The following is a 144,179-nucleotide window of genomic DNA, read 5'->3' on the forward strand; positions in this document are numbered from 1 at the left end:
TGACAGAGTCCGCCCTTTTAATACTGACTTTCACAAAGACCTCACCTTTAACAGTGACTTCCCCTTTAAGAGTGACTTGAACAGCTGCTTCCCCTTTAAGAGTGAGCTGGAACAGTGGCCGCACCTATAACAGTGACTAGAACAGTGGCCGCACCTATAACAGTGACATTGAACAGTGGCTGCACCTATAACAGTCACTAGACTAGTGACCGCCCCTTTAAAAGTGACTTGGAACAGTGGCCACACCTATAACAGTGACTAGACCAGTGACCGCCCCTTTAAAAGTGACTTGGAACAGTGGCCGCACCTATAACAGTGACTAGAACAGTGACCGCCCCTTTAAAAGTGACTTGGAACAGTGGCCGCACCTATAACAGTCAATAGACTAGTGACCGCCCCTTTAAAAGTGAATTGGAACAGTGGCCGCACCTATAACAGTGACTAGACCAGTAACCGCCCCTTTAAAAGTGACTTGGAACAGTGGCCGCACCTATAACAGTGACTAGACCAGTGACCGCCCCTTTAAAAGTGACTTGGAACAGTGGCCGCACCTATAACAGTGACTAGAACAGTGACCGCCCCTTTAAAAGTGACTTGGAACAGTGGCCGCACCTATAACAGTCAATAGACTAGTGACCGCCCCTTTAACAGTGACTTGGAACAGTGGCCGCCCCTTTAAAAGTGACTTGGAACAGTGGCCGCACCTATAACAGTCAATAGACTAGTGAGCGCCCCTTTAACAGTGACTTGGAACAGTGGCCGCACCTATAACAGTCAATAGACTAGTGACCGCCCCTTTAAAAGTGACTTGGAACAGTGGCCGCACCTATAACAGTCACTAGACTAGTGACCGCCCCTTTAAAAGTGACTTGGAACAGTGGCCGCACCTATAACAGTCACTAGACTAGTGACCGCCCCTTTAAAAGTGACTTGGAACAGTGGCCGCACCTATAACAGTGACTAGACCAGTGACCGCCCCTTTAAAAGTGACTTGGAACAGTGGCCGCACCTATAACAGTCAATAGACTAGTGACCGCCCCTTTAAAAGTGACTTGGAACAGTGGCCGCACCTATAACAGTGACTAGAACAGTGACCGCCCCTTTAAAAGTGACTTGGAACAGTGGCCACACCTATAACAGTGACTAGACCAGTGACCGCCCCTTTAACAGTGACTTGGAACAGTGGCCGCCCCTTTAAAAGTGACTTGGAACAGTGGCCGCACCTATAACAGTCAATAGACTAGTGACCGCCCCTTTAAAAGTGACTTGGAACAGTGGCCGCACCTATAACAGTCACTAGACTAGTGACCGCCCCTTTAAAAGTGACTTGGAACAGTGGCCGCACCTATAACAGTGACTAGACCAGTGACCGCCCCTTTAAAAGTGACTTGGAACAGTGGCCGCACCTATAACAGTGACTAGACCAGTGACCGCCCCTTTAAAAGTGACTTGGAACAGTGGCCGCACCTATAACAGTCAATAGACTAGTGACCGCCCCTTTAAAAGTGACTTGGAACAGTGGCCGCACCTATAACAGTGACTAGACCAGTGACCGCCCCTTTAAAAGTGACTTGGAACAGTGGCCGCACCTATAACAGTGACTAGACCAGTGACCGCCCCTTTAACAGTGACTTGGAACAGTGGCCGCCCCTTTAAAAGTGACTTGGAACAGTGGCCGCACCTATAACAGTCAATAGACTAGTGAGCGCCCCTTTAACAGTGACTTGGAACAGTGGCCGCACCTATAACAGTCAATAGACTAGTGACCGCCCCTTTAAAAGTGACTTGGAACAGTGGCCGCACCTATAACAGTCACTAGACTAGTGACCGCCCCTTTCAAAGTGACTTGGAACAGTGGCCGCACCTATAACAGTCACTAGACTAGTGACCGCCCCTTTAAAAGTGACTTGGAACAGTGGCCGCACCTATAACAGTGACTAGACCAGTGACCGCCCCTTTAAAAGTGACTTGGAACAGTGGCCGCACCTATAACAGTCAATAGACTAGTGACCGCCCCTTTAAAAGTGACTTGGAACAGTGGCCGCACCTATAACAGTGACTAGAACAGTGACCGCCCCTTTAAAAGTGACTTGGAACAGTGGCCACACCTATAACAGTGACTAGACCAGTGACCGCCCCTTTAACAGTGACTTGGAACAGTGGCCGCCCCTTTAAAAGTGACTTGGAACAGTGGCCGCACCTATAACAGTCAATAGACTAGTGACCGCCCCTTTAAAAGTGACTTGGAACAGTGGCCGCACCTATAACAGTCACTAGACTAGTGACCGCCCCTTTAAAAGTGACTTGGAACAGTGGCCGCACCTATAACAGTGACTTGGAACAGTGGCCGCCCCTTTAAAAGTGACTTGGAACAGTGGCCGCACCTATAACAGTCAATAGACTAGTGACCGCCCCTTTAAAAGTGACTTGGAACAGTGGCCGCACCTATAACAGTCACTAGACTAGTGACCGCCCCTTTAAAAGTGACTTGGAACAGTGGCCGCATCTATAACAGTGACTAGACCAGTGACCGCCCCTTTAAAAGTGACTTGGAACAGTGGCCGCACCTATAACAGTGACTAGACCAGTGACCGCCCCTTTAAAAGTGACTTGGAACAGTGGCCGCACCTTGGACTTGGACAACAGCACAGTGACATACTTTTTCCAGTCGAATTACTTACAGTGATGAAATACCCAAGCTCTTCATCATCAAAATTGCTTCGTGACATCTTTTTTCCGTCTCTCTCCACTCACTATTCGATCCTAGACACGCCCCTACAGACGCAGGCAGTGGCACGCACAGACGCACGATTTTTTCGAGATAACGAACCAAACATAGTAGACTGTATAGGCAGGCAAATATCATATTGGTACCTTGCTCTAAGTTGTATTCGAGTGCGAATGTAACTAATTTAGATTGAGCCATACACTATTAAATTAGACTAATAGCGCTAATGTTCCATTCGAACTCGATCCAAACTTATAGTGGGGGACTAATTCGAAAATTGACTAATGTGAACAATTGACTATTAGATTTAACAAATAAGAAAAAAGAGCAGGATTCACTTTATTGGTTGGTTAGGTTCAATCTGGACAGTAGTAAGTTAAAATAGCAATGCTAATAATTTAAGTTAAAATAATAGCATTCACCTATTGGGTGAATCGAAAGTATGTACTAGCATTATTGGCATTGATAATCCAACTGCTATAATGCACTATTCATACATATAGTCATATATCAGTTCTATTTGTTAACCCCTTAGGGACTGGTCTATTTATCACCATAAGGCTATTTTTGGCATATCGGAACAGTGTCACTTTAAGTGGAGATAACTTTAAAACGCTTTGATTTATCCAGGCCATTCTGAGAATTCCCCCCCCCCCCCCCCTCACATATTGTACTTTATGATACTGTTAAAATGAAGTATAAATAATTAATTTTTATATATAAAATAATACCAAATTTAACCTATTTATTTTTTAAATTAACAAATTTTAAAGTTTCAATTTTTTTACTTCTATAATACATATTAATGCCTCAATAAAATAGTTATTACTTTACATCCCCAATATGTCCACTTAATTTTTTAAGTGGATTTTGTGAATGATATATAATTTTTTAGCGTTGTTACAAGGCTTAGAAGTTTAGAAGCCAATCTTGAATTTTTCCTAAAGTTTCACAAAACAAATTTTTAGGTACCAATTCAGTTCTGAAGTCACTTTGTGATTAGAGTTGAGCGAACACCTGGCTGTTCGGGTTTGAGAAGTTCTGCCGAACTTCCCAGAAATGTTCTGGTTCGGGATCCGAATCCGACCCTAACTTCGTCCCGAACCCGAACCCCATTGAAGTCAATGGGGACCCAAACTTTTCGGCAGTAAAAAGGGTGTAAAAAAGCCCAGGAAAGGGCTAGAGTGCTGCAAAAGGCAGCAACATGTAGGTAAATCACCTGCAAAGAAATGTTGATAGGGAAATAAATGAAAAATAAAATAAAATAAATAAAAATTAACCAATATCAATTGGAGAGAGGACCCATAGCAGAGAATCTTGCTTCACGTCAAGCACCACTGGAACAGTCCATTGTCAGATATTTAGGCCCAGCACCCAGGCAGAGGAGAGAGGTCCCATAACAGAGAATCTGGCTTCATGTCAGCAGAGAATCAGTCTGCATGTCATAGCAGAGAATCAGGCTTCACGTCAGCCACCACTGCAAAAGTCAATTGTCTTATATTTAGGTAGTTAATTTCTATTCTGGACAAGGGATGGACAGGTCCTATGGGATTTATGCCTTGTTCATTTTTATGAACGTCAGCTTGTCCACATTGGCTGTAGACAGACGGCTGCGTTTGTCTGTATTGACGCCCCCTGCCGTGCTGAATACACGCTCAGACAAAACGCTGGCCGCAGGGCAGGCCAGCACCTCCAAGGCATAAAAGGCTAGCTCTGGCCACGTGGACAATTTAGAGACCCAGAAGTTGAATGGGGCCGAACCATCAGTCAGTACGTGGAGGGGTGTGCACACGTACTGTTCCACCATGTTAGTGAAATGTTGCCTCCTGCTAACACGTTGCGTATCAGGTGGTGGTGCAGTTAGCTGTGGCGTGTTGACAAAACTTTTCCACATCTCTGCCATGCTAACCCTGCCCTCAGAGGAGCTGGCCGTGACACAGCTGCCTTGGCGACCTATTGCTCCTCCTCTGCCTTGGGCTTCCACTTGTTCCACTGTGACATTTGGTAATGCTCTCAGTAGCGCGTCTACCAACGTGCGCTTGTACTCGCGCAACTTCCTATCACGCTCCAGTGCAGGAAGTAAGGTGGGCACATTGTCTTTGTACCGTGGATCCAGCAGGGTGGCAACCCAGTAGTCCGCACACGTTAAAATGTGGGCAACTCTGCTGTCGTTGCGCAGGCACTGCAGTAAGTAGTCGCTCATGTGTGCCAGGCTGCCCAGGGGTAAGGACAAGCTGTCCTCTGTGGGAGGCGTATCGTCATCGTCCTGCCTTTCCCCCCAGCCACGCACCAGTGATGGGTCCCCGAGCTTCGTTGGGTACCACCCCGCTGTGACCATGCTTCATCCTCATCCTCGTCCACCTCCTCCTCATCCTCCTCGTCCTCCAGTAGTGGGCCCTGGCTGGCCACATTTGTACCTGGCCTCTGCTGTTGCAAAAAACCTCCCTCTGAGTCACTTCGAAGAGACTGGCCTGAAAGTGCTAAAAACGACCCCTCTTCCTCCTCCTCCTCCTCCTGGGCCACCTCCTCTTCCATCATCGCCCTAAGTGTTTTCTCAAGGAGACATAGAAGTGGTATTGTAACGCTGATAACGGCGTCATCGCCACTGGCCATGTTGGTGCAGTACTCAAAACAGCGCAACAGGGCACACAGGTCTCGCATGGAGGCCCAGTCATTGGTGGTGAAGTGGTGCTGTTCCGTAGTGCGACTGACTCGTGCGTGCTGCATCTGAAACTCCACTATGGCCTGCTGCTGCTCGCACAGTCTGTCCAGCATGTGCAAGGTGGAGTTCCACCTGGTGGGCACGTCGCATATGAGGCGGTGAGCGGGAAGGCCGAAGTTACGATGTAGCGCAGACAGGCGAGCAGCGACAGGATGTGAACGCCGGAAGCGCGCACAGACGGCCCGCACTGACATGTCGGGGTAGTTGTGAATGAACTTCTGCACCACCAAATTCAGCACATGCGCCAAGCAAGGGATGTGCGTGAAACCGGCTAGTCCCAGAGCTGCAACGAGATTTCGCCCATTATTATTAGAACGGCTGTCAATTCTGGCGGCTACTGGGACCTGAGGTAGTTGGTTCACTAGGACGTGTGGCTGTGGCAGAACGGCCCCGTCCTCTCCCAGCACCAGAGGGTCCACTAACACCACCACGACCATGTCCGCGTCCGCGTCCTTTACTAGATGTTTTCCTCATTGTTATCGTTCACCACAACAACAAAAAAATTATTTGGCCCAATGTATTGAATTCAAATTCAGGCCTTTTTTTACAGACAACTAACACTATCTGGCTATCTATTTAGGTACCGTATTACACTAATACAGGCACAGCAGTAATGACAGATTTAGCTGAATATAAATTTGAGGCCTAGTATTTAGGCGCTGGGTGACAGGTATACGTTTACAGACAGAATTAGACTGGGATATGCACAGTAGCGTGTGTGTGAAGTTATTGAGAATGACCCTATGTGCACCTTGAATCTGATATACCCTTTTAGGGATAGATTTAAAGTAGGTCTGATACAGCAGAAACCACTAAATTCTGAAATTGCTAAGTTGGGAATTGTATTTCAACCTTGAACAAAAATATATCCTTTGCCAGACAGCAGACAGTATTACAATTGGCTGGCCACAGCTGAAACACCAGATTTAGGGATCTGCTATTTTGGCAATTGTATTTCACCCCTCAATAAAATAGCAAGCACAGCCAAGCCCCTGATGTAGGATATAGCCAACAAATAACCACCCTATTGATGGTTAAATGCACTTGGTGGCAGCTTGTGCTGGCGCACCACAAGAGACAAAATGGCCGCCGATTACCAGATAAAAAAGTGACTGAAAAACGCTCTGGGCAGCCTAAAAACAGTGAGCAATTCAATATCATCAGCTCAATCATCCACAGCTGCAGATCGATCACTGAATTAAGTCTTTTGGATGAGTTAAGCACTGCCTAATCTCGCCCTAACGCCGCAGCTGCAACCTCTCCCTACACTGATCAGAGCAGAGTGACGGGCGGCGCTAAGTGACTCCAGCTTAAATAGAGGCTGGGTCACATGATACACTGGCCAATCACAGTCATGCCAATAGTAGGCATGGCTGTGACGGCCTCTTGGGGCAAGTAGTATGACGCTTGTTGATTGTCTGCTTTGTACCCTTTCAAAAAGTGCCAAGAAAGCGACGAACACCGAACCCGGACTTTTACGAAAATGTTAGGGTTCTGGTCCGTGTCACGGACAACCCAAAATTCGGTGCGAACCAAAACTATACAGTTCGGGTTCGCTCATCCCTATTTGTGAGGCTTACCTAATAGAAACCATGCAAAAATGAGACCATTATAAAAAACTACACCCCTCAAGGTATTTGAAACTGATTTTGAAAATATTGTTAACCCGTCCGGTGTCCCACAAGAATTAATTGAAAATAGAGATACAATATTTAAATTTCACTTTTTTGTAAGATTTACCATTTTATTTATTTATTTCCAGTTCCAAAGCAATGGTTAACAGTCAAACCAAACTCAATATTTATGGCCCTGATTCTGTAGTTTAAAGAAACACCCCATATGTGGTCATAAAATGCTGTGTGATTTCTATAATAATTAGGTGATAATTTTCATTACATATATTCTTTAACAAAATTAATAATGTGTATAGCTACATCAAAATGTGCCAATAATTCTACATTCACAAAACCGGATTACCACACGGCTGCGTATGACGCCAGTCACACAAAACCATGTAGAGAGATGCCAACACGGAAGTCAGACATCCCTCCCAGGATGACTGACGACACCATGTTTGAACCTCGATCCTTTTATAAAATAAATATAAATAATAAAATAATAAACTATTTTTGTGTTTATCAATCAGTCCTGTACAGTTTTAACTGCACAACAACTGCTGACAATGGAAGTCCAGGTGCAGTCCCCACCTTTTACAGTGACAACCACAACTAGGCTCACCCAAACACATTTTTTTTAAAATAACAAACTAAAATAAAAAATTAAATCAAATTAAAAAAAATTGTGAATGTTGATTATTAACAATTAAAATAAATATTTTTTTTTTTAATATTATCTTAATCATTGATTATACATAATGAGCATATCACATGTCAGAATAGCAAACATGAACACCAATTTCTGAGAAATGCAATACTATATACTAGAGTAACTACAATTGAAAATAAGTGGTCCATGCTGGTTGTCTCCAAACAATCTTGACAGACTGCTTAAACAAGTAATTTTTTTGTAATGTAATACAAGGATCAATCATAATTTAGCAGAATAATTGCAGACAGTAGAATTTAAATACTAAAACTACAGAACAAGGGCTACCCTTCGATCTGCGTAACCCAGCACTGTCATGACAGGCATCAGCTTATAAATGATAACTCTTCACTAAAACTACGCAGGCAGGATACATAAACACAAAATCTTATAAATGTCAACGCTATAGTGTAAGTTCTACACATACATAGGACTAAATATTCAGATTAAATACAGGCAATGGCACTATAAGATTAACTTTATTGGTCAAAGTTCTACAACTAAGTTAACAGCACCAAGACACACTGCAGCATCAGTAGGTAGAAGTAGGATTGCAGTATAAGGCCTATAAATATCTCGGCCTATCTGCGCCGGACGGGCATCAGCAGCAAACTTTGTTTCAAAAGTCATACAGACAATTCAACGTGAGGTGGATCAGCAGCAGCATTAACAGCAGGTAGAAGTAGGATTGCAGTATAAGGCCTATAAATATTTCGGCCTAACTGCGCAGGACGGCTTTAGCAGCCAGCGTTGTTTTAAAAGTCATACAGACAATTCAACGTGAGGTGGATCAGCAGCAGCATTAACAGCAGGTAGAAGTAGGATTGCAGTATAAGGCCTATAAATATCTCGGCCTAAGGCCCCATGCACACTGCCGTGTTTCACAGCCGTGTGCGGGCCGTGGAACCGCGGCCTGGATCCCTCCTGAGAGCAGGAGCGCACGGCGTCACTGGTTGCTATGACGCCGTGCGCTCCCTGCTGCCGCCGCAATACAGTAATACACTGGTATGATCTATACCAGTGTATTACTGTACTGTGCCGGCAGCAGGGAGCGCACGGCGTCATAGCAACCAGTGACGCTGTGCGCTCCTGCTCTCAGGAGGGATCCAGGCCGCGGTTCCACGGCCCGCACACGGCTGTGAAACACGGCAGTGTGCATGGGGCCTAACTCAGCAGGACAGGCATCAGCAGCAAACTTTGTTTTAAAAGTCATACAGACAATTCAACGTGAGGTCGATCAGCAGCAGCATTAACAGCAGGTAGAAGTAGGATTGCAGTATAAGGCCTTGAATATCTCGGCCTAACTGCGCAGGACGGGCATCAGCAGCAAACTTTGTTTTAAAAGTCATACAGACAATTCAATGTGAGGTGGATCAGCAGCAGCATTAACAGCAGGTAGAAGTAGGATTGCAGTATAAGGCCTATAAATATCTCGGCCTAACGGCCCAGGACGGCTTTAGCAGCCAGCGTTGTTTTAAAAGTCATACAGACAATTAAACGTGAGGTGGATCAGCAGCAGCATTAACAGCAGTTAGAAGTAGGATTGCAGTATAAGGCCTATAAATATCTCGGCCTAACTGCGCAGGACGGCTTTAGCAGCCAGCGTTGTTTTAAAAGTCATACAGACAATTCAACGTGAGGTGGATCAGCAGCAGCATTAACAGCAGGTAGAAGTAGGATTGCAGTATAAGGCCTATAAATATCTCGGCCTAACTCAGCAGGACAGGCATAAGCAGGCAATGTGTGGGCAGCAGCGGTGTGATCCCGGGAATGGGCCCCCACCAGACTTGGGCAACAACATACATCCACTGAGACATATTGAGATTAATTATATACATTATAGATATGTATAAAATGTATGTAAATATATAAAGGAATTAACATGTACATATAGAACAAGATATCTCATTTTACATATCATGCACATGGAAAGTGCAGCGGAATTTTTTTTTATCCGTTACAACGACATCATGTGTTTTCTTGAAGCCAGGGGGCTGTGAAAGTGTCGGTGTTTAGCAGCGGCTTTTTCGTTCCTCCTCATGTCTGTGAGGAGGAATGTGTCCCGACGCTCCACCCACCCATACACGATCAGTATCGCACACACGCTAGTCTACATCCAACTGCTACACCCATCCCTCATGTGCCTGTGTGAGCACCGAAGGCAGTGATGAGTCAAGTTTCATCGGCCGGAGTCTGGAAGCGTTCCATCATGATCCGACGGGGGCAACACAAACTCCATTTGGCGATGATGCAGCGTTGTTCCAAAGCTGATGGAAGTGTCCACATTGGGGCTTCCACCAGTGAGCAACCTGCATGATCTCTTGCTGGTCATAGGGCATAATGATCCATTTTAAGGGGCTATTTTGAACAAACGTGGTATTGATGTCAGGCGCAAAGGGTGCATACTTCAGCATGGCACAGCGGATCGCCAACACTGTCATCCAGCACAGTGCATTTTTCAAGCGGTTTAGAGGGAAACATGTGTTCTTCAATTACATAAACTGTTTGTGCTTTATTAATCACGGTTATGGTTTAATTACGGTAAGTATTTTATATAATTAAAAATTATTTTTAGTTTACGTTCTATATCTATGTGCAGTAATAAGGACCAATAGAATGCTGATATCAGCACTATTAGAACATTTGATTGCTTCTGTGCTGAAATGGGTGAGATAGATATATTAATATTGCATTATAGACAACATCTATATATTTAGCTACCACATCTGATCTATTTAAGTGGTGATTTTTTTACTCCTCCGTACAACCGCATTTTAGAGGACTGTATTAATGTACATTTATATAAATCCTGAAAGAATACTATTTTATAAAATTAGATAAAAAATCAATTTCTTTCTCACGGGCGATTTAAACACGCGGTAGGAATGCGTTATGTGAACGCATAGCACACGCACTGAATCATGAGCCATTATTTTTTATGGGTCTGTGTACATGAGCTTTTATTTTTCACGCATCAGTTGTGCATTGCTTAAAAAATGCAGCTTGTTTTTTATCCAGCATTTTTAAAGCAAGACACGGCCCATAGAAGTTAATGGGGTTGGGTGAAAAATGCATCGCATCCTCAAGCAGGTGTGGGCACGTTTTTCAATGATGGTTGTTAAGATATGTTCTAAATAAATCTGAATATTTTTAACTGAGGCGTGAAAAGCGCATCACAACGCATTGAACCACCGTGTAAAAAAAATGAATGACTTAGCACAATCGCAGATCAAAGTCATTAACTTTGCTTGGAAGATCACATGATTTTACATGAAAGCTCACGCGACGCATTCGGTCCATGTCTGCGACGCCCATGTAAAAGTAGCCAAGCTGCTAATCGTTATGCACAAACAGTTTAGTGTCAGTTCTATGTAACTGAAGAACATTTGTTGCCCTCTTAACAGAATGAAAAATGCACTGTGCTGGATGACAGTGTTGGCGATCCGCTGTGCCATGCTAAAGTATGCACCCTTTGCGCCTGACATCAATACTACGTTTGTTCAAAATAGCCCCTTAAAATGGATCATTATGCACTATGACCGGCAAGAGATCATGCAGGTTGCTCACTGGTGGAAGCCCCAATGTGGACACTTCCATCAGCTTTGGAACAACGCTGCTTCATGGCCTAAGGGAGTTTGCGTTGCCCCCGTCGGATCATGATGGAACGCTTCCAGACTCCGGCCGATGAAACTTGACTCATCACTGCCTTCGGTGCTCACACAGGCACATGAGGGATGGGTGTAGCAGTTGGATGTAGACTAGCGTGTGTGCGATACTGATCGTGTATGGGTGGGTGGAGCGTCGGGACACATTCCTCCTCATAGACATGAGGAGGAACGAAAGAGCCGCTGCTAAACACCGACACTTCCACAGCCCCCTGGCTTCAAGAAAACACATGATGTCGTTGTAAGTGAAAACACAGTGTTCTGCTGCATCTTCCATGTGCCTTGATCAGGAAACCTGGCGTAGACTAGTGAGGTCAGATTGTGTGCTGTGTGGGCATGCACAGTAATTACTTAAAAAAATAAATTAAGAGAATAAATAATGTCAGATTTTTTTAAAAATATATGCAAAATCATATATAAATATATATATAATAAATATAAAATAAAATAAAAAGAATCAATAAATTAATAACTAAATTGATCAAAAAGAAATTCAGTTTAATTCATAAATAATTCAATTCATATTTAAATATAAATAAATAATTTAATAAATAATTAAAAATATCAATAAATAAGTTAAAAAGATTAAAAAACAACGGATTTTGGGAGGGAGAGAAAAGGAGAGTGATGGACAAGGGACCTCTCAACGGCCTGAACCGACAGCGGGGGCCAAGAAGTCACTGCCGATCCAGGACTCGTTCATCTTGATGAAGGTGAGTCTGTCCACGGAGTCAGTGGACAGACGGGTCCTCTTGTCCGTGACCACCCCACCTGCAGCGCTGAAGGTCCGCTCAGACAGTACGCTGGAGGGGGGGCAACACAGTAGCTCCAGCGCATACTGAGCGAGCTCACGGCAGGTGTCCAGCCTGGCGACCCAGTACTCCATGGGGTCGTCGGTGCTCATGCTGTCGGAAGCACCGACTGACCCCATGTAGTCAGCCACCATGCGGGCCAGCCGCTGGTGGTGACTGCTGCTGCTGCTGCTACTGGGTCGCGCAGACTGGTAGAACTGCCTCATCTCACCCATAAGGTCACCAACTCGGCTGGTGCTGCTGGGACCAGCCGTTGGCTGGGTGAGATGGGCGGGGAGAGCTGGAGCCTGAGGCCGCAGGTTAGCCTCCTCCAGCCGTTTGATGAGACAGGCCCGCAGTTTTTCCATCCGGGCCTGTCTCCGGCTGGCTGGGATGAACTGCTCCAGCTTCCCCTTGCATCTAGGGTCTAAAAGGGTGGCCAACCAGAAATCATCACTCTCCTTCAGTTTCCTGATCCGGGGGTCCCTCCTAAGGCAGCGTAGCATGTGGGCAGCCATAGGGAACAGGACAGCTCGCTGTGCCTCATCATGGCTGCCAGGGACCATGACATCCTGGTCCTCAAGCTGCTGTTCATGGTGGTCCCTGTTGCTGCTGCCCCACCCCCGGACTAACGGTGCCCCCAACACCATCTCTCCCTCCTGACCAGGCACAGACTCCTGGACGTCGTGAATGTCTTCCTCCTCCTCCACGTCGTCCTGGGCCTGGTCCTGGTGGAGCAAGGCCGCCTCATCTTGCTCCACCAAGGCACTCTCCCCAGCCTCGAGCAGGCGATCTAGTGTCCTGTCCAGCAGGAACACTAAGGGGAGCACGTCATTGAGGCCGACATGCTCCCCGCTGACCATCTTGGTTGCCTGCTCGAATGGGGCCAACACATGGCAGACCTGCTGTATCTGCCCCCACTCCACATTAGTGATGTATGGAAGTGGGTTGGTTGGCCCTGGAGTGCCTAGGTCAAGCAGGTATTCCCTCACCGCCCTTCTCTGCTTCCACAACCTCTCCAGCATGTGGAGGGTGGAGTTCCACCGCGTCACGCTGTCGACAAGCAGCCTGTGAGGGGGCAGGCTGTTGTCCCGCTGCAGTCTGGACAGGGACGCGGAGGCAGTTGGGGAGCGTCGGAAGTGGCTGGCAATCCGACGGACACGTTGCACAATGTCACTCAACCCTGGAAATGTCCGTAGGTATTTCTGGACAACCAGGTTGAGGACATGTGCCATGCAGGGGACGTGTGTCAGACTGCCAGCATGGAGGGCGGCGAGGAGGTTGCTGCCGTTGTCACAGACAACCATACCTGCCTGGAGCCTTCGGGGTGTCAGCCACTTCTGGACCTGATCCTGTAGTGCTGATAGAACATCAGGTCCTGTGTGTCTCCGTTCCCCTAAGCTAACAAGCTGGAGCACGGCCTGGCAGCGGACGTGCCCCACACTTGCGTAGCTACGGGGACGCTTGCTGGGGGGCTCAGCAGCTGTGGAGACAGTGGCTTGAGGAAGGCTAGTGTTTCCACCCTGGACACCCCGTGGCGGCACCACAAAGTCTGATGCCGCTGTTCCCTCCCCGGCGCCTCGGAGGGACACCCAATGGGCGGTAAAACTAATGTAGCGCCCCTGCCCATGCCTGCTGGTCCAGGCATCCATGGTCAGATGCACCCTGTCACTGACAGCGTGATCCAGCGACAGGGAGACATTCTGCACCACATGCTGGTGGAGGGCAGGGACGCCGGTCCTGGCGAAGAAATGGCGGCTGGGGACACGCCATCTAGGTTGGGCCTGCTCCAACATCTGCCTGAATGGATTGCTATCCACAAGGTTGAAGGGCAGCAGATGTTGGGCAATAACCCTTGCCAGGAGCCCATTGAGAGAACGCACACGTCTGTCCCCGGGGGTGTAGGGCGCGGTGCGTTCCAAAGCCTCAGCAATTGAGGGCTGGCGCCGGACGGCAGAGGAGGAGGACTCGGAGGAGGGTGCAGTGGAGGCAGAGGTATGGCTGCCGGTACCAATACCTCTAGGAGAGGGAGTGGTGGAGTGGGACTGAGTCTGCGGTTGCTGCTGATACTGAACAGTGGCAGGAGGTGCTGTCCCCTGCACACTGGTGGTGGCGCTGCTGCTACGACCACCACGCATCTCTTCCCACTCCCGCCAGTGATTGACTTTAAGGTGCTGGGTCAGGGCAGTGGTACCCAGCCGAGCCAAACACCTCCCTCTCCTCACCCTGGCATGGCATAGCTGACAGATGCCAATTCTGACATCATCTGCTGCCAGGGTGAAATAGGCCCAAACAGGCGACTTCCGCCCCAACCTCTGGTCAGATGGGGCGGAGGATACCTGCGCCTGTTCAGGCTCGGTGCGCACAGTAGGAGCTGGCTGCTGCTGCCTGCCACTCTTACCAGTGGAGCCCCTGACACTGGGCTCCCTGGTGACCTGGCGCACCATTTGCCTGGCCTGCCTACCTTCGTCAGTGCTGCTATCACGTGACGAAGGAGGTGGCACACACTCTGTGTGACCCTCCTCCTCAGACTCAAGGCCCCCATGTGATGGACCGAGAGGACCAGCAAACATGGAGCCCCTGCCATGGCTCTGCTGTTCCCTCACTGACACCTGAGTCTGACTAGGTGCGGGAGTAGTGTGGCTGACCCCACCCGCACCAGTTGGAAGGGATGTGACTGGGGTAATCACAGGAGGTACCCCCTCCTCCTCCTCTATCCCTTCCATAAGGTCCTGACAATCGGGTGGACTGAATTGAAGATCACCCTCCTGCATTAAGTCCCCCAACATGTCCCTCTCACTCTCGCTAAACAGGAGCAGGGTAGCATCTTGGGGACTGGGGGGTGGTGAAGCAGGAGGAGGAGTTGCCCCATCGCTGCTGATGCTGCTCCTGCTGCGAGCCTGGGCGGATGAATCGGTGGCGCTGGATTGTGCCACATATGCCACAATTGCATCCGCCTCGTCCGAACCAATTGGGCGGCTGCAATGCCCAAAAAAATCTGGGATCAGGCGTGCTCCACTGACTGCTGGCTGCTGTCCAGCGGCGTTCCTTCGCCTGCCCCTACTGCTCTGGCTGCGTGCCTCAATGTGGCTCATTTTTTTTCTCCTTAACGGAACAAACAAAAAGACGGAAGGACGGACGGACTAAGACAAAATAAACACAACAGTCAAATTTTTTTTTTTTCTTTTTTCTCCTAACTAACTAACTACAACGGAACAAACACAAAGACGGACGGACGAACTAAGACAAAACGAACCTAATTAACAGTAAAACTTTTTTTTGTTTTTTTTTGTTTTTTTTCTCCTAACTACCTACAACGGAACAAACAAAAAGACGGAAGGACGGACGGACTAAGACAAAATAAACACAAGTAACAGTCAAACTTTTTTTTTTTTTTTTTTTTTTTTTCTCCTAACTAACTAACTACAACGGAACAAACACAAAGATGGACGGACGGACTAAGACAAAACAAACCTAATTAACAGTAAAACTTTTTTTAGTTTTTTTTTAATTTTTTTTCTCCTAACTACCTACAACGGAACAAACACAAAGACGGACGGACGGACTAAGACAAAATGAACACAAGTAACAACTTTTTTTAGTTTTTTTTTTTTTTTTTCTACTAAATAACTACAACGGAACAAACACAAAGACGGACAGACGAACTAAGACAAAATGAACACAAGTAACAGTCAAGCTTTTTTTGTTTTTTTTTCTCCTAACTAACTACAACGGAACAAACACAAAGACGGACGGACGGACTAAGACAAAATGAACACAAGTAACAGTCAAACTTTTTTTTTTTTTTTCTCCTAACTAACTACAACGGAACAAACACAAAGACGGACGAACGGACGGACTAAGACAAAACGAACAAACTACAAATTTAGACGGAAGGACACTAAACTAAGACCCTACACTAAGCTAATATATCAGAAGTTAATCTAAACCCTAACTCTATCTGTAAGTAATATAATTGATCCTAACACTAAACCCTAATAACTAAGCTAATTGATACTGAAAATACTATCTATTTAATCAAATCAAACTAACTAGTCCCTACTCTACACTGAACTTTATATAATAAACTGAGCCCTAACACTGCCTAAACTAACTAACTTTCTGAACTACCCTGCACCCTGCAAACTATCTAATTAATCAATTCCCTAATCCCTATCTATCTAATAAACTATAATTTAGATCAATGCACAATTCAATTAACAAACGCTCAAGCTCCTCTCACTCCAACAACTAAACCCACAAAATGGCAACCGGGCGGTGTCTTGATTTATATAGTGAAGGGGCAGGCTACTAACCGATTGGTTGCTATGGATGTTGCTAAGGTGTGACAGGCCATTCCCATTGGCTATTCAAGGTAGGAGAGGGGAGGGTTGACGATTCTACTCTGTCAGTTTGAAAAAATAAAAATTGCGATTTTATCGTTTATTTAAAATCGCATTTCGATTTTCATGCCCAGTGCTGAGGTAAATCTCCCGCCATTTATTTTTCTTTTGACATTTTAGCTTATTTTAGCGCATGTCTAGTATACCAACTATATCCAACACTGTTTAATAAATTGTATGTAAAGAGAATTTTATGATTGAAAGATTCAAAACGCTATACTCGATATCGGAAAAAGAAAAAAGAAATCGCCTTACTCGATAATTACGTATTTGTCATTATCGCGTAATGCGATTGTAACTTTATTATAGTGTTCAGCTAACTTTTGTGCAGCATGATTATACATACAAAGATAAATCGCCTTACTCGATAATTACGTATTTGTCATTATCGCGTAATGCGATTGTAACTTTATTATAGTGTTCAGCTAACTTTTGTGCAGCATGATTATACATACAAAGATAAATCGCCTTACTCGATAATTACGTATTTGTCATTATCGCGTAATGCGATTGTAACTTTATTATGGTGTTCAGCTAACTTTTGTGCAGCATGATTATACATACAAAGATAAATCGCCTTACTCGATAATTGCGTAGTTGTCATTATCGCGTAATGCGATTGTAACTTTATTATGGTGTTAAGCTAACTTTTGTGCAGCATGATTATACATACAAAGATAAATCGCCTTACTCGATAATTGCGTAGTTGTCATTATCGCGTAATGCGATTGTAACTTTATTATGGTGTTAAGCTAACTTTTGTGCAGCATGATTATACATACAAAGATAAATCGCCTTACTCGATAATTACGTAGTTGTCATTATCGCGTAATGCGATTGTAACTTGTATTCCATATTCGTTAATTCTATCCTAATATGGAGTATTCCATATTGCATAGCAGGTCAAGTTGAAATCGCCATGCGATTCCTTCGAGTTATATTAATCGCATGGCGATTTCAACTTGACCTGGTTTACTATGGTTGGCTTGGTAGAAATAGCGAATATGACGAATATATTCGTCATATACCACAAAACGAAAATAGCGAATGTATTCGTCATATTCCACACAATGAAGATAACGAAGTGTTCTCCATCTTCGTTTTAGCTACCTATTCATCAACTTCGCTAATTCTAGCAATCATATAGGAATGTTTACTATAGAGACAGCTAAGTTTAATTCGCTATGCGATTATATTAATGCTTTTTTTTTTTAACCACCTCCCGACCGCTGTACGCACCGATGCATCCGGGAGGTGGTTGATTTGTTCCTCCTGGACGCATCGGCGCGTCTTCTCGCGAGACGCGAGATTACGTCACAGCCGGCCCGCGCATGCGCATCGCGGGCCGGCATTTCACTGCAGAGTATTTCGTCAGCAGCCTGCCGGCCACGATCATTGGCTGGCAGGTTGCTGATTTTCAAAAAAACCAATCAGCAGCCATTTAACCCCACATATTAGTAAATATGATGGGGTTATATGGCTGCTGTGCTCCTCTGCTCCTTCTTTTGGTCGGTTGGTTCCAGCAGAGGAGCAGAGGAGCACATCATTACTGTGAGTACCCACTACACCACACTTAGCCCCCAGATCACCCCAATTAACCCTTTGATCACCCCTTTGATCACCCCTGTCAATCACTAGTGAAAGGAAAAAAGTGATCAGTGCAAACTGTCACTTTTTTTTTTCACTGGTATTGACCGTTAGGTTTCAGTATAGTTTAGGCCCCTTGGTTAGGTAGTTTAGGGATCGGTTAGCGCCCAGCCCACCGCACCGCAGTCCGTTATTCGCTGATTAGCGTATCGCTAATCAACATTTGTACTTTTATAGTATCTGGAAGTGATCAAAACTGATCACGGTCAGATCTATAATTGTACTAGTGTCACTTTAGTTCGCCCTCCACCCAAAACGCAGTGTTTGCCCGATCAGGCCTGATCGGTCGCCCACACGTGCGTACACCCACGCCCGCCCCACCGCAGTGACAAAAAAATATTTTTTTTTTTGATCGCTGCACATTCACTTTACACGCACTGCGGCGATAGAAAAATCAGTTTTGATATTTTTTATCAACCGCAGCAGCCTCCGGTACTTCGCTAGCCTCCCATTTGTAAGACAGGCTTGCTTTTTTTTTTCTTGGGTAGTCTCAGGGAATACCCCGAAATTTAGTTGCCCACATGTCTAACAGGGGGTATTCTTCTGAAGAGGCCTACAGGCTTCTGACCCAGTCGGATGAGGAGTGGGAACCCTCATCTGATGAATCCAGCGGGTCAGAATACGAACCTGTAGAAAGCAGTGGCTCTCTGACCCAAAGTTCGGACGAGGAGGCTGAGGTCCCTGATAGCACCAGGCGTACCCGGCCCCTGTGTCGCTAGACCGCAGGTTGCGCAGGATCCGCTTCAAGAGCAGCAGAGTGGGGCTGGTGCTGTCGGATTACGTGGTGAGGCATACACCAGCAGCCCAGCCCTTCCTGGACCTAGTACCAGCACTGCCGTACAACCTGGTGAAGTAGCGAGCACCAGAAGGGCAGTTGAAGCTGGTACGGTGGCACGTGCAGTAGTGACCCCGTCGCAGCCACCGCAAAGACGTGCCCGTAGAGCCCCTAGAATCCCAGAGGTGCTGGCAAACCCTGATTGGCAGTCCCCAACTTCAGCCGCACCCGTAGTTTTCCCTTTCACCGCCCAGTCTGGAGTTCGGGTTGAGACAGCTCAGATCGATTCAGGCCCTGGGATTTTTTGAGCTGTTCTTGACTGCGGAGCTTTTAGACTTAGTCGTGGCAGAGACAAACAGGTATGCCACACAATTTATCACCGCTAACCCGGAAAGCTTTTATGCCCAGCCTTTCCGGTGGAAACCAGTCCAAGTTTCCGAATTTAAAACTTTTCTGGGCCTCCTCCTCAACATGGGCCTGACAAAAAAGCATGAATTGCGGTCATATTGGTCCACGAACCCGATTCATCACATGCCCATGTTCTCTGCTGCTATGTCCAGGACACGATTTGAGGTCATCCTGCGTTTCCTGCACTTTAGTGACAACACCGCCTCCCGTCCCAGGGGCCACCCTGCTTTTGACCGGCTCCACAAAATTCGGCCCCTCATAGACCATTTCAACCAGAAATTTGCAGATTTGTATACCCCTGAGCAAAACATCTGCATAGACGAGTCCCTGATACATTTTACCGGGCGCCTTGGCTTCAAACAATACATCCCAAGCAAGCGCGCCCGGTATGGGGTCAAATTGTATAAGCTCTGTGAAAGGGCCACAGGCTATACCCACAAATTTCGGGTCTATGAGGGAAAAGATCAGACCCTGGAGCCGGTCGGTTGCCCTGACTACCTGGGGAGCAGTGGGAAGACAGTTTGGGACTTGGTGTCACCCTTATTCGGCAAGGGGTACCATCTTTATGTGGACAATTTCTACACAAGTGTGGCCCTCTTTAGGCATTTGTTTCTAGAACGGATTGGCGCCTGTGGTACCGCGCGAACTAGTCGCGCGGGCTTCCCCCAACGGCTCGTTAGCACCCGTCTTGCAAGGGGGCAGAGGGCCAGCACTGTGTAACGAAGAACTGCTCGCGGTGAAATGGAGAGACAAGCGTGACGTTTACATGCTCTCCTCCATTCACGCAGACACGACAATACAAATTGAGCGAGCAACCCGTGTCATTGAAAAGCCCCTCTCAGTCCACGACTATAACCTCCACATGGGAGGGGTCGACTTCAATGACCAGATGTTGGCTCCGTATTTAGTTTCCCGACGCACCAGACGCTGGTATAAGAAGGTGTCTGTATATTTAATTCAATTGGCTCTGTACAATAGTTTTGTTCTCTACAGTAAGGCTGGGAGAACTGGATCCTTCCTCAAATTTCAGGAAGAGATCATCGCGAACCTCCTGTATCCAGGAGGTTCCGTGGCCCCATCCACCAGTGTAGTTAGCCGTCTACACTGAGCGACACTTCCCCAGTGTCGTTGCTGGTACCTCAAACCGACCGCCACCCCGAAAAAAATGTCGTGTCTGTAGCAGGAGTGGAATAAGGCGTGACACCCGCTATTTCTGTCCTGACTGTCCCGACCACCCTGCCCTATGCTTAGGGGAGTGTTTCCGAAAGTACCACACACAGGTACACCTAGCATAGGGATCATCTCACCAGGATAGGCACACAGGGCTATTAGGGCCCATTCACTCACAGCTGCTGCAAACGTCTCCTTTCACATGGGACAAAGTGCATAACGCACTTTGCCACATCTTTGGGCGATTTGCGCTTTGCACATTGACCCATGGGGAAGGAGAGGTTTGTTCTATAAAGGTAAAAAAACAAAAAAAAAACAAAAAAAAAAACAGGTAAGCAAACAGGTTAATGTTTAGTTCCAAAAGTTAAAGTTACATGTTCTGTTCCAAAGTTAATAAAATTATTGCGTTGTGGCCTGGTTTTTTTTTTTACCTTCCAGAGGTGGACCAACCGATCTACTAGCTGCAGCACCGATGTGCATTCTGACAGAAGCATTGCGCTGCTGTCAGATTACACGCAAGTCGGTGTATGCGGCGCTGCAAGACGGGATTTTCTCCTCTGCAGTGACAGATACGTTTGCCGAGGCATACGAGCTGAGGAGGAGGCGGCGTTCCTATGCTTTGGCAAGCACTTTGTATATATATATATATATACATATATATATATAAAAAAAAAAAATCCCGGCAATGATTTATTCATCCACATCGATTGATGCGAATGGAGAAATCTGGTTTGCCAGGGCATACGAGCTAAGTGGGTATGGATGTAGGGCGGAGCTCCTATGTCCTGGCAGACGCCTTTCCCCTCCATTTTTTTTTTTTGGCAGAGATTTTTTCATCCACATTGATCGATGCGAATGAAGAAATCTGTGCCGTTCATTTTTTTCTTTCAGCCAAGAGGCTGAACGGAAAAAAAAATCTCATTACCTGTATGCTCAATATAAGGAGGATAGCAGAAACTCCTAATGCTGGCCATACATGTAATGATTGCGGAGACCGTCAAATGCCAGGGCAGTACAAACACCCCACAACTGACCCCATTTTGGAAAGAAGACACCCCAAGGTATTTGCTGAGGGGCATATTGAGTCCATGAAAGATTGAAATTTTTGTCCTAAGTTAGCGGAAAGTGAGACTTTGTGAGAAAAAACAAAAAAAAATCAATTTCCGCTAACTTATGCGAAAAAAAAAAAATTCTATGAACTTGCCAGGCCCCTCATTGGATACCTTGGGGTGTCTTCTTTCCAAAGTGGGGTCACATGTGGGGTATTTATACTGCCCTGGCTTTTTAGGGGCCCTAAAGCGTGAGAAGAAGTCTGGGATCCAAATGTCTAAAAATGCCCTCCTAAAAGGAATTTGGGCACCTTTGCGCATCTAGGCTGCAAAAAAGTGTGACACATCTGGTATCGCCGTACTCAGAAGAAGTTGGGGAATGTGTTTTGGGGTGTCATTTTACATATACCCATGCTGGGTGAGATAAATATCTTGGTCAAATGCCAACTTTGTATAAAAAAATGGGAAAAGTTGTCTTTTGCCAACATATTTCTCTCACCCAGCATGGGTATATGTAAAATGGCACCCAAAAACACATTCCCCAACTTCTCCTGAGTACGGCAATACCAGATGTGTGACACTTTTTTGATGCCAAGGTGGGCAAAGGGGCACATATTCCAAAGTGCACCTTTCGGATTTTGCAGGCCATTTTTTACACATTTTGATTGCAAAGTACTTCTCACACATATGGGCCCCTAAATTGCCAGGGCAGTATAACTACCCCACAAGTGACCCCATTTTGGAAAGAAGACACCCCAAGGTATTCTGTGAGGGGCATGGTGAGTTCCTAGAATTTTTTATTTTTTGTCGCAAGTTAGTGGAATATGAGACTTTGTAAGAAAAAATAAATAAAAATAAAATCATCATCATTTTCCGCTAACTTGTGACAAAAAATAAAAAGTTCTATGAACTCACTATGCCCATCAGCGAATACCTTAGGGTGTCTACTTTCCGAAATGGGGTCATTTGTGGGGTAGTTATACTGTTTGGGCATTGTAGAACCTCAGGAATCATGACAGGTGCTCAGAAAATCAGAGCCGTTTCAAAAAGCGGAAATTCACATTTTTGTACCATAGTTTGTAAATGCTATAACTTTTACCCAAACCATTTTTTTTTGCCCAAACATTTTTTTTTTATCAAAGACATGTAGAACTATAAATTTAGCGAAAAATTTATATATGTATGTCGTTTTTTTTGCAAAATTTCACAGCTGAAAGTGAAAAATGTCATTTTTTTGCAAAAAAATCGTTACATTTTGATTAATAACAAAAAAAGTAAAAAAAAGTCAGCAGCAATAAAATACCACCAAATGAAAGCTCTATTAGTGAGAAGAAAAGGAGGTAAAATTCATTTGGGTGGTAAGTTGCATGACCGAGCGATAAACGGTGAAAGGAGTGTAGTGCCGAAGTGTAAAAAGTGGCCTGGTCATGAAGGGGGTTTCACCTAGCGGGGCTGAAGTGGTTAAATAAATAGAATAATTATAATACCTGATAATTATTATAATTATTCTATTTATAAAAAAAAAAGCAAAGTAATATAATCGCATAGCGAAATAAACTTAGCTGTCTCTATAGTAAACATTCCTATATGATTACTAGAATTAGCGAAGTTGATGAATAGGTAGCTAAAACGAAGATGCAGAATACTTCGTTATCTTTGTTTTGTGGAATATGACGAATACATTCGTTATATTCGTTTTGTGGAATATAACGAATATATTCGTCATATTCGCTAATTCTACCAAGCCAACCATAGTAAACCAGGTCCAAGTTGAAATCGCAATTCGATTAATTCAAGTTATAATAATCGAATTCGATTTTAAGTTAGCAATGCTATATTCCATATTAACAAATATGGAATATAGCAGTGCTAAGTTAAAATCGAAATTCGATTATTATAACTTGAATTAATCGCATTGCTATTTTAATAGGAGAGTAGCCATTAAGTTAAAGATCGCAATACGCGATTATTTAAATCGCATATTAATCGCGATAACAAGAATAATGACGAATATTCGATTTCGACGAATATAAAACGAATAGTCTATCGAATATTCGAGAACTTCGTCGAAATCGAATATGGCACCTGCCGCTCATCACTAGTAATGACCTAGTGTGGGGTACATGATGGTCATTAGTGAGTGGTGGGTATATGCTGTCCTTCAGCTGACATATATGTGTGTGTGTGTGTGTGTGTGTCCGTTAACTGATCTATTGTGGATGCCTAGCTGGTGGTGAGGCATACTAATGATTACTACTCAAAGCAGGGCTTCTGCCATCTCTAATTACAAGTGTTGCTGCAATTTAGGGGACTACACTCGCTTGTCTGTGGGATTAAAATTGGTTAATATGTTTTCCCTATGTGCCAGGAGATGCAGTTGACCTAAAGTATCAAACAGCCAGACAGGTTTGCTGGTTAAACGATTCTCAGCGCCCAACGAGCCAATTTTATTAGATGTACATTGTGGATCTACCCAACCCCCTTTAGCCATTAATTTTAATATGTCCAATCACAAGTATTTATTACAGAAACCAATCAGAAAACACAATGGTATGGAAAAATAAATGTAACCAGACATGGACATGAATCATCCCTCTGCCAAAGTCCCCCTGTCTGTATATATCACATCCTGCCAAGCAGTTCCCTATTTGGGTGTCTGTCTAACTTCCTTTAACAAATTAAGTGACTATATGGTGTCTACATTTCTCAATCATAGACTTTAGGCACAAAACTCAGGAAATTGAGATTTGACAATTTAAGTACAGTCTGTACCATTCATGTTCATTAACCACTTAATTTCTTTCACATTTTTCTCCTCTTGTCTAAAGAGAGTTTCTTAATTGACTACATTAAGTTTAAACCAGCGCCTATGGGCCATCCATTAACTGAGGTGTACTCTTCAGGACAGACCTTATATCTCCAATGCAGATCTTATATCTGTTCTCCCCGTGGGAGGTGAAGGAGACAACTGTGTGCAAGTGTTTTCCTTCTCTTGAACACATCCTGCTTAGGTATCCAGAGGATTCCCCCAATGACTACATTCTGACTGGATTCCCCAGATCAGGGCTAATAAGCCATTCATCATCTATGGAAGACTCCCCTGGACACTCAACATCTCTCCTTGTACTTTTCCTTTAACTCTTTTATGACCAAAGGTCATTGATGCCCCAGTGTCCAGGTCAAAATTTACAAATCTGACATGCGTCACTTTAAGTGGTAATAGCTTTGGAACACTTTTACTTATCCATGCCATTCTGAGATTGTTTTCTCGTGACACATTGTACTTCATGACAGTCATAAATTTGAGTCAATATATATCTCCTTTTTTTTTTAAATCCCAAATTTACCAAAAAATTTAAAAAAATTAGCAATTTTCTAAATTTCTATTTCTCTGCTTCTAAAACAGAAAGTGATGACTCATAAAATATTTATTACATAACATTCCCCACATGTCTACTTTATGTTGGCATCATTTTGGAAATGTTATTTTATTTTTTTAGGACATTACAAGGCTTAGAAGTTTAGAAGCAATTCTTAACATTTTTAAGAAAATTTCCAAAATACACTTTTTAAGGACTAGTTCAGGTCTGAAGTCACTTTGGGGGGCTTACATAGTGGAAACCCCCCATAAATTACCCCAATGTAGAAACTACACCCCTCAAGTTACTTAAAACCAATTTTACAAATTTTATTAACCCTTTAGGTGTTCCACAAGAATTAAAGGAAAATGGAGATAAAATTTCTAAATTTCACTTTTTTAGCAGATTTTCAATTTTATAAAAAAAATTTCCTTAACACATTAAGGGTTAACAGCCAAACAAAACTCAATATTTATTACTCTGATTCTGCGGTTTACAGAAACACCCCACATGTGGTTGTAAACTGATGTAAGGGCGCATGCCAGGGCGCACAAGGAAAGGAACACCGTATGGTTTTTGGAAGGCAGATTTTGCTGGATTGGTATTCTGAACGCCATATGTTTTTTATTTTTCTACCGATCGTCTTGTGCAGGGGCTCATTTTTTGCAGAAAGAGTTGAGGTTTTTATTGGTACCATTTTTGGATTCATAGGATTTTTTGATCATTCATTATTACAATTTATGGGACAAGGTGGCCCAAAAATTGGCTGTTTTGGAACTTTTTTTTTTTTTTTTACAGCGTTCATCTGAGGGGTTAGGTCATGTGACAGGTTTATAGAGCAGATCTTTACGAATGTGGCAATACCCAATATGTATACTTTTTCTTATTTATTTAAGTTTTACACAATAATAGCATTTCTGAAACAAAAAAAATGATGTTTTAGTGTCTCCATAGTCTGAGAGCCATAGCTTTTTTATTTTTTGGGCGATTGTCTTAAATATGGGCTCGTTTTTTGCGGGATGAGTTAACGGTTTGATTGGTACTATTTTTGGGGTATGTTCACCTTTTTTGATCGCTTGGCGTTGCACTTTTTGTGATGTAAGGTGACAAAAATGGCTTATTTTTTTACATCGTTTTTATTTTTTATGGTGTTTATTGGACGGGGTTGATGATGTGATATATTTATAGAGATGGTCGTTACGGACGCGGTGACACCTAATATGTGTGGTTTATGTTTTTTTTTGTTTTTTTTTTATAGGAAAAGGAAATTTATATTTTACATTTTTATTTATTTATTTTTACTTTTATTATTTTCACATTTTTTTTATCAGTTCCCTCTTGGATCTTGAAGATCCAGTGGGGCTGATGGTTGTACTATACTTTGCAATGCTCTTGCATTGCAAAGTACAATACAATCAGATGCCTGTAGGTGGCAGCACTAGATGCCTATACCATGGCAACCATCGGGTGCTGCGACTGCAGCAGCCCTGATGGTTGAGAGAGAGGGAGCCCCCTCCCTATATTAACCCCATGGATGACGCTACTGCGGCATCTATGGGGTTACAGCAGTGTCAGCATAGAGCTGACACACGCTGCTGATGGCGGCGGCTCAGGAATGGAGCCGCCGCCATCACACACACTAGGGGGACCGCATCAGGGGCAGGGGACAGGGGGCAGCGGACAGGGGTCGGCGCTGGAAATGGGGGAGGGGGGGCAGCATTTTACTTACAGATCGGGGCAGGAGGGGGCGGACCGCATCGGGGGCAGGATAAGAAGATGGACAAGAAGGGGACACAGAGCGGGGCAGGAGGGGGCGGACCACATCGGGGGCAGGACAAGAACAAGGAGGAGGCACTGATCGTGGGCACAGATCGGGGGCTTCAAGAAGGGGGCACAGATCGGGGGCTTCAGGACACATTACCGATTTCAGGCTCTGATGTGCAGAGCGCAGAGCCTGAAACCAGCATTTTTTCACTGCTGCGATCCGATTGTTTAGTCTGCACAGACTAACCAATCGGATCGATTGCCGGCAAGGGGCCACTCTGATTGGTCCCTTGCCGGCATTACTGCACTGTATGCTGTCCGTGACAGCATACAGGGCAGCGGCAGAAGCTTTAATCCAAGGGCTTTGCAGCGCTTGGATTAAAGAGCTGCCAGAACATATATACGTGGTAGCTGCACGGGGTATGTGCAGCTATCACGTATATATACAGATTGCAGACGTGAAGGGGTTAAATTATTACCTGGGGAGGCACAGGGGCACAGTCAGGAGGTGAGGCAATTGTCCCATAATCATCAGAACTCAAAGTTATCATGTCTAGGCTTCCATAGTTCTCAGCTGAAGGTTCAGTATTCGCAGGTTGCATTGATATATTTATATTTTTATATATATATATATATATATATATATAAATATATATATATATTCCTCTCTTGTAGCTTTTCCATGATTCACATTCAGTATACAGGTTTTAATTACGGTTGGGTTGTGATTAGGGTTGAGCGAACCCGAACTGTAAAGTTTGGGTTCGTACCGAACTTTAGGATTTTTGGACCCCGGACCCGAACATTTCAGTAAAAGTTTGGGTTCTGGTTCGGTGTTCTGTGATTTCTCAGCACTTTTTGAAAGGCTTCAGAGCAGCCAATGAACAAGTGTTTAACTTAGAAGCCATCACAGCCATGCCTACTAATGGCATGGCTGTAAATGGCCAGTGCAGCATGTGACCCAGGCTCTATATAAGCTTGAGTCACGTAGAGCTGCACGTCACTCTGCTGTTACAAGTGTAGGGAGAGGATGCTGCTGGACTGGTGATTTCAGGGAGAGAATAGGAGAGAATCTGACTCAGCGATCTACATACCATTAGATACATACCACAATTGTGTGGGTTCAGGGTACAATCTTTTTACCCTGCCCTGAGGCAAAAAAAAATAACTTTTAGCGGTCTGTTAGTTAGGTGGGAGGCGGCCATTTTATGCAAGCTCAGTGCACCAGCAATGCATCTGAGCTTTTGTGACATTCTAATCCAAGCTTGAAAAACTGCACTAATAATCTGGTTGTAAAAAATATACAACTTCTGAATTAGACAGTGTTGCAATTTAAGCTAGAAATACAGCCATCATTTTCTGGGATTTTAAAAATACACTCATTGGCCAAAATACATAATTTTACAGTCCTTGCAGCATCAGCACGTGTGAAATTCAAGGGTTATATACTGCTGTCATATTCAGTTATTAAACAAACACTCGTTAGGGCAAAAAAAGTTTATTTGGCAGCCTCTGCTGCATATGTCATTGTGAGATACACCCTTTATATAGTTGGGTTATATTCAGATATTTGGTTCCGCCATTTGGTGCATAAATCTTTAATTGAGGCCTAGTGTGAGTCAGGGCGTGTGAGATACACACTTTAAATACAGGGGTTCTATTCAGGTAATAGAAATACAGCCATTTTGTGCACAAACCTTTAATTGCCGCCTAGTGCGGGTCAGGCCATGTGAGATACACCCTTTATATACAGGGGTTATATTGTTCTATTACTAAAACACCCTTTTTTGGGCAAAATACACAACTGTTTCACCCTTGCAGTTTCAAGACACTTGAAATTCCAGTGTGATTTACTGCTGTCATATTCAGTTATTAAACAAACACCCGTTTGGGCCCCCAAAAAAATAATTTGGCAGATTTTGATGCAGATGTCATTGTTAGATACACCCTTTATATATTTGGGTTATATTCAGATATTTGAAATGCCGCCATTTGGTGCACAAATCTTTAATTGAGGCCTAGTGTGGTTCAGGGCGTGTGAGATACACACTTTAAATACAGGGGTTCTATTCAGGTATTTGAAATACAGCCATTTTGTGCACAAACCTTTAATTGTGGCTTAGTGTGGGTCAGGGCGTGTGAGATACACCCTTTATATACAGGGGTTATATTGTTCTATTAATAAAACACTTTTTTTGGGAAAAAAACACAATTGTTATGCCCTTGCAGCATCAAGACGTTTGAAATTCTAGGGTTATGTACTGGTGTCATATTCAGTTATTAAACTAACACCCGTTTGGGCAAAACAAATAATTAGTTGGCAGCCTTTGCAGCAGATGTCATTGTGATATACACTCTTTAAATAAAGGGATTCTATTCATGTATTTGAAATACAGCCATTTTGGGCAAACAAATTTAATTGAGGCCTAGTCTGGTTCAGGGCGTGTGAGATACACCCTGTACATACTGTCGTTCTATTCTACTATTAATAAAACACCCATTTAGGGCAACATCCTAAATTCGAGAATTATGAGGAGAGCGTCAAATAAGGGACATGGCCCAGGTCGTGGTGCTGCTGGTGGAGCTCCTGTTGCAGGGAGAGGACGTGGTCGATCTTTGCCAGCTACACGCACAAGTGAAAACCCTTTCTCAGGTGCGAGTAGGCAACAGAAACTGCAGCGGTATTTGGTCGGGCCTAATGAGGCTCTAAGAATGGTGAGGCCTGAACAGGTGATAGTAGATTGGGTTGCTGACAGTGGCTCCAGTTCCTTCACATTGTCTCCCACCCAGGCTCCTGCTGAAAGACCACAGTTGGCACCTGCAGCCGATGTCCATCAGTCTTTCACCTCACGCCCTTGCAAATCAGCCAAGCAGTCTGAGCCCCAAGTCATGCAGCAGTCTCTTCTGCTTTTTGATGACTCTGTTAGCAGGGTTTCCAGGGCCATCCACCTAGCCCTGCCACAGAAATGGAAGAGATTGAGTGCACCGTTGCCCAACCACTTATATATCATGATAAGTACATAGAAGGACCATAGCAGCACGTCTCGGATGATGACGAAACACAGGTGCCAACTGCTGGGACTTTCAAAAGTGTGCAGACCGACAAGGAGGGCAGGGGTGAAGACTGGGTGGAAGATGATGTGGAGGATGATGAGATACTCGACCCCACATGGAATCAAGGTCATGCGAGTGACCCATGTAGTTCTGAGGAAGAGGCGGTGGTCGCATAGAGCCACAGCACAGCAGAAGAGGGAGCAGGGTGCAAAAGTGGAGCGGCCGTCCTCTAGAAAGTACGCCTGCTACTGCCCAATGCAGCAAGGGACCGAGCACACAAAAGCCAGCTCCAAGGAGTTCCCTGGCGTGGCAGTTCTTCAGACAATGTGCGGATGACAAGATACTAGAGTTGAGCGAACACCTGGATGTTCGGGTTCGAGAAATTCGGCTGAACTTCCCGGAAATGCTCGGGTTCGGGATCTGAACCCAACCTGAACTTCGTCCCGAACCCCATTGTAGTCAATGGGGACCCGAACTTTTCGGCACTAAAAAGGCTGTAAAACAGCCCAGGAAAGGGCTAGAGGGCTGCAAAAGGCAGCAACATGTAGGTAAATCCCCTGCAAACAAATGTGGATAGGGAAATTAAATGAAATAAAAATAAAATAAATAAAAATTAACCAATATCAATTGGAGAGAGGTCCCATAGCAGAGAATCTGGCTTCATGTCACCCACCACTGTAACAGTCCATTGTCATATATTTAGGCCCCGGCATCCAGGCAGAGGAGAGAGGTCCCATAACAGAGAATCTGGCTTCATGTCAGCAGAGAATCAGTCTTCATGTCATAGCAGAGAATCAGGCTTCACGTCAGCCAAAACTGGAACAGTCCATTGTCATATATTTAGGCCCCGGCACCCAGGCAGAGGAGAGAGGTCCCATAACAGAGAATCTGGCTTCATGTCAGCAGAGAATCAGTCTTCATGTCATCATGTCATAGCAGAGAATCAGGCTTCATGTCACCCACCACTGTAACAGTCCATTGTCATATATTTAGGCCCCGGCACCCAGGCAGAGGAGACAGGTCCCATAACAGAGAATCTGGCTTCATGTCAGCAGAGAATAAGTCTTCATGTCATAGCAGAGAATCATGCTTCACGTCACCCAACACTGGAACAGTCCATTGTCAGATATTTAGGCCCAGGCATCCAGGCAGAGGAGAGAGGTCCCGTAACAGAGAATCTGGCTTCATGTCAGCAGATAATCAGTCTTCATGTCATAGCATAGAATCATGCTTCACGTCAGCCAAGACTGGAACAGTCCATTGTCAGATATTTAGGCCCAGGCACCCAGGCAGAGGAGAGAGGTCCCGTAACAGAGAATATGGCTTCATGTCAGCAGAAAATCAGTCTTCACGTCACCCATACATTGGAACAGTCCATTGTCATATATTTAGGCCCCGGCAACCAGACAGAGGAGAGGTTCATTCAACTTTGGGTTGCCCCGCAATATAATAGTAAAATAAAAATAGGATTGAATGAGGAAGTTCCCTGGAGTACAATAATATATGGTTAAGGGGGGGTAGTTCATGTCTAATCTGCACAAGGGATGGACAGGCCCTGTGGGATCCATGCCTGGTTCATTTTTATGAACGTCAGCTTGTCCACATTGGCTGTAGACAGGCGGCTGTGTTTGTCTGTAATGACGCCCACTGCAGTGCTGAATACTCGTTCAGACAAAACGCTGGCCGCCAGGCAGGCCAGCACCTCCAAGGCATAAAAGGCTAGCTCTGGCCACGTGGACAATTTAGAGACCCAGAAGTTGAATGGGGCCGAACCATCAGTCAGTACGTGGAGGGGTGTGCACATGTACTGTTCCACCATGTTAGTGAAATGTTGCCTCCTGCCAACACGTTGCGTATCAGGTGGTGGGGCAGTTAGCTGTGGCGTGTTGACAAAACTTTTCCACATCTCTGCCATGCTAACCCTGCCCTCAGAGGAGCTGGCTGTGACACAGCTGCCTAGGCGACCTCTTGCTCCTCTTCTGCCTTGGCCTTGGGCTTCCACTTGTTCCCCTGTGACATTTGGGAATGCTCTCAGTAGCGCGTCTACCAAGGTGTGCTTGTACTCGCACATCTTCCTATCATGCTCCAGTGCAGGAAGTAAGGTGGGCACATTGTCTTTGTACCGTGGATCCAGCAGGGTGGCAACCCAGTAGTCCGCACATGTTAAAATGTGGGCAACTCTGCTGTTGTTGCGCAGGCACTGCAGCATGTAGTCGCTTATGTGTGCCAGGCTGCTCAGAGGTAAGGACAAGCTGTCCTCTGTGGGAGGCGTTTTGTCATCGTCCTGCGTTTCCCCCCAGCCACGCACCAGTGATGGGCCCAAGCTGCGTTGGGTGCCACCCCGCTGTGTGCATGCTTCATCCTCATCCTCCTCCACCTCCTCCTCATCCTCGTCCTCCAGTAGTAGGCCCTGTCTGGCCACATTTGTACCTGGCCTCTGCTGTTGCAAAAAACCTCCCTCTGAGTCACTTCGAAGAGACTGGCCTGAAAGTGCTAAAAATGACCCCTCTTCTTCCTCCTCCTACTCCTGGGCCACCTCCTCTTCCATCATCGCCCTAAGTGTTTTCTCAAGGAGACATAGAAGTGGTATTGTAACGCTGATAACGGTGTCATCGCCACTGGCCATGTTGGTGGAGTACTCGAAACAGCGCAACAGGGCACACAGGTCTCGCATGGAGGCCCAGTCATTGGTGGTGAAGTGGTGCTGTTCTGCAGTGCGACTGACCCGTGCGTGCTGCAGCTGAAACTCCTCTATGGCCTGCTGCTGCTTGCACAGTCTGTCCAGCATGTGCAAGGTGGAGTTCCACCTGGTGGCACGTCGCATATGAGGCGGTGAGCGGGAAGGCCGAAGTTACTCTGTAGCACAGACAGGCGAGCAGCGACAGGATGTGAACGCCGCAATTGCGAATAGATGGCCCGCACTTTATGCAGCAGCTCTGACATGTCGGGGACTCGGGGTAGTTGTGAATGAACTTCTGCACCACCAAATTCAGCACATGCGCCAGGTAAGGGCTGTGCGTCAAACCGGCTAGTCCCAGAGCTGCAACGAGATTTCGCCCATTATCGCACACCACCAGGCCGGGCTTGAGGCTCACCGGCAGCAACCACTCGTCGGTCTGTTGTTCTATACCCCACCACAACTCCTGTGCGGTGTGGGGCCTGTCCCCCAAACATATGAGTTTCAGAATGGCCTGCTGACGTTTACCCCGGGCTGTGTTGAAGTTGGTGGTGAAGGTGTGTGGCTGACTGGATGAGCAGGTGGAAGAAGAGGAGGAGGAAGCCGAGTAGTAGGAGGAGGCAACAGGAGGCAAAGAATGTTGCCCTGCGATCCTTGGCGGCTGAAGGACGTGCGCCAAACAGCTCTCCGCCTGCGGCTCAGCCGCCACTACATTTACCCAGTGTGCAGTTAGGGAGATATAGCGTCCCTGGCCGTGCTTACTGGTCCACGTATCTGTGGTTAGGTGGACCTTGCCACAGATGGCGTTGTGCAGTGCACACTTGATTTTATCGGATACTTGGCTGTGCAGGGAAGGCACGGCTCTCTTGGAGAAGTAGTGCCGGCTGGGAACAACATACTGTGGGACAGCAAGCGACATGAGCTGTTTGAAGCTGTCTGTGTCCACCAGCCTAAATGACAGCATTTCATAGGCCAGTAGTTTAGAAATGCTGGCATTCAGGGCCAGGGATCGAGGGTGGCTAGGTGGGAATTTATGCTTTCTCTCAAATGTTTGTGAGATGGAGAGCTGAACGCTGGCGTGTGACATGGTTGAGATGCTTGGTGACGGAGGTGGTGGTGGTACATCCTCTGTTTGCTGGGCGGCAGGTGCCAACGTTCCTCCAGAGGCGGAGGAAGAGGCCGAGGCGGCAGCAGCAGAAGAGGTAGCAGGGGAAGCCTGAGTGACTTCCTTGTTTTTAAGGTGTTTACTCCACTGCAGTTCATGCTTTGCATGCAGGTGCCTGGTCATGCAGGTTGTGCTAAGGTTCAGAACGTTAATGCCTCGCTTCAGGCTCTGATGGCACAGCGTGCAAACCACTCGGGTCTTGTTGTCAGCACATTGTTTGAAGAAGTGCCATGCCAGGGAACTCTTGAAGCTGCCTTTGGGATGCTCGGTCCCAGAGTCAGTAGCAGGCGGAGTCTCTTGGCGGCGGGTGTTCTGCTTTTGCCCACTGCTCCCTCTTTTGCTACACTGTTGGCTCCGTCTCACCACTGCCTCTTCCTCCGAACTGTGAAAGTCAGTGGCACGACCTTCATTCCATGTGGGGTCTAGGACCTCATCGTCCCCTGCATCGTCTTCCACCCAGTCTTGATCCCTGACCTCCTGTTCAGTCTGCACACTGAAGAAAGACGCAGCAGTTGGCACCTGTGTTTCGTCATCATCAGAGACGTGCTGAGGTGGTATTCCCATGTCCTCATCATCAGGAAACATAAGTGGTTGTGCGTCAGTGCATTCTATGTCTTCCACCGCTGGGGAAGGGCTAGGTGGATGCCCTTGGGAAACCCTGCCAGCGGAGTCTTCAAACAGCATAAGAGACTGCTGCATAACTTGAGGCTCAGACAGTTTCCCTGGTATGCATGAGGGTGATGTGACAGACTGATGGGCTTGGTTTTCAGGCGCCATCTGTGCGCTTTCTGCAGAAGACTGGGTGGGAGATAATGTGAACGTGCTGGATCCACTGTCGGCCACCCAATTGACTAATGCCTGTACCTGCTCAGGCCTTACCATCCTTAGAGCGGCATTGGGCCCCACCAAATATCGCTGTAAGTTATGGCGGCTACTGGGACCTGAGGTAGTTGGCACACTAGGACGTGTGGCTGTGGCAGAACGGCCACGTCCTCTCCCAGCACCAGAGGGTCCACTAACAACACCACGACCATGTCCGCGTCCCTTACTAGATGTTTTCCTCATTGTTACCATTCACCACAATAAGAAAAATATTATTTGGCCCAATGTATTGAATTCAAATTCAGGCCTTTTTTTACAGACACCTAACACTATCTGGCTATCTATTTAGGTACCGTATTACACTAATAAAGGCACAGCAGTAACAACAGATTTAGCTGAATATAAATTTGAGGCCTATTATTTAGGCGCTGGGTGACAGGTATACATTTACAGACAGAATTAGACTTGGAATTGCACAGTAGCGTGTGTGTGAAGTTATTGAGAATGACCCTATTTGCACCTTGAATCTAATATACCCTTTTAGGGATAGATTTAATGTAGGCCTGATACAGCAGAAACCACTAATTTAGAGAATTGCTATGTTGGGAATTGTATTTCAACCCAGAACAAAAACTGTGCTTTGACGGACACAAAATAACTTGACCATCTACAGCAATAACCACAGATTTAGCTGAATATAAATTTGAGGCCCATTATTTAGGCGCTGGGTGACAGGTATACGTTTACAGACAGAATTAGACTTGGAATTGCACAGTAGCGTGTGTGTGAAGTTATTGAGACTGACCCTATCAGCACCTTGAATCTAATATACCCTTTTAGGGATAGATTTAAAGTAGGCCTGATACAGCAGAAACCACTGATTTAGAGAATTGCTAAGTTGGGAATTGTATTTTAACCCAGAACAAAAACTGTGCTTTGACGGACACTAAATAACTTGACCAGCCACAGCAATAACCACAGATTTAGCTGAATATAAATTTGAGGCCTATTATTTAGGTGCTGGGTGACAGGTATACTTTTACAGACAGAATTAGACTTGGAATTGCACAGTAGCGTGTGTGTGAAGTTATTGAGAATGACCCTATCAGCACCTTGAATCTAATATACCCTTTTAATGAATAGATTTAAAGTAGCCCTGATACACCAGAAACCACTAATTTAGGAAATTGCTAAGTTGGGAATTGTATTTCAACCCTGAACAAAAATATATCCTTTGCCAGACAGCAGACAGTATTACAATTGGCTGGCCACAGCTGAAACACCAGATTGAGGGTACTGCTATTTTGGCAATTGTATTACACCCCTCAATAAAATAGCAAGCACAGCCAAGCCCCTGATGTAGAATATAGCCAAACAATAACCACACTATTGATGGTTAAATGCACTTGGTGACAGCTTGACCCTGATGTAGGATATAGCCAAAAAATAACCACACTATTGATGGTTAAATGCACTTGGTGACAGCTTGCCCCATATGTAGGATATAGCCAAAAAATAACCACACTATTGATGGTAAAATGCACTTGGTGACAGCTTGCCCCATATGTAGGATATAGCCAAAAAATAACCACACTATTGATGGTTAAATGCACTTGGTGACAGCTTGACCCTGATGTAGGATATAGCCAAAAAATAACCACACTATTGATGGTTGAATGCACTTGGTGACAGCTTGACCCTGATGTAGGATATAGCCAAAAAATAACCACACTATTGATGGTTAAATGCACTTGGTGACAACTTGCCCACTATGTAGGATATAGCCAAAAAATAACCACACTATTGATGGTTAAATGCACTTGGTGACAGCTTGACCCTGATGTAGGATATAGCCAAAAAATAACCACACTATTGATGGTTAAATGCACTTGGTGACAGCTTGCCCCATATGTCGGATATAGCCAAAAAATAACCATACTATTGATGGTTAAATGCACTTGGTGACAGCTTGACCCTGATGTAGGATGTATCCAAAAAATAACCACACTATTGATGGTTAAATGCACTTGGCGACAGCCAAGCCCCTGATGTAGGATATAGCCAAAAAATAACCACACTATTGATGGTTAAATGCACTTGGTGACAGCTTGCCTCATATGTAGGATATAGCCAAAAAATAACCACACTATTGATGGTTAAATGCACTTGGTGACAGCTTGCCCCATATGTAGGATATAGCCAAAAAATAACCACACTATTGATGGTTAAATGCACTTGGTGGCACCACAAGACACAAAATGGCCGCCGATCACCCCAGAAAAAAGTGAATGAAAAACGCTCTGGGCAGCCTTAAAACAGTGAGCAATTGAATAGCAGCAGTTTAATGATCCACAGCTGTAGATCGATCACTGACTTACGTCTTTTGGAGGAGTTAATCACTGCCTAATCTCGCCCTAACAGTCGCAGCTGCAACCTCTCTCTACACTGATCAGAGCAGAGTGACGTGCGGCGCTACGTGACTCCAGCTTAAATAGAGGCTGGGTCACATGCTGCACTGGCCAATCACAGCCATGCCAATAGTAGGCATGGCTGTGACGGCCTCTTGGGGCAAGTAGTATGCCGCTTCTTGATTGGCTGCTTTGCAGCCTTTCAAAAAGCGCCAAGAAAACGACGAACACGGAAACCCGAAACCGGACTTTTACTAAAATGTTCGGGTTCGGGTCCGTGTCACGGACACCCCAAAATTCGGTATGAACCCGAACTATACAGATCGGGTTCGCTCATCACTAATTTTAAGCACTAGTATAGGTGTGCTATCGATATATGTGATACACAGAGGGGTGTGATATACTTATAATATAATTTTATAATGAGTCAAAAACACATAGATCTATATAGTGATCACCTGAACGTCTGGGGCCTAGGGACTAGGGGCTTACTAGGGCCATTTTTATATAGGGTGAGGTTCCAGACGGGGTTGCTCTTATCAGGGCGGGTGGTCTGTGGTTCGGCTAACGGGGCCAGAATAGCACCCCTCTGTAGGGCAATATCAGGGACAGTTCTTTGCCCAACCTGTCCTTCAATACCAGATCATCATCTAGCCCAGGGATGGATTTTTTTTTGCTTTCCCTCCTGGATTCATCGATGTGCACTGGAACCCCCCGGATTGTGGTAGGATATATGGTTTCTGATTTAGTGCCGCCGAGCACCTAATTTAGTGCCGCCAAGCACTTGTTATTGCCTACCACATCTATGCTTTTTGGTTAACTTTAATAATTTAATATATTTTCATTTTGAGGGATATCTTTTCCATTCACACGTCCGAAAAATGGGTCCGCATCTGTTCTGCAATTTTGCGGAACGGATGCCGACCCATTTATTTTCAATGGGGCCGGAATGTGCTGTCCGCATTTGCGGATCCACATCTGCATTTGCGGATCCACACTTCTGCATCTGTGCTTCCGTTTCTGCAAAAAAATAGAACATGTCCTATTCTTGTCCGCAATTGCAGACAAAATTAGGCATTTTCCATTATAGTGCTGGTGTTGTGCGGTCCACAAATTACGGAATGCACATTGCCGGTGTCCGTGTTTTGCGGATCTGCAAAACACTTACGGACGTGTGAATGGATGCTCATAGTAACATTATTAAAGGTTACGTTTTATCTTTATATATATTCTAATGGATTGCCTTCCTTGTACAATGTTATAATATACTTTCTATGTTAGAAAGTATATTATAGTGCATTTGTATTGTGCGGCAGTTGTGTGCGGTTCTGCTGCTATACTGCAGGTATATAGAGGGACAAGCGTTATTGGAACAATTAATTTCTACTGGTGTGATATACCAATCATCCCCCAAAAAAACAGATTGAAGCGGGGTGTTATTTACCAATATACTTTCTTTATAGTGCATTTAGGTACTGTATAGTGCATTTGTGCATGTGCATATGCGAAAATTGAATTGCCAATATTTTGCATTGAATTATTTTTATTTTTCTATGGAGATCACAAATTCGAATAATACATCTGGTATGTCACTGTCAATGTTATGGGACTATTTGTGCACTTCTAGTAATTATTTCTTGGCTGCAAATATGAGCTGAAGGTTTTTCAGGTTCCCCTGCCATTAAAATGAATGGGACCCGCCGCAAACTTGCGGTTCGCAAACATTTGATCGTGTTTGCGAACCGTCCCGGCAGATGTTCGTCTATCACTAGTTATAATTATTTTTTCTAATTGCGTTTGTCACTCTGTGTAGCTGCAGTATCGCTGCAGAACCGCTCACCAACTGCTGCACAATACAAATCCACTATAATATGTATATTATAAGTATAACACTGCACACCTATCAATAGTACACCTATAAAAGTCCTTAAAAGGATTTTTGTGGACCTATTTGATAGCATTTTTGTCCCTAACAGTGTGTCCCTACTCCATACAGCAACCTTTCCCTACACTGACAAAAGACCAAATGTAAAATGGCAGTCAGATCGGGTCTATTTATATGGTAGGGGGTATGTCCATGGGCTGAAACATCTCAATTGGCTGTCCTGTACCACCTGATGGATGTGTCATGGGTCAAAATTCTTCACAATGTAAAAGAATATGGCGGACACGAATATCTCCATATGTTTGCATGTTTGGCGAATTGCAAACGCGTAAAGTTCACCGCGAACCGACCGCCGGGTGAACTGCAAGGCCATCTCTATTGTTAAATCAGGATTGAATCATTGAGTAGAGTTTGAGCATCACCTCTTTACCCCATTATGTTATGTTGTAAGTTTGTGTCCCAATTTCATTAATCGTGTCTTAAACAGATTTAATTGCTGGCTGGCTTACAGGAAATCTGAAAGAGTAGCAACCTACTTAACAGAGGCATCAAACAATAAGAATTTTTATAGTTTTTTTTTTTTCCACCATAATGTGTATATAGTATGTGAAACAGATGCATACAGATGGCTGCCACCTCACCACTCAGGAGTCTGTACCTTAGCTAATCATCCCTGAGGCTTGAGTCTGAGAACAAAAAAGGTGTTCCATTACAGCAGATACAGAAACAAATTTTTTTGAGTCTGAGAAACAAAGAAGACTAAGTTTTTCATGCACATGCCATGATGAGGATGGTATGGTTCGGGTGGTTGCTGATATAGAACATGCTAAGAGGTTAAGGGAAATTTATAGTGCCGCTAATTCTAAGGAAGAATTGCCCACCGACTAGACTGATTTGCTGTTTTGGTTAAACCCAGTTAACTGGTTTAGTTAAACAAAATGGTGGGTTGGTGATTGATGTTATCTTTGTAAAACTTATTAAATTGGCAGTAAGGTCAGGAAGAAAATGTTATCATCACAACTAGAGTTGAGCAGACACCTGGATGTTCGGGTTCGACGGGTTCAGCCAAACATAGAAACATAGAATGTGTCGGCAGATGAGAACCATTTGGCCCATCTAGTCTGCCCAATATATCTGAATCCTATGAATAGTCCCTGGCCCTATCTTATATGAAGGATAGCCTTATGCCTATCCCATGCATGCTTAAACTCCTTCACTGTATTTGCAGCTACCACTTCTGCAGGAAGGCTATTCCATGCATCCACTACTCTCTCAGTAAAGTAATACTTCCTTATATTACTTTTAAACCTTTGCCCCTCTAATTTAAAACTGTGTCCTCTTGTGGTAGTTTTTCTTCTTTTAAATATGCTCTCCTCCTTTACCGAGTTGATTCCCTTTATGTATTTAAAAGTTTCTATCATATCCCCTCTGTCTCTTCTTTCTTCCAAGCTATACATATTAAGGTCCTTTAACCTTTCCTGGTAAGTTTTATCCTGCAATCCATGTACTAGTTTAGTAGCTCTTCTCTGAACTCTCTCTAGAGTATCTATATCCTTCTGAAGATATGGCCTCCAGTACTGCACACAATACTCCAAGTGAGGTCTCACCAGTGTTCTGTACAGCGACATAAGCACTTCACTCTTTCTACTGCTTATACCTCTCCCTATACATCCAAGCATTCTGCTGGCATTTCGTGCTTCTCTATTACATTGTCTTCCCACCTTTAAGTCTTCTGAAATAATTACTCCTAAATCCCTTTCCTCAGATACTGAGGTCAGGACTGTGTCAAATATTCTATATTCTGCCCTTGGGTTTTTACACCCCAGGTGCATTATCTTGCACTTATCCACATTAAATTTCAGTTGCCAGAGTTCTGACCATTCTTCTAGTTTTCCTAAATCCTTTTCCATTTGACGTTTCCCTCCAGGAACATCAACCCTGTTACATATCTTTGTGTCATCAGCAAAAAGACAAACCTTACCATCGAGGCCTTTTGCAATATCACTTATGAAGATATTAAACAAAATTGGTCCCAGTACAGATCCCTGTGGAACCCCACTGGTAACATGACCTTGTTTTGAATGTTCTCCATTGACTACAACCCTCTGTTGTCTGTCACTCAGCCACTGCCTAATCCACTCAACAATATGGGAGTCCATGCTCAATGACTGCAGTTTATTGATAAGTCTTCTGTGTGGGACAGTGTCAAAAGCCTTACTAAAATCTAGATATGCGATGTCTACTGCACCTCCACCGTCTATTATTATAGTCACCCAGTCAAAAAAATCTATAAGATTTGTTTGACATGATCTCCCTGAAGTAAACCCATGTTGTTTTTCATCTTGCAATCCATGGGATTTTAGATGTTCCACAATCCTATACTTTAATAGGGTTTCCATTAATTTGCCTACTATTGATGTCAGACTCACTGGTCTATAGTTGCTTGATTCCTCCCTACTACCTTTCTTGTGAATGGGCACGATATTTGCCAATTTCCAATCTTCCGGGACGACTCCTGTTACTAATGATTGGTTAAATAAATCTGTTAACGGTTTTGCCAGCTCACCACTAAGCTCTTTTAATAATTTTGGGTGTATCTCATCAGGCCCCTGTGACTTATTTGTCTTCACTTTAGACAGCAAACTTAGAACATCTTCCTCTGTAAAGACACATGCATCAAACGATTTATTAGTCATCCTTTCAGGTGGAGGTCCTTCTCCTTCTTTTTCTTTTGTAAAAACTGAACAGAAGTATTCATTAAGGCAGTCGGCTAGCCCTTTATTCTCTTCTACGTACCTTCCGTCCTTTGTTTTTAATTTAGTTATTCCTTGTTTTAATTTCCTTTTTTCATTTATATATCTGAAGAATGTCTTATCCCCTTTTTTCATAGACTGAGCTAGTTTTTCTTCTGCCTGCGCTTTAGAAGTTCTTATAACTTGCTTGGCCTCTTTCTGCCTAATCTTGTAGATTTCCTTATCTTCATTGCTCTGTTTTTTTTTATAATTACAAAATGCTAGCTTTTTATTTTTAATGATTTTGCCACTTCTGCTGAGTACCACAGTGGTCTCTTCTTTTTTTTGCTTTTATTGACAAGTCTAATGCAATTTTCTGTTGCCTTCAATAATGCACCTTTTAAGTAGTCCCATTTCTCCTGGACTCCATGTAATCCGTTCCAGTCTGATAAGGACTCATTTATGACTAATTTCATTTTTGAAAAGTCTGTTTTTCTAAAATCTAAAACTTTTGTTTTTGTGTGGTGGGACTCTTTCACAGTTCTTATATTAAACCACACTGACTGGTGATCTCTAGATCCCAAGGTTTCGCCTACAATGACATCATATACCGAATCCCCATTTGTGAATACCAAATCCAAAATGGCCTCCCTCCGGGTTGGCTCCTCAACCATTTGTTGTAGGGATAACCCCAGTAGGGAATTTAGAATATCTGTACTCCTGGTAGAACTTGCTATTTTGGTTTTCCAGTTTATATCTGGAAGATTGAAATCTCCCATGATGATAACTTCTCCTTTCATTGTCATTTTAGCTATTTCTTCAACTAGTAGATCATCTAGTTCTTTAACTTGACCAGGTGGTCTATATATCACACCTACACAAGTTACTGCATGATTAGCAAACTGCAACGTAACCCAAACTGACTCTATGTTGGCCTCACCAACTTGTATTAGGTTAGATTTATTGCTATCTTTCACATACAGGGCCACTCCTCCTCCTTTCTTGCCTTCTCTGTCTCTTCTGTATAAAGAGTACCCTGGTATGGTTATGTCCCAGTCATTTCTTTCATTAAACCATGTCTCCGTAACAGCCACTAAATCTACATTCTCAGATGCCATTATTGACCCAAGTTCATTGATTTTTTTACCTAAACTGCGAGCATTTGTAGACAGGACTCTGAGCTTATCATTACTTAACCTCTGTGCTTCTGACCTGTTCTGGCATTGTTTCGGGGGGCAATTGGACTCTTTTATTTTCACTCTTTTGCCCCCCCTTCCTAGTTTAAATACTCTTTCTCAAATTCTTGGAGTTGTTCACTAAGTACATTTGTTCCTTTGAGAGAAAGATGCAAACCATCTTTTTTGTACAGTTCCTTTCTATTCCAAGTAGAGCTATCATGAGAAACAAAGCCAAATCCTTGCTTTTGACACCATTGACCAAGCCATATGTTGAACTCCTTTATGCGTCTCTGCCTATCATTCTGAACATTATGCACAGGCAGAACTTCAGAAAATGAGATGGTGGATGCAAAATCCTGTACGTCATTACCAAGTGTGATAAAAGATTTTTTTTACCTCTGACACTTCATTGCAAACCAGGTCATTTGTCCCTAGATGGACAAGAACATCCACGTCCCCTTCCTGCTTTGCTTGCTTAACAATATTAATAATACGTATTCTATCTCTTCTAGCAGTAGCCCCAGGGAGACATCTCACAAAACCATTTTCTTTAAGCTCCACACTTCTTATGATTGAATCACACAGCAACAGCTGCTTCCTTTGAGACTTCACTTTATCTTTTTTGTCCTTGGCTACAGTCTTGCATACATTAGACATAGGAGTCAATGGTTTCTCACCCTCTGTGCTTGAGTCCATATCCATGTTGTCCTTACATTCTGAGAGTGCTGAAAATGAATTATGGAGAACCACCGACTGTGGGACATGTCTTCTATCCACCACTCTAAGTCTTCCAGAACCTACAGTAACCCATCTGCCATTTCTGGGGGTCCTCTGTGGCAGTGGCATTGCAGCAGTCCTAGCTGGAGTTTGTTTAACAGATAATTTAAATATCTCAGATTTCAAAAATGCAATTTCCTGCTGCAGTAAGGAGAACTGTCTACAGATCTGACAGCATCCGAATCTCCAAAGAGTGGAACATGGAATAAATGCACAACAATTCCTGCACTGAACCAAGTCTGCCATTTTAAAGAGGAAAAAAAAAAAAAAAAATTTAAATCAAACAAATCTTACCTTTTTTTGTATTGTTTCCACCTTCCAGCCTACCTCCTGACTATCTCCTGCAATATCTCTTCACTGTACTTAATGTAGTACTTGAAGGTAGTATTTGCAGCTAATGAATTGGATAGGAAAATGACTTTAAATAACATAAAATACATAAAAATAATAAATAAAAATCTTGATCTAGGAGGACGATGTCCATACAGAGTAGGAAGTTGAGGTTATTTTTTGGCTATATCTGACATATGGGGCAAGCTGTCACCAAGTGCATTTAACCATCAATAGTGTGGTAATTTTTTGGCTATATCCTACATATTGGGCAAGCTGTCACCAAGTGCATTAAACCATCAATAGTGTGGTTATTTTTTGGCTATATCCTACATCAGGGTCAAGCTGTCACCAAGTGCATTCAACCATCAATAGTGGGGTTATTTTTTTGCTATATCCTACATATGGGGCAAGATGTCACCAAGTGCATTTAACCATCAATAGTGTGGTTATTTTTTGGCTATATCCTACATCAGGGTCAAGCTGTCACCAAGTGCATTTAACCATCAATAGTGTGGTTATTTTTTAGCTATATCTGACATATGGGGCAAGCTGTCACCAAGTGCATTTAACCATCAATAGTGTGGTTATTTTTTGGCTATATCCTACATATTGGGCAAGCTGTCACCAAGTGCATTAAACCATCAATAGTGTGGTTATTTTTTGGCTATATCCTACATCAGGGTTAAGCTGTCACCAAGTGCATTCATACATCAATAGTGTGGTTATTTTTTGGCTATATCCTACATATGGGGCAAGATTTCACCAAGTGCATTTAACCATCAATAGTGTGGTTATTTTTTGGCTATATCCTACATATGGGGCAAGCTGTCACCAAGTGCATTTAACCATCAATAGTGTGGTTATTTTTTGGCTATATCCTACATATGGGGCAAGCTGTCACCAAGTGCATTTAACCATCAATAGTGTGGTTATTTTTTGGCTATATCCTACATCAGGGGCTTGGCTGTGCTTGCTATTTTATTGAGGGGTGAAATACAATTGCCAAAATAGCAGTACCCTCAATCTGGTGTTTCAGCTGTGGCCAGCCAATTGTAATACTGTCTGCTGTCTGGCAAAGGATATATTTTTGTTCAGGGTTGAAATACAATTCCCAACTTAGCAATTTCCTAAATTAGTGGTTTCTGGTGCATCAGGGCTACTTTAAATCTATTCATTAAAAGGGTATATTAGATTCAAGGTGCTGATAGGGTCATTCTCAATAACTTCACACACACGCTACTGTGCAATTCCAAGTCTAATTCTGTCTGTAAATGTATACCTATCACCCAGCACCTAAATAATAGGCCTCAAATTTATATTCAGCTAAATCTGTGGTTATTGCTGTGGCTGGTCAAGTTATTTAGTGTCCGTCAAAGCACAGTTTTTGTTCTGGGTTAAAATACAATTCCTAACTTAGCAATTCTCTAAATCAGTGGTTTCTGCTGTATCAGGCCTACTTTAAATCTATCCCTAAAAGGGTATATTAGATTCAAGGTGCTGATAGGGTCATTCTCAATAACTTCACACACACGCTACTGTGCAATTCCAAGTCTAATTCTGTCTGTAAATGTATACCTGTCACCCAGCGCCTAAATAATAGGCCTCAAATTTATATTCAGCTAAATCTGTAGTTACGGCTGTTCCTTTATTAGTGTAATACGGTACCTAAATAGATAGCCAGATAGTGTTAGGTGTCTGTAAAAAAAAGGCCTAAATTTGAATTCAATACATTGGGCCAAATAATATTTTTCTTATTGTGGTGAACGGTAACAATGAGGAAAACATCTAGTAAGGGACGCAGACATGGTCGTGGTGTTGTTAGTGGACCCTCTGGTGCTGGGAGAGGACGTGGCCCTTCTGCCACAGCCACACGTCCTAGTGTACCAACTACCTCAGGTCCCAGTAGCCGCCATAACTTACAGCTATATTTGGTGGGGCCCAATGCCGTTCTAAGGATGGTAAGGCCTGAGCAGGTACAGGCATTAGTCAATTAGGTGGCCGACAGTGGATCCAGCACGTTCACATTATCTCCCACCCAGTCTTCTGCAGAAAGCGCACAGATGGCGCCTGAAAACCAAGGCCCTCAGGCTGTCACATCACACCCTCATGCATACCAGGGAAAATGTCTGAGCCTCAAGTTATGCAGCAGTCTCTTATGCTGTTTGAAGACTCCGTTGGCAGGGTTTCCCAAGGGCATCCACCTAGCCCTTCCCCAGCGGTGGAAGCCATAGAATGCACTGACGCACAACCACTTATGTTTCCTGATGATGAGGACATGGGAATACCACCTCAGCACGTCTCTGATGATGAAACACAGGTGCCAACTGCTGCGTCTTTCTGTAGTGTGCGGACTGAACAGGAGGTCAGGGATCAAGACTGGGTGGAAGACGATGCAGGGGACGATGAGGTCCTAGACCCTACATGGTATGAAGGTCGTGCCACTGACTTTCACAGTTCGGAGGAAGAGGCAGTGGTGAGACCGAGCAAACAGCGTAGCAAAAGAGGGAGCAGTGGGCAAAAGCAGAACTCCCGCCGCCAAGAGACTTCGCCTGCTACTGACCGCCGCCATCTGGGACCGAGCACCCCAAAGGCAGCTTCAAGGAGTTCCCTGGCATGGCACTTCCTCAAATAATGTGCTGACGACAAGACCCTAGTGGTTTGCACGCTGTGCCATCAGAGCCTGAAGCGAGGCATTAACGTTCTGAACCTTAGCACAATCTGCATGACCAGGCACCTGCATGCAAAGCATGAACTGCAGTGGAGTAAACACCTTAAAAACAAGGAAGTCACTCAGGCTCCCCCTGCTACCTCTTCTGCTGCTGCCGCCTTGGCCTCTTCTGCTGCTGCCGCCTCGGCCTCTCCCTCCGCCTCTGGAGGAACGTTGGCACCTGCCGCCCAGCAAGCAGGGGATGTACCACCAACACCACCACCTCCGTCACCAAGCATCTTAACCATGTCACACGCCAGTGTTCAGCTCTCCATCTCACAAACATTTGAGAGAAAGCGTAAATTCCCACCTAGCCACCCTCGATCCCTGGCCCTGAATGCCAGCATTTCTAAACTACTGGCCTATGAAATGCTGTCATTTAGGCTGGTGGACACAGACAGCTTCAAACAGCTCATGTCGCTTGCTGTCCCACAGTATGTTGTTCCCAGCCGGCACTACTTCTCCAAGAGAGCCGTGCCTTCCCTGCACAACCAAGTATCCGATAAAATCAAGTGTGCACTGCGCAATGCCATCTGTGGCAAGGTCCACCTAACCACAGATACGTGGACCAGTAAGCACGGCCAGGGATGCTATATTTCCCTAACTGCACATGTAGTGGCGGCTGGGCCCCAGGAGGAGAACTGTTTGGCGCACGTACTTCCGCCGCCAAGGATCGCAGGGCAACATTCTTTGCCTCCTGTTGCCTCCTCCTCCTACTCGGCTACCTCCTCCTCATCTTCTTCCACCTGCTCATCCAGTCAGCCACACACCTTCACCACCAACTTCAGCACAACCCGAGGTAAACGTCAGCAGGCCATTCTGAAACTCATATGTTTGGGGGACAGGCCCCACACCGCACAAGAGTTGTGGCGGGGTAAAGAACAACATACCGACGAGTGGTTGCTGCCGGTGAGCCTCAAGCCCGGCCTGGTGGTGTGCGATAATGGGCGAAATCTCGTTGCAGCTCTGGGACTAGCCGGTTTGACGCACATCCCTTGCCTGGCACATGTGCTGAATTTGGTGGTGCAGAAGTTCATTCACAACTACCCTGACATGTCAGAGCTGCTGCATAAAGTGCGGGCCGTCTGTTCGCGCTTCCGGCGTTCACATCCTGCTGCTGCTCGCCTGTCTGCACTACGGCGTAACTTCGGCCTTCCCGCTCACCGCCTCATATGCGACGTGCCCACCAGGTGGATCTCCACCTTGCACATGCTGGACAGACTGTGCGAGCAGCAGCAGGCCATAGTGGAGTTTCGGCTGCAGCACGCACGGGTCAGTCGCACTGCGGAACAGCACCACTTCACCACCAATGACTTGGCCTCCATGCGAGACCTGTGTGCCCTGTTGCGCTGTTTCGAGTACTCCACCAACATGGCCAGTGGCGATGACGCCGTTATCAGCATTACAATACCACTTCTATGTCTCCTTGAGAAAACACTTAGGGCGATGATGGAAGAGGAGGTGGCCCAGGAGGAGGAGGAGGAAGAGGGGTCATTTTTAGCATTTTCAGGCCAGTCTCTTCGAAGTGACTCAGAGGGAGGTTTTTTGCAACAGCAGAGGCCAGGTACAAATGTGGCCAGACAGGGCCCACTACTGGAGGACGAGGAGGACGAGGATGAGGAGGAGGTGGAGAAGGATGAGGATGAAGCATGGTGGCAAGAAACGCAGCTCGGGCCCATCACTGGTGCGTGGCTGGGGGGAAACGCAGGACGAGGACGATACGCCTCCCACAGAGGACAGCTTGTCCTTACCTCTGGGCAGCCTGGCACACATGAGCGACTCCATGCTGCAGTGCCTGCGCAACGACAGCAGAGTTGCCCACATTTTAACGTGTGCGGACTACTGGGTTGCCACCCTGCTGGATCCACGGTACAAAGACAATGTGCCCGCCTTACTTCCTGCACTGGAGCATGATAGGAAGATGCGCAAGTACAAGCGCACGTTGGTAGACACGCTACTGAGAGCATTCCCAAATGTCACAGGGGAACAAGTGGAAGCCCAAGGCTAAGGCAGAGGAGGAGCAAAAGTTCGCCAAGGCAGCTGTGTCATGGCCAGCTCCTCTGAGGGCAGGGTTAGCATGGCAGAGATGTGGAAAACTTTTGTCAACACGCCACAGCTAGCTGCACCATCACCTGATATGCAACGTGTTAGCAGGAGGCAGTGCTAGCCTTTTATGCCTTGGAGGTGCTGGCCTGCCCGGCGGCCAGCGTTTTGTCTGAACACGTATTCAGCACAGCAAGGGGCGTCATTACAGTCAAACGCAGCCGCCTGTCTACAGCCAATGTGGACAAGCTGACGTTCATAAAAATGAACCAGGCATGGATCCCATAGGACCTGTCCATCCCTTGTGCAGATTAGACATTAACTACCTCCCCTTAACCATATATTATTGTACTCCAGGGCACTTCCTCATTCAATCCTATTTTTATTTTCATTTTACCATTATATTGCTGGGCAACCCAAAGTTGAATGTACCTCTCCTCTGTCTGGGTGCCGGGGCCTAAATATATGACAATGGACTGTTCCAATGTTGGGTGACGTGAAGCATGATTCTCTGCTATGACATGAAGACTGATTCTCTGCTGACATGAAGCCAGATTCTCTTTTACGGGACCTCTCTCCTCTGCCTGGATGGCGGGGCCTAAATATCTGACAATGGACTGTTCCAGTGTTGGGTGACGTGAAGCATGATTCTCTGCTATGACATGAAGACTGATTCTCTGCTGCCATGAAGCCATATTCTCTGTTATGGGACCCCTCTCCTCTGTCTGGATGCCGGGACCTAAATATCTGACAATGGACTGTTCCAGTGTTGGGTGACGTGAAGCATGATTCTCTGCTATGACATGAAGACTGATTCTCTGCTGCCATGAAGCCAGATTCTCTGTTATGGGACCTCTCTCCTCTGCCTGGGTGCCTGGGCCTAAATATCTGACAATGGACTGTTCCAGTGTTGGGTGACGTAAAGCATGATTCTCTGCTATGACATGAAGACTGATTCTCTGCTGACATGAAGCCAGATTCTACGGGACCTCTCTCCTCTGCCTGGGTGCCGGGGGCCTAAATATATGACAATGGACTGTTACAGTGGTGGGCAATGTGAAGCCAGATTCTCTGCTATGGGACCTCTCTCTAATTGATATTGGTTAATTTTTATTTATTTTATTTTCATTTTAATTCATATCCCTATCCACATTTGTTTGCAGGGGATTTACCTACATGTTGCTACCTTTTGCAGCCCTCTAGCCCTTTCCTGGGCTGTTTTACAGCCTTTTTAGTGCTGAAAAGTTCAGGTCCCCATTGACTTCAATAGGGTTCGGGTTCGGGACGAAGTTCGGGTCGGGTTCGGATCCCGAACCCGAACATTTCCGGGAAGTTCGGCCCAACTTCTCGAACCCGAAGATCCAGGTGTTCGCTCAACTTTACTTACAATTGCTTTTGTGGCCCTATTAGCTAGTGTTTGGTGTCCCTAACAGCCTGTCTCTGCTCCACACAGCATCCTCTCCCTACACTGACAAAAGACTGAATGTAAAATGGCGGCCAGATTAGGTTTATTTTTAAGGTAGGGGGTATGTCCATGTGCTGAAACATCTCAATTGGCTGTCCTGTACCACCTGATGGATGTGTCATGGGTCAAAGTTCTTCACAATATCACTGGTGTAATATACCAGTCGCCCCCCACCCAAAAAACTGATAAAAGCAGGGTGTTATATACCAATAATATACTTTCTATATAGTGCATTTGGGTACAGAAGCATTTGTTTGCGATTTAGCTGCATTCCCTCTGCTACACACAGTGACAAACGGTATTGGAAAAAATAATTATAACTGGTGTTATATACCAGTCGCCCCCCCAAAAAAAAAAACTGATTGAAGCGGGGTGTTATATACCAATATACTGTACTTTTTTTATAGTGCATTTGGGTACTATATAGTCTATTTGCGCATGCGTGTATGCAAAAATTATATTGCCAATATTTTGCATTGAAAAAATGATGAATGGAGATCGCAAATTTGAATAATACATCTGGTATGTCATTGTCCATGTTGTGGGATTATTTGTGCACTTCTAGTAATTATTTCTTGGCTGAAAATATGAGCTGAAGGTTTTTCAGGTTCGCCTGCCATTAGAATGAATGGGACCTGCCGCAAACTTTCAGTTCACGAACATTCCCGGCAGATGTTCGTCAACCACTATTGAACAATATCCAAGTGAGTCCAGACCACCTTTCCTGACCCTCTCCCAATGTGGATTATTTGCTAATTCCATGATCTCTCTCATTTTTCTGCAAATATCATATGTTAAAAGCCTTAAAGTGCTTCTGTCACCCCACTAAACTTTTTTTTTTTTTTTTTTGGGTACTTATAATCCCTATCCTGCGATATATCTATACATTATGTTATTAATCATTTTCGTTCTGTAGATAAGGCAAAAAACGTACTTTTATAATATGCTAATTACCTGTCTACTTGCTGGTAGCAGCCGCAAAAACCCGCCCCCTCCTCCTGTTGATTGACAGAGCCAGCAGCGATCTCCTCCTCCCGGCTGGCCCTGTCTGCATTTCAAAAATTGCGCGCGTGTCTTGATTCGGCGCAGGCGCTCAGAGAAGGAGGCTCGCCTCCTCAGCACTCCCTCAGTGCGCCTGCGCTGATGACATCACCGAAAGAGAAGACATCATCGGTGCAGGCGCACTGAGGGAGTGCTCCTGAGGCAAGCATCCTTCTCTCAGAGCGCCTGACAGGTGCGCGATTTTTGAAATGCAGACAGGGCCAGCCAGGAGGAGGAGATCGCTGCTGGCCCTGTCAATCAACAGGAGGAGGGGGCATTTTTTTGCGGTTGCTACCAGCAAGTAGACGCCCTACTTGCTGGTAGACAGGTTATATAAAAGTTTGTTTTTTGCCCTATCTACAGAACGAAAATGATTAATAACATAATGTATAGATATATCGCAGGATAGGGATTATAAGTACCCCCAAAAAAATAATGGAGTTTAGTGGGGTGACAGAAGCCCTTTAAGTATATCATCAATGTAAATATGTTTGGCTTCACCAATGTTGGAATGGTTATCACAGCACTCAGTAGGGACTATCAAATCTGGGATCCAGACTTTTTCTTATATGAACTAGGTACTAGCCTTTTAGTCCAGATATGAAAGGGAATCATACACGTTTATGTTTAACAGTAAGCTAACCTGAAAGGGCTCCCACTACTTAAGGAATTATGGGGAGTCTGTCATGGAACCATGAACCAGACGTACAACAAGAGATAAGTGGAAATAAGAAGGCTTTATTGAAAATCGAGCTGTAAGGCAAAAGTCCAAACGGATGGCTAAACCGAAGCAGGGTCTTGCAAAGCCAGAGGTCAGGAACCAGAAGGGTAGTCAGACGAAGCCTGGATCAGGAACCAGCAGGGTAGTCAGACGACGCCTGGATCAGGAACCAGCAGGGTAGTCAGACGAAGCCAGGATCAGGAACCAGAAGCAGCAGCAGTCTTAGAAGCATGGGAACACAGGAGGACCAAGCAAGGAACTAAAGCCACAGACTTCCTATATATATGAGCTAGGCATCCAGCTCCTCCCAGTGGGAAGGAGAAGCCGCAGGGTGGGAGGCTACAAGAACCCCAGAAACCAAGATGGCCGCCAGCACATGTCAAACGAAGGAGAACAGCAAGAAGGTAAGACCATGACAGTACCTCCCCCTCAAGGGCCCCTCCTCCGCGGAGTAAAGAACGGTTTCTGAGGGAAGCGTGCGTGGAAGGCTCGGAGAAAGGCAGGAGCATGGACATCTGCGGAGGGAACCCAGGAACGCTCCTCTGGACCATAACCACGCCAATGGACCAAAAACTGCACCCGACCGCGGACCAGGCGTGAGTCCAGGATATTGCTCACCTCATACTCCTCACGATTGCCCACTTGGACCGGACGAGGCCGAGGAACCGAGGAAGTGAAACGATTACACACCAGTGGCTTCAACAGGGAGACATGAAACACGTTGGAGATCCGCATGCCAGGAGGAAGCGCAAGGGCATAGGCTACCGGGTTTACCCTGCGAAGCACTCGGAAGGGACCAACAAAGCGAGGCGCCAGCTTGGGAGTGGGCACTCGAAGGTTGAGGTTGCGGGTGGACAACCATACGCGGTCTCCGACCTGGTAGGAAGGAGCGGGCGCTCGTCTGCGATCAGCCTGGAGTCTCTGGCGCTGCGCAGAGACCTCAAGGGACCTCTGGATCTGTACCCAAGAAGCACGTAGGACGGAAAGGTGATCCTCCACAGCCGGAATATCCTGGGGAGAGAATACCTCCGGTAACACGGCAGGTTGGAACCCATAATTGGCCATGAAGGGAGACGTCCCAGAGGAAGAGTTCACCGCCGTGTTCCTGGCAAACTCAGCCCAAGGCAGGAGGTCAACTCAATTGTCTTGGTGATCGGAGACATAGCAACGAAGGAATTGCTCCAAGGCCTGATTGGATCGTTCTGCGGCCCCATTGGACTGAGGGTGGTAGGCCGAGGAGAAAGAGAGATGAATCCCCAACTGGGAGCAAAAGGAGCGCCAGAACCTGGACACAAACTGACTCCCCCGATCCGACACAATCTCCTTGGGCAAACCGTGCAACCGGAAGACCTCCCTGGCAAAAATCGTGGCCAACTCTTGTGCAGAGGGTAACTTCTTGAGAGGAACACAGTGGCACATTTTGGAAAACCGATCCACAATCATGAGAATGACCGTATGGCCTCGGGATGCAGGGAGGTCCACAATGAAATCCATCCCCAGGTGTGACCATGGACGCTCCCCGGTGGCTATGGGTTTCAAAAGGCCCAACGGACGGTGCCGAGGGGACTTACTCTGGGCACAAACGGAGCATGCCGCTACATATGCGGCGATGTCGGAACGTAGAGAAGGCCACCAGAACAGACGTGAAACAGCCCAGGACAGCTGATTCTTTCCAGGATGCCCCGCGGCCTTGGAGTTATGGTAGGTTCGCAACAACCGAGTGCGCAACTCCTCAGGCACAAAACATCTGCCGTTGGGTCTCCCAGAGGGAGCACCAGATTGAGCCGCCAAAATCTGCTCACCCAGGGGAGAGGTCAGGCTGGTGCGAATGGCGGCCAGGATCTGATTCGGAGGTATGACCGAAGTCGGAATCGACTCCTCCCCGGACAGCTCGGAGTACTGCCGTGATAAGGCATCCGCTCTGATGTTCTTGGAACCGGGTAGGTAGGAGACCACGTAATTAAAACGTGACAAGAACAGAGCCCATCTGGCCTGACGTGGTGTCAATCTCTTGGCCTCAGAGAGGTAGGTCAGATTCTTGTGGTCCGTCAGGATGAGAACCGGAACCACCGAGCCCTCGAGCAAGTGCCTCCATTCTTTAAGGGCCTGCACGATGGCCAATAACTCCCTGTCACCAATCTGATAGTTGCACTCCGCGGAAGACAGTTTCCGGGAGTAAAACCCACAAGGAAGCAGAGGACCCTCTGGTGTTCTACGCTGAGACAGAAGGGCGCCTACTCCCGTCTCAGACGCGTCCACCTCGAGGACAAAAGGCAACCCAGGGTTGGGATGCGACAGAATCGGAGCCGACACAAAGGCGGACTTTAGAGCCTCAAAAGCTCGGATGGCCTCGAGCGGCCAGACCTGGGGATTACTGCCCTTCCTGGTCAGATCCGTGAGAGGCTTGGCTAGCATGGAAAAGTCCCTGATGAACTTCCGATAATAATTGGCGAAGCCCAAAAAGCGCTGCAGGGCACGAAGACCACTGGGCTGGGGCCACTGTAAGACAGCCGAAACCTTCTCAGGATCCATGGAGAACCCCTCAGCGGAAATGATGTAACCTAAGAAGGTTACCTGGGATCGGTGAAATTCTCATTTCTCAAGCTTACCGAACAGCTTGTTCTCTCGTAACCGTTGCAACACTCGTCTGACATCCAGAATGTGGGCCTCCATGGATTCAGAATATACCAAGATGTCATCCAAATAGACCACCACACACTGCTGCAACAGGTCACGGAAAACATTGTTGATGAATTCCTGGAAGACTGCGGGCGCATTGCACAACCCAAAGGGCATAACCAAGGATTCATAATGACCGGTCCTGGTGTTAAACGCGGTCTTCCACTCATCGCCCGCCTTGATCCTTACCAGGTTATATGCCGCCCTCAGGTCGAGTTTGGTAAAGACCGTGGCCCCTTTGAGGCGATCGAACAGCTCGGAAATCAAGGGTATCGGGTAAGCGTTCTTGATCGTGATGCGATTGAGACCCCTGTAATCGATGCAAGGCCTCAACTCACTGCCCTTCTTTTTCACAAAGAAATATCCAGCCCCTGCCGGGGACGAGGATTTGCGAATGTGTCCGCGTGAAAGCGCCTCCCTCACGTACTCCTCCATGGCCTCATTCTCCGCTACCGACAGTGGATAGACTTTGCTACGAGGAGGAACGGCACCAGATTGTAACTCTATGGCACAATCGTATGGGCGGTGCGGAGGTAGGGCAACCGCACGCACCTTATCGAATACATCCCGGTAATCCTCGTATTCAGGAGGCAACAGAGAGTCCGAGGAAGTACACAGCAACTTGACAGACCCATGGATGCAACTAGCCCCACACTGCGGTGACCACGAGAGGATCTCGGCCGATCTCCAATCGAAAGTCGGATTATGCTTCTGGAGCCAGGGGTACCCCAAGACCACCGAGTAGTGTGGAGACGAAATAACCTGGAGACAGACCGACTCTCTGTGAACGGCACCAATGGCCATCCCCACTGGAAGGGTCTCATGAGTCACGTGTGGCGGCAGAAGGGGTCTGCCGTCTATCGCCTCAAGAGCCAGTGGGGAACCTCGAGGCTGCAGAGGAATGGAATTGGCGGCAGCGAACACACTATCATTGAACAAACCACCAGAGTCCACCAACGCCTGGGTCGTCACCGAGCCCCCGACCCAGGAGAGGACAACAGTAATCAGTGGTTTGTCAACACGGGAAACCGGGGACGAGGAGACTCCACCCAAGATCTGCCCCCGACAGGATCTCAGGTGCGAGCGTTTCCCGGACGGTTCGGGCATGCCAACCGAAAATGCCCACCGAGACCACAGTACATGCACCGGCCCTCGCGTCTCCGGAGTGCCCTCTCCCCCTCGGACAGGCGAGCAAACCCCAGCTGCATGGGTTCACCCCCAGACAAGTCATCCCCAGGAGGCGTGGGAGGAGAGGGAGGCACGGGTGGGACAGCAAACGTAGGCGCCAATCTGTTAGAAGGCCTCCGCAGGCTCTCCTTAAAGGAAGGTCTCTCCCTGAGTCTGGTGTCAATCAAAATCAGGAAAGAAATAAGAGACTCGAGCTCCACTGGTAGGTCCTTAGCTGCAACCTCATCCTTCAAGGCATCCGAGAGACCATGAGAGAAAGCAGCGACCAGAGCCTCATTATTCCAGCCCACCTCTGCTGCCAGGGTACGAAACTCAATGGCGTATTCAGCTACGGATCGTGAACCCTGTCTGATGGACATAAGGAGCTTCGCAGCAGAGGCAGCACGAGCCGGCACATCGAATACCTTCCGAAGAGAAGCAACAAAACCGGAAAACTCGGCAACCACCGGATTGTTGTTCTCCCATAAAGGGCTGGCCCAGGCCAAGGCCTTGTCCGAGAGCAGCGAGATCAAGAAGCCCACCTTTGATCTCTCAGTAGGAAAGGCATGTGGCAGCAACTCGAAATAAATGCCCACCTGGTTAAGGAAACCTCGGCACTGAGTTGGCTCTCCCCCAAAGCGCTGTGGAAGGGGGGCAGAACCGGTCATACCCCGAAACACCGCAGGCGCAGCAACAGGTGTCGGGGTAGACTCTGGCGCAACAACCGGAGCGGCAGTAGGAGCGGGCCCAGGAGCGACAACCGACCCATCGGCAACGGAAGCTAAATGAGCCGTGCGTTCAAGCAGGGTTTGCAACGCCACAGCGAACCGACCCAACAGGTGATCCTGCTGATCAAGTCTGGCAACCAGCGTAGGTAGCGAGGATGGCCCTGTACCGTCAGAATTCATGGCTTGGTCCTAATGTCATGGAACCATGAACCAGACGTACAACAAGAGATAAGTGGAAATAAGAAGGCTTTATTGAAAATCGAGCTGTAAGGCAAAAGTCCAAACGGATGGCTAAACCGAAGCAGGGTCTTGCAAAGCCAGAGGTCAGGAACCAGAAGGGTAGTCAGACGAAGCCTGGATCAGGAACCAGCAGGGTAGTCAGACGAAGCCTGGATCAGGAACCAGCAGGGTAGTCAGACGAAGCCAGGATCAGGAACCAGAAGCAGCAGCAGTCTTAGAAGCATGGGAACACAGGAGGACCAAGCAAGGAACTGAAGCCACAGACCTCCTATATATATGAGCTAGGCATCCAGCTCCTCCCAGTGGGAAGGAGAAGCCGCAGGGTGGGAGGCTACAAGAAACCCAGAAACCAAGATGGCCGCCAGCACATGTCAAACGAAGGAGAACAGCAAGAAGGTAAGACCATGACAGAGTCTCAAAAGATGTTTTCTACACCCACTATTTATCTACTTACTACCTCAGCCAGCATCTTCTTTTACACTTGCTTTTACTACAGGTCAGGCATTTTCTGAAAATAGATCAACATAGACAAGGACACAATTTTATGTAGTCCACCTGCAGTCTCTGAAACGGTTTAGGATATCTATGTCTATCGAGGCTATCCAATAAACCATAGGATCCTTGAGGTGTATACAGAGACTGTGAGTTCTATTTTTTGCATGGGACTTGTTGGATTCTATACCATCTATTTTTCTTCAACAGATGCCCACGTTGAAATCCAACCACACTGGATAACGGCCTTTGGCATGTCTTCTACCTAACTGTCTGCACTAGGTCCTAATGATTGAGATCTCCTCCTGTTATTAACAAATGGTCCCCCTGACTATCTATCTGATATCATATATATTACAGCGGATATCATTATATCAATATAGATATCTGGCACCCAAAGTTTACTGACCCCCCTGATGATCCCACAAAGTGGGGGAAAGGTGTTGGGGTATTATGAATTATGTATATTTGTTTATTTAATGATGTACTGTGTCCCTGGTTAGCTGTTATTCTTTAGCACTAGAGCTGTATGCATAGTCCATCAATTGGCCCTGTTTCTATAGGGTAGGATGTATGTATTGTTGTTTTTTGTTTTCCTGTCCACCTGTAAGCACTGATCTAAGTACTTCAATACCCTTTATTACCATCGTGCTAGGGTTGTGTGAGGATCAGAACTGTCCAGGTTCGAGGACAGGGAGTCCCCACCATCAGGGGTCATCCCTGGGCTGAGCAACAGACCAGGGAGAGATAACAGGGACAGTTTCCCCATATCCCCTGGTATTCTTAGAAGTGTTTGATGTGAAATTATCTGAGTGGACCCTCAGTTATTATTGTCCTGTTTGTTTATCCATTCAATTATTTTAAAGGATTGAAAATAAAGTATATGCATTTTAAGGGTTATATGAATTGCTGGAGCTAGTTTTGTGTTACGTATCTAACTGCTGGATTAGGATTGACATATTCATACTGCCCCTCCTTTGGAAATTTTATGTAGTCCACCTGCAGTCTCTGAAATGGGTAAGATGGCCTAGACATATGCCTTCCTGGAACTATCAAGGTTCTTCCAACATAATTACAGGCACACATCATGTAGCCTTGGACAAATCTGGTTGCAGTATTGCTGGATCCTGGGTTTCCCACTACATTTTCTCTTGACACATACATCAACCCATGTGCTGAATTCATCATCAACAGGCAGAGTGCACATGAAAAGGCACTATTTTACCTACCCTCCATAGCTTCACTCATTGTTTTTTGACTTTGGAGGTCTTCTAGCCCTGGGTTGGCCGAGTCATGTAAACCTTAAGGTGGCTTCAGCTAATGGCTGGAGGTCTGCAGTTATAGCAGTTTAATCTACCAACATGTTGTTTCTTTCCTCTGGATGGCATCAGTGCATTAAACAACTCTCACACACACTTAGCACTCTTCATGGGTTTCCCATGGATCCAACAAAACCTCTACTCCCCCAGATCGTACCATAATCATGGAAGATACCAAATGCATACCTGAAATCTATATGAATGTTAGCTATTTTACCCGCAACCATTAGTGTTGAGCGAGCATGCTCAACCAAACTGCAGTTCGGCTCGAGCATCGCTATGCTCGGCTGAATAAATTGGGTGCTCAAATACAATTTAATAAAATGGAAGTCAACGGTTGAACCCCCCCAGGCACCCCCTGCTCAGAAAAGGGTGTCTGGTTCATAAAAAAAAATAAAGTTAAAAATTTATGGAAACCCCATCAAAATGGTCTGGCAACAGCATTAGGAGGATAGCTGGATGCATCTTAGACTCATATTATGTACAACATACAATACACAACCACACAAAGGCTATATGCCAAAAGCCAGGTATGTGCACAATCTATCCATGATACAGATAACAGCCAGCATACCTTCCTTACAATTGCAGCCTTGTGCACTATGAGATATTCCAAACCAGCTCTCATCTGACTGAGAACTAGTAAACCTCAAAGTTATTTTGCATCTGTTGTATGGCTTGGGTGGACCTGGACACCTAGATCAATATCATTAGGGCAAGGTATGCTGGCTGTTATCTGTGTCATGGATAGATTTTGCACATACCTGTCTTTTGGCATATAGCCTTTGTGTCGTTGTCTATTGTATGTTGTACATAATATGAGTCTAAGATGCATCCAGCTATCCTCTTAATGCTGTTTCCAAACCATTTTGATGAGGTTTCCATCAATTTATAACCTTTTTTTTTATTAACCAGACACCCTCTTCTCTTCGATCAGGGGGTGCCTGGGGTTCTCCCATTGACTTTCATTGTGCTTGGGTGCTTGGTAGAATACACAAACAAACCAATGTGTTCGGCCAGAGCACCCAAGTAGTGAAGCTTCTATATTATTTGTCAAAAAGTGACAGGTACCACGCCCTTTCATTGTTTACCAAAACCCCTCTCCTCAACACGCCCCTTTCGGCCTCTTGACAGGTCCCCTGCCCCCACCCATTCGCCTCCTCCCTCCCCACCCCTTCGCCTCCTCCCTCCCCACCCCTTCGCCTCCTCCCTCCCATTCGCCTCCTCCCTCCCAAATCTGAATAATGCATGCCTGGACATGTCTAGAGACCACATTATATTATTATGGTAGATAGCGACCTCTCAGGGCGGGGGTCTCATGTATTTTGCACTTATATTATTATGGTAGATGTGTGCCTGGACATGTCTAGAGACCACGTTATATTATTACCCACCCAAATCTGAATAATGCATGCCTGGAAATGTCTAGAGACCACATTATTTTATTATGGTAGATAGTGACCTCCTCTCAGGGCAGGGGTCTCATGACCTTTTACATTCCACACAGATAATGGTTTCAACAGCTTTATTGGCAGATAAACAAAGTACAGCACATAATGTAAAGAGATACAGAGTACGACTAATTTCTAACAGCCCTTTTACATTCCACACAGATAATCATATTATTATGGTAGATAGCGACCTCCTCTCAGGGCAGGGGGGTATTTTGCACTTATATTATTATGGTAGATGCATGCCTGCACATGTCTAGAGGCCCGCACAGCGAGACCCTTATTGACAGCAAACAAATTGAGCACAAACAAAAACATTCCACACAGATAATGGTTTCAATAGCTTTATTGGTAGATAAACAAAGTACAGCACATAATGTAAAGAGATACAGAATACGACTAATTTCTAACAGACCTTTTACATATAAATTTAACCACGACTAATTCCAGACAGATAATGCAGTAGCTGACAAATTTCTAACAGGCCTTTTACATATAAATTTTATAAAGGGACTTAATACGCAGTGCAAACCTGGTGATAAACACACCATGATAAAGAAATGCATAGGTCGCCTCTTAACTTATTTTTTATAAATATTTTAAAAACATTCTTATGAGAGATGCCCCGCGCCAGATGATATAAAAAAAATATACAGTATTCACCGCAAACACGACTGTTCATGTCTTGTAATTGGTTATTTTGATAGATATATCTCTCACAATTCCTTTTTATAAATTGAATAAAGGTACGAGGGAACATTTCAAAAGTCGGTGATAGACCATAAGAGTCAAAGAATATAGCGTCCTTATCATACAGTATAAATAAGACCCAGTGACTGCCCTGTTTACGGGAATCATCTGTATTCACAATGTATGCAGCAGGCCTCTGTAGCACAGGTTCGTCCGGAAGAAAGTCACACGGAAATACACCCGCGAATAAGTAACTCCTACACGGATCAGATTTAGCCAGAATCGTAATCTGTAGATTATTCATTCCTCAAATCTGCAGGACTGCTTAGTTAAAAGTCACACACTATCTCCCTTCTATTATTAATTTCCACTATATTTGTATTCATCATATTTACTGTGTGGAGTGTTGGCACTGCAAACTGCACCTCTGCTCTAAGATTTCCAGTTTTAATGAGCGAAAAATGACCACCTGGTTCTTGATCTGGTGACAAATCAAATGCAAAAAATGTGTAGCCGTTCATAAACTCTTCTCTGTCTATAGCTAATCTACTATCATTTCTCTGTTTTCCCGATATATTGAGAAGCGTTGTGTACTCCCTGACGGCCGATTCAGTCTAAAAATTTGGTTGAAAGGGCCTTGCGGGTATCTGCTGGCCGTCCAGGTACAGCGATGCCTGATTCACATCATAGTGGTGGAAGCATAGCGGATTACGATTGTATGAGCCACTAAAGGCTTCATTTTCAACAAAACCTATTATTACTGTTTTAGGAAGCTGCCCCAGAAACAGATTCTCCTGATTCGTAATTCTTGTACCAGACGGTATGCTGTACACCTTGAGACAGGCTCTATCAATGTTGTATTTTGCAGTATCTGATAGAAGTGCCTGACTGTGACCTATTCAGACAGCCGGGGATACCTGCACTCTCTTTACATACAGAGCTGCTTGTAATATTTAAACTGCTCGGCATTTGCAGACATCAGGCAGAAAGCATCTTTATTTCTGGTCAGTTTAATTTTCAGGTCCAATCCATTTAGTATGAGTTTTGGTTGATTAAATATATCACCAAAAGGGGGCCCCAAAAGCTCTACAGGCCTAGACCGGGCTATAGCCCTAACCCTTTTGTTAAACCCCAAATTCTTACCGCCAAGAGTTCTTTCATGATCATGACCCGCTGTGTCTTTATAGAACAGGCCTGCCGTAAACTGCGATGACAGCGCTTGAGGGCTGTAATTTAAAATAGTCTCTAGGTACGCTCTGTAACTATACAAATTATCTGAGCATGAAATAAGTCTGTCGCCGAGTGTCACGTCCATCTGACAAAAAAGCGTGGCGATTGGGTAATTAATCAATCCAACACAGGCATCCGCTGGAATAGTGGTATTATCCGACTTCACAATATGACAAATGATATACAAGAGTGTGTTGTTCAGGTCGTAATAATAATCGCCACTGCCTGAAATGAAGAACTCCAACGGGGCATTGTCGGCCAAGGCAGCTATGGGTTGAACTTCTACAAAGAGCGATTTTTCAATACTCGTCTGCGTCGGGGGAAAATCAAAAATATCTAGCTCCGATTTAGTACATTCCACAGATCCGTCATGTATGAAAGCCATGGTATTTCACTAAAAGATGTCGTCTCCAGATCGTCTAACAGCTTTCTGGCGTATACGTCTTTTACGCGGTGGCGTTTTATTCTTGAGCACAGGAGGAAACGATGAACCCGAGCGTGATTTTCTTTTAGCTGCTTTTTTCACAACATAAACAAGGCCCAAGCCTTTCTGTTCTTTTGGGGGCTGGTTTAATTTATCCATCACAGCAGATGATATACTCGTGACGGCATCTTTAGCGATATTTCTTGCCGCAGTTTTTACATGCGGTTTCACAAGCTCAATACCCCTCCTGAAAAGCGGGACTGTTCTCCTAAAAAGGCCTCTAAATAAGCCAGCAAGGCCAGCCCCGTACATGTATTCATCACCATGGAATCCCTCTAACCCGTTACCTGCCTGATTAACGTAGTACCGGGCATACACACTGGGATCGCCGTACAGTCTCTGGGACAGCATTTTTAGCGTGTCACCTCCTTGCATGGTCTGAAATGTAATCTCACAATGGTTTTACCGTACCTGAATTTAACAGGTTGAGACTGGTCTGTTAGAATGGCTATTGAAATTGTATCAAAATTATGATTGAATACAGGGATATGGTCGGGCCGCATATACTTTAGGGTTACAATCTTGTTGTTTCTACCGGTAATTTCAACAGTTTTTAAAAGTTGAGCGTATGAATTTCCAACGAGCGAATGCTGAACAATGTCTGAATAAACAAATAGCGTATAAAATCCTGAGTGTATGTCAGCGAACATACCTCTCCGCTCGATCTGATTGTTTTCGATAGAGCCTTCAACATAGCAGCGTAGTCCTAAAATAGGCCCAAGCTTTTAACCAGGAATAAAAATGTGTGTCTGTGATTCCTGTGTATAAACAGACCTTTTTATGGGGTCATATCTCAATCTAAAGGGCTCGCTCAAAATTTTTAAGTTTTCAAGAACCTCATTAATAGCTTTTACAACATCTGCTACGGTAGAATAAAATCCAGATTTGATGCAGTATTCAGTTAAAGTTTCACCCTTTTTCCCAAAGAAGAAGATGCCTTCTTGTGATCCGACGGTATACCAGCTATACGGATACTGGATCTCGGTCATAGCTACATCATAAGGACCCAACAAATGAACTGGTTTTGCTAGTTTTGTAGTATAAACAGCTATTGAATTTTCAGGGTAAATTTTGGAAGATGCATTACAAGGCAACGTTATATAAAAGGAGCCATATTCCATGGCTTATAGAGTAGTCAGTTGCGCTTCACCGATCCAGCTATTGAATTTTGTGGGGTAACCACGCCATTTTACAAAAAAATGAGTTTCGCCTCTCACACGTCTTTTTTGCAGTATCTTTTCTATTCTGTACACACGTTCAGGAGCCGCAGGGACTTTCTGTAACTCTTCTTTGTAAAATGAGCCTTCTATTAGATCATTACCCAAATCAACGAGTTTATACATAGGTTTTTGAAATCTTGTGTTAACGCCCGAGACTATGAAAATCTAAGACTGTTCATTCCCTTTAGCGAAAGTCCATTTATACTGACTAATTCTTACATGGTCTCCAATTTTTTAAGTTGGTCTCGCTGGTTTAAGACTCATGCATTTGCCATAAATGTTTCTCCATATTCTTAAAGAATAGTTTTTTGTTACGTCAACAGGTCTGCACAGGATTGTATTGTGGTATGTATGATTATAGCTGTATAAACAATTATTTAGCTCATCTATATAGCGAAATGTATTGCATCTATTTAAAAATTTCCACATTTTTGTTTTTAACGTTCTATTAAATCGTTCCACTAAAGCGGCTTTCACTGTGTTTGTAGTAAAGAAATGGTGGATATTGTGCGCTTTACAAAGCCGCTTCATAGCCTTGTTCACAAATTCCAGACCGCGATCCATCTGTAGCTTTTTAGGTACACGCTGATCAATCTTGAAAATCAATTCAAAGGCTTTCGCTACAAAGGAGGCTGTCTTATCTTTCAGAGGAACACACCACGCATATTTTGATAATACATCAATCACGGTTAAAATATATTTTATGCTGTCATTTTCTTTGGCGTAGCTTGACATATCATAAAGGTCGCTCTGCCATTACGAGTCGATGGTCGCCACTACAACCTTATTTCTCACAAAAAAAATCTTACGGGCTTATGCAGCGTGTGCGTGTCTTGGTTATTTAACCACGCGGCTATAGTCGCTCTCTTTATACCATAATTTTCTTAACAGATCTGTATAAACTCTCTAAACCAGCAAAAGATCCGGGTGCTTTAGGATTAAAATAGGTCTTTTGTAAATAGTTTTCAGACTGTGGCGTCGTCATGATTGTACCGAGTGTCATGAAGAAGCCTCCTTATGCGTGTTTATTTCATACGTGTGTGCTAAATCCGCGAGGCTATCACAGAGTATTTACTAACACAACTTTATATACAGTTTTACACTATAGAGGCATAATCTATTGATAAATTAATACCATGTGTAGAGCTCTGGAGGGAGGGGTGCGTGTATGTTTGATCACCATAATTCCTAGTGGGTGTCGCCTGTTACAAGTTCTATAAGAGGCGTCTCTCTCTTAGTCTATGATCAGCACAGACCAGCCAACAGTAATCTGTTTCAGACGCCCAAGATACTTGTCAATTTTACACACAACCTCGCGGCGGAACATCCATAAATGTAAGTAGTTTTTATCATGCATTTTTATGTATCATTTTACTGCTATTGTTTTTATATTTGTTTTTTCCGTGTTTTGTGTATACAAAATTGGTTATCAAATTTGTTAAAGTGTATTTTATTATCTTGTTATTTATATTTTGCGAGACAGTCTGTGTCCCAATACTATACAGCTTACTCACTTTTTTGAGTAGAGCTCGAGATTTGTATAGTATAAGGCATAGCTGTCTTTTTTCGGCGGTGTATCCATAAATGTAAGTAGTTTTTATCATGCAATTTTATGTATAATTTTACCGCTATTGTTTTATATTTGTTTTTCAGTGTTTTGCGTATACAAAATTGGTTAGCAAATTTGTAAAAGTGTATTTTATTATCTTGTATTCATATTTTGCGAGACAGTCTGTGTCCCAATACTATACAGCTTACTCACTTTTTTGATTAGCACTCAAGATTTGTATAGTATAAGGCATAGCTGTCTTTTTTCGGCGCTAGAAATGTATTGAAACATAGCATTTAGCATTGTTATTCTATATTCCGTGAGCAGCTGTGGTATTATCAAATATCTGCACACAGTCTAGTTGTTTTACTTTCAGTAATATTTGAAAGTTAATCATGACGGGTGCGCCGTAGTAAACCTATTTTAATAAAATATTCATTTTTAGATGTTGCAACTGAATCACTGTGGTTTTGAAGATTTGTTTCCTGGAATGACGGATTCTCAACTAGGTAAATAGAGTTTATTTACAGTTTATGCTTTTACAAACACATACACACACAGACACACTCTATACATGGCTGACAATCTGTATTCTTTTTAAGTTGAGGCTTTTGAAATCCTCCTTGATGAAAAACACCTAGCAACGGATCATTGCGGCGTACCGCAGGGTCAGACCAGTATCGCCGATGCTAATTTGGAACCGTTCCTCAACCGTAAGTAATTTTCATAAATATACACAAGCATCTAACAAAACACATGCAAAAATCTAACATTGTTTGCTGATTTTATACAGCGGGTGATTTATCTAGCGTAGACGAGACGCTGAATGATAGCGCTGAACGCCTGTTATTCTCAGGACGCACAGAAAAAGATGACAGCGGCTAACACCCAGGCTAAAAAAGGTACTAGTTCATTTTGTAGTTTAAAATTAAAAGAGCAACTTTGTTCAAGATCGGGGTTCTTACTGCCAGCACTGCCGGCTGTGTATATCCAGAAGAGAAACAGTTTAAAAAAGTGAGATTTAGAAGGTTGCGCGCATTCTAGGACGTTTACACAGCAGCGACAAGATGTCGGAGAGATTATGCCGTAATTGGGCTCTCTTAAAAACGCTTGTAAAAGCGACACCATCTGTCAGAAAATCTATTTTGCGCCATGCGAGCGATGATTTAATAGCCGCCATAGGAGAGATCACCTTAAACATACTAAAAGGATGAATTCCGCTAAAGGAACGTCAGAAAAAGATACTAAAGAAGTGGCGTAAGGCTATAAGGCAGCGGTGTGATAAATCAATCCCCATAATGAAAAAGCGCTTAGTGAATCAGACAGGTGGTTTAATAGGACCACTATTGGGGTTTGCAATACCATTAATAACGAGTTTGCTTTTTAGCAAATAATGGATCATGTGGAGAAAATGTACTTGGTTCCAAAACACAAGCTCAAGAGGATGAGTCAGGTCTTTACACCACAGGCCGGTGTAAGGCAAAGCGTGATACAACGCTCGGATGATGAAATTAATGGTATTTTACACAGCTCTGGCTTTCCGGATGATGTGAAAATTAAAAGATACACTGATATAATGCAAAGATACTTGGTTCTAGCCAAACAGGAGACTAAAGAGCTAGCGACTTTAAACCTTGTTAACCAATCTGATCCTGATCATCAACAACTGCCAAATACAACCACTAATAAATACGATTATGTCCTTGAAATTGTAACACATGTCAACCCCCGTTTTAAGAAAAATGCTGAACTTTTGTTAAGCAGGTTGAAGCAGAATGCCAGTGTTACAACGTGGAATGATAAAGGTGAATTTATTTATAAGGGTGATGTTATTCCTGGTTCTAACATGATGGATCTTGTGCGCAATGCAACGCAAAACCACAGACTGTCAAGAAAACTAAAACCTGCCAGGATGGGTTGCATTTATGCATGCTATGGCGGACATAAATATGTTGTCTACTGTTGTGGGTAATTCATCGACTAGAGAGATTCTGGATGGTTTAAAAACTAAGTTGAATGAGTCACCTGTAAGTGCCACACCTAATTGCACTCTCCTGACAGCACCCTCCACAGCTTTGGGCATAAGACAGGGTAGTGTATTACCTAAAAGAAGGACATCGCCAATGTTACAATCTTCTTGGTTAAGCTTGTGAATATGGATTATGTGTAGATATTATTAATGTAATGTATATTGTAACCCAGCTAGACGTATTTTTGTGTGAATACTGATTATGTGTAGATATTATTAATGTAATGTAAATTGTAACCATGCTAAACGTATTTTTGTTTTCTATATTGTTGTGCTTTTTCGTAAGTTTAAACAGTTATATTTACTTATTTTAGTTATAATGGGTATTCATTGCCTTTAAGAGCAATGTTGATTTATATTCACTGTTTTGTATGGATTTTCATGTAGGCCAAAGTAAGTCCATGAGAAGATTACTGTGCCGTTCGAAAGCTAGTGTTATTGTAACAACATATTATACATTTAGAAAGTTAGAAGATACACCGCACCTGCAGATTCTGAGGCTTCATTGTTTTTCCTATCTGAACATGAATTCTACAGTGTGAGAATGGTCTAGATGTTCCTCAAAGTATATATTCATGTATCAAAGTTTGTCCCTCAGCCCTGAGACAAGGCCTCTAGATGTCAGAGGTGTGAAGTAGTGAAAATATTAGGCATGTATGAGTTAACCCTTAATGGCATGATGCTTATTGCTTATACAACAGTGCCATCTAGATATAAGCGGTTAATACTACATCAGTAGCAAAATTGCATTCTGGGTAGTATTATGACGTCATGCTCCTTATCAATGCACACACCCCTCCAACAATGATTGGAAAGTTCCAAACTCGGAGGGCGTGTTCATCTGATAAGTTTTGGGTTAAGAAACCAGTTACCAGAAAAAAAAAGGGGGGAGAAAAAGAAAGATAGAGAAAACAAACATTTGGATTATAGATCTCTGGGGAATCATTTGGATTATCGGGAAAAACTCTTGAGAGCTGGCTGCCCCAAGACTCTGCACATCACTTGACCCTTGGGTAATGTATATTTTGTTTTATGTAGTATTGATCTAAATTAATTGGCTTGATACTTAGCCAGATACCCGCTCACTTGCGGACGTGTAACGTTAGTTGCTACATCAGTATTTTCTCTGATTTCAGTTACGATGCATATAACTGAAACAAGGGGATAATATTGGAGAAACTCTTTGTTGGGAATCTTTGAATTCCCTAGTTTGATATCAAGCCAATAATTTATAAGTTTTGGTGCAATACTACCATTATCTGAAGATTGGTCATAATTTTTGGGCGGAGCAAGGGCTCGTATCTGTCATCTTCTTGATTGAGTTTTCCCGCATAATCCATTGATTGTATATCTCTCACAGATTTAAAGCTGTATTGCATAATATTCTTGTGTTGGTTGAGTAGTGTTTTGTTGGTATCATATAGTGGTGAATTCTGGGTACTGCATATCATTGTATATTATTGAAATTTATGTTGATTCATTTTCGTTTGTATTTTAACCTATTGTATAATAAACCATTTATATTTTTGCATAGATGCTTGTACCCTATTTTACTGATTGCACAAAATAATCAGGTTCTTGATTGAACTCTTTGAGATGTCCATCTAACGGGTCAATATAGTTTGCATCATTTTTCTTTTGACCCGATAATTTTTTTTTATATTTATATAAAGCATTTGCTTTATATACCCGACATAAAATGGAGGCCCCGGTAGCGAGATCGAGTTAATTCTTTGATTATTTGTGCAAATAGTAAACCGTTCCAATCGTTTCTTGGCTAACCAGATTATTCATAGATCTGTGTATAACTTTATTGTAAGAAAATGAGTGCAGCCGGTAGTGAAGCCGGTTGTGATGTTGCAACAGGAGATTGTCCATCTATCCCGGAGCAGTTAATCCATAACGTTGTTGAATATGTAAATTCACATTTAGATTTGGATCATGATGTGGCTGCATGGATAAGTGAGTTGCAGGCAGAAGCCAAGAGAGAATGTGTGGATGTGTGGACGCCACTTGGCACAGTCAGGAGACAACTAACTTATCTTGATGTGCTTAAAAATACTGCCGGTAAAAACCGACACCTCTTAAAGATGTTGCCATCAATTTTGTATGCATTATTAGAGGTCAGCATTTTCTCAGAGAGTAGACATATGCATATAACAAAAATGAAAGCATATATATCCCATATGGAAGAAAGATTAGAATCTGCAAAGGCATCGATCGAGGACTTAAAATGTGAGCTCGATCACAGCCATGCTGCCTATCACAAATTAAAAAGTGAGGCAGAGGAGCTGCACATCCGTTATAGCAGTCTGCAGCAAACAAATGAACTAAGCCAAACTGTAGCTAATGTTCAAAGTGATCTGTCTGATCATGAGCGATCTCCAGACCCTCCAATTCTCACACCCCAAAATGTAGATATGTCACCATCACATGCTCTTAAAGCGCAATCCATCCGAGACCTTAAGCCCCCTGAGGGTGATGGCATGATTACACAGGAGGTCTTAACCCATTTCAGTCAGGCGTGTCAAGCTGTAACTGCCTTACTAGGCGCTAGCGACGCAAAAGGCCGCAGAAGTGCCCCTCCACGTCTTCCTCTGGGGAGGAATGTTAGGGTTAAGTCACCTGTGCCAAGTGGGTCTGATGGAAGTGAGCGGAGCGTGAGTGATTGTGACAGTGATGTGGGAAAGCGTGTGATCCATTCCCTACCACGCAGGCATAAGATTGCCCATCAGGGGGATGAGAGTTTCAGACGACCAACATATGCTGAGGTGGTCTCTAGAAAGAAAAATACCCAGTGTTCAGAAAAGGATCAGAACTCCTCGAGTATTATTAAGTTTTTAAATGTCACTGTGCCCAAATCCTCTAAAAAGGGTTCTCCTGAAATTGCCAATCACTTAGAACTGTACCAGTCCACCATGGATTCTTTAAAATTGTATTCTGATACGGACAGGATCAGATTCCTACCATGGGCATTTGATGGTAAATATCGCCACTACTTTATTTCATTTAGGGAGAGGGGAATTCAGGATTGGCAGGATGTTTTGCATGAGGTCAAATTAGAATTTGGACCTTACCGTACTGTGACTGCTGCAAAACGTGATATCTATAAACTCACATGTAGACCCAATCAGAGTCCCCGGGAATTCCTCCCCATCCTTAAAAATGCCTATGGGTTGGCGTATAGATCCCCAAACTGGGAGTCTGAGGAGTTCAAACAGCTGTTTTATGATGCAATGCCCATGCAAATTAAACTTAGCTTGGCCAGAGATCTTGATCTCAAAGCTCCCTTGGACAGGTTGGTGACGGCTGCCACCTCACTGTATAACATCAGTGAATGCCATGCTACAGGTGAGAGGAGATATAAAAAGTCCCCAGAACAAAGAATAGCAGAAGCTAAGGTAAACCCTAGCTTCAAATTTGAAACGCAGCCACGTAAATACCCTCAGTCTACAGGACCTGTCCAACAAACCCAGCGACAACAGTTAGGACCCAAGCAAACAAGACCTCAGAGCCCCAATGGGCCAGAGGGGGATAACTCCAGTGCTGGGAGGTCTAACTACCGTCCCCGATATTACAATAGGGGTCCCCAGGGGGGATACAGGCGCTGGAACAACAGGCCCAGACAACAGAAGGAAAATAGGCCTGAATCCCCTACCTCAACTAGAAGTCGGTCACCCACTTCTAATAAGGGCACACCAGAGGTCCAAACTGTGCGCAAACCAAACAATCGTTTGGATCAGTTGGCAGATCAAGTGGCCAAATTACAGGAGATCGTTAGTAAAATGTCCCAGGTGTCAACTGGAAAACAGCCTGAGTCTTTTTTAGGGGCAACTGCAGGACCCAGCTCAGCCCCATAATGCAGGCAGGGCAGGGTCAGAGCCCGGCCGGTGCAAGGCTACTGAGATAGTTGTAAAAGAATCTAATGTGATTTCTAATCCTACTTTGCCTTGCAGCGTTCTTGACCCTAAAATTGAGGCCAAGGAGGAGATGTCTAACATGTGATCTATATTACAGTCTAATCATGATGATTCCTGCACTAATGTGTCTTCTCCAGTGAGTGATCCTATCATCTCAGCGTCCACCTGCGAGCTGCCGTCTGTAAGCTGTGATGTGATCCAGTGTTCTCCAAAGGTGGGGGCGCTGCTGCCACCGCGAGCAGCAAGAATTCCAAGAATTCATCAGAGGTCGCGACGCTGCAGAAAGGTCAAATCCTTAACAAATGTCAAATAAGTGATCACCCTAATTTTTTATGTGATTTGTTTCAGATAGAAGGCCGATATTTTCTTGATTCCTATCTCCAAGATGAACTTATCGGACCAATCAGGGGTTTACTTGACACAGGATCACAAGCCACTATATTGTCATATAGTTATTTCCAACAGGTATTAGGGGTGACAGCAAAGAAGCCGAAGCTGAAATCGTTTGATGGCTCTTTGATAAGTGTCGGCGGAGACACTTTGCAGCTCATCAGTACATAGAGAATCTACGTAAGCACCTTCAACATGCTTTTGCATTTTCCCAGAAGAATCTGGAGAAAGCAGCCGTGAGCGCCAAAACCTACTATGATCTGAAGACTACTCAAAAGGAGTACCAAATTTCCGATCAGGTTTATCTCTATAACTTCGCCCGGGATCAGGTGAAGGAAAGGAAGTTCCTGCCTTCCTGGAAGGGACCCTATGTCGTCACTGACAAATTGTCACCTGTGGTCTACAAGATCAAAATTCCTAAGGGGGATGAATTTATAGAGAAATGGGTGCACATTAATCAATTACGTGTTTGTCATCCTAGGTCACAACTTCGCCAAATGGAAGGATTGCCGGATGATGAAGAGTAAAGAGATAACAAGGTTCCAGCTAAAGACGGAAACCCAGGATTGGTATAGTATGAACATACAAATGTACTAACCTATCCTCATGTATTTTCCTCTGTAACTAATTATCTCTTGACTCACTTTTGTATCGAGAACTTGCTCTGTCCAAGAAAAGAAACGAGACCAAATCAAAGATGTATGGTAGTATTAACTCTTTTCTTGCAGGAGTGATAAAAAGTGGAAGATGTATGTACTTATATTTGTCATACAATGTATTACAGGTGCAAAATGGCACAGAGGGTTGTTGCCGTTATCTACATCGTCCTGATCTTGGGGAAGGAGTTCCAGGCCGAGCCGATTGCTGTACCAGGCCCTTCATCTGGGATCATGCTACAGGATACCACAGGATTCATCTTGACGAATAAGAGGATTCTATCCCAAAAGATCTACGTCAGTTTGGACCCACGTGTCTTCGTCGAGAGACAGTTCAACATTTCTGAGATTTCGTCTCCGGAGATAAAGATTTGGTATCAAATGCACATCGGCTATTCCCAAGAAAGAGTTACACAGATCCTGGAACAGACAAGGAAAACCATGACCAGAGAACAGTTTTCAACAAGTCGACGACCAAAGCGGTTCATTTCTGCAATTACAGCCGCCATAATCTTTGCCGTAGTGGGCACTGTCATTGCCACCGGTGTATCAGCTGTTAATTCCATCTCCATTAAGACATTGGAACTTGAGATCGGTTCACTGAAAAGGAACCTAATGAGTATTCATGCAGAGATGGAGGATCAGAAAAAAAACATTTATCTGACTTATATTCCGTTGCAGAGGATACTGTCGTTACCGCCGACTTACACTCAAAGTTATTGACTCATTCAATAAAACTTCATGAGAGTCACGAACAGTTTAAACAAGAACTAATGTTTCTGAAGACTCTGAATGAAAAGCCCTTTGTGACATTCCAATGTAACCCAACTTCTCTATTGGATTACATTGTAATGAAGGGGGATTTTGTTGTGCTTTTTCGTAAGTTTAAACAGTTATATTTACTTATTTTAGTTATAATGGGTATTCATTGCCTTTAAGAGCAATGTTGATTTATATTCACTGTTTTGTATGGATTTTCATGTAGGCCAAAGTAAGTCCATGAGAAGATTACTGTGCCGTTCGAAAGCTAGTGTTATTGTAACAACATATTATACATTTAGAAAGTTAGAAGATACACCGCACCTGCAGATTCTGAGGCTTCATTGTTTTTCCTATCTGAACATGAATTCTACAGTGTGAGAATGGTCTAGATGTTCCTCAAAGTATATATTCATGTATCAAAGTTTGTCCCTCAGCCCTGAGACAAGGCCTCTAGATGTCAGAGGTGTGAAGTAGTGAAAATATTAGGCATGTATGAGTTAACCCTTAATGGTATGATGCTTATTGCTTATACAACAGTGCCATCTAGATATAAGCGGTTAATACTACATCAGTAGCAAAATTGCATTCTGGGTAGTATTATGACGTCATGCTCCTTATCAATGCACACACCCCTCCAACAATGATTGGAAAGTTCCAAACTCGGAGGGCGTGTTCATCTGATAAGTTTTGGGTTAAGAAACCAGTTACCAGAAAAAAAAAGGGGGGAGAAAAAGAAAGATAGAGAAAACAAACATTTGGATTATAGATCTCTGGGGAATCATTTGGATTATCGGGAAAAACTCTTGAGAGCTGGCTGCCCCAAGACTCTGCACATCACTTGACCCTTGGGTAATGTATATTTTGTTTTATGTAGTATTGATCTAAATTAATTGGCTTGATACTTAGCCAGATACCCGCTCACTTGCGGACGTGTAACGTTAGTTGCTACATCAGTATTTTCTCTGATTTCAGTTACGATGCATATAACTGAAACAAGGGGATAATATTGGAGAAACTCTTTGTTGGGAATCTTTGAATTCCCTAGTTTGATATCAAGCCAATAATTTATAAGTTTTGGTGCAATACTACCATTATCTGAAGATTGGTCATAATTTTTGGGCGGAGCAAGGGCTCGTATCTGTCATCTTCTTGATTGAGTTTTCCCGCATAATCCATTGATTGTATATCTCTCACAGATTTAAAGCTGTATTGCATAATATTCTTGTGTTGGTTGAGTAGTGTTTTGTTGGTATCATATAGTGGTGAATTCTGGGTACTGCATATCATTGTATATTATTGAAATTTATGTTGATTCATTTTCGTTTGTATTTTAACCTATTGTATAATAAACCATTTATATTTTTGCATAGATGCTTGTACCCTATTTTACTGATTGCACAAAATAATCAGGTTCTTGATTGAACTCTTTGAGATGTTTATGTCCATCTAACGGGTCAATATAGTTTGCATCATTTTTCTTTTGACCCGATAATTTTTTTAAATATTTATATAAAGCATTTGCTTTATATACCCGACAATATGTGTTGTAACATTACCACTTTTCTGCAAGTTGTTTATTTGCTTAATAAAGTTTTTAAAACTTTTATTTTGTTTGTGCTCAATTTGTTTACTGTCATTAAGGGTCTCGCTGTGCGGGCCTCTAGACATGTCCAGGCACGCATCTACCATAATAATATAAGTGCAAATACATGAGACCCCTGCCCTGAGAGGAGGTTGCTATCTACTATAATAATATAATGTGGTCTCTAGACATGTCCAGACATGCATTATTAAGATTTGGGTGGGTAATAATATAACGTGGTCTCTAGACATGTCCAGGCACGCATCTACCATAATAATATAAGTGCAAAATACATGAGACCCCCGCCCTGAGAGGAGGTTGCTATCTACCATAATAATATAATGTGGTCTCTAGACATGTCCAGGCATGCATTATTCATATTTGGGAGGGAGGAGGCAAATGGGAGGGAGGAGGCGAAGGGGTGGGGGCGGGGGACCTGTCAAGAGGCCGAAAGGGGCGTGTTGATGAGAGGGGTTTTGGTAAACAATGAAAGGGGCGTGGTACCTGTCACTTTTTGACGAATAATATAGAAGCTTAATCTACTGTGATGACACGAGATATGAGTTGCGCTGGTGACACTATGCACTTGCAGGGCCTGAAACACACACGCATGCAGGCAACTGACTGCTATTATTTCACAGTCAAAATTATTATTATTTTTTAAAATGTAATCTACTGTGATGACACCAGATATGAGTTGTGCTGGTGACACTATGCATTTGCAGGGCCTAAAACACACACGCATGCAGGCAACTGACTGCTATTATTTCACAGTCAAAATTGTAGTTTTTAAAAAAAAATTGAATCTACTGTGACACCAGATATGAGTTGCACTGGTGACACTAAGCACTTGCAGGGCATGAAACGCACACGCGTGCAGGCAACTGACTGCTATTATATTACAGTCCAAAAAGTTTTTTTTTTATTTTTTATTCAAGCTACTGTGACACCAGATAAGAGTGTTGGCACTGGGCAAGTGGGCACAGTATACGCTGTGAGCCTGAAACACACACTGGCAGGCAACTGCAATTAGATTACACAGAAAAAAAAAAAAGAAGACTGATGTTCTAGCCCTAAAAAGGGCTTTTTGGGGTGCTGTCCTTACAGCAGAGATCAGATGAGTCTTTCAGGACTGTAGTGGACACTGAATACACTAGACTAGCTAACGATCTCCCTATTAAATCAGCAGCAGCTACACTGTCCCTCCTCTCACTATGAATGCAGCTTCCGAATGAATCTAAAATGGATGCTTTCCAGGAGGTGGGAGGGTCTGGGAGGGAGGGTCTGCTGCTGATTGGCTGGAATGTGTCTGCTGACTGAGGTACAGGGTCAAAGTTTATTGAATGATGATGAATAGGGGGCAAACCGAACATTGCATATGTTCGCCCGCCACGGCGAACAAGCTATGTTCGCCGGCGAATAGTTCGGGACATCTCTAACCACAATGTGAATGAGGCCCTCCATTATGTGATATACAGGTTATTTAAGTAAATAAACAGTAAAGAATGTTTACTAACAATTTATCCTCTAAAATCGATTTTATCTTCGGTTTTGTGAGTATTATTGTCAGTCTGTAAAAGTGGCATACTACTCGGACATCATCGTTCCCAGCAGCGACCTGGGAGTCCAAGATGCATCCAGACATCCTCCCCATGCTGTTCCAAAACCATTTCTGTGGTGTTTCCATCAATTTCTGACCTTTTCATATGAACCAGACACCCTCCCCTCTTCAGAGCAGTGGGTGCCTGGTTTAATGCTCGGGTTCTCCCATTGACTTCCATTGTGCTCGGGTGCTCAGAAGAACACCCGAGCATCCCAAGGTGTTTGACCCGAGCACCCAAGCACTTTGGTTCTCGATCAAAACTATTCAGATGGTGTCAAGTGTGTGTGGTGGCAAACAGGTGAGGCGTACAAAGACAAGTGTATCTTGCCTATAGTCAAGCATAGAGGTGGGAGTGTCATGGTTTGGGGTTGCATGAGGCTGCTGGCTGTGGGGAGCTACAGTTAATTGAGGGAACCATGAATACCAACATGTACTGTGACATACTGAAGCATTCGGAAACTGGGCCACAGGGCAGTAATTCCAACATGATAACAATCCAAACACCACTACCTTTCTAAAGAAACTGAAGGTAAAGGTGCTGAACTGGTCAAGTATTAATGGCAGGGTGTTGAGTTATTTTGAGGGCACACTAAATTTACACAAAGTTATACAAGCTGTACAGTGACTACTTTACATTGCATCAAAGTGTGATATTGTCAGATATTTAAAAAATATTTTAAAAAATGTGAAGTTATTATTTCAGAGCTTATAAGCACAAGTACAAAAAATTACATGATTTCTTATACAGTAATCATAAGATGCATGTACATTGTTGTAAATTACATTGCGCATGTGATTATACTTATAAGCATATTTTGGTCAGAATACCAAGTAATTACATATATTTAACAACAAGTAAAGGGTAGAAAGGAGGGGAGAATGTGAAATAAAACTATAAGGATAGGATGAAATAATAAAGGAGGAGCATCAACCGGTAGGCTCTCTAATGACATGAAATTTAATAACCCTGTATAGGCAGTGTATAGAGTGATGTAGGAAATGTAAATATGGCGTTGTTTACATAGAATGAACCAAATCTCCCTATAAGTCATATTTGCGTATAGGGTTCTCAGTCCTATTCCAGAACCTGTATAAAGGTTTCTCGTAACCCACTCCGAACATGACCTACATTTGCAAGTGGGTCAATGACTGCTATTGAGAGTCATCTGTCAGGACATTTCAGATACCTACTGAGTCTAGAACCTCAGAGTCTCTGACAGCCTGAGACCTTTTCCAGGGAAACCAAGTCTCTAGATATTTGAGTCTACTGCTATGGATCCATCCCACCATCTCCTCCATTCTGTGAAGCTGGTGCATTTTGTTGAACCACATTTTCAGATCTGGTGGAGAAGTGTCCCTCCATTTTGTTGGGATAAGTAATTTAGCTGTAGCGATCATATGAGTAGGGAGATCTGCCTTTGAAGGCCTAAAGTTGGAAGTAGGGATCCACAGCAGCTCAAGCTCGGGAGAAAGGGTTATATATGTTGAACAAATGGCATTAATGGTACTCTCCACATCTTTCCAAAACTGTTTTATTAAGGGGCAAGACCACAAAATATGGATCATAGATCCCACCTCTGATTGGCATCTCCAACATTGATCAGAGGGAGAAAGTCCTATAGAACATAAGTACTCAGGAGTTTTGTACCATCTAGTAATAGTTTTATAGGAGTTTTCTTGATAGCGGACACAAGAGGAAAATCCTTGTGCATGGGAGAGGACATATGTAAACTCAGCCTCTGAGAGGCTCCTCCCTAGGTCTTTCTCCCACTGATGTAAATAGTATGGTTTGTGTATAGTAAGTTCGGACAGTAAGTTGTTATATGTGACTGAGAGCGACTTCTTCAAAGTTGAAGGAAGAGTAGTAAAGTTTTCTAGCCAAGTGGGCTCCAAAAACGTATGATCTGATGTTTTATCATATTTCCTGCATGTGTTTTTAAAATCCCAGCTTTGCACTAGAGTAGGGGGCTGTCTACCCAGTTTGACATGAGCTTCTTCTAATAATAAGAATTGGTTGTTTTCTGTTACTTCACCTATTCTAACATTACCCCATAAGTGCCACCAACTTTTATCTCCCCCTCCCATTTTTCCCAGGTAGGACATTTAGTGGAGTTATTTTTGATATCTTGTTTCCCCTTAGTGAAGTCACTGTAGAGTTACGATAACAGACTAGCATACTTTTTGTCAGTGTGCACATTTTCTGGCAGAGAGCTAGCGGAGCTGTTGGTAGCCACATCAGAGCTTGTCTATGTATACCTAAGAGAGTCCTCTCTATATCAAGGAAGGGAGCTTGTATTTTTTTCTTTTGCTAAGAGTGCCCATCTAGCCAAATGAATGGTTCTGTTATACATGGCCAGATCAGGTAATGATATACCACCCTTGTGCTTCCTCTGGGCAAGAAGTAGATAGGCTAATCTGGGTCTTTCAGTTTTCCACAGGAAAGATGTAAAAATTCTCCTGATTTGTGTTAGAATGGATATAGGAATGTGTATCGGAATAGATATAATAATTGGGGCAAGACAAACGTAGCCAACAGGTTTTTTCTACCAAACCAGGACATGAAAGGCACCTTTATTGAGGAAACAAAGGATCTGGTTTTAGTAAGCAACGGGGTGTAATTGAGTCTGAACAACAAATTCAAGTCCGCTGGGACATTGACACCCAGAAACTTGATTGCTGTTGTTGGCCATTTAAACGGGGAAGAATGTTTGAGTGAGTTTAGGACCTTATTTGGAATGTTAACCTGTTGGGCTTCCGATTTGGAGAAATTAATCTTAAATTTAGAGACTACGCTGTATTGATCAAATAAAGACATAATGGTGGGAAGGGCTTCTTCAGGATTAGAAATTATGATTAGCAGGTCATCTGCAAATGCTGCAGTCCTATGATGGTATTGCAATACGCCAGACCTGCAGGGTATGACGAAGTGAGGTCACGGTTATGGGCAATCGAGGGTACTTACTATATTTGAAGAACCCTGGGCAGGCGCGTGGCAGTGAAGGAGAGGTAGACACGGTTCCTCTGGGGCACGCTCTGTATATAGGGACCAGGCCTGATGGTGGATGAGGTGCCCTGGATGTTACAGGTATTTTGTGTGCCTGGGGCAAGGTCCCTGTGGTATTCGTGACGCCAGTGCCTTTGGACGGTGGCACGCCGGTTGGTGGTTGGAATGATGAAGGTACACAAGTATACGGTGAACCAAACGTAACTTTACTGGACAATCCAACTTTGTACAGCAGGTAGAAGTACAGTCTTTGTATCACAGTTCCACAAGTAGGCTTATTCACAATATGGCAGGCAATAGTCATGCAAGATACACAGAGGGTAACTTCACATGCACTCAGCAGCAGGTTGTACCTTTCCTCAGAATCAATGTACACTGTCCTTTCTAGAACTCCTGCTCTGGCTTTATATCTCCCAAGGCCCGGATGCCTAAAAGGGTGGCTTAAATCCTTGGTTAACTTTCTTCCTCAGGTATTAGATTCTTGCTACACTTTTCCAATGTCCTCTGCCCATCAGGGTTACTTAGCTTACCCTGGATCGCCTTCTCCTATAAGGTGGATAACTGTGGGTTTTCTCCCAGGAGGTTGGATCCTGCAACTGGGGTATCTTCAGAGCTAACTTAGGCTCTCTTGTTCTCAGGCAGGCTGGAGCTTCTCAACAGCCTCCTGGACAACACTAGCAGCCAGGGCTATCCAGCTGCATGTCAGGAGCAGGCTTCTTAACTAGTGATGAGCGGCAGGTGCCATATTCGATTTCGACGAAATTTGCGAATATTCGATAGAATATTTGTTTTATATTCGTCGAAATCGAATATTCGTCATTATTCTTGTTATCGCGATTAATATGCGATTTAAATAATCGAATTTTGATTTTAACTTAAAGGCTACTCTCCTATTGAAATAGCAATGCGATTATTTCAAGTTATAATAATCGAATTTCGATTTTAACTTAGCACTGCTATATTCCATATTCGTTAATTCTAGCCTAATATGGAATATAGCAGTTCTAAGTTAAAATCGAAATTCGATTATTATAACTTGAATTAATCGAATTGCGATTTCAACTTGGACCTGGTTTACTATGGTTGGCTTGGTAGAATTAGCGAATATGACGAATATATTCGTTATATTCCACAAAACGAATATGGCGAATGTATTCGTTATATTCCACAAAACGAAGATAACAAAATATTCTCCATCTTCGTTTTAGCTACCTATTCATCAACTTCGCTAATTCTAGCAATCATATAGGAAAGTTTACTATAGAGACAGCTAAGTTTAATTCGCTATGTGATTATATGACTGCTTTTAAAAAAAAAAAAAATGGAATAATTATAACACCTGAAAATTATTATAATTATTCTATTTATAAAAATAAGCTAATATAATATAATTGCATAGCGAATTAAACTTAGCTGTCTCTATAGTAAACTTTCCTATATGATTGCTAGAATTAGCGAAGTTGATGAATAGGTAGCTAAAACGAAGATGCAGAATACTTCGTTATCTTCGTTTTGTGGAATATGACGAATACATTCGTTATCTTCGTTTTGTGGAATATAACGAATATATTCGTCATATTCGCTAATTCTACCAAGCCATTAAAGCCAACCATAGTAAACCAGGTCCAAGTTGAAATCGCCATACGATTAATATAACTCGAAGTAATCGCATGGCGATTTCAACTAGGTAATTACATTCCTCCGCTCTCACACTCCTTCATCCAGCATAGGGCTGCTTCCCCAGGCTGTCAATCCAAGTCACCTCCCCCTCCTAACCCTACTATCCACAGCAAAGACAAAGACTTATATACTACCGGCACATACTGCAGCGCAGTGTCCAGCTTCACGTCTCACTCTGCCGATTCGGCTGTGTGCAGAGCAGTAGTTATGATTGCGATATTATGTCCCAGTTGTATATTCAGATTGTTACACCAGGGTGGAGGGGGGGGGGGAGCTTGGACATAATATCGCTATCATAACTACTGCTCTGCACGCAGCCAAATCGGCAGAGTGAGACAAAAATTTGCATAGAAAGATAGCCTAATCCCTAATAAATAAATAAAAATACATACAGTACAAATATATATTACTGCATATGGTGTTACTTTACTTTATGAATAAAAATGAATAATTTATATACATGTATATGTGCGTGTATATAAATATATATTATAATTATTATTATTTATATTATAATATAACTTGTAATATATTTTTATATTTGTAAAAAATGCATTGCTAGTTATCAATAATATCAGTATTTACATTTCTATGCAGTCATGCATTGCGATTGGTAGTGGAACTATGTATATACACAATATACTGCTGCACTGGATATAAATATAACATAAAAAACTTCTGGGGACTTAAGCTTATATTAGCAAATGTATATCAAATGAACTTTACTGAGGCTCTGAATAAGGTTGCACCCCATCCCCCCTCCCCCTACAGGCAGTCTGTGAATGAGATCGCACGCTATCTTTCTACACACTGATGCCCTGCCCTCCCATTCACTGAAAGCCCGTAGACAAAAGGGACTCCCTGTTTGGGGGAAGGGGGGTATTGTCTGCAGGCTGAAAGTGCAGGTTATTTTCTGGCTGGAGACCTTTTCACTGCGCTTCTGATGGAGTACGTGTTTATTAACTAAAATCAGGACAATAGCTAAAATAATGACCAGCAATAAAAAATAGCAATACATATAAATAAGTGATAGATCCAGGAGCATACACAAACAAATAAATTAATATCCCATAAATACTGTAGGTCCTTCACTAACTGCCTGCTGTCTCTGTTATATGGCAAATTCCATTAAAAGATCGAAGCGCTGACATTGATAGTTACTTACCAACTACTGCCACCTTGTCTATACTGCAACAAATTGATGTGAACGTTGATACATATATATATATATATATATATATATATATATATATAAAATAAAGAAATTCCGCAGCACATCCACGTAGTAGAAAAATAAAAAGACTTTATTCACCCAGCGTGCGACGTTTCAATCCTCTCAATGGGATTTTCCTCAAGCAGTGACATGGTAGGTTGTGCACTGTGCATATTTAAGCACAGACCCATAATTAAACAATTGATGTGCCAATTACAATCATTACAGTTAGTGTACATAAACTATAAAATGAACAATATAATAACACAGTTATATCATATCAAAAAAACTATACGTGCAATAATGTGACATGAAAAATGTCCCCAATTCATTCAGTATACAATATACAGAGACATTCATTAATAACAATAAAAATCAATTCAGGTGTGTATCATCCAAATAATTAAAGTGTGCAGGTGTACCTTCGAAAATGGATGAACAAAATTGCAGAGGTATGCAGCGGGGGTCAATGCTCGTGGATGTCGGCGTCTCAGGCATACCATTGCGCATGTCGCAAGGACCTTCCTGGGGCTCTCCATCACGTGATCGCATATCTTAGTCATTCCTTAAAGTGCGCATGTCCAAGGACCTTTCAGCATGTAATCAGCCTGCGGTCATGTGCCTGGACATGTCACATGATCGGAATGAGTCAGATCGGAATCACAGTGTATATTAATAGTACAAGTTCGTGTGTAGCTGATAACATTAACAGTAAGTGTGTAGCAGTAATCGCATATAGCCATCAATATACAGATTATACCCATATATACATCCAAATTTGTATCTGTGGAACATACAATTTTTGCACATACAATTTATACCTCCGTTGCATCAGCCCATGTCAGAAATAAAGATCTCGCACACAGTCATGGGAATCACAGAGCCAATGAGCAGCGCGATTAGGGGGGGATCGACCCCATTCCACAATGTATCGATCCACATGAAGGGCCACATATGAGAGACAAACGTCATAAAGGGAGATGTAGGTGGGAATACCATAATAGTATAGGGAGGGGCGGGAATACCGCCACTTCTCTCATTCAGTATTGAGTACAGTATAGTAGTTGTTTAAAGAACCCCTAGTCTTATCGAGGACTTCAGTGTTAGTGGCCAATGTTGTCATCATCAGGTCACAAACTGAGTAGTTCCCCCTGTCAGTTGGTTACCATTCCTGGAAACCTAAACATAGCAGACCCGGGAACATCCTCTAGATTACGGGGACTCACTTGTCTATGTCCAAAAGAAATCCCACCCATCTCACCAGAGACAATTGTTCAAAAGGAGGCCAATCATGTTGTGAATCTAGACACGCGAATGTGTCGATCAGACACCCCCGTTCGCACACAGCCCCACTCTTGTTATCACATGCATGTATGCAGATCAAAAAACGCACGGGCAATGCAACGGGGGACATAAGTAAATCAATCATGTTATGTATTCAATTTTAGATTACATTACATACAAAGTACATTCATGTATTATGCGATATCAACACAATGTCTTGTGAGCCTTCATACTCAAAATTTAATCGTAAGAACAGAAATATAAAAAAATCTATATAGAAATGTTATAATGGTAAGTCTCATAATGGTCCAATGAAGAGACCTTCCATCCTTCCCCCTACTGCAACCACGCAAGATGTTCACCCTTAGTCCTAAGGATGAAAAAACAATATATAAATATAAAATCACCCTGTTCAATGAACAGGGGGCACAACCACATATTATTCCTGATAGAAGCAGGAGAGCAGAATCCGAGGCACAAACATCTAAGACAATAACCAGGGTCTATAGTCCACATTTAATCCCTGAGGTTTTACTGTATTGAGTTTGGCAATCCATCTCATCTCACATCTCTTGAGTAGAGCATGTCTATCTCCACCTCTCCGTGGAGTGGGGATATGATCCACCAACATGCATTTGAGGTCCCTCTCCTTGTGACCCACATCGGTAAAGTGTTTGGGGACTGGAAGATCCATCCGTTTTTTGCGGATGGTGTAACGATGTTGGTTAATTCTACTTTTAAAATCCCATGAGGTCTCTCCAATGTATAATAATTGACATGGGCACCACAAGATGTATATGACAAATGAAGATTCGCATGTTAAGAAGTGCTTTATATAGTATTTTTTATGTGTTTGCGGATGTATAAAGAAACTCCCCTTTTGCATATATCTACAGTTGATACAGTGTAAACATGGAAAACTTCCCAACTTAGGCTTATGCAAAAAAGTTTGACCCTGTTCTTTTTGTGGACCTATATCAGTATGGATAAGTCTATCCTTGAGGTTCTTGGTTCTTTTGTATGACATGAGGGGAGGAAGATGAAATTCTTCAATACCCTCATGTCCACATTTTAAGACCGACCAGTGTTTCAAAATGATTTGTCGAATGTGTGAACTGTCTTCCGTGTATACCGTCACCAGAGGAATTCTCTTGTTTTGTTTGTTAATATCATCTTCCCTCCTAGTCAGTAGGGATGCACGTGATTTGTCCTGAATGGTAGTAAGATGTTGTTCTAGTAAGATTGCTGGGTAATCCCTATCTATGAAGGACTGTGTCATGCCCTTCAAAATCCCTGATAGTTCATGATTGTTACTTACTATGCGTTTTGCACGATAAAATTGACTAAGAGGGAGAGACTTGACCATGGCCCTGGGGTGTGCACTGTTGTATTTCAATAGTGTGTTACGATCGGTGGGCTTAGTGTATAAGCTCGTTGATAGCACACAATCCTGTAGACACACAACCGTGTCCAAAAAATGTATTCTATCACGTGAGTGTTCTAAGGTAAATTTAATATCTGCATCAATGGTATTAAGGAATTGAAAAAATTCCATCAGTGCATCCTCAGGCCCCGTCCAAATCAAAAAAATATCATCTATGTATCGCCACCACCTCAGAACCTGTCTGAAGTGGGGCGATACATAGATGTATGTCTCCTCGAGGAAGGAGACCGCCATGTTGGCGTAAGTCGGGGCCACATTGGACCCCATGGCGGTCCCCTTCCTCTGAAGATAAAAGTCATCTCCAAAAAGAAAGTAATTACAAGTCAATACCAGATGTAAGAGTTGTAAAAGAAAATCCTGACATTCAACTGAAAAGGAAGATTGGGATAGGGCCCGAGTTACTACCCCAATCCCGAATTCATGTCTAATCGAAGTATACAGACTAGTAATGTCAAGTGATGCTAAGATGACATCTGATGTTAAAGTGACAGTTGCTAGTTTATTTAGAAAGTCTGAGGTGTCTTGAATGTGTGATTGGGCCGACACTGCATATTGTCTCAATACTCTATCTAAAAAGATAGAGATATTAGACAAGAGAGATCCTCGGCCAGACACGATGGGCCTGCCAGGTGGACTGTTTAGACATTTGTGTATCTTGGGTAATAGATATAGTAATGGTGTAACCGGATGTGAAATGGAAAGGAAGGTCCTGAGTTTGTCATCAATGATGCCAGCAGTACTGGCTTCCCGTAACAAGCCCTGGATCTTCCGTTCAATATCCCACTTTGGATCCGTGTGGAGTTTTTGATATACCTCACAGTCCCCCAATTGTCTGTTGGCCTCAGCAATGTATTGATGAGTGTCCATGACCACAATCGCCCCGCCCTTGTCGGCGGGCTTGATGGTAAGACTGTGGTCATGGACCAACTCATCAATAGCACTCCACTCAGTACGTGTAATATTTGGATGAGCGAACTCCTTCCTATCCTTCAATTTCAACAGATTGATGTCTTTCATTACCGCTTCAGTAAATAAATCAATAGCAGGTGATGACATAGGTGGAATAAAATCACTTTTGTTAAACAATTTGTAATCACTTAATTTCAGTTCAGTATTGCTACACATATTCCCCTTAGTAGGATGTGTTGAAAACCAGGTTCTAAGCTTCAGTCTACGAAAAAACTGATGTAAATCAGCCTCGAGTTGTAACCAATCAGTATGACTATTGGGACAGAAGCTTAAACCCTTAGTCAAGACATTCAACTGTGTATCTGATAAAATATGGGATGAAATATTTACCACAATGTTGTCATTTAATGACAACATTGTGGTAAATATTTCATCCCATATTTTATCAGATACACAGTTGAATGTCTTGACTAAGGGTTTAAGCTTCTGTCCCAATAGTCATACTGATTGGTTACAACTCGAGGCTGATTTACATCAGTTTTTTCGTAGACTGAAGCTTAGAACCTGGTTTTCAACACATCCTACTAAGGGGAATATGTGTAGCAATACTGAACTGAAATTAAGTGATTACAAATTGTTTAACAAAAGTGATTTTATTCCACCTATGTCATCACCTGCTATTGATTTATTTACTGAAGCGGTAATGAAAGACATCAATCTGTTGAAATTGAAGGATAGGAAGGAGTTCGCTCATCCAAATATTACACGTACTGAGTGGAGTGCTATTGATGAGTTGGTCCATGACCACAGTCTTACCATCAAGCCCGCCGACAAGGGCGGGGCGATTGTGGTCATGGACACTCATCAATACATTGCTGAGGCCAACAGACAATTGGGGGACTGTGAGGTATATCAAAAACTCCACACGGATCCAAAGTGGGATATTGAACGGAAGATCCAGGGCTTGTTACGGGAAGCCAGTACTGCTGGCATCATTGATGACAAACTCAGGACCTTCCTTTCCATTTCACATCCGGTTACACCATTACTATATCTATTACCCAAGATACACAAATGTCTAAACAGTCCACCTGGCAGGCCCATCGTGTCTGGCCGAGGATCTCTCTTGTCTAATATCTCTATCTTTTTAGATAGAGTATTGAGACAATATGCAGTGTCGGCCCAATCACACATTCAAGACACCTCAGACTTTCTAAATAAACTAGCAACTGTCACTTTAACATCAGATGTCATCTTAGCATCACTTGACGTTACTAGTCTGTATACTTCGATTAGACATGAATTCGGGATTGGGGTAGTAACTCGGGCCCTATCCCAATCTTCCTTTTCAGTTGAATGTCAGGATTTTCTTTTACAACTCTTACATCTGGTATTGACTTGTAATTACTTTCTTTTTGGAGATGACTTTTATCTTCAGAGGAAGGGGACCGCCATGGGGTCCAATGTGGCCCCGACTTACGCCAACATGGCGGTCTCCTTCCTCGAGGAGACATACATCTATGTATCGCCCCACTTCAGACAGGTTCTGAGGTGGTGGCGATACATAGATGATATTTTTTTGATTTGGACGGGGCCTGAGGATGCACTGATGGAATTTTTTCAATTCCTTAATACCATTGATGCAGATATTAAATTTACCTTAGAACACTCACGTGATAGAATACATTTTTTGGACACGGTTGTGTGTCTACAGGATTGTGTGCTATCAACGAGCTTATACACTAAGCCCACCGATCGTAACACACTATTGAAATACAACAGTGCACACCCCAGGGCCATGGTCAAGTCTCTCCCTCTTAGTCAATTTTATCGTGCAAAACGCATAGTAAGTAACAATCATGAATTATCAGGGATTTTGAAGGGCATGACACAGTCCTTCATAGATAGGGATTACCCAGCAATCTTACTAGAACAACATCTTACTACCATTCAGGACAAATCACGTGCATCCCTACTGACTAGGAGGGAAGATGATATTAACAAACAAAACAAGAGAATTCCTCTGGTGACGGTATACACGGAAGACAGTTCACACATTCGACAAATCATTTTGAAACACTGGTCGGTCTTAAAATGTGGACATGAGGGTATTGAAGAATTTCATCTTCCTCCCCTCATGTCATACAAAAGAACCAAGAACCTCAAGGATAGACTTATCCATACTGATATAGGTCCACAAAAAGAACAGGGTCAAACTTTTTTGCATAAGCCTAAGTTGGGAAGTTTTCCATGTTTACACTGTATCAACTGTAGATATATGCAAAAGGGGAGTTTCTTTATACATCCGCAAACACATAAAAAATACTATATAAAGCACTTCTTAACATGCGAATCTTCATTTGTCATATACATCTTGTGGTGCCCATGTCAATTATTATACATTGGAGAGACCTCATGGGATTTTAAAAGTAGAATTAACCAACATCGTTACACCATCCGCAAAAAACGGATGGATCTTCCAGTCCCCAAACACTTTACCGATGTGGGTCACAAGGAGAGGGACCTCAAATGCATGTTGGTGGATCATATCCCCACTCCACGGAGAGGTGGAGATAGACATGCTCTACTCAAGAGATGTGAGATGAGATGGATTGCCAAACTCAATACAGTAAAACCTCAGGGATTAAATGTGGACTATAGACCCTGGTTATTGTCTTAGATGTTTGTGCCTCGGATTCTGCTCTCCTGCTTCTATCAGGAATAATATGTGGTTGTGCCCCCTGTTCATTGAACAGGGTGATTTTATATTTTATATATTGTTTTTTTCATCCTTAGGACTAAGGGTGAACATCTTGCGTGGTTGCAGTAGGGGGAAGGATGGAAGGTCTCTTCATTGGACCATTATGAGACTTACCATTATAACATTTCTATATAGATTTTTTTATATTTCTGTTCTTACGATTAAATTTTGAGTATGAAGGCTCACAAGACATTGTGTTGATATCGCATAATACATGAATGTACTTTGTATGTAATGTAATCTAAAATTGAATACATAACATGATTGATTTACTTATGTCCCCCGTTGCATTGCCCGTGCGTTTTTTGATCCGCATACATGCATGTGATAACAAGAGTGGGGCTGTGTGCGAACGGGGGTGTCTGATCGACACATTCGCGTGTCTAGATTCACAACATGATTGGCCTCCTTTTGAACAATTGTCTCTGGTGAGATGGGTGGGATTTCTTTTGGACATAGACAAGTGAGTCCCCGTAATCTAGAGGATGTTCCCGGGTCTGCTATGTTTAGGTTTCCAGGAATGGTAACCAACTGACAGGGGGAACTACTCAGTTTGTGACCTGATGATGACAACATTGGCCACTAACACTGAAGTCCTCGATAAGACTAGGGGTTCTTTAAACAACTACTATACTGTACTCAATACTGAATGAGAGAAGTGGCGGTATTCCCGCCCCTCCCTATACTATTATGGTATTCCCACCTACATCTCCCTTTATGACGTTTGTCTCTCATATGTGGCCCTTCATGTGGATCGATACATTGTGGAATGGGGTCGATCCCCCCCTAATCGCGCTGCTCATTGGCTCTGTGATTCCCATGACTGTGTGCGAGATCTTTATTTCTGACACGGGCTGATGCAACGGAGGTATAAATTGTATGTGCAAAAATTGTATGTTCCACAGATACAAATTTGGATGTATATATGGGTATAATCTGTATATTGATGGCTATATGCGATTACTGCTACACACTTACTGTTAATGTTATCAGCTACACACGAACTTGTACTATTAATATACACTGTGATTCCGATCTGACTCATTCCGATCATGTGACATGTCCAGGCACATGACCGCAGGCTGATTACATGCTGAAAGGTCCTTGGACATGCGCACTTTAAGGAATGACTAAGATATGCGATCACGTGATGGAGAGCCCCAGGAAGGTCCTTGCGACATGCGCAATGGTATGCCTGAGACGCCGACATCCACGAGCATTGACCCCCGCTGCATACCTCTGCAATTTTGTTCATCCATTTTCGAAGGTACACCTGCACACTTTAATTATTTGGATGATACACACCTGAATTGATTTTTATTGTTATTAATGAATGTCTCTGTATATTGTATACTGAATGAATTGGGGACATTTTTCATGTCACATTATTGCACGTATAGTTTTTTTGATATGATATAACTGTGTTATTATATTGTTCATTTTATAGTTTATGTACACTAACTGTAATGATTGTAATTGGCACATCAATTGTTTAATTATGGGTCTGTGCTTAAATATGCACAGTGCACAACCTACCATGTCACTGCTTGAGGAAAATCCTATTGAGAGGATTGAAACGTTGCACGCTGGGTGAATAAAGTCTTTTTATTTTTCTACTACGTGGATGTGCTGCGGAATTTCTTTATTTTATAATTTGGAGGTGGATCGCCGACTCAGCCGCTGGCACTCCCATTACAGAATACGGATAGTGGTGCTGCCCACATTGCTTTCTCTATATATATATATATATATATATTCTCTATTCTCCTATTCTATGCTGCTACAATTATATTAGAATATGGAAGTGTCTTATTCCCCTCTGTGAATTGGAACACTATCTAACTCTGCTACATAAACTATGATATTTATGGGATATTAATTTATTTGTTTGTGTATGCTCCTGGATCTATCACTATTTTAAATTTATTGCTATTTTTTATTCATTGCTATATTTTATTGCTGGTCATTATTTTAGCTGCTATATTGATTTATTATATGTAAATATATTTTATATTTTTATATTATATATACATTTACATATAGTATAATTAGTGTAATATTGTATAATTATTTTTTTAATACAGAGGTTATCTATATATGTCCATTATACTGTACAATACATTATATCTAAATCACCATACCTCATATGGATCATGGAATAAATAATTATACAATATTACACTAATTATACTATATGTAAATTTACATATAATATAAATACTGTATTAACATTCAGCCACTATAGGAACATAGTTATTAAATACACTGTATCCACTACTTCAGAGAAAAACAAACAAATAAAAATAAATATGGAAAACTCCATCAAGATACAAAACAATATACACTTGAAGGATAAAAAAAACAAGATGAATGCAATAATATTGATTGTGTATCTGACATACTTGAAGCAAACTATCTTATTACTTGAAATTGGGACATTCTCTAATAACTTTCTTATCCCCTAAACACTGAAGGTATTTACATGCAAATCGCGATTCATATGCTAATGCCGCCCTTCATTAAGGTTGCAAGTACATACAAAAGGATCGACTAATGGTGTACATTGCAGTATTATACCTCAGTATCGTTGACTACACTGCCTGCGCCTGACTGGAAGCAAACTATCTTATTACTTGAAATTGTGACATTCTCTAATAACTTTCCTACCCCCCACTCTCAGTATGGCTACAATAGGATCTAAGGCCCCTTTCACACGGCGAGGAGGGGCTGGAAGTGTTAAAAATAGGGCTCATGGGGTTAAGATTAAATAAAAAATAATAAACAACTGTACAATGGACTAACTATACATTCATATATTTATGTACTGAATCACAATCATGATTCAGTACATCTAGAATATTAGACTATATATTTGCATATGCAGCTCTATAATATATCTGTATACACCGCTCCATTATGTCTTTAGATCTGTGATACAAGTGGATTAGATTTGGATAACACCTGGTGATACATTGTACCGGATTTTGTGCGGTCTACTGCATACAGATATATAATAGAGCAGTGTGTACAGATATATAACGGAGTGTTGTATACAGATATGTAATGGAGCAGTGAACAGTATACAGATATATAATGTAGTGGATACAGAGTGTATTTATTAGCTATGTTCCTATAGTGGCTGAATGTTATTACAGTATCAAAAAACAACATGTACAGTATGGATACATTTGTATTTAGCAAAGCCTTTTGAACATTTCCTCCATGACGGCAATCCCCCCCCCCCCTTCTGCCAGGAGAATTCCCACACCTATTCTTGCTATTCTTAATGTTGGATCTCTTTCTCCACAATTGCGCAATGGAAACCTAATATGAATTATGATGTTAACACTGACACCATTAAAACAAATAATATTGTTACATGAAAAACAAAAATAAATAAATTAATACAGCTCCAGCGCTGGGTGAGTTTTAAAATACACCAAAAGTTTACAGGCAAAAATAGACCAATATATACAGCGTTGCTGCTATATTGATTTATTATATTTAAATATATTTTATATATTTATATTATATATAAATTTACATATAGTATAATTAGTGTAATATTGTATAATTATTTTTTAATACAGAGGTTATCTATCTTACTATCTATCTATATCTATATATGTCCATTATACTGTACAATACACTATATCTAAATCACCATACCTCATATGGATCATGGAATAAATAATTATACAATATTACACTAATTATACTATATGTAAATGTATATATAATATAAATACTGTATTAACATTCAGCCACTATAGGAACATAGCTAATAAATACACTCTGTATCCACTACTTCAGAGAAAAATAAATAAAAATAAATATGGAAAACTCCATCAAGATACAAACCAATATACACTTAAAGGATAAAAAAAACCAGATGAATGCAATAATATAGATTGTGTATCTGACATACTTGAAGCAAACTATCTCATTACTTGAAATTGTGAGATTCTCTAATAACTTTCCTACCCCCACTCTCAGTATAGCTACAATAGTATCTAAGTGTCATGGAACCATGAACCAGACGTACAACAAGAGATAAGTGGAAATAAGAAGGCTTTATTGAAAATCAAGCTGTAAGGCAAAAGTCCAAACGGATGGCTAAACCGAAGCAGGGTCTTGCGAAGCCAGAGGTCAGGAACCAGAAGGGTAGTCAGACGAAGCCTGGATCAGGAACCAGCAGGGTAGTCAGACGAAGCCTGGATCAGGAACCAGCAGGGTGGTCAGACGAAGCCAGGATCAGGAACCAGAAGCAGCAGCAGTCTTAGAAGCATGTGAACACAGGAGGACCAAGCAAGGAACTGAAGCCACAGACCTCCTATATATATGAGCTAGGCATCCAGCTCCTCCCAGTGGGAAGGAGAAGCCGCAGGGTGGGAGGCTACAAGAAACCCAGAAACCAAGATGGCCGCCAGCACATGTCAAACGAAGGAGAACAGCAAGAAGGTAAGACCATGACAGTACCTCCCCCTCAAGGGCCCCTCCTCCACGGAGTAAAGAACGGTTTCTGAGGGAAGCGTGCGTGGAAGGCTCGGAGCAAGGCAGGAGCATGGACATCTGCGGAGGGAACCCAGGAACGCTCCTCTGGACCATAACCACGCCAATGGACCAAAAACTGCACCCGACCGCGGACCAGGCGTGAGTCCAGGATATTGCTCACCTCATACTCCTCACGATTGCCCACTTGGACCGGACGAGGCCGAGGAACCGAGGAAGTGAAACGATTACACACCAGTGGCTTCAACAGGGAGACATGAAACACGTTGGATATCCGCATGCCAGGAGGAAGCGCAAGGGCATAGGCTACCGGGTTTACCCTGCGAAGCACTCGGAAGGGACCAACAAGGCGAGGCGCCAGCTTGGGAGTGGGCACTCGAAGGTTGAGGTTGCGGGTGGACAACCATACGCGGTCTCCGACCTGGTAGGAAGGAGCGGGCGCTCGTCTGCGATCAGCCTGGAGTCTCTGGCGCTGCGCAGAAACCTCAAGGGACCTCTGGATCTGTACCCAAGAAGCACGTAGGACGGAAAGGTGATCTTCCACAGCCGGAATATCCTGGGGAGAGAATACCTCCGGTAACACGGCAGGTTGGAACCCATAATTGGCCATGAAGGGAGACGTCCCAGAAGAAGAGTTCACCGCCGTGTTCCTGGCAAACTCAGCCCAAGGCAGGAGGTCAACCCAATTGTCTTGGTGATCGGAGACATAGCAACGAAGGAATTGCTCCAAGGCCTGATTGGATCGTTCTGCGGCCCCATTGGACTGAGGGTGGTAGGCCGAGGAGAAAGAGAGATGAATCCCCAACTGGGAGCAAAAGGCGCGCTAGAACCTGGACACAAACTGACTCCCCCGATCCGACACAATCTCCTTGGGCAAGACCTCCCTGGCAAAAATCGAGGCCAACTCTTGTGCAGAGGGTAACTTCTTGAGAGGAACACAGTGGCACATTTTGGAAAACCGATCCACAATCATGAGAATGACCGTATGGCCTCGGGATGCAGGGAGGTCCACAATGAAATCCATCCCCAGGTGTGACCATGGACGCTCCCCGGTGGCTATGGGTTGCAAAAGGCCCAACGGAAGGTGCCGAGGGGACTTACTCTGGGCACAAACGGAGCATGCCGCTACGTATGCGGCGATGTCGGAACGTAGAGAAGGCCACCAGAACAGACGTGAAACAGCCCAGGACAGCTGATTCTTTCCAGGATGCCCCGCGGCCTTGGCGTTATGATAGGTTCGCAACAACCGAGTGCGCAACTCCTCAGGCACAAAACATCTGCCGTTGGGTCTCCCAGAGGGAGCACCAGATTGAGCCGCCAAAATCTGCTCACCCAGGGGAGAGGTCAGGCTGGTGCGAATGGCGGCCAGGATCTGATTCGGAGGTATGACCGAAGTCGGAATCGACTCCTCCCCGGACAGCTCGGAGTACTGTCGTGATAAGGCATCCGCTCTGATGTTCTTGGAACCGGGTAGGTAGGAGACCACGTAATTAAAACGTGACAAGAACAGAGCCCATCTGGCCTGACGTGGTGTCAATCTCTTGGCCTCAGAGAGGTAGGTCAGATTCTTGTGGTCCGTCAGGATGAGAACCGGAACCACCGAGCCCTCGAGCAAGTGCCTCCATTCTTTAAGGGCCTGCACGATGGCCAATAACTTCCTGTCACCAATCTGATAGTTGCACTCCGCGGAAGACAGTTTCCGGGAGTAAAACACACAAGGAAGCAGAGGACCCTCTGGTGTTCTACGCTGAGACAGAAGGGCGCCTACTCCCGTCTCAGACGCGTCCACCTCGAGGACAAAAGGCAACCCAGGGTTGGGATGCGACAGAATCGGAGCCGACACAAAGGCGGACTTTAGAGCCTCAAAAGCTCGGATGGCCTCGAGCGGCCAGACCTGGGGATTACTGCCCTTCCTGGTCAGATCCGTGAGAGGCTTGGCTAGCATGGAAAAGTCCCTGATGAACTTCCGATAATAATTGGCGAAGCCCAAAAAGCGCTGCAGGGCACGAAGACCACTGGGCTGGGGCCACTGTAAGACAGCCGAAACCTTCTCAGGATCCATGGAGAACCCCTCAGCGGAAATGATGTAACCTAAGAAGGTTACCTGGGATCGGTGAAATTCGCATTTCTCAAGCTTACCGAACAGCTTGTTCTCTCGTAACCGTTGCAACACTCGTCTGACATCCAGAATGTGGGCCTCCATGGATTCAGAATATACCAAGATGTCATCCAAATAGACCACCACACACTGCTGCAACAGGTCACGGAAAACATCGTTGATGAATTCCTGGAAGACTGCAGGCGCATTGCACAACCCAAAGGGCATAACCAAGGATTCATAATGACCGGTCGTGGTGTTAAACGCGGTCTTCCACTCATCGCCCGCCTTGATCCTTACCAGGTTATATGCCGCCCTCAGGTCGAGTTTGGTAAAGACCGTGGCCCCTTTGAGGCGATCGAACAGCTCGGAAATCAAGCGTTCTTGATCAGGATGTGATTGAGACCCCTGTAATCGATGCAAGGCCTCAACTCACCGCCCTTCTTTTTCACAAAGAAAAATCCAGCCCCTGCCGGGGACGAGGATTTGCGAATGTGTCCGCGTGAAAGCGCCTCCCTCACGTACTCCTCCATGGCCTCATTCTCCGCTACCGACAGTGGATAGACTTTGCCACGAGGAGGAACGGCACCAGATTGTAACTCTATGGCACAATCGTATGGGCGGTGCGGAGGTAGAGCAACCGCACGCACCTTATCGAATACATCCCGGTACTCCTCGTATTCAGGAGGCAACAGAGAGTCCGAGGAAGTACACAGCAACTTGACAGGCCCATGGATGCAACTAGCCCCACACTGCGGTGACCACGAGAGTAATCAGTGGTTTGTCAACACGGGAAACCGGGGACGAGGAGACTCCACCCAAGATCTGCCCCCGACAGGATCTCAGGGGCGAGCGTTTCCCGGACGTTCGGGCATGCCAACTGAAAATGCCCACCGAGACCACAGTACATGCATCGGCCCTTGCGTCTCCGGAGTACCCTCTCCCCCTCGGACAGGCGAGCAAACCCCAGCTGCATGGGTTCACCCCCAGACAAGTCATCCCCAGGAGGCGTGGGAGGAGAGGGAGGCACGGGTGGGACAGCAAACGTAGGCGCCAATCTGTTAGAAGACCTCCGCAGGCTCTCCTTAAAGGAAGGTCTCTCCCTGAGTCTGGTGTCAATCAAAATCAGGAAAGAAATAAGAGACTCGAGCTCCACTGGTAGGTCCTTAGCTGCAACCTCATCCTTCAAGGCATCCGAGAGATCATGAGAGAAAGCAGCGACCAGAGCCTCATTATTCCAGCCCACCTCTGCTGCCAGGGTACGAAACTCAATGGCGTATTCAGCTACGGATCGTGAACCCTGTCTGATGGACATAAGGAGCTTCGCAGCAGAGGCAGCACGAGCCGGCACATCGAATACCTTCCGAAGAGAAGCAACAAAACGGGAAAACTCGGCAACCACCGGATTGTTGTTCTCCCATAAAGGGCTGGCCCAGGCCAAGGCCTTGTCCGAGAGCAGCGAGATCAAGAAGCCCACCTTTGATCTCTCAGTAGGAAAGGCATGTGGCAGCAACTCGAAATAAATGCCCACCTGGTTAAGGAAACCTCGGCACTGAGTTGGCTCTCCCCCAAAGCGCTGTGGAAGGGGGGCAGAACCGATCATACCCCGAAACACCGCAGGCGCAGCAACAGGTGTCGGGGTAGACTCTGGCGCAACAACCGGAGCGGCAGTAGGAGCGGGCCCAGGAGCGACAACCGACCCATCGGCAACGGAAGCTAAATGAGCCGTGCGTTCAAGCAGGGTTTGCAACGCCACAGCGAACCGACCCAACAGGTGATCCTGCTGATCAAGTCTGGCAACCAGCGTAGGTAGCGAGGATGGCCCTGTATCGTCAGAATTCATGGCTTGGTCCTAATGTCATGGAACCATGAACCAGACGTACAACAAGAGATAAGTGGAAATAAGAAGGCTTTATTGAAAATCAAGCTGTAAGGCAAAAGTCCAAACGGATGGCTAAACCGAAGCAGGGTCTTGCGAAGCCAGAGGTCAGGAACCAGAAGGGTAGTCAGACGAAGCCTGGATCAGGAACCAGCAGGGTAGTCAGACGAAGCCTGGATCAGGAACCAGCAGGGTAGTCAGACGAAGCCAGGATCAGGAACCAGAAGCAGCAGCAGTCTTAGAAGCATGTGAACACAGGAGGACCAAGCAAGGAACTGAAGCCACAGACCTCCTATATATATGAGCTAGGCATCCAGCTCCTCCCAGTGGGAAGGAGAAGCCGCAGGGTGGGAGGCTACAAGAAACCCAGAAACCAAGATGGCCGCCAGCACATGTCAAACGAAGGAGAACAGCAAGAAGGTAAGACCATGACACTAAGGCCCCTTTCACACGGGCGAGGAGGGGCTGGATGGGTTAAAAATTAATAAAAAATAATTTAACTCACCTTAATCCACTTGTTCGCGCAGCCCGTCTTCTCTTCTGTCTTCTTTCTTCAGGACCTTGTTAAAAGACCTGTGGTGACGTCACTGCCTGCGCTTATCACCATGGTGATGGATCATGTGACGGACCATGTGATGAGCGTAGTGATGTCACCACTGGTCTTTTACCCAGCTCCTCAAGAAAGAAGACAGAAGAGAAGACGGGCTGCGCGAACAAGTGGATTAAGGTGAGTTAAATTATTTTTTAAAATTAATTTTTAACCCCTCCAGCCCCTCCTCCCCCGTGTGAAAGGGGCTTTAGATTCTATTGTAGCCATACTGAGAGTCGGGGGGGGGGGAACAGATGAATACAATAATATTGATTGTGTATCAGACATACTTGAGTATTATACCCCTTATTAACCCCTCCAGCCTATTTTTAACCCCTCCAGCCCCTTCTCACCCATGTGAAAGGGGCCTTAGATCCTATTGTAGCCATACTGAGAGTGGGGGGGGGGGGTAGTAAACAGATGAATGCAATAATATTTATTGTGTATCTGACATACTTGAGTATTATACCCCTTATTAACCTCTCCAGCCCTATTTTTAATTCCTCCAGCCCTATTTTTAATTCCTCCATCCCCTGCTCACCCATGTGAAAGGGGCCTTAGATCCTATTGTAGCCATACTGAGAGTGGGGGGTAGGAAAGTTATTAGAGAATGTCCCAATTTCAAGTAATGAGATAGTTTGCTTCAAGTATGTCAGATACACAATCAATATTATTGCATTCATCTGTTTTTTTATCCTTTAAGTGTATATTGGTTTGTATCTTGATGGAGTTTTCCATATTTATTTTTATTTATGTTTTTCTCTGAAGTAGTGGATACAGAGTGTATTTATTAGCTATGTTCCTATAGTGGCTGAATGTTAATACAGTATTTATATTATATATAAATTTACATATAGTATAATATGAGGTATGGTGATTTAGATATAGTGTATTGTACAGTATAATGGACATATATAGATAGATAGTAAGATAGATAACCTCTGTATTAAAAAATATACAATATTACACTAATTATACTATATGTAAATTTATATATAATATAAATATATAAAATATATTTATATATAATAAATCAATATAGCAGCAACGCTGTATATATTGGTCTATTTTTGCCTGTAAACTTTTGGTGTATTTTAAAACTCACCCAGCGCTGGAGCTGTATTAATTAATTTATTTTTGTTTTTCATGTAACAATATTATTTGTTTTAATGGTGTCAGTGTTAACATCATAATTCATATTAGGTTTCCATTGCACAATTGTGGAGAAAGAGATCCAACATTAAGAATAGCAAGAATAGGTGTGGGAATTGTCCTGGCAGAAGGGGGGGGGGGGGGGGCTGCCGTCAAGGAGGAAATGTTCAAAAGGCTTTGCTAAATACAAATGTATCCATACTGTACATGTTGTTTTTCGATACTGTAATAACATTCAGCCACTATAGGAACATAGCTAATAAATACACTCTGTATCCACTACATTATATATCTGTATACTGTTCACTGCTCCATTACATATCTGTATACAACACTCCGTTATATATCTGTACACACCGCTCTATTATATATCTGTATGCAGTAGACCGCACAAAATCCGGTACAATGTATCACCAGGTGTTATCCAAATCTAATCCACTTGTATCACAGATCTAAAGACATAATGGAGCGGTGTATACAGATATATTATAGAGCTGCATATGCAAATATATAGTCTAATATTCTAGATGTACTGAATCATGATTGTGATTCAGTACATAAATATATGAATGTATAGTTAGTCCATTGTACAGTAGTTTATTATTTTTTATTTATTCTTAACCCCATGAGCCCTATTTTTAACCCTTCCAGCCCCTCCTTGCCCGTGTGAAAGGGGCCTTAGATCCTATTGTAGCCATACTGAGAGTGGGGGGTAGGAAAGTTATTAGAGAATGTCACAATTTCAAGTAATAAGATAGTTTGCTTCCAGTCAGGCGCAGGCAGTGTAGTCAGCGATACTGAGGTATAATACTGCAATGTACACCATTAGTCGATCCTTTTGTATGTACTTGCAACCTTAATGAAGGGCGGCATTAGCATATGAATCACGATTTGCATGTAAATACCTTCAGTGTTTAGGGGATAAGAAAGTTATTAGAGAATGTCCCAATTTCAAGTAATAAGATAGTTTGCTTCAAGTATGTCAGATACACAATCAATATTATTGCATTCATCTGTTTTTTTTTTTATCCTTCAAGTGTATATTGTTTTGTATCTTGATGGAGTTTTCCATATTTATTTTTATTTATTTGTTTTTCTCTGAAGTAGTGGATACAGTGTATTTAATAACTATGTTCCTATAGTGGCTAAATGTTAATACAGTATTTATATATGTAAATTTACATATAGTATAATTAGTGTAATATTGTATAATTATTTATTCCATGATCCATATGAGGTATGGTGATTTAGATATAATGTATTGTACAGTATAATGGACATATATATAGATAACCTCTGTATTAAAAAAATAATTATACAATATTACACTAATTATACTATATGTAAATGTATATATAATATAAATATATAAAATATATTTACATATAATAAATCAATATAGCAGCTAAAATAATAACCAGCAATAAAATATAGCAATGAATAAAAAATAGCAATAAATTTAAAATAGTGATAGATCCAGGAGCATACACAAACAAATAAATTAATATCCCATAAATATCATAGTTTATGTAGCAGAGTTAGATAGTGTTCCAATTCACAGAGGGGAATAAGACACTTCCATATTCTAATATAATTGTAGCAGAATAGAATAGGAGAATAGAGAATATATATATATATATATATATATATATATTGTAAAAATCTACCGGCAGCACCACTAATGAAAAAAGTGGGTGCAAAGTCCGAGTACGGTAATTGGAGCTTACCCACTAATGAACAATGGAAAAAAATCGGACAGCACTCCAGACGGTTTCTTCAGTAAAGCCCTCTCCTGCCCCTGCAAGGTATTATATGTAGGGGAAACCTCCACTGATTTAAAAACCAGACTCAACAACCATAGGTTTACCATCAGAAAGGGTCGCACTGATCTGCCTGTGCCGAGACATTTTTCCCAACAAAAACATAACGAAAAGGATCTGAGATGCTGGATCATTGACCAGATATCAATGCCTCGTAGGGGGGGTGATCGGGTATCGCTGCTCAAGAAGAGAGAATTATATTGGATTCGTACTTTAAACAGTTTACAACCTAATGGCCTGAATATTGACTATAGGTATGGAGGTGGTGTATGAGGTGGGAGGGGTGCCTCCTATGGTGCTACCTGTGATGTGCTCAAATATTACCTCCTGTGAAGGACATGTTTATTGACAAAAATATCTTATAAAAAAATTTTTAAATTTTTTTTAAAATAATAACAAAAATATAACAAAACAGTGTAAAACAAGGTCATTATTAATTTTGAGTGTCACATATAACACTAATATTATGTATCTTTTCAGACACATTGGAATTTCGGGGGAAGACAAGAAAGAATAAGGATGAACCGAGAAGGTGGATGAGGATCCCACTAAGTAATCGTTTGTTTTTGCAAACTTGTGTACAAGAATTATTTGTTTTTTTTTTTCTTGTATATTTTTTCTCTCTTATGGGATGGTGTCACTGTCCCGTTGGCATATACAAGGGAACAATGTGGTTTATATAGATATAGTGCTGATTACTTAATACATAACTCTTTTGGTCTGATCCATTATTAGAGGAGAACCCTCTAGGTCATGAGATACAGCGATGAATTGACCGAAGGTGCTGATGACACTAACGTGCCGACAGCATCGAGGCCATATATAGATGATGGTCGCCTATCTTGGAAAAGTGGAGACCTTCATCTTAGCTGCGATTATGTGGTAAATATCCACTGTGACCCAACATGGATTTCAGCCAAAAGAGAGCCGCAAACGCGGCGGTTTAAAAATACATTTGTTGGCCACATTCCCTTTAATAACATGGTGATCACAGACATCAAATGTGGAATTGCGCATGCGCTTCCTTATCCCAACGGTAGCGCTCATGGAAAGTGAGAAGCACTGGTGACGTGCCTGTGACATCATGTAGGAGCGACATCTCTAACAAACGTGGTGCCGCTCTGACGTAGTATATGCGACTGGAACATGCGCACTGACACCAGAGAGACGCGCTGAACGGCGCGATAGTATATGTGGGACGCATCTCTTTCTCCGGTAATCCTCACTAATATACCCCCTTTTGCACATGTGCACCATTAATGTTTATGAATAATTATGGTTTAATTATGATCAGCTGATAATGCTTGTGGATTTCAGACTGTAATACAAGACAGTCTGTCAGATCATAAGCTTTATGTACTGTTAGCACTTGGCACTTTAACAATGATCACTAGGATGACTATTCTGTATCTGTATTTTTATGTATTTATATGTTTTTACACTGGTATCCATCAAGTATTAATCACATTGTTATATAATTGATGTAATTAGCTCATAGATATATGTATGCTCAGCACTTTTTGTCATTGCTTGAGAAAGGCTCATGTAGAGCCGAAACGTTGCTTTTTTGCTGCCACCACATGGGTGATTAAAGACACTTGCTTTACTGAAGAAACCGTCTGGAGTGCTGTCCGATTTTTTTCCATTATATATATATATATATATATATATATATATATTTATATATATATATATATATCTCTCAAAGTTCACAGCAATTTGTTGCAGTATAGACAAGGTGTCAGTAGTTGGTAAGTATCAATGTCAGCGCATCAACCTTTTAATGGAATTTGCCATATAACAGAGACAGCAGGCAGTTAGTGAAGGACCTACAGTATTTATGGGATATTAATTTATTTGTTTGTGTATGCTCCTGGATCTATCACTTATTTATATGTATTGCTATTTTTTATTGCTGGTCATTATTTTAGCTATTGTCCTGATTTTAGTTAATAAACACGTACTCCACCAGAAGTGCAGTGAAAAGGTCTCCAGCCAGAAAATAACCTGCACTTTCAGCCTGCAGACAATACCCCCCTTCCCCCAAACAGGGAGTTCCTTTTGTCTACGGGCTTTCAGTGAATGGGAGGGCAGGGCATCAGTGTGTAGAAAGATAGCGTGCAATCTAATTCACAGACTGCCTGTAGGGGGAGGGGGGATGGGGTGCAACCTTATTCTGAGCCTCAGTAAAGTTCATTTGATATACATTTGCTAATATAAGCTTAAGTCCCCAGAAGTTTTTTATGTTATATTTATATCCAGTGCAGCAGTATATTGTGTATATACATAGTTCCACTACCAATCGCAATGCATGACTGCATAGAAATGTAAATACTGATATTATTGATAACTAGCAATGCATTTTTTACAAATATAAAAATAATAATTATAATATATATTTATATACACGCACATATACATGTATATAAATTATTCATTTTTATTCATAAAGTAAAGTAACACCATATGCAGTAATATATATTTGTACTGTATGTATTTTTATTTATTTAATTAGGGATTAGGCTATCTTTCTTTGCAAATTTTTGTCTCACTCTGCCGATTTGGCTGCGTGCAGAGCAGTAGTTATGATAGCGATATTATGTCCAAGCTCTCCCCCCCCCTCCACCCTGGTGTAACAATCTGAATATACAACTGGGACATAATATCGCAATCATAACTACTGCTCTGCACACAGCCGAATCGGCAGAGTGAGACGTGAAGCCGGACACTGCGCTGCAGTATGTGCCGGTAGTATATAAGTCTTTGTCTTTGCTGTGGATATTAGGGTTAGGAGGGGGAGGTGACTTGGATTGACAGCCTGGGGAAGCAGCCCTATGCTGGATGAAGGAGTGTGAGAGCGGAGGAATGTAATTACCTAGTTGAAATCGCCATGCGATTACTTCGAGTTATATTAATCGCATGGCGATTTCAACTTGGACCTGGTTTACTATGGTTGGCTTCAATGGCTTGGTAGAATTAGCGAATATGACGAATATATTCGTTATATTCCACAAAACGAAGATAACGAATGTATTCGTCATATTCCACAAAACGAAGATAACCAAGTATTCTGCATCTTCGTTTTAGCTACCTATTCATCAACTTCGCTAATTCTAGCAATCATATAGGAAAGTTTACTATAGAGACAGCTAAGTTTAATTCGCTATGCGATTATATTACTTAGCTTTTTTTTTTATAAATAGAATAATTATAATAATTATCAGGTATTATAATTATTCCATTTGCTTTTTTTTTTAAAAGCAGTCATATAATCGCCTAGCGAATTAAACTTAGCTGTCTCTATAGTAAACTTTCCTATATGATTGCTAGAATTAGCGAAGTTGATGAATAGGTAGCTAAAACGAAGATGGAGAATATTTTGTTATCTTCGTTTTGTGGAATATAACGAATACATTCGCCATATTCGTTTTGTGGAATATAACGAATATATTCGTCATATTCGCTAATTCTACCAAGCCAACCATAGTAAACTAGGTCCAAGTTGAAATCGCAATTCGATTAATTCAAGTTATAATAATCGAATTTCGATTTTAACTTAGCATTGCTATATTCCATATTAGGCTAGAATTAACAAATATAGAATATAGCAGTGCTAACCTATAATCGAAATTCGATTATTAGAACTTGAAATAATCGCATTGCTATTTCAATAGGAGAGTAGCCTTTAAGTTAAAATCGAAATTCGATTATTATAACTTGAAATAATCGAATTGCGATTTCAACGTAATTCTCAAATCCGACAGTACATTCTAGTATATGGAGACGTTTCCATGGTGATGGGGACGCTCCATGAGCACGCAAGTCGGCAGAAGCGGCAACGGGCACTGACTGGAGCAGCCAGGAAGCCAGGAATCCAAAGGACAGGTAAGAACAACTTTAGGGAAGTGGGAAAGAAAAAAATATAAAAAAAAAAAAAAAAAAAAACGAATATTCGAAATATCGAATTTATATCACTATATTCGAAATATTCGCGAATTGGCGAAGTGCCGATATTCGCGGAAAAAATTAGATATTCGAATATTCGCGCTCAACACTATTCTTAACCTCTGTCTTCTCAGACTCCTGACTCTGCACTAACTCTCCTGTCTGGGCCTGGACATTTATACTAGGGGCTCCCTATCTCCCTCTAGTGTCTGGGATGTCTAACTACACCCAACTAGGCCTGCTGTTGCATCATACAGGGGTACATTGCATGTAAAAATACATTAAAACATACATTAAATACAGAATTAAATATGACATTTCTGTTCCTTGTGAGTAGGAGTAACACGCACACCAATTGACCCTTGTGTAGTGCCCACCCCTACCTAGTGGGACACTACAGTATTGGCCCAGGGAAACACCTTGAATTTTGTCTGATTGTCTAATTCTTAGAAGGAACATCTCCAAACATAAAATAAAAAGGGTGGGTGAGAGAGGGTATCCTTGCCTAGTCCCATTTCTGATGAGGAAGGCATCCGACAGGGCACCATTCACCAAAACCTGAGCCATGGGGCAGGAATATAGTGCGAAAATGGCTGAGACAAATACCGGAGGGAAACCAAATTTCAACAAAGTAGCTCTCATGAAGTCCCAGTTTACCCTGTCGAATGCCTTCTCCGCATCAGTTCCCAGCAGCAGAAAAGGGGTGTTTGTGACATGGGCATTATGGATCAAGTGGATCAGTCTCCAAATATTGTGCTTCCCCTCTCTACCAGGGACAAACCCTACCTGTTCAGGATCTATGAGTCTGTTCAGCATGGGGGAAATCCTGTACGCCAACAGCTTAGACCACCACTTCAAGTCACAGTTGAGAAGGGATATAGGTCTGTAGCTCCCGCAGTCCTCTGGATCCTTCCCTTCTTTGTGTAGGATAGTGATATGCGCCCTCAAGGCCTGGGGAGCCAACGACATCCCTCCCAACAGCGAGTTGCAGAGATCTGTAAAGTGAGGAAGCAGAATCTTTTTAAATTTTTTAAAATAAAAAATAGGCAACCCATCAGGACCTGGGCTCTTCCCTATGGGGATGCAGTTAAGGACTTTCTCCACTTCTGTCACAGAGAAGGGTCTAAGGAGACGCCCGATCTCCTCTTCTAATAGTGAGGGGGCTTTAATCGAAGCTAAAAACTCCTCAATTAAGGAGGTATTTGTTTTTTTCGCTTGAATCTGAATCTACATTTAGGACTGGGAGATTGTAGAGTTGTAAGTAGAATGACTGGAAGGCTTTAGCTATGAGAGAGGTCGAAGTCACTTTCAGGGTAGGTCCAGATTTAAAAAAAAGTTTTTTTCTCTTCTTTTTTTAATTAAATAGGACATCATTTTATTCCCCTTGTCCCCATGTTCATATGTTCTACTTTTCAAATACAGTAAGGACCTAGCCCCTTTGATATTAAGAAGGTCTTTAACTTTACGTCTAAGTGTAACCAAGGAGTCTTTGTGAATATCAGAATGTGTTAGCTTATGCAATTTTTCCTGGGTTTAAATCTGGGAGAGTAGAGACATCAGTTCCTTTGTGGATTTCTTTTTAACATGAGAGCCCAATGCTATCAGCTCTCCCCTTATGTAGGCCTTATGGGCTTCCCAAAGCATCGGGGTGGAGGTGTCTGGTGTAGCATTTGTTTTAAAGTAGTCTTCCAATTTGTCTGTCAGTGAGTCCACATATGATTGTGTTTCCAGAAGTGTGGTATTTAACCTCCACGACCAGGCTTTATGTGGGAGTTCTTGGAGAGAAAGCAACATTGTAACAGGAGCATGATCTGAAATCACTATGCTCCCTATCTCCACCTCCCTCACACATGTAATATATGTGTCTGGTAGGAAGAGATAGTCTATCCGACTGTATGAGTTGTGAACATGGGAAAAATATGTGAAATCTGTCTCTGATGGATGGATGGTCCTCCATATATCTATCAGATGCACTTCTGCCAATGCCACCATCAATTTCCCCATTTGTTTCTTAGTGATATTGTTAGATCTTGGGGTGGTAATGTGAAGCGAGACATTAAGGTCCCCCCCTGCTACTAGCATACCTTCCGAGAATTCTTTAATTTTCCTAAGTGCCCTTATTAGCCAGGGAATCTGACCAGCATTTGGGGCATATATGTTAGCTATAGTAATCTTATAATTAAAAATAGTGCCTTGAATGATAAGTAGTCGCCCTTCTGGGTCAATAAAGGATTTGGCCAATTTAAATGGGATTGATGAGCTGATAGCAATAGAAATACCTCTAGAGGTAGAAGAGTAAGTTGCATGGAACCACTGTGCATATTTTGCTGTGGACAATGAGGGGATATGACCATGACGGAAGTGAGTCTCTTGCCAAAGGACAATGTCAGCTCTCTGTTTAAGCAACAGATTAAAAATCTGTCTTCTTTTTTTGAGGGATATTAAGTCCATTCACATTATGTGACAATATGTTTAGATTAGCCATAACCTATGTGTGGAAGTGAGGGTTTTGAACCATCAAGAGCCTTGCAAAGGTGAAGAACTGGGGAAAACTGATTTTTACAGTGAACCTTAATAATGAACAAGGAGTAGTAAACAATTATTGATATAATCAATAATGGAGGCGGGAGCGTTCCACCCAGACAAACCCCGCCCACCCCACCCTGTGGGTAGGGAGGGCGGGCCAGGCCCGGCGCAACACCCCACCTCTGCATGGAAGGGAGGAAAGCCTTTGACATCAAGACTTGCTGCTTTTTCACAAACAGCATGTTTTACACCTTATTGTGTAACGGGTGACTACAAATAGCAAATTAAGTAAAATACTATAAAATATGAACCTAAGGTGGTGAGAAAGCAATATCAACTGCTCTAAACATCTTCGATCAGAAGTGACATGAAAATTAAGACATGTATGTTTTAGGTACCTCTCCACTATACAGTAGTTGGTTAGTATCAACATAACAATATGAACATATAACCTTGAAAGATATCAATGTGGATCATCTGACTACTTCCAGCAAACATACATGTGCCCTCTCTGATGGTATACAAGGGCGCATGTAGAGAGCTAATGAGGAAGAAAAGTGGATATAACTAGATAGTTCTCAGCTATTTTCAGGTGATCTTTCTGTTCTTTGGCGATTTTGGCTTCTTGACTACTGCCATGTTGGGATCTCAGGCAGATCAGGTATACCCAGATCTTCTGGCACCGGCATCCACAACTGTACCTCCACAGGGTCGATACCAAGTTTGTCCCAGGCGGTTGTTAAGTCCTGTGGTGTTCCGATGATGATCTGCTGTCCTGCTTTAGAAGTTGCAAGACCAAATGGAAATAGCCATCTCACTGGCAGCTTATGAGATCTCAGCGCGTCTGTAACTGGCTTCAGAGCTCTGCGTTTTGCCAGAGTGCTGGACGCTAGGTCCTGGAAGAATTTAATACGAGCCCCGTTATAAGAGATGTTCTTGGCTTCTCTAGCAGCTCTTAAAATGGAGGCAGTGTCTAGAAAGTTCAATAAGCCACATATAATGTCTCTAGGGGGGCCGTTCTCAAGTAGGTTAGGCCTCAGAGCCCTGTGAGCCTTCTCTATCACAATCTGTGCGGCCTTCTCTTCCCCTATTAATGATGCAAATATGGCGGTTGCCGCGGTCGCGATTTCACCAGGAGGAACATCTTCTGGGACCCCTCTTATGCGGACATTCTTCCGCCTACTCCTGTTTTCCTGGTCTTCCAGGTGGAGAAGTGCTGAAGTAAGATAGGTATTATGGTCTTGCAGGACCTTTCTCGCGGCCTCCCCGTGGCTAGTAATAGCAGCTTGCGTCTCCTCTAGCGCCATAACGTGGTCCCCAATCTGTTTTACCTCTGTCTTTATGTCAGAAATGTCTTTGTGCAGGGGCTGCAGCGCTTTGTAGAGTGTGTTCTTGAAGAAGGCCCTGGACAGAGGTAGGTCCGCAGGCTCAGGTCCTTTAGACATTGCGCAGGAGCTCTCTCCATCTGAATCTTCAGGCGGCGTGACGGCTCTGGCACCCTCCGGCGCCATCTTGGATCTCTGTGCCGGCGAATAATTTTGTCTTTTCAGAAAGCGATCCATCTCTGACTGTGTATGGCACGATTTTTGAGTGCCCTGTGCAATGTCGCTTCTTTCTTTGTTGGTCTTCACCATCTTAGGGGGATATAACACCCGCTATACCGAAGCTGCAGCAGCGTCTGTGAGGAGCTCTGGGATCAGACGTCCATCCCGGCTCGTGGCTAGCTCCGCCCCCCCGGGTGCACTATTTTTAAAGCAAAAACCATTTATATGTGAAATATAAAATGACCATTTTGATGATACAAACACATTTCAATCATTGCATCCACCCAGTTCTTACTGGACTTAACATACTGTTATTTGTGTAATACAACTGTATAGGTTTGTGGATTTGTAAGATAACTAAAGCCCAGACAGTTGTACTTTACACAATTGCAAAAGGAAGAATACACAGTTATTTTCATTTTAATGAATCACCTTTTAACTTTGTCTTTTGTAGTCTTTACAAGGATGGAATAGTGTTTAGTTTTAATGACAGAATTGTACAAACTGCAACACTCAGGGAATTGTCAAATGTGACCTTGACATTATGTATAATGATCTGTTTTATTCTTCAGCTGCTATTTTAGTAGATGCAACTAAAATGTTGTTAACTTTGATCTAAAGCACACTATTCAAGTAAGTGTAGATGCGCTGATTTCTAAAATATATACTTTGTTGTATATTTCCTCCATTTTAGAGTTGAGCGGACACCTGGATGTTCGGGTTCGATGGGTTTGGCCGAACTTCACTAAAAAGTTCGAGTTCGGGACCCAAACTTGACTTGAACTTGACCCCGAACCCAAACCCCATTGAAGTCAATGGGGACCCGAACTTTTAAGCACTAAAATGGCTGTAAAAATGTCATGGAAAGGGCTAGAGGGCTGCAAAGGGCATCAAAATGTGGTTAAGAGCAAGGGAAGTGCTCTGCAAACAAATGTGGATTGGGAAATTACTTTAAATAACATAAAATACATAAAAAATAAAAAATAAAAAAAAATCTTTGTCCTCTGTATCCCCCCAGCCACCCACAAGTGATGGCCATGAGCTGGTCTGAGTGCCATCCTGCTGTGAACATGGTTCCTCCTCCTTCATTTTTCTCCTCCTCATCCTCCAGAACTGTGCCCTGGCTGGACAATTGTGTACCTGGCGTTTGTGGGTGAATAACTTGGCAGGAAAACCCTATGAAATGATCCCTCTTCCTCCTCCTGTGCCACATCCTCTTCCATCATCGCCAGCAGCGTTTTTTCAAGGAGGCATAGAAGAGGGATAGTAATGCTGAGAACAGCATTATCGGCACTGGCCATGTTGGTGGAGTACTCGAAACAGCGCAACAAGGAACACAGGTCTCGCATGGAGGCCCAGTCATTGGTGGTGAAGTGGTGCTGTTCTGCAGAGCGACTCACCCGTGCGTGCTGCAGCTGAAACTCCACTATCGCCTGCTGCTGCTTGCACAGTCTGGCCAGCATGTGCAATGGAGTTCCACCTTGTGGGCACATCACATATGAGGCAGTGAGCGGGAAGGCAGTAGTTAAGCTGCAGTGCTGACAGGCGAGCAGCAGCAGGGTGAGAACACCCAAAGCGTGCACAGACGGCCCCGCACTCTATGCAGTATCTCTGACACATCAAGGTAATTTTTAAGGAATCTCTGTACCACCAAATTCAGCACATGTGCCAGGCAAGGGATGTGCATCAAACCGGCTAGTCCCAGAGCTGCTACGAGATTTCGCCCTTTATTGCACACCACCACCACTGGCACCAACCACTCATTGGTCTGTTGTTCCATGCCCATCCACAGCTCCTACGCGGTGTGGGGTTTTAAAACTGCCTGCTGTTGTTTACCCCTGGCTGTGCTGAAGTTGGTGGTGAAGGTGTTACGCTGACCAGATGAGGAGCCGGTAGAGGATGAGGAAGCGGAGTAGGAGGAGGAAGCAACAGAATGCAAACTGAAGCACCCTGCCATCCTTGTTAATGGAAGGACATGTGACAAACTGCTATCTGTCTCAGGACCAGTCGCCGCTGCATTTACCCAGTGTGCTGTTAGGGAGATATAACGTCCCTGAACGTGCTTAATGGGACTGTGGGACAGCCACCGTCATAAGGCTTTTAAAACTCTCCGTCTCTACCAGACAGAATGCCAGCATTTCAAAGGCCAGTGATTTTGAAATGCTGGCATTCAGAGCCAGGGATCACAGGTGGGTAGGGGGGTACTCCCTCTTCCACTCCAGTGTTTGGGAGATGGAGTGCTTAACGCTTCCATGGGACATTGTGGAGATGTTTGGTGACCCAGGTGGTGGTGTTGCTGGCAGATCCTCTGTTTGAGGGGTGGCAGGTGGCACTGTCACTCCAGAGCTGGATAAAGAGGCCAAAACTGCAGCAGAAGAGGAAGCAGGAGGAGCCAGAGACCTTTCTTGGTTTTTGAGGTGTCTACTCCACTGCAGCTCGTGCTTTGCACTTAGATGCCTGGTCATGTAGGTTGTGCTCAGGTTGAGAACGTTTATGCCTCGCTTCAGGCTCTGATTGCACACTCTCTTGCGCACTCTCATTGTCTGAAGAACTGCCACACCAGGGAACTCTTTGGAGCTGGCTTTGGTGTGCTGTCTAGGGGATGGCCGCTCCGCTTTTGCACCCTGCTCCCTCTTCTGCTGTGCTGTTGCCTCTGTGAGATCACCACCTCTTCCTCCGAACTACACAGGTCACTCGCATGAACTTGATTCCGTGTGGAGTCGAGGACCACATCGTCCTCCACACCATCTTCCACCCATTCTTCACCCCTTCATCCTTGTCGGCCTGCACACTGTAGAAAGCCATGGCAGTTGGCACCTGTGTTTCGTCATCATCTGAGACGTGCTGCGATGGTCCTCCCATGTATTCATCATGAGTTGTTGGGCATCGGTGCACTCAATCTCTTCCACTTCTGGAGCAGGGCTCGGTGGATGGCCCTGGGACACCCTGCTAACAGAGTCATCAAAAAGCAGAAGAGACTGCTGCATGACTTGGGGCTCAGACTGCTTGGCTGATTTGCAAGGGGCTGAGGTGAAAGACTGATGGACATTGGCTGCAGGTGCCAACTCTGATGTTTCAGCAGGAGACTGGGTGGGAGACAATGTGAAGGAACTGGCGGCACTATCAGCAACCCAATCTACTATCACCTGTACTTATTCAGGCCTCACCATTCGTAGAGCCGCCTTAGGCCCGACCAAATATCTCTGAAGGTTCTGTTGCCTACTCACACCTGAGGAAGGTGTTTCACTTGTGCGTGTAGCTGGCACAGATCGACCACGTCCTCTCCCTACAACAGGAGCTCCACCAGCAGCACCATGACCGTGACCACGTCCCTTATTTGACGCTCTCCTCATATTTCTTAAAGTTAGGATCTTACCTAAAATCTGTGTTTTTTAATAACAGAATAAAACAACAGTATCTAGCGCGTGTATCTCACAATGACAGATGCGGCAAAGGCCACAAATTAAGATTTTTGCCCAAAATGGGTGTTTATTTAATACCAGAATATCACAGCAGTATGTAAAGGGGATATCTCAAAATGACAGATGCGGCAAAGGGTACAAAATTATGTTTTTTGCCCTAAATGTGTATTTTAATAGCAGAATATGACAGCAGTATGTACCGCTTGAATTTCACACTGACAGATGCAACAAGTGCTGTAAAATTGAGTATTTTGCCCAAAAAGTGTGGTTTTTTTTTGAACCCAGAAAATTATAGCTGTATTTTTAGCTTAAATTGCACACTGACTAATGCGGCAAAGGCCCAAGATGGAGGTTATTGCCAAAAATGGGTGTTTTTTCAAAGCCAGAAAATTATTGAAGTATTTCAAGCTTGTTTTTAACAATCACAGATGCAGCAAAGACTGCAATATTAAGTACTTTTCCCAAAATGGGTGTTTTCTTTCATAACAGAATATGACAGCAGTATAGAACGCTTGAATTTCACACTGACAGATGCAGACAAGGCCGCAAATTAAGCATTTTGCCCAAAACAGGTGTTTTTTACTAACAGAATATGACAGCAGTATATAACGCTTGAATTTCACATGTACAGATGCAACAAGTGCTGTAAAATTGAGTATTTTTCCCCAAAAGGGTGTTTTTTTTTAAACCCATAAAATTATAGCTGTATTTCAAGCTTAAATTGCACACTGGCTAATGCTGCAAAGGCACCAGATGTAGGACATTGCCCAAAAAAAAATGTTTTCTATTTTTTTTAACTCAGATTATTATTGCAGTATTTCAAGCTTGGATTTCAATGTCACAGATATAAGCTCTTTTTCTCGGTCTCTGGGCTCAGGGCAGGGTAAAAAGATTGTGCACTGCATCCACACAACTAAATCTATGTAGATTGCTGTGTTCAATTGCAGTTCTGATTAAAGTTTATTTCCTATTCTCTCCCTCACAGCAGCAGCATCCTCTCCCTACACTAATCAGAGCAGAGTGATGTGCAGCGCTACGTGACTCCAGCTTATATAGAGGCTGGGTCACATGCTGCACTGGTCAATCACAGCCATGCCATTAGTAGGCATGACTGTGATTGGTTCTAAGGGCACAGAGTTAAATGCTTGTTGATTGGCTGCTCTGCAGCCTTTCAAAAAGCGCCAAGAAATCGCCAAACACCGAACCCAAACTTTTACTGAAATGTTAGGGTTCAGGTCCGGGGTCCAAAAATCCTAAAGTTCGGTAGGAACCCCAACTTTAAAGTTTGAGTTTGCTCAACCCTACTCCTTTTGTTTTTTTCATGTCATATTTATTTAGGTTTTAATTTGCTTTTACAAAATAATGTCAAGATACATTTGTGAGGTTATGAGGTTATCAATCTTGTATGTTAAATGAATTATTTTATTATTGTGCCTATATTATGCATAGTAGTTAAAAGAAATATAAGGAATGTGTAAAAATAGACTCAAAAAATTGTCAGTGCTATTTTCTTTTCTTCCTATGATTTACATGAGACACCTTCTTTTCATATACTCTGTAATATCGAAGTAACCAAAAAAGTGTTATTACACTGACCAGTAATAGGTTTCCCTGGGTGCAGTCGTGGAGACTTTGGAAACCTTTATGAGCAAGTGTAATAACAATTTTCCCCAGTCATCTCCACTACGGCACCTCTGAGAACCAACACATAATTCTAGGGGAGGGGATACTGATGAAAGGACCTTGCGGCCGAAAGTCAAGTCCTTAGTGTCCATAACATCCACTCTATAATGTTTTGTGAACGTGTGGATTCTTTTACAAGTGGCTGTTTTACAAATCTGTTCAATTGATGCAGATGCCCTTTATACCCAGGAAACTGACAATGATATTGTTTGAAAGATCCTATTTCTGCACAATAACTTAACATCTACCGATGGCCTGTCTAATCCATCTTCATATGGATGCCTTTGCAGCTCTATTCCCTTTATTTAGACCGGCAAACTTGAAAAATAAAATAAAATCTCTCCTCCATGGTTCTGTCACCTGAAGGTAAGTAAGTACCGTCCTACGTACATCTAGATTGTGGAACTCTGTTTATTATATTTTTTTTGTATTCTAACAAACAAATTGAATAACAATGTCCTGAGACTTATGAAAGGAAGAAGATACTTTAGGAAGAAAGGAAGAATTCAGTTTAAATATGTATCTGTCATCAAAGTGGTGGAAATATGGAAAAACAGTGGACAAAGCTTGAATCTAGCTAACTCTACGGGCTCTTGTTATTGCCACCAAAAATACAGTTTTCCAAGTAAGATGGTTAATAGGTATCTGATAAATGGGTTAAAAAGTTGGTCCTATTAAGGCTCTGAGAACTAAGTTTAAGTTCCAAGGAGGTACAAGATTTACTATTTTGGGCCTAATTTTATCTGTAGCTTTCAAAAATCTAGAAATTAAGTACGTTTTTTACAACTGGACATCAAAAAAGGTACTTAAGGCAGTAATTTGGACTCTTAAAGTATTTGTATAGGAATTCTAGGATGTCTGGGACCAAAGTGCTAACACAGACTTTCCCATACTGTTATCATCTCAGAGTTCTTTTTTATCATAGAAATTGCTGTTTTCAAGTCCATTCTGAATTTTTTGTGTAAAATGTTTTTTTTTTTATATACTTCAGGTTTATAATTGTCCGAAAAAATCAATTGGTTCCTGCAGAAGAAAAAGGGTTGAATAATGTCTTCTAAATTACTCTTTTATAGGAATCCATTGAATTGCTCCTAACTGGAGAAGCTTCTGAACACCCACCTTCAATTTTTTGTTCTAAAGGGAAAAAGGAAGATTTGTTAATCTGAATATCTCTGGGGAGTGGAAGAAAACTTTATTTTGTACCCTGTTTCTAATGTTTGAAGAATCCATTGATTGCTTGTTATCTTCTTCCAATCTGGTACAAACTCACTTATTCTATCCCCCTATTCTGATGGCGTCATTTGGAAGTGGATGGTTGTGAGGAGCCAAAAAGAGAAGGTCTACTCTTACCCCCTTTCCAATAACTAAAGGTCGCACACAGAATTGATGGACACATGGCAATAAAAAACAGACAAACAGAAACCGTGTTGGCTTCCATCCCCGCCTCCTCTGCCCTTCGACCTACACCTCCACGTCTCCCTCCTCCTCCACTTGGACCTCCACTTCCTGGCTCAAAATGATTGCGTCTTATATTGTCAGAGTAGAGAAGTATACCAGCCGCATGCAGATATTGTTATACTTCAGCACACTTTATGCGTTCTCTTTGTTTTTTCACAATGTCAGAAAAAAAAATATTGTTGGCTATGTCCTCCACCTCTTTTGCCCACACCACCACGTCTGCATCTTCTGCCTACGTCGGCCACATTCACCTCCTCCTCCAACCGTCTGGCTCAAGATTATTATATCTTATATTGGCACAGTAGAGAAATATACCGGCCGCACCCAAAAAAAAAAGGTCTAAAAGGTCACACACACAATTGACAGACAGAAACAATTGTTGGATTAATCCTCCGCATTTTCCACCTACACCGCCATGTCTACAGCCTCCCCAACTTCCGACTCCACTTGGACCTCTGCCTCCTGGTTCAAGATTATTATTATTATTTATTTTTGTATGTTATTTTAAGTCATTTCCCTATCCACATTTGTTTGCAGGGTAAGTATATTGCTCTTACCCACATTGTTAATCCTTTTGCAGCCCTCTAGCCCCTTATATGACTTTTTACAGCCATTTTTCAGGCCCAAATTTTGGGTACCCATTGATTTCAATGGGTTTAGTGTTTGGGGTCAAGTTTTGGTCAAGTTTGGAGCCCAAACCGAACTTTGAAACAAAGTTTGTCCGAAGCCATCAAACCCGAACATCCACCAGTCGGCTCATTACTATTCAATACCAATAGATGGAAGACTTTGTCAGAGTGCCAACCAATACCATCTAGTCTGCACCCCTGGGGGGACAGCTCTTATTGATGACCTTCCTCATCTTTTGCTGGCTTTACTTCTTCCAAATCATCCTTCAAATTCTCCATGTCCTAGAAAAGTCAGTAAAATGCAGATACAGGAGGAGCTGGATGTTCCTGATGATATATTCTCATCAATATTAGATTATTTGGAAAAGGATGAAAAGCAGATGGGAGAAGACGGGCTCCCACCTGTAGGTCAGGAGAGCGCTGGGGTTGAAGAAGTGGGTATGCCAGAGCTGATTAATATTCTGTGTTTACTGTCAAAAAACGAGCAGGAGATTGCAGACAAGAACAATAATAGGCATATTGAACACCTAACGAGCCAAACCTCATAGTAGCAATAGCCCCTGGTTAAAGGTGCGGCACAGCTATTAACAATGAAGAATGACTATACAGTGCGGTCTTCATTATTAAATTAAAGGCAGCTGTGGGCTAATTGGCTGCGTGGTTCTTAACTGCCAGAGCCACCCAGAGCACGGCCGCTCCATGTGGCCATACCCTCAGGCAGAGTGGCCTGAGTATACCTGATTTATCATGATTTGTGACAAAGTAATTTGCAGCAAATCAAATTTCTTGCCTAACTTCGGCAGAGTTTCCTAATTAAATTTTTTTAAATACTTTGTTTATCTCTAATGACAAGGACACTGTACTGCATGTGGGTGTGGTCTGGCTGCTGCAAAGGAGACCCTGCGAAGGAGGAAACTCTTGTTGGGATAGCTGGTACCAAGCTCTATTTGCCCACTGGATTTGTTGGTTGATGCCACTTCATGTGGTTCAATAGAGATATGGGGCCCTTGTTTGTGCTTGACTGCCCATGGCTTATTTTACTCTTGCAGATCTTGCACAAGGCAATGCAATTCCAGCAGCATGGAGAAAATTAGATACTCACACAGAGCTAGAGGCAGCCAAGCTTGGCTTAGCTCTGGCAAATTTTAGGCCTAATGCACCCACAGTGTCAGTGGCATAACCAGTTCCCAAAGCAGATCTGGAAGGTCTGTGGAGGTTCTGGCTATATGTTGTCTCTTGCTGCCACTGACTCCAGCATCCTCCTGTGATGTTACTTCCACCCTAGCACCCCGATCCTGTTTCCAGGTCCTGTCCAACACACAATAATTATTGGAGTCCTGACCCTCACTGCCACTCTTATAAGACTGTGATATGTATATGTGTGGAGTTCCATCCAACCCAAAATCTCATCTTCGTTCTCCTGATAATATTGTGCCTTACCGAAGCCAGGGAGAGGTGTTGCCTACTACTACCACTACTGCTATTACTACTATTACTTCTGGCTGAATAGGTGGTGCTGCTACTACCCATATTCTGGCTCTGTGAGGACATGTCCTGGCCCTAGGTCTTTCGTTTGAAACCCTTCCATATTACAAACATTTGGTCTTATGTACATATGCACACAAAGTATAGAACAGTTTGCAAGTGTGTTTTCTGGAACTTGAAGTTAGAAAGGTGCAATTGTCTTTCTGCTTAAATGAACACAAAAAATGAAATATTCTTGCAGGTGACTGCTTTTGAGATTCTCAGCAGCTGCAGATAAATCGTAAGGCAGTAACTGCAGCTAGAAGGTAACGTCTGTGCCAGTCATTAGTTTTGAGCGAATCAAAGCATCTGAAGTGCAATTTGAGCCGAATTTTAGGAAAAATTGTATTCGCAACTACGAATCACTATGAACCACGCGGTCACCGCCATTTCATGGGGAGCTGAGCATAGGGAGATAAGTGACAAGCGCTAGGGACGGTGTTGCTAAAAGCTTTTAATTGCTAATATTGGATAAGGTGACAGCAGAAACACGGCAGGGATGGTGTAGGGAGAGCATAGGGAGACTGCAGGGACAGTGCAGGGACAGTAATCTGAATCTGAAGGGATCTATATGAGACATCACAGTTTGCATCAATCCCTGTATAGGGCACAGAGATAGCTAATTAAACAGTGTCCTTCTTGGTTAATAGACAGGCAATTCTATTAGGCCTTAGTTCTCAATATGGGGTTAATAAGCTGTTTAATTTTGCTGTTATTGGGGTGTCCACCTTGTTTAATAGATACTCAATTCAATTATGCCTTGATTCTCATATTGGCATGAATAAACTGTCTAGTTCAACTGTTATTGGGTTGTCCACCTTGTTTAATACATAAACAATTCTATTAGGCCTTGATTCTCAAATTGGGGTGAATAAGCTTTCTAAGTTTACTGTTATTGGGGTGTCCACCTTGTTTACTAGATAAGCAACTCTATTTAACGTTGATTCTCAAACTGGGGTGAATAACCTGTCTTGTTCTACTGTTAGTGGGTGTCCATATTGACATTGAATAACTTGTTTTACATATAGAGTAAGTATTACTGTACAGTATGTTCAACAGACAGTTGCCAGGGCCCTGCAAAGGAATGTACAGTAGCAAAAATGTTGCTGGAGTGGCAGAAGTAGCAGTAGAAGAAGGTGGGGATGGTAGCAGCAGCCACAGAAACAGGCCAGAGCTGGCACTGTCATCCAACGGTTGTGTTTTAACAACCAATCCCGCTGTCCTGGAATGGTTGACTCGGTCTTCAACATCATTTCAACTGATCTCATACACCCACAGCCAGGAGGCAGTGGGCCCCTCTGACAATACACCTAGTTGGCATAGCCCAGGAAAAAACTCTGTGTCATCACCGGTTCTAAACCAGCCTCTTTCCTTTGCTACTAATTCTGCCAGGCAAGTGATGTATGCCACCGGCTCCGCTTTTCAGCGAGGAAGATATTATTGTACACAATCTGCAGCTACTGGCCAGCCCAGATTTTCTTCCTCTTCTATGTGTGCAAGTAGCCATGATGACAGTAGCGCGGTAGCAGGTGTTGCCAGTGGTCAGGGACACATCCATGAGACTGGTGAGGGTGGTAAAAGTGACGAGAAGACAGTAGTGGATAATGATGTAGCTGATTACATGTGGGAGCTGGGGGCTTCGTCATCATCATCCAGGGCTGAGGGTGGCAGCTTGCCCATGAGAAAGGGGCATGGTGGCAGCGTGTGGCTGAGCCAGCAGGGTTTAGGCATGGCCATGAGCCAGAATGATGGCATCAGTGTGAGATCTGGAGTTAAACTTGCCCGCAGTAGACTGCTACTCAGGAGCCTACATGTCTGGAAACAACTAGCAGTGCACAGCTTCATAAAGGCAGTGACAGGCAGTCAGCACAGAGTCGTGGGGGTAAAATGCAATATTCTCGGGTGTAGGAATTGAACATTTTTAAAGTCACTAGAGAACATCAGCATGGCCATATGTAGGATCTGTGGACAGAAGGTGAAGCATGGCCAGGGTGCAAATGTTGGCCCTGTGTTAACATATGGAACATTCCCATAAAGTGGTCAGGGAAAACTGTGGTGCTAATGTAGTGGTACATTCTGACTAGAGATGAGCGAATTTCTCAAAAATTTGACTCGGCCTGTACGCCAAATTTTTCGAAAAGATCCGCTTCAATCCAAATTTATTTGCAGCAAATTACGTTAAAAAACATCTATTTCCGGGCTGCAGAGAGCTTTTATCGGGATGGAGAACACTGTGCCTTTCAGTAACACGCATAGGGAGTCTGCTGTGGTAGTGAAATAATACTGTGAGTCAGTATGACATGTAGATGACAGGGGTCACTGCATACTTCACTTATTTGAGCGGTCACAGGGCCAAAACTGACCAAATAACTGAAGTATCAACTCAGCCTTACAGGTCGATGTTAGGGTCAAGAAGAAACACACTCCTTTTACACCATCGTCAGATGATTCCACATAGTTGTCTACAGTACCTGTTCGATTAAACGCTTATACAAGTAGAGCTCCCCTGACAGAATGGAGAGGGTGTCAGCAGTAAGTTTATGTCCACTCCTGCTTTTGGCTACCAAATCATAAGCCAAATCTGATGGGACCATACAGGCCTTACAGCTGCTACATAGACAGGATCCGTTGTGCGTCTCATTTTTCCTTCCTTCTGACAGATCAGGAGAAGGGCCAAATAATTGATGATGTCAGCCAGGCCGAAAGGCAAAATAGTGGCCCAGTCATGAAGTGGGGAGGGTGGGAGCAGCATGAGCAGTCCACAGAGTGGCACTATGATATAGTGGTGAGGTTGAAGCAGCATGAGGAGACCACAGAGTGGCCCAATGACAGAGTCTGGAGGTGGCGGCAGCAGCATCAGGAGGAGGCCACAGAGTGGCACAATACAGAGTCTGGAGGTGGTGACAGCATCAGAAGGTGACAGAGTGGAACAATGACAGTGTGGAGGTGGTGACAGCATAAGGAGAAAATTGCAAGATAAGCAGCACTACAGAGTCCAGCAATTTGGAAAAAAATATTTACTTTTGATAGGTGAGGTGGTGCTCGCAAATAGAGATCCTGACTAAGGGTCCCAACATGTAACAGGTATATTCCGAAATCTGCAGCACTCCTCCATTTGTGCAAAAAAACAGGTAGGTTTATTTCAAATCAGCAGCATAATGACAGCGACATTTCGAAAATCTCTGGTCTTTATCAAGCGTGATAAAGACCAGACATGGTCGAATCATCGCTGTCATTATTCTGCTGATTTGAAATAAACCTACCTGTATTTTTGCAGAAATGGGAGAGTGCTGCAGATTTCGGAATATACCTGACAGCATAAGCAGGCCACAGTGTGGCACAATGACAGAGTCTGGAGGTGGTGGCAGCATCAGGAGGCCACAGAGTTGCAAGGTGACATAGTGTGGAGATGGACGTGTTGCCGGAGCTCCTCTCCCCGCTCATACTGATCCTTGGAGCGGCAGAGAGAGGAGCCCAGCTGTGCTGTGATTTTTTTTGTTGTTGAGGTAGGAAGAGGTGGATTAGGCAGGGATAGTGAGGGAGAGAGGGAAAAAAAAGTTATTTTTTATTGGGTTCCAGCACCAGATCGTGTGTCTGGGGTCCACACCACCCCAGCCCCCCACACACATTTGCTTGGGCACAATTTTTATTTTATTTAGCTTTTTTTTTAATGCACTGACTGTGGCCGGCACTCATAGTGTTATACTTTTGGGGATTTTGAATTATTTTTAGTTAGTCTTTTTTTTTTTTTCTGTTAGGAGTAGGGCAAAGTCCGTGAACACCAGTCCCCCACGCACACTGAATAAAGTTTTCCACACACACTCCCCTATGGCCCGCAAGACGTTCTCGGCCGAGGAGGCATACGTCCTGCTTGCCTCCAACTCCGAGAGCCCCAGTGAAGATGAGGATGACCCCACTTTCCTTTTGTCATCCGCGTCCTCCTCATCATCTAGCAATGATGATGAGCCCCCAAGGCGGCAGAGACGCCGCCAGGTGGAGCAAGGGGACGGCCATGCTAGGGACCCTGTGGCTCACACAAGTACGAGCAGCTCTGGGGTTCGTACTAGTTTTCCGGCCCACCAGATAAGTCCAATTTGTCTGGTGTACCCCAGAGCATTTTGAGCCTTTGATTCCTGATTTTGTTGACCAAGCAGGAATCCAGATTCCCACAGTGGGCTTCACTGAATATGACTATTTTAGTCTTTTTTTTGTGACCACTTTGTGAATCTGATGGTGGAGCAAACAAACCTGTATGCCCAACAATTCATTGCTTAACACCCAGGTTCCTTTTGGTCTAGGGCCGGTGGCTGGACTCCGGTCAGTGCAGCTGAGATGAGGACATTTTGGGGCCTTGTGCTGCACATGGACCTAGTCAAAAAACCTAGTGTTAGGCATTACTAGAGTGGGGACGTCCTCTACCATACCCCACTTTACAGTACGGCCATGACACGTACCCGGTTTAAGGCTATCCGGAAATGTCTGCATTATGCAGATAATGCAGCATGTTCCCGCCTATGACCACCTGTACAAAATAAGGCCGGTCATCGATCACTTTAGGGCCAAATTTTTGGAGGCTTATGTACCTGGAAGGGAGGTCGCAGTTGACAAGTCTCTCATTGCTATCAAGGGGAGACTCCTTTTCTGCCAGTATGTTTCCTCTAAGTGGACGAGGTATGGCATGAAGCTGTACAAACTTTGTGAGAGTACCTCAGGGTACACTTGCCAGTTTCGTGTGTACGAGGAGCGAGATTCCCGTATTCAACACCCAGAATGTCCCCCCACTCTGGGTGCTAGCGGGAAACTTGTGTGGGACCTTATGCACTGACTGCTAGATAAAGTGTACCACCTGTACGTGGATAACTTTTATACTAGTATCCCCTTGTTCCAGTCCCTCATCGCCAGATCCAAGTCAGCTTGTGGGACCGTGCGGAAAAATTAACGCTGCCTCCCTACCCACAACCTCCAGGTACCTATACCCAGTGGTGAGACCCGTGCCCTTACCAGTGGAAACCTGTTGCTGGTCAGATATAAGGACAAGAGGGATGTCCTTGTACTGTCTTCAATTCACAGTAATGGCATCACCCCTATCCCTGTGCGAGGTATCGCGGCAACGGTCCTCAAGCCCGATTGTATCATCGACTAAAATCAGTATATGGGAGGAGTTGATCTCTCTGATCAAGTCCTAAAGCCATATAATTCTATGCGCAAAAACCGGGCATGGTACAAAGAAGTTGCGGTCTACTTGGTACAGGTTGCCTTGTATAACTCTTTTGTGCTGTCTCGGAGGGCTGGCAACAAAGGGGAATTCCTTCAGTTCTATGAGGCAGTCCTCAAGGCCCTGATCTTTTTTGACCGGGAAAGAGCAGGCCAGAGTACCTTGGGAACTGGAGACACCCGGATCGTCCCCCATACTGGAAAGAAGGGACGGTCCCCAAAAAAGTGCAGAGTGTGTCACAGGAGGGGATACGGTAGGACACACCACTCAGTGTGACACGTGCCCCGATCATCCAGGCCTCTGCATTATTGGTTGCTTCAGGGTGTACCACACATCCATGGAGTACTAAATTTATATTCCCCTTCCCAAATTTTAATTCCATTTAACCACTGACAATCGGGGAAAAAAAAGAGTGGGCCTATGACATAGTGGTGAGGTGGAAGCAGCACGAGGAGACCACAGAGTGGCAAAGTGACATAGTGTGGAGGTGGCATCAGCATTTGAAGACCACAGAGTGACCCGGTGACAGAGTGGGGAAGTGGGTGGCATTACCAGTACCTGCCAATGAAGGTGGGTGAAAGAAGGAGCACTTGGCATCAGATGTGTGGCATCAGGCGGGTGGCAGCATCAGAATAGTAGCTGAGGCAGGTAGCCAGAAGAAACTGATCTCTTTAGTCAAACTGTTGCTGTGGCACCATAGATGATCTTGTCTGATGCATCAGGCATTGGTGCGTGGAAATCCTGGCTGATCCACACCTGATTCATCTTGACAAAGGTCAGTCTCTCCATATTTTAGGTGGACAGGCGAGTTCTTTTTGCGGTAACTATGGCCCCTGCCTTATTAACACCCGCTCTGATGCCACACTACTGGCCGGGTAGGACAGCTTTTCCGAGGCAAATTCGGCCAGTTGTGCCCACAAATCCAGTTTGGCTGCCCAGTAGTCCAGCGGATCTGGCAGGGTGCACTCCAAGTTTGCCACCACCTCTAGTTCAGGTTCTGCTCTATGTCTAAATGCTGGTGAGTAGTTTCTTCACTATGCAGGTGAAGAAAACTGCTCATCAGCAACTCTAGACTCAGGCTGCTGGCGCTGCTGTCACTTGCGACGAAGTTGAATATCGAGTCAACCAATCAAGAACCACTGGGTTGCTGGTCAAGACACGACCGCTAGCTGACACTTGGAGGTCAGGCCTCTTGAAGTAACCCCTTCTTCCATGCCCCCTTACTCTGCTGCGACCTCTGCCTGCGGTACAAACATTTAGGCCTCTGCCACTCCCCTGTGCAGGTCCTGGCACTTCTGTCTGACATACTGTTAGCTGAACTGAATAAATAAAAATGAAATTTAAACACCCATAAAAGTGCAGAAAATATTTTTCTTTTTGTACTGAAATAGGCCACTAAATGAGTTCACCACAAATAACTGCAGCAGTGAACTGAGAAAATATATTTTTCTTTTTGTAATTAAATACACCACACCAAATGCTTTTACTGCAAATAACTGCAACAGTGAACTGTGTATATATTTTTCTTTTTGTAATTAAATAAGCCACTAAAAGCTTTCACCACATATAGCTGCAGAAGTGAACTGTATATTTAACTTTTTCTACTGAAATACGCCACTAAACACTTTCACCACATATAGCTACATAAGTGAACTAAGAATATATTTTTCTTCTTGTACTTAAATTGGCCACTAAACACGTTTAACACATATAACTGCACAAGTGAGCTGAAAATATATTTTCCTTTTTATAATGAGAAAGGCCACTAAAATCTTTCATCACATATAACTGCAGAAGTGAACTGAGAATATATTTTTCTTTTTGTACTGAAATAAGCCACTAAACGCTTTTGCCACAAATAACTGCAACAGTGAACTGAGAATATATTTTTCTATTAGTACTGAAATACGCTAGTAAATGCTTTTACCACAAATAACTGCAACAGTGAACTGCGTATATATATATTTTTTTGTACTGAAATACATCACTAAATGATTTTTTTGTAAAGAAATAGGCCACTAAACGCTTTCACCACATAAAGCTGCAGAAGTGAACTGAGAATATATTTTTCTTTTTGGACTGAAATAAACCACTATAAGCTTTTACCAGAAATAACTGCAGCAATGAACTGAGAATATATTTTTCTTTTAGTACTGAAATACGTTGCTAAACACTTTTACTGCAAATATCTGCAATCGTGAACTGCAAATATATTTTTATTTTTGTACTGAAATACACCACTAAAAGCTTTGTCCAAATATAGCTGCAGAAGTGAACTGCGTATATATTTTTATTTTTCTACTGAAATATGCCACTAATTGCTTTCACCACACATAGCTGCAGAAGTAAACTCAGAATATATTTTTCATCTTGTACTGAAATTGGTCACTAAACGCTTTCACCACATATAACTGCAGAAGTATACTGCATATATATTTTTCTATTTCTACTGAAATACGCCACTAAACAATTTCACCACATATAGCTGCAGAAGTGAACTGCGTATATATTTTTCTTTTTGTAATGAAATAGGCCACTAAAATCTTTTACCACATATAGCTGCAGAAGTGAACTGCGCATATTTTACTTTTTCTACTGAAATACGCCACTAAACGCTTTCACCACATATAGCTGCAGAAGTGAACTGAGAATATATTTTTATTCTTGTACTGAAATAGGCTACTAAATGCTTTCATCACATATAACTGCAGAAGTAAACTGATTACATATTTTTCTTCTTGTACTGAAATAGGCCAATAAACGCTTTCACCACATATAACTGCAGAAGTGAGCTAAGAATATATTTTCCTTTTAGTACTAAAATATGTCACTAAATGCTATTACTGCAAATACCTGCATTAGAGAACTGCAAATATATTTTTCTTTTTGTACTGAAATACGTCACTAAATGCTTTCACCACAAATAACTGCAGAAGTGAACTGCATATATATTTTTATTTTTGTAATTAAATACACCACTAAACACGTTGTCCAAATATAGCTTCAGAATTGAACTGCGTACATATATATTTTTTTTTTCTACTGAAATACGCCACTAATTTCTTTCACCACATATAGCTGCAGAAGTAATCTGAGAATATATTTTTCTCCTTGTACTGAAATAGGACACTAAACGCTTTCACCACATGTAACTGCGAAAGTGAACTGCATATATATTTTTCTATTTCTACTGAAATACGCCACTAAATGCTTTCACCACACATAAGTGCAGAAGTGAACTGCGTATATAGAGTGTGTCGGCAGATAAGAACCATTTGGCCCATCTAGTCTGCCCAATATACTGAACACTATGAATAGCCCCTGGCCCTATCTTATATGAAGGATGGCCTTATATGCCTATCCCATGCATACTTAAACTCCTTTACTGTATTTGCAGCTACCACTTCTGCAGCAAGGCTATTCCATGCATCCGCTACTCTCTCAATAAAGTAATACTTCCTGATATTACTTTTAAAACTTTGCCCCTCTAATTTAAAACTATGTCCTCTTGTAGCAGTTTTTCTTCTTTGAAATATTATCTCCTCTTTTACCATGTTGATTCCCTGTATGTATTTAAAAGTTTCTATCATATCCCCTCTGTTTCGTCTTTCTTCGAAGCTATTCATATTAAGGTCCTTTAATCTTTCCTGGTAAGTTTTATCCTGCAATCCATGTACCAGTTTAGTAGCTCTTTTCTGAACTCTCTCCAAAGTATCAATATCCTTCTGGAGATATGGTCTCCAGTACTGAGCACAATACTCCAAATGAGGTCTCACTAGTGCTCTGTAGAGCGGCATGAGCACCTCCCTCTTTCTACTGGTAATTCCTCTCCCTATACACCCAAGCATTCTGCTAGCATTACCTGCTGCTCTATGACATTGTCTGCCTACCTTTAAGTCTTCTGAAATAATGACCCCTAAATTCCTTTCCTTAGATACTGAGGTTATGACCGTATCACCGATTTTAAATTCTGCTCTTGGGTTTTTACGCCCCAGGTGCATTATCTTGCACTTATCAACATAAAATTTTAGTTGCCAGATTTTTGACCATTCCGTTAGTTTTCCTAAATCCTTTTCCATTTGGTGTATCCCTCCATGGACCTTAAACCCGGTTACAAATCTTTGTGTCATCAGCAAAAAGACACACCTTACCATCGAGGCCTTCTGCAATTTTGCTGATAAAGATATTAAACAATATGGGTCCCAGAACAGATCCCTGAGGTACCCCACTGGTAACAATTCCATGGTCTGAATATACTCATTGACTACAACCCTCTGTTGTCTGTCCCTCAGCCACTGCCTAATCCATTCAACAATATGGGAGTCCAAGCCCAAAGACTGAAATGTATTGATAAGCCTTCTATGTGGGACAGTATCAAAAGCCTTACTAAAGTCTAGATGTCTACTGCACCTCCGCCATCTATTATTTTAGTCACCCAATCAAAAAAATCAATAAGATTAGTTTGACATGATCTCCCTGAAGTAAACCCATGCTGTTTTTCATCTTTCAATCCATGGGATTTTAGATGTTCCACAATCCTCTCCTTAAGTGTGGTTTCCATTAATTTCCCCACTATTGATGTCAGGCTTACTGGCCTATAGTTGCCTGATTCCTCCCTACTACCTTTCTTGTGAATGGGCACAGCATTTGCCAATTTCCAATCTTCTGGGACGACTCCTGTTGCCAGTGATTGGTTAAATAAATCTGTTAACGGTTTTGCTAGTTCACCGCTGAGCTCTTTTAATAGCTTTGGGTGTATCCCATCAGGCCCCTGTGACTTATTTGTATTCATTTTAGACAGCTGACTTAGAACCTCTTTCTCTGTAAAGACACATGCATCAAAAGATGCATTAGTCTTCTTTCCTAACTGAGGTCCTTTTCCTTCATTTTCCTTTGTAAAAACTGAACAGAAGTATTCATTGAGGCAGTCAGCTAGTTCTTTATCTTCTTCCATATACCTTCCTTCTTTTGTTTTTAATTTGGTAATTCCTTGTTTTAATTTCCTTTTTTCAGCTAATTTCTCTTCTGCCTGTGCTTTAGAAGCTCTTATAACTTGTTTGGCCTCTCTCTGCCTAATATTATAAATTTGCCTGTCATCCTCTTTTTTTTTTTTTTTTTTATAATTCCTAAATGCTATATTTTTGTTTTTAATGATTTTGGCCACTTCTGCTGAGTACCACAGTGGTCTCTTCCTTTTTTTGCTTTTACTGACAAGCCTAATGCAATTTTCTGTTGCCCTCAATAGTGTCACTTTTAAGTATTGCCATTTTCTCCTGGAGTTCCAATCTGATAGGGACTTGTATACCACTAATCTAATTTTAGAAAAGTCTGTTTTTCTAAAATCTTAAACTTTTGTTTTTTGTGTGGTGTGACTCAGTCACTGTACTTATAGTAAACCAAACTGACTGGTGATCACTAGATCCCAAGCTTTCCCCTACATAAATAGATACCAAATTCCCATATGTGAATACTAAATCTAAAATGGCCTGCTTCCGGGTTGGCTCCTCAACTACTTGCTGTAGAGATAATCCCAGTAGGGAATTTAGTATATACTCCTAGCAGAACTAGCTATTTTGGTTTTCCAGTTTACATCAGGAAGATTGAAGTCTCCCATAATGATAACTTCACTCTTCAAGGTCATTTTAGCTATTTCCTCAACTAGTATACCGAGGACATTCGTTCCCTTGAAAGATGCAAACCATTTTTTGTACAGTTCTTTTCCATTACAACAAGAGCTAACATATATACATAGTATATATGTTTCTTTTTGTAATTAAATACATCATTAAACACTTTCACCACATATAGTTGCAGAAGTGAACTGTGTATATAATACATCACTAAATGCTTTCACCACACATAGCTGCAGAAGTGAAATGCATATATATTTTTCTTTTTGTAATGAAATAGGCCACTAAAAGCTTTTACCACATATAGCTGCAGAAGTGAACAGAGATCATACACTCACCTAAAGAATTATTAGGAACACCAGTTCTATTTCTCATTAATGCGATTATCTAGTCAACCAATCACATGGCAGTTGCTTCAATGCATTTAGGGTTGTGTTCCTGGTCAAGACAATCTCCTGAACTCCAAACTGAATGTCAGAATGGGAATGAAAGGTGATTTAAGTAATTTTTTTGTGTGGCATGGTTGTTGGTGCCAGATGGGCCGGTCTGAGTATTTCACAATCTGCACAGTTACTGGGATTTTCACGCACAACCATTTCTAGGGTTTACAAAGAATGGTGTGAAAAGGGAAAAACATCCAGTATGCAAAAGTCCTGTGGGCGAAAATGCCTTGTTGATGCTAGAGGTCAGAGGAGAATGGGCCAACTGATTCAAGCTGATAGAAGAGCAACGTTGACTGAAATAACCACTCGTTACAACCAAGGTATGCAGCAAATCATTTGTGAAGCCACAACACGCACAACCTTGAGGCGGATGGGCTACAACAGCAGAAGACCCCACAGGGTACCACTCATCTCCACTACAAATAGGAAAAAGAAGCTACAATTTGCACGAGCTCACCAAAATTGGACTGTTGAATACTGGAAAAATGGTTTCTTGAACATGACAATCAGTTCACTGTACCAAAATGGCCCCCACAGTCACCAGATCTCAACCCAATAGAGCATCTTTGGGATGTGGTGGAACGGGGGCTTCGTGCCCTGGATGTGCATCCCTCAAATCTCTATCAACTGCAAGATGCTATCCTATCAATATGGGCCAACATTTCTAAAGAATGCTATCAGCACCTTGTTGAATCAATGCCACGTAGAATTAAGGCAGTTCTGAAGGCAAAAGAGGGTCCAACACCGTATTAGTATGGCATTCCTAATAATTCTTTAGGTGAGTGACCACAAAGTAATAACCTTCCAATTGTCATTCAAGAGAGCGTTTCTACAGGGAGGAACAAAAATACCAAACTTCAAAAAAGCTAAATTTAGCCAACTAAGAGAGGCCTAACTAAATGGGATAAAGTCCTCACAAATAAAAATACAGCCACAAAAAGGGATATCTTTAAAAGCATCCTAAAATCTCATTGTGAGAGGTACAAACCGTATGGGAATAAAAGGTTAAGGAACAAAAAGAAACCAATGTGGATAAACAGAACTGTAAAGAAAGCAATAAATGACAAAAAGAAAGCATATAAAACACTAAAACAGGAAGGTAGCATGGAAGCACTGAAAAACTATAAGGAAAAAAATAGAACATGTAAAAAACAAATAAAAGCGGCCAAACTAGAGACTGAGAGATTAATTGCCAAAGAGAGTAAAACTAACCCTAAAATGTTCTTCAATTATATAAATGTTAAAAAGTATAAATCTGAAGGTGTCGGCCCGTTAAAGAGTAATGAGGGGGGAGTCGCAGAGAGCGACGAGGAGAAAGCAAAGCTGTAAAATATTTTTTTCTCCAATGTATTCACTGAGGAAAATAAACTGTCAGATGACATGCCGAATGTTGAAATAAATTCCCCATTAAAAGTGTCCTGTCTGACCCAGGAAGAAGTGCAACAGCAACTTAAAAAGATTAAAATAGACAAATCGCCAGGACCGGATGGCATACACCCTCGTATCCTAAGGGAATTAAGTATTGTCATAGCCAAACCCTTATTACTGATATTTGCAGATTCTATATTGACAGGGAATGTCCCACAGGGCTGGCGCATGGCAAATGTGGTGCCAATATTCAAAAAGGGTCCAAAAACAGAGCCTGGAAACTATAGGCTAGTAAGTTTAACATCTGTTGTGGGTAAACTGTTTGAAGGTTTTCTGAGAGATGCTATGTTAGAGCATCTTAACGGAAATAAGCAAATAACGCCATATCAGCATGGCTTCGTGAGGGATCGATCATGTCAAACAAATTTAATCAGTTTCTATGAGGAGGATCAATGGATGTCGTGTATCTGGACTTCTCCAAAGCATTTGACACTGTACCACATAAAAGGTTAGTATATAAAATGAGAATGCTCGGACTGGGAGAAAACGTCTGTAAGTGGGAAAGTAACTGGCTGAGTGATAGAAAACAGAGGGTGGTTATTAATGGTAAATACTCAGATTGGGTCACTGTCACTAGTGGAGTACCTCAGGGTTCAGTATTGGGCCCTATTCTCTTCAATATATTTATTAATGATCTTGTAGAAGGCTTGCATAGTAAAATATAGATTTTTGCAGATGACACTAAACTGTGTAAAGTAATTAACACTGAAGAGGACAGTATACTACTACAGAGGGATCTGGATAGATTGGAGGCTTGGGCAGATAAGTGGCAGATGAGGTTTAACACTGACAAATGTAAAGTTATGCACATTGGAAGGAATAATGCAAGTCACTTATTAAATGGTAAAACACTCAGTAACACTGACATGGAAAATGATCTAGGAATTTTAATAAACAGCAAACTAAGCTGCAAAAAACAGTGTCAGGCAGCTGCTGCCAAGGCAAATAACATAATGGGTTGCATCAAAAGGGGCATAGATGCCCGTGATGAGAACATAGTCCTACCACTTTACAAATCATTAGTCAGACCACACATGGAGAACTGTGTACAGTTCTGGGCTCCAGTGAACAAAGCAGACATAGCAGAGCTGGAGAGGGTCCAGAGGAGGGCAACTAAAGTAATAACTGGAATGGGGCAACTACAGTACCCTGAAAGATGATCAAAATTAGGGTTATTCACTTTAGAAAAAAGACGACTGAGAGGAGATCTAATTAATATGTATAAATATATCAGGGGTCAGTACAGAGATCTATCCCGTCATCTATTTATTCCCAGGACGGTGACTGTGACGAGGGGACATCCTATGCGTCTGGAGGAAAGAAGGTTTGTACACAAACATAGAAGAGGATTCTTTACGGTAAGAGCAGTGAGACTATGGAACTCTCTGCCTGAGGAGGTGGTGATAGTGAGTACAATAAAGGAATTCAAGAGGGGCCTGGATGTATTTCTGGAGCGTAATAATATTACAGGCTATAGCTACTAGAGAGATATCGTTGATCCAGGGATTTATTCTGATTGCCTGATTGGAGTTGGGAAGGAATTTTTATTCCCTTAAAGTGAGGAAAATTGGCTTCTACCTCACAGGGGTTTTTTGCCTTCCTCTGGATCAACTTGCAGGATGACAGGCCGAACTGGATGGACAAATGTCTTTTTTCAGCCTTATGTACTATGTTATGTACTATGTTACTATGAGTGTATATTTTTTATTGTACTGAAATAGGTCACTAAATGCTTTCACCACATATAACTGCAGAAGTGAACAGCTACAAAGTGAGCTGAAAATATATTTACCTTTTTGTACTGAAAAAGGCCACTAATCGCTTTCACCACATATAACTGCAGAAGTGAATTGAGAATATATTTTTCTGCTTCTAATGAAATAGGCAGCTAAACACTTTCACCACATGTAACTGCAGAAGTGAACTGCATATATATTTTTCTATTTCTACTGAACTACGCCACTAAACACTTTCACCACATATAGCTGCAGAAGTGAACTGAGAATATATGTCACCGCCAGTTCTGTGAGAAGGTCTGGCAGATGGTCTTCTCTACCTCTTGTATGACGTTCTTTGTTTTGGTTTCACTTTGTCATCTCCTTTTCTTCTGCCAGGTGTCACTTATTTAAGACTAATCGTCTTCCTTTATATTCCCTCCCATACTGCCTCACTTTTGCGGTTTATACTACTTCCTGGAAGAAGTGTTCACTGCTGGAGGCTGCTGCTGCTGTTTGCTCAAGATAAGTATTTTCCTTTATTGTGTTTCCTTGCTGGCTTGATTCTAGGTGACCCTGACTCCGTTCGTATTAAGTGCAGGGAGCCGGTGGTCGTGTCCCTCACTATTATAGGGTTTTCAGGTGTCACACAGTCTTAGGTGCGTGGGCATGCAATCGTCTACCATTGAGACCCTTGCATGTGCATATCAGTCAAGGAGAGCTCTTAGGGTTTTATAGTGCTCACCTATATGCTCCTTAGTTTGGGATCAAGCCAGTCGGTTGTTTATTTATAAGTTCCAGCTATCTGCAACTTCATCCGTGACATTATAAACCGCCATAACCATCTTAAGCATGGATCTGGTTTCAGCCTTGATTTACCGTATGCAAGGTCTTTCGCTGGAGGTAGCAGATCTCTGTAAAACTGTGTCTTAGTTTCAGGTGAGCGGTTCTGCTGGCGTTCATGGAGTTTGTTCTGAGCCTAAGATCTTGCTTCCGGATACGTTCTCCGGAGGTAGTGAGAATTTTGTTTGCTTTAGAGAGGCTTTCAAACTCCATTTTCGCCTACTTCCCCATTCCTTTAGTGATGAGGAGCAGAGGGTGGGGATCATCATCTCGCTGATCAGGAATAACGCTCAGTCCTGGGCCTTTTCGCTGCATGGCCCTTCCGATCGGTGGATTCATTTTTGTAGACCTGGGGCAGATATATGATGACCCGGATTGTATTGCTCTAGCTGAATCTAATCTGCATCTTTTATGCCAAGGTAAACAGTCCACAGAGATATATTCTGAATTTCGGAGATGGGCAGCTGATACTGGTTGGAATGATGCTGCACTCCGAAGTCAATTTTGCCATGGTTTTTCGGAAAGATTGAAAGATGCATTTGCTTTTCATGAGAGACCAGCGTCCGTTAGAGTCTGCCACGTCTCTAGCTGTTCATATTGACAGGCGAGAAAGAGAGAGAAAGAGAGAGAGAGAAAGAAAGAGAGAGAAAGAGAACTACTCTTTCCTGTCATATTCAGCCCAAGGACAGTGAGGCTGTCTCATTCAGTGTGCAGGTGTGTCAGTCTGTCTCAATCCCATCTGAGGAGGAGGCCATGCAGCTGGGTTTGCTTTCCTCTGATAGAGGATTCAGCTCTCAGAGGAGGGTTTGTTTCTGTTGTGGGGGTATACATCTTTTGGCTATCTCATTGATAATCAATTTGCAACAACGTATGGTTTCCAGGTATGCACTTTGGAAAAGGATATAACTGTTTTTGCTATCGATGTGATGCTCATGTTGAGGATATGTCATGTTTCATCTTAAGCGGATTACCTACTCCTCTAGTGTTGGGGCTACCCTGGCTCACTAAACATAACCCCACCATTGATTGGCAAGCAAGGCAAATAAATGGTTGGAGTGAGTATTGCAAAGAGAATTGCCACATGGCGTCTCTTTCAGAGGTCTCTACCAAAGACTGCCATCTTTTCTCTCAGAATTTTTGGATGTGTTTTCCGAGAGTGGTGTCCAGGAGTTGCCCCCTCACCGGGAGTACGACTGCCCTATTAATCTCATCCCAGACACTAAGCTGCCAAAATCACGATTATACAATCTATCCCAACCTGAAAGAGTCGCTATGCGTACTTATATCTCTGAGACCCTGAGAAAGGGACACATCCGACCCTCAAAGTCACCTGTTGCCGCTGTTTTTTTTTTGTTAAGAAAAAAGATGCTTCTTTAAGACCTTGTCTGGATTTCAGTGAGCTAAACCATATCACGATTCGTGACCCATATCCGCTTCCTCTGATCCCGGATCTGTTTAACCAGATTGTTGGGGCTAAAGTTTTTTCTAAGTTGGATTTAAGAGGGGCTTACAACCTAGTCAGGGTCAGGGAAGGAGACAAATGGAAGACGGCCTTCAATACCCCTGAGGGTCATTTCAAGAATTTGGTTATGCCCTTTGGTTTGATGAATGCTCCGGCCGTCTTCCAACATTTTGTGAACAACATTTATTTTATCATTTAATGGGGAAATTTGTACTAATGTATCTAGATGACATTTAGATTTTTTTCTCCTGATTTCAAGACTCATCGGGACCACCTATGTCAGGTCTTGCTGATTCTGCGGGAGAATAAATTGTATGCTAAACTGGAAAAATGTGTGTTTGCGGTTCCGGAGTTTCAATTTCTTGGTTTTCTTCTCTCCGCTTCTGGTTTTCGGATGGACCCCGAGAAGGTCCGCGCTGTGCTTGATTGGGAGCTTCCTGAGAATCAGAAGGCGCTGATGCGCTTTTTGGGTTTTGCCAATTATTACAGAAAGTTGATTTTGAATTATTCCTCTGTTGTTAAGCCACTCACCGATATGACTAAAAAGAGGGTGGATTTTTCCTTGTGGTCTTTAGATGCACTTAAAGCCATTTCTAGCATTGAAGAGAGTTTTGCTTCTGCTCCCATTTTGGTACAACCTGATGTCTCTCTACCTTTTATTGTTGAGATGGATGCTTCTGAGGTGGGTGTGGGTGCGGTATTATCTCAGGGTCCCTCTCCTGCCAAATGGCGACCGTGTGCCTTTTTCTCAAGGAAACTCTCCTCTGCAGCGAGAAATTATGATGTGGGAGATAGGGAGTTGTTGGCCATCAAATTAGCTTTTGAGGAATGGCGCTATTAGTTAGAGGAAGCCAGACACCCTATTACCGTGTTTACCGACCATAAGAATCTGGCCTACTTGGAATCGGCCAAGCGTCTGAACCTGAGACACGCCAGATGGTCTTTGTTCTTTTCTAGGTTTAATTTTGTTGTTATGTTCCGCCCTGGGGTTAAAAATGTGAAGGCGGATACCCTGTCATGTTGTTTTCCGGAAGGGGGGAACTTTGAAGACCCGGGTCCCATTTTGGCTGAAGGGGTGGTCGTCTCTGCTCTTTATCCTGATTCGGAGGCAGAGGTTCAGGTAGCCCAGGCAGAAGGCTCCTGTTCTTTGTCCTCCTGGGAGGTTGTTTGTGCCTCTCGCTTTACGACACAAGGTTTTTAAGGAGCACCACAATACTGTCCTTGCTGGGCACCCGGGGAGTAGAGGCACAGTGGATCTCATTGCTTGGAGATTCTGGTGGCCGGCTCTTAGTAAGACGGTTGAGGGTTTTGTGGCAGCTTGCGAGAACTGCGCTCATTCACAACTATTGGGTTCTGTCGTCCCGTTACCTTTTCCTTCCCGTCCTTGGACGCATCTGTCCATGGACTTCATTACGGACCTGGCACATTTCATTCCCTTTCCTGGGTTACCCAATGCTAAGATGCTGGTGCAAGCGTTTGTTGATCACATTGCTAAATTGCTTGGCATTCCTTCAGACATTGTTTCTGATAGGGGCACGCAATTTGTTTCCAGATTCTGGAAGGCCTTCTGTTCTCTCTTGGGGGTTCGGTTGTCGCTCTCTTCTGCTTTTCACCCGCAGTCGAATTGTCAGACCAAACTCGTCAATCAGAATCTGGAGACATATCTGGGCTGTTTTGTGGCGAATCAGGAGGATTAGTGTTCTTTTGTGTCCCTTGCTGAGTTTGCTTTAAATAACCGTCGACAGGAGTCCTCTGATAAGTCACCATTTTTTGGTGCATATGGGTTTCATCCGCAGTTTGGGACATTCTCTGGAGAGGGGTCTTCTGGTTTACCTGATGAGGAGAGATTTTCCTTGTCTTTGTCATTTATTTGGCATTTGATTCAGGGTAATCTGAAGAAGATGAGTGAGACATATAAGCGTGTGGGTGATCTGGTGTGGTTGTCTACAAAGAATATCAAACTGAAGGTTCCCTCCTTGTAGTTGGGTCCTAAGTTTATTGGGCCTTACAAGATCTTGTCCGTCATCAATCCCGTTGCCTTCCACCTTGATCTTCCTCAGACTTGGAAGATCCATAATGTTTTTCACAGGTCCCTATTTAAACCTTATGTCCAACCCACTGTACCCTCCTCTTTGCCTCCTCCTCCGATTTTTTTTTATGGTAATCTTGAATTTCAGGTCTCTAGGATTGTGGATTCTTGCATTATCTGCCGTTCTCTTCAGTGCCTCGTTCGTTGGGAGGGTTATGGCCCTGAGGAGAGGATGTCGGTCCCAGTGGCGGACATTAAGGCCACTCGTCTCATCAGGGTTTTCCATAGGTCTCATCCTGAGAAGGTGGGCTCTGAGTGTCCGGAGTCCACCCGTAGAGGGAGGGGTACTGTCATCGCCAGTTCTGTGAGAAGGTCTGGCAGACGTTCTTCTCTACCTCTTGTATGACGTTCTAAGTTTTGGTTTCACTTTGTCATCTCCTTTCCTTCTGCCAGGGTTCACTTATTTAGACCAATCGTCTTCCTTTATATTCCCTCCCATACTGCCTCACTTTGCGGTTTATACTACTTCCTGGATGAAGTGTTCACTGCTGGAGGCTGCAGCTGCTGTTTGCTCAAGACAAGTATTTTCCTTTATTGTGTTTCCTTGTTGGCTTGATTCTAGGTGACCCTGACTCCGTCCGTATTAAGTGCAGGGAGCCGGTGGTCGTGTCCCTCACTATTATATGGTTTTCAAGTGTCACAGAGTCTTAGGTACGTGGGCATGCAATCGTCTACCATTGAGACCCTTGCATTAATGATGTCCCGAATAGTTCACCGGAGAATAGTTCCCGGCGAACATAGCTTGTTCGCGTTCGCCGCTGCGGGCGAACATATGCAATGTTCGGTCCGCCCCCTATACATCATGATTGAGTAAACTTTGACCCTCTACCTCACAGTCAGCAGACACATTCCTTCCAATCAGCAGCAGACCCTCCCTCCCAGACCCTCACACCTCCTGGACAGCATCCATTTTAGATTCATTCGGAAACTGCATTCATAGAGAGAGGAGGGACAGTACTGCTGCTGCTGATTCAATAGGGGAAGCGTTAGCTAGGGCATTGTTCTGTGTCCACAGACTCATCTGCTGTAAGGACAGCGTCCAGACAGCACCCCAAAAAGCCCTTTTCAGGGCTGGTACATCAGTGTGCTTCATTTTATTTATTTTTTTCATATACATACATATATATATATATATATATATATTGCAGTTGCCTGGCTGCCCGTGTGTGAGAGGCTGAAGGCTCAGTCATAGACAGCACTGTGTGCACAGTGCACACCATTCATACAGGGTGCGACAGAAAATACTTTGCAGATTAAAAAAAAAATCTATTTAATATTTTTCTGTGATCTAATCACATTTGCAAGCCAGCGTGTGTCAGGCCCCCACACATACTGTATTGTGCCCACTGGCTATTGGCTGGCTAGGCCTGCACTCATACGGTTACAGGGTGTCATTCACTCAAATACCTTGCAGAAAAAAATAAAATTAAAATTTAACTGTGATCTAATCATATTTGCAAGCCCGCGTGTGTCAGGCCCCCACACATACTGTATTGTGGCCACTGGCTAGTGGCTGGCTAGGCCTGCACTCATACCGTTACAGGGTGTCATTCACTCAAATACCTTGCAGAAAAAAAATATATATTTAAAATGTAACTGTGATCTAATCACATTTGCAAGCCCGCGTGTGTCAGGCCCCCACACATACTGTATTGTGCCCACTGGATAGTGGCTGGCTAGGCCTGCACTCATACCGTTACAGGGTGTCATTCACTCAAATACCATGCAAAAAAAAAATATTCTATTTAAAATGTAACTGTTATCTAATCAGATTTACAAGCCCGTGTGTGTCAGGCCCACACAGACTGTACTGTGCCCACTGCCCACCACTTATATAGGGTGGCACAGTACCTTGCACGCATAGTAAAACTTATCTAATAAAAAATGACAGGCAGAGGCAGGCCACGTTGCAGGGGCCGTCGTGTTCGTGGTGCTGTGATTTCCACTGGCCCTGGAATAATGCCCAGTGTTCAGAGGCCACGTACCCTCAACCCAAAAAATTCAGATAAAAATAGTTGACTGGCTTACACAGGACACCCAATCTTCAACAGCTTCCGCTAGGAACCTTGACGCACCATCCTCCTCCAGCTCAGCTTTGGTCACCTGCTCTCAAGTTACCATTCTCCCGCACGCTGCCACCACCACCACTACCACCACCACAGCCACCACAGCCGCTTCACTTGATCCCTCAGAGGAGTTATTTACACATCAGTTGGATGAAATTTGTGATGTGCAACCATTATTGACAGGGGATGTAGATAACAGGGATATGTCTCAGTCAGGCAGCATTACACACATGAATGTACAGTGTGATGATAATGATGATGTTGTACCCACTGCTGCTTCCTTTGCTCAGGTGTCAGATACAAGTGAAGTGGTTGATGATGACGATGTGTCCGTGGATGCCACGTGGGTGCCTGCTCGAAGAGAAGAAGAAGAGGGGGAAAGTTCAGAAGGGGAGACAGAGAGAAGGAGGAGACGAGTTGGAAGCAGGGGGAGGTCGTCGCAAGGAGCAAGTGGCACAGTCAGACAGCATGTATCGGCACCCGGGGTCAGCCAGACAGCACGCCAATAAACGCATGCTGTTGCCACCACCAGAATGCCGTCATTGCAAAGCTCAGCAGTGTGGCATTTTTTGTGTGTCTGCCTCTGACAACAGCGATGCCATTTGCAACCTGTGCAAAAAGAAACTGAGTCGTGGGAAATCCAACACCCACCTAGGTACAACTGCTTTGCGAAGGCACATGATCGCACATCACAAACGCCTATGGGATCAACACATGATGACTAGTAGAAGCAGCACACAAGCTCAATGCCACCATCCTCCTCCTGGTCCAGCATCTTCAGCCACGTCAACCACTGCTGTCCTCCTTGCCCCCTCTCAAACATATCTCATATTGAGTGGGACAGTAAATTGCACGGTACAGACTCAGTGACTGTGGATTCAAACAAAGGGGAGGGAGCCAGCGTTTTTTTTACCCATCTCCCCATTCGAAAAATCAATTCAATTCACCTTTCCAGGACCCTTGGTGTTGTACGTGGCTGGGTGGAGGAAGAAACCTTCATTGACATCAAAGGGACATGGCTAGCTTGGTATCCAACCTTGTGCCAATGGGAAGTTTGCGGTTGGGCAAATGGACTGTTTGCGGTTGTTTGCGGTGCATTAAAAGGGGAGTTTGGTCTGTCAATGTCTCTGAAGCGGGCGTAACCCTTACACTACCTGATCGATACAACATCATACCTGATCGTATACACACACTGGATGTTTTATACCACGTTGTTCAAAAAAAATTGGGATTGTTAGGTGATGTATGCCCTTTATGGATGAAAATCCAACTCTGCGTCAACTATGTAATTTTCCATGGGAGTTTTGCCATGGATCCCCCTCCGACATGCCACAGTCCAGGTGTTAGTCCCCTTTAAAGCAACTTTTCCATCACTATTGTGGCCAGAAAGAGTCCCTGTGGGTTTTAAAATTTACCTGCCTATAGAAGTCAATGGCGGTTCGCCCGTTCGCAAACATTTGTAGAAATTTGCGTTCGCCGTTCGCGAACGGAAAATTTTATGTTCGCAACATCTCTACCTTGCATGTGCATAGCAGTCAGGAAAAGCTCTTAGGGTTTTATAGGGCACACCTATATGCTCCTTAGTTTGGGATCAAGCCAGTCGGTCGTTTATTTATAAGTTCCAGCTAGCTGCAACTTCATCCGTGACAATATATTTTTCTTCTTGTACAGATATACGCCACTAAACGCTTTTACCACATTTAACTGCAGAAGTGAACTGAGAATATATTTTTATTTTTGTACAGAAATAGGCCACTAAACGCTTTCACCACACATAAACTGCAGAACTGAACTGCATATATATTTTTCTTTTTCCTCAGATATATTTTTTCTTTTTCCTTGCACTTGTAAGTTGCTTTTTTCACAATGAGGATTTTCCTATCGCTGTCCCTAGAACCTTTTCACTTCTGTCCCTGCACTCAGAACACTGGAAAATGTCTAAATCCAAGATGGCTGTGGCTATTTATAGGGCTGTGACATTACAGGACTGGCTGGCTGCTGATTGGCTGCATGCATGGAATTATGAATCATCCCTCCTTTCCAGATTTCCTTTCCCTGTGTCCTCACATGTGTAGCCGCCATTTTAGCTGTCATTTTAGGAAAAATTGTGATCCATTACCACGAAGGGCGAGAAAATTTGCATTAGTTGCAAATATTTTTTTTCTCCAAAATTTGGATCGAATACCACTTTGTCAGCTTCAATTTGCTCATCTCTATTTCGGACACATCTCCCAGAGGTTCACACTCCTTCTCCAGCAGTTAAAGCTCCACCACCTTAGCAAAAGGGAGCTGTGTTTCCTTGCCATCATCTAATGTTCTTGATACTAAGCTGAACCTGTTCCTGGCCAAGTTACTACTACTACAGTCCCACCCTTTACATATTGTAGACTTTGAACATTTAAGAGAACTGATGGCTTATGCCCAACCAAGTTGGAGAGTCCCAAGTCACCACCTCTCTAAAAAAGGCTGTACCAGTACCTACATAAGTACTTACAGCAGAAGGTGGGCCAGTCCTTAAGCTTGTCGGTGTCTTGTACAATTCATGGCAGTGCCAACTTGGGGAACTATAACTATGGTCAAAAACAAGATATGTCCTTTATGGCCCACTGGGTAAATGTGGTTCCTGCCCAGACAGACCAACTTGGCCAGGCGATGGCAATTGCGCCTCATCTCATGCTGTGATTCAGGTGCCACTCTCCTGCTCTGCCTCCTCATTCTCCACCATGTCCTCAGTTTCCACTGTAGGCACAGTTCTAAATGGTCATCCAGCATAATATGCTGTTGTGCACCTGGCCAAATTGGCCGAACATAGTGACACTGGCGAAAAACTGCTCTGCATCCTTTATCAAGAAATTGAATTCTGGCTGTCTCATCGCCAACTAAAGATCATAACCATGGTCAATGATATAGATGGCCTTGTGGTTCGCCGGCAGTCGTTTTGTGGCGAACTTTGTTTGTTCGTGATACGCCAATGTCCACCTACAGTCATGTGAAAAAATTAGGACACCCTTTGAAAACATGTGGTTTTTTGTAACATTTTTAATAAAAGGTTATTTCATCTCCGTTTCAACAATACAGAGAGATTAAAGTAATCCAACTAAACAAAGAAAACTGAAGAAAAGTCTTTTCAAGATCTTCTGTAAATGTCATTCTACAAAAATGCCTATTCTAACTGAGGAAAAAGATAGGACACCCTTGCCCCTAATAGCGAGTGTTACCTCCTTTGGCTGAAATAACTGCAGTGAGACGGTTCTTGTAGCCATCTACCAGTCTTCGACATCGGTCTGAGGAAATTTTACCCCACTCCTCAATGCAGAACTTTTTCAGCTGTGAGATGTTTGAGGGGTTTCTTGCACGTACAGCCCTTTTCAAGTCACCCCACAGCATCTCAATGGGATTCAAATCTGGACTTTGACTTGGCCATTCCAGGACTCTCCATTTCTTCCTTTTCAGCCAATCTTTGGTTGATTTACTAGTATGTTTTGGGTCATTGTCATGTTGCATGGTCCAGTTCCGCTTCAGCTTTAATTTTCTAACTGATGGTCTCACATGTTCTTCAAGCACCTTCTGATACACAGTAGAATTCATCGTGGATTCTATGATGGTGAGCTGACCAGGTCCTTCTGCAGCAAAGCAGCCCCAAACCATGACACTTCCACCTCCATGCTTCACAGTTGGTATGAGGTTCTTTTCTTGGAATGCTGTGTTTGGTTTACGCCAAACATGTCCTCTGCTGTTGTGTCCAAATAATTCAATTTTGGACTCATCTGTCCAAAGAACATTATTCCAGAAGTCCTGGTCTTTGTCAACTTTATCTCTGGCAAATGTCAGTCTGGCCTCGATGTTTCTCTTGGAAAGCAAAGGTTTCCTCCTTGCACACCTCCCATGCAAGTTAAACTTGTACAGTCTCTTTCTGATTGTAGAGGCATGTACTTCTACATCAACAGTAGCCAGAGCCTGCTGTAGTTCTCGAGATGACACTTTAGGGTTTTTGGAGACCTCTTTTAGCATCTTGCGGTCTGCTCTTGGGGTGAACTTGCTGGGGCGACCAGTCCTGGGCATGTTGGCAGTTGTTTTGAAAGCCCTCCACTTGTAGACTATCTTCCGGACAGTGGAATGGCTGATATTAAAATCTTTTGAGATCTTTTTAAATCCCTTCCCAGACTCATAGGCTGCTACAATCTTTTTTCTGAAGTCCTCTGACAGCTCTTTTGCTCTCACCATGGTGCTCACTCTCACTTCAACAGTCAGGAGCACACCAAACTAAATGTCTGAGGTTTAAATAGGGCAAGCCTCATTCAACATGCAGAGTAACGATCTACTAATTATGTGCACCTGGTGTGATATACCTGTGTGAGATCTGAGCCAATTTAAGAGGGAATACATGTGAGGGTGTCCTATCTTTTTCCTCAGTTAGAATAGGCATTTTTGTAGAATGACATTTACAGAAGATCTTGAAAAGACTTTTCTTCAGTTTTCTTTGTTTAGTTGGATTACTTTAATCTCTCTGTATTGTTGAAACGGAGATGAAATAACCTTTTATTAAAAATGTTACAAAAAACCACATGCTTTCAAAGGGTGTCCTAATTTTTTCACATGACTGTATGTCATATTCTTTTACATTGTGAAGAACTTTGACCCATGACACATCCATCAGGTGGTACAGGACAGCCAATTGAGACCTTTCAGCACATGGGCATACCCCCTATCTTATAAATAAACCGGATCTGGCCGCCATTTTACATTCAGTCTTATGCCAGTGTAGGGAGAGATTTCTGTGTAGAGCAGGGACAGACAGTTAGGGACACCAAACGCTAGCTAAAAGGGCCACAAATGTCCTTTGAAGGACTGGTATAGGTGTGCTATTGATAGGTATGACTTACTAAGGGGTGTAATATACTTATAATATACTTTCTAACATAGAACGTTTATTATAGTGCATTTGTATTGTGCAGCAGTAGTGTGCAGATCTGCTGCAATACTTCAGCTACACAGAGTCAATCAATATTGGAACAAATAATTTGTGCTGGTGTGATATACCAATTGTCCCCCGAAAATAAATGATTGAAGCAGGGGTGTTATATACCAATTATATACTTTCTATATAGTGCATTTAGGCAGTGCAGCAATTATTTTCGGTTTTGCTGCATTACCACAGCTACAGATGGTGACATACAACATTGGAACAAATAATTTCTACTGGTGTGATATACCAGTTTCCCCACAAAAAAACTGATTCAAGCAGGGGTGTTATATACCAATTATATACTTTCTATATAGGGCAGTTGGCTAGTGCAGCATTTGTCTGCGGTTTAGCTGCGTTAGCTCAGCTACGGATAGTGACAAATGCCATTGGAACAAATAATTTCTACTGGTGTGATATACTAGTTGCCCCCCCCAAAAAAAGTGACTGAAGCAGGGGTGCTATTTACCAATTATATACTTTCTATATAGTGCAGTTGGGTAGTGCAGCATTTGTTTGCAATTTAGCTGCGTTACCTCAGTTACAGATAGTGAAAAACGCCATTGGAACAAATAATTTAAACTGGTGTGATATATTAGTTGTCTCCCCAAAAAACTGATTGAAGCAGGGGTGTAATATACCAATTATATACTTCCTATATAGCGCAGTTGGGTAGTGCAGCATTTGTTTGCGGTTTAGCTATATTAGCTCAGCTACAGATAGGGACAAACGCCATTGGAGCAAATCATTTCTACGGGTGTGATATACCAGTTGCCCCCGGAAAAAAATTATTGAAGCAGGGTTGCTATATACCAATTATATACTTTCTATATAGGACAGTTGGTTACTTTAGCATTTGTTTGCGGTTTAGCTGTGTTAGCCCAGCTACAAATAGTGACAAACGCCATTGGAACAAATCATTTCTACTAGTGTGAAAAAACTGTTGCCCCGCAAAAAAACTGATTGAAGCAGGGGTGTTATATATCAATTATATACTTTATATATAGTGCAGTTGGGGAGTACAGCATTTGTTTGCAGTTTAGCTGTGATAGCTCATCTACAGATAGTGACAAACGTCATTGGAACAAATAATTTCCACTGGTGTGATATAAAAATTCCCCTCCAAAAGTTCTTGAAGCAGGGGTGTTATATACTAATTATATACTTTCTATATGGCGCATTTGGGTATTGCAGCATTTGTTTGCGATTTAGCTGCGTTACCTCAGCTACAGATAGTGACAAAC

At 43.3% G+C, this 144,179-nt stretch overlaps 1 protein-coding gene across 1 annotated transcript; it reads left to right on the forward strand.

The window, feature by feature from the left end:
- Window positions 1-71,647: 71,647 nt before the first annotated feature.
- LOC122939408 lies at window positions 71,648-72,781 on the forward strand. Its single transcript, XM_044295476.1, has 2 exons — window positions 71,648-71,971; window positions 72,187-72,781. Exons 1-2 carry the CDS (start codon window positions 71,916-71,918, stop codon window positions 72,779-72,781), a joined length of 651 nt encoding a protein of 216 aa, XP_044151411.1. The 5' UTR covers window positions 71,648-71,915.
- The last annotated feature ends 71,398 nt before the right edge of the window (window positions 72,782-144,179 follow it).

This window comes from Bufo gargarizans, chromosome 5 (assembly GCF_014858855.1).
Source record: "Bufo gargarizans isolate SCDJY-AF-19 chromosome 5, ASM1485885v1, whole genome shotgun sequence".
Classification (NCBI taxonomy): domain Eukaryota; kingdom Metazoa; phylum Chordata; class Amphibia; order Anura; family Bufonidae; genus Bufo; species Bufo gargarizans.

Bases quoted from the DNA above. Each gene is read 5' to 3' on its own strand.
- LOC122939408 (XM_044295476.1), top strand. From the start codon at position 71,916: ATGATGAAGAGTAAAGAGATAACAAGGTTCCAGCTAAAGACGGAAACC. The intron at 71,972-72,186 runs GTATAGTATGAA...AATGTATTACAG, and splicing joins AAGACGGAAACCCAGGATTG to GTGCAAAATGGCACAGAGGG.